General features: G+C 41.8%; 5 protein-coding genes across 9 annotated transcripts; 3 read left to right on the top strand and 2 right to left on the bottom strand.

The window, feature by feature from the left end:
* Positions 1-14,752: 14,752 nt before the first annotated feature.
* Positions 14,753-45,010, bottom strand: LYRM9 (LYR motif containing 9). 4 transcript variants are annotated; one of them, XM_072353689.1, is made up of 7 exons: positions 44,801-45,010; positions 40,915-41,204; positions 30,477-30,523; positions 17,679-17,819; positions 16,771-16,863; positions 15,617-15,662; positions 14,753-14,860 (listed from the first exon to the last, which is right to left on the bottom strand). In XM_072353689.1, the coding sequence occupies exons 4-6, from the start codon at positions 17,802-17,804 to the stop codon at positions 15,645-15,647; spliced, it is 237 nt and encodes a 78-aa protein (XP_072209790.1). In that variant the 5' UTR covers positions 17,805-17,819; positions 30,477-30,523; positions 40,915-41,204; positions 44,801-45,010; the 3' UTR covers positions 14,753-14,860; positions 15,617-15,644. The 4 variants fall into 4 exon arrangements, with proteins under 4 accessions (XP_072209790.1, XP_072209793.1, XP_072209789.1 ...); XM_072353692.1 differs by lacking the exon at positions 40,915-41,204; XM_072353688.1 differs by lacking the exon at positions 30,477-30,523.
* A 647-nt stretch (positions 45,011-45,657) lies between these two features.
* NLK (nemo like kinase) lies at positions 45,658-86,565 on the top strand. The gene is made up of 12 exons (XM_072353176.1): positions 45,658-45,781; positions 46,204-47,144; positions 67,030-67,159; positions 68,687-68,742; positions 76,459-76,565; positions 77,396-77,481; positions 78,326-78,535; positions 79,368-79,469; positions 81,912-81,998; positions 83,012-83,210; positions 84,095-84,188; positions 84,739-86,565. The coding sequence occupies exons 2-12, from the start codon at positions 46,687-46,689 to the stop codon at positions 84,791-84,793; spliced, it is 1,584 nt and encodes a 527-aa protein (XP_072209277.1). The 5' UTR covers positions 45,658-45,781; positions 46,204-46,686; the 3' UTR covers positions 84,794-86,565.
* Positions 86,566-86,591: 26 nt separating this feature from the next.
* Positions 86,592-89,979, top strand: TMEM97 (transmembrane protein 97). Its single transcript, XM_072353179.1, has 3 exons — positions 86,592-86,775; positions 87,508-87,652; positions 88,240-89,979. Exons 1-3 carry the CDS (start codon positions 86,656-86,658, stop codon positions 88,488-88,490), a joined length of 516 nt encoding a protein of 171 aa, XP_072209280.1. The 5' UTR covers positions 86,592-86,655; the 3' UTR covers positions 88,491-89,979.
* A 278-nt stretch (positions 89,980-90,257) lies between these two features.
* Positions 90,258-92,001, bottom strand: IFT20 (intraflagellar transport 20). Of its 2 annotated transcripts, none has more exons than XR_011905589.1 (4): positions 91,791-92,001; positions 91,535-91,620; positions 90,729-91,024; positions 90,258-90,394 (listed from the first exon to the last, which is right to left on the bottom strand). XR_011905589.1 is itself a non-coding variant. In XM_072353180.1 (4 exons), exons 1-4 carry the CDS (start codon positions 91,915-91,917, stop codon positions 90,313-90,315), a joined length of 399 nt encoding a protein of 132 aa, XP_072209281.1. In that variant the 5' UTR covers positions 91,918-91,994; the 3' UTR covers positions 90,258-90,312. The 2 variants fall into 2 exon arrangements, 1 of the variants encoding a protein (XP_072209281.1); XM_072353180.1 differs by having other exon boundaries at positions 90,729-90,832; positions 91,791-91,994.
* Positions 91,926-101,899, top strand: TNFAIP1 (TNF alpha induced protein 1). The gene is made up of 8 exons (XM_072353178.1): positions 91,926-92,043; positions 93,375-93,570; positions 93,698-94,073; positions 95,366-95,535; positions 96,703-96,792; positions 96,892-96,944; positions 99,386-99,581; positions 100,148-101,899. Exons 3-8 carry the CDS (start codon positions 93,857-93,859, stop codon positions 100,364-100,366), a joined length of 945 nt encoding a protein of 314 aa, XP_072209279.1. The 5' UTR covers positions 91,926-92,043; positions 93,375-93,570; positions 93,698-93,856; the 3' UTR covers positions 100,367-101,899.
* Positions 101,900-105,172: the final 3,273 nt, after the last annotated feature.

The following is a 105,172-nucleotide window of genomic DNA, read 5'->3' on the forward strand; positions in this document are numbered from 1 at the left end:
CTTTTTTTTCTTTTTTTTTTTTTTTTTTTTTTTTTAAATAACCGTGTCTCTATGGTCAAACTGAAAGTGTCGTAACTGTAAGAAAAGTCCAGAAATGATAAGAGCAAGGTTATGCTAATCTGGAGTATTTGCTGTATTGTCAGGATTTAAAAATTGCTTGGAATCTTTCATTTTTTATTAACTCTTACCTCTTTTCTACAGAGCATAGAGAATCTTAGCATAGTACTGAAAAAAGGACATACCTTAGTAGATATTTAAATGAATTCAATTTCTAAGATTTTATTATACACCCTCCCTACTTCTCCTGGATTGCAGACTGCAGAAAATAAAGAAAGGCTATGCAGGGATTTGGTAAAAAAAAAGTCATATTTAGAATTACCAGAAGAGGAGAAATATCTTTCCTCATGAGCACTGCTTATAGGACTGGCAGTAGATTTAGCCATTCACTGAACTGTTTAATCACCAGTTTTTCAAAAAGGACCTGTTCTTTTACTCACCAAAATCAACAACAAAAATCTCACTACACATTTCTTAGGTGGAGCCAGAGATTAGCAAAACAAGCTCACTGTGCCCTCCTTCCACTACCATTCCATGGAGTCCGCTATGTTCCTTCATCAGAAGACCAATTCCACAGATTTCATTTTATTGCCACTTCTGCCTCTGCCACAACAAAATGCAAGAAGTACCTGCTCTTGTATTAACTTTGATGAAAGAGGTGCCCTTTCAGAGCAGAATGTTTGACCTATTCAGTAGCATTCTAAGCATGCAGTAATTCTGAGTCAAACTTTGTCTTGTTTCTGTAAGCAGAAACAAAACTGTGGTCTGTAGCTTCAACAACAGACTTTCTGCAATTTCATTCAAAATCAAATCACATTTTTTGACTGCAATATCAACTCAAGATACTGCATTCTTTAAAACATTTAAATAACAAGCTATAATTGTATGGCTGCTCCTCGGTGATCAGACAAATATAAGTCCTAAAAGGTGTACTACATCAGACAAAGCTGATGATAATGAGCTTACTTTATTAAGGTTTTCTTCTAATTTCTTAGAAGTTTTCTTCTAAGCTAATTTTCTTCTAATTTCTATCTATTTCCAGATAATTTCTTATCTAATCTAGTTGAGACATCCCCAGGCTCTTTCAAAAACATTCCATATAACATCACAAACTAGAAATGCAACACTGCCCCTATCTCCGAACACTTGTCATCTCCGAAGATCTAAGACTTTAAATGTTTCACCTACAGAATCATAGAAAGGTTTGGGACCTTTAAGATCAACTCATTCTAACCCCCTCCTATAGGCAGGGACACCTCCCTCTAGCCCAGGTTGCTCACAGCCCCATGCAGCCTGCAGCCTCGCTTTGAGTGCTTTCAGGGAGGGGGCATCCGCAGCCTCTCTGGACAACTTGTTCCAGTGTTTCACAACCCTCACAGTAAAAAATGTATTCCTGATATCTAGTCTAAATCTACCCTCTTCCAGTTTATAACCATTTCTCCTTGTCCTTTTTAAGGACTACCTGCCCTGACCCTATAAAAAGTACCTACCTGTCCTTCCCCCTTTAGTCCCCCTTCAGGCTGGTGACAGCCCTCTCTTTTCCAGGCTGAAGAGCCCCAGCGCTCTCAGCCTGTCCTTGTAGTGAAGATGCTCCATCCCACTGACGGCCCTCTCTTCATGGCCCTCCTCTGGACCTGCTCCAACAGCTCCACATCCTTGTGTTGGGGGCTCCAGAACTGGATGCAACACTCCAGCTAGCATCTCACAAGAGCAGAGCAGAGGGGCAGAATCATCCTCCTCAACCTGCTCATCATGCTTTTCCTGATGCTACCCAGGATATGGTTGGCAAACCTATGACAGGGATGAGGTACTCCATTTGCATTTACAAAGTGATGGCTTCATTCTTTATGCATTTCTTTCTCCTGAGGAATTTCTCTGCCTCCTGCTTTACTCCTTTTGATGAACCTCACTGGTTGAACAAAAAAATCTGGTTCTTAAAGTGCCAATAACACAGAAGTATTAAAAAAGAATTGCAAAGGACCTCACATGGAAGCCACTCCATCTAGACTACCCTGTTAGCAGGATCGGCTGTAATGGAGGTATTTTTGAACCAACAGAAAAGTGCAAGTCAGTACAAGGAGCAAAACTTACAGCAAAAGAACGCTGTCTATTTACTTGAGATGAGAAACCAAAGATTAAGGTGATCAGTTAAAGGGAAGTCAGATCAGGAAAGACTACTTGCATTATGGAAATGCATTTGACTCATTGGTAACATTTCAACAATTCAATTTCTGTTTCTCTTCTACGCTGAAGTTCCTTTTTCTTCATTAAATATTCAAGTTTTCCAGCTTGCTGTCACTTGCCTACAGAAAAAACATCAATTCCCTGGCAACACCTCACTATGTGTTACATGCTTAAAATAGATCTCCTACGAGAAGCAGTTTCTCTATGTGCAGTATCCCATGTCTGGTACAACCTGACACTGAGCCACAAGAAAATGCTTCCTTACTTTGTCAGCTCAGAGGTAAATAAACATGTAAACAATAACTGGGAGGATTTGTGCCATTGACTGGGTCACTCTGGGAAAGTGTCTACAAGCCCACCTGCTAGCAATTTCAGGCTTTTGATTAAAAAATGTTTCCTGTCAATACATAAATAAATAAAACCTCTTCCCAAACTCCTACACCACACAACAAATGTACCCAAAATAGAAGAAAAAGCCTGTGACACATGGACTGTGAAGAAACCAAGAGCTGTATGATGAAAACTCCTCAAAAGTTACAGAAGTCCCATCTCTTCTGTTGGTCTTATTTCTCACTGTTTGCTAATCTCATTTGGGTATGCTAAAGCGTCACTGGCCTTAAAGCTCTTCTGAGTGAAATATGGTGAAAATGTCCTCTCGCCACAGGATGGAGATGGAAACAGTGATGAGTGTATGTCCCACACAGAGAATTACAAAAGAGCATAGACTAGAAATTTCCTCACACTCTTCTTCAACTGTCTAGTGGAGACATAGAAAAAGAGCTTATTTTTTATCAAAACATAAGACTTCAAACCAACTGATTTGCGGTATTTAATTTAGAAGGTGAGAAAATGTAGAAGCTATTCTTAGAACACTTTCTTTATGACAACCCACCCTCAACCACAAAAAAAAAAAAAAAAAAAAAAAAAAAAGGTCCATGGTAGCCAATTTTCAGACACTGTCTAAACATGAAGATCTTTGCAACAGAGCTCCTCACCAATTCTTTTCTGCCTCTGTGCTTTGCAGTCTCAGTAGATGCGCTGTTTCCAATGGAAGCCTCCTTGCAGTAATAGCTTCTGACAAAGAAACACACAAGCAGTAACACTGTTGCTCAAAAGGTGCCCCCAAACATTTCCTCATATTCACTACCAACATCCATCTTCTGTTTCACCTGTCTGGATTTCCCAGAGAGAATTCATTTGGTTTGAACACACCCTCAAAAAGACAGTAAAACCATTTCTTCTGCTTAGTATTTTGTTTGCTCACTGTATCATTAAGGATCATCCACAATTTCAAAGAATGTTAACATATTCACCATTAACCGTAGCATCTCTTTCACTAGCTTCTTCATTATTTTGAAACATACAATATAAAGTGAGGATAAGAACTTTCTATTAAAACTGGAATCACAGACTCAGGTCTAGACACTTCACATAAGCAGGATCCCAAATCTACTGTCTGGACTCTTTTTACTTTATTCACATTTGAGGTATATTAAAAAGCTGATTTAGGATGAAAAATGTACGGTTTCATTCGCCATCTCCCAGTTTAGACAAACAATGATGGTGCAAAGTGGAAAATTTCATGATGTTAACACCAGAGTGAAAATGAAAGCTTGAAAAACCATGCCAGTAAACCCATCCCTTCCTGCCTACAAATTGTAAGAGTTGGGTCATGTTCAGAAGTGTAGTAATATCATAAAATCCCTTAATTGGCCATTTAAAAAAAAAAAATCCTGGGTGTGGACATAAATAACAAGGAAGTAAAGGAGGGCAAAAGCAATCAGACAACCAATGATCACACTTCTCTGTGCCTGAGTGCACGTTTTCTCAAGCTGATGTGTCTTCCAAAAAGTACTGACTGACTCAGAATTGCAGCAATAAAGGCCAGTTAGTAGCAGATCTAAAGCAAAAAATTAAAACAACACCTGGCAGTTGACTGGTAGTCTGTATGTGGCTGTCTGCTGGGCTCTGCGCCCTACATTCCATGACATAATTTCATTCTATTTAGCCTATTGAACACTTTACTCTCAGGAACATAAAGGAAAGCTGGCACATGGGTAAAGAAAATGCACATAACTAGGTTTCTCATCTCTGCTACTGCAATTGGTGTTTGTCATAGCTGTAAAGAAATGACATTACAACCACCACACACAAAAATATGTCTTTTTCCTCAAGAACTAACAGTGAGCCACCGAATAGCAAATGAGCTCTTATTTACTGATAGCATGGTCTGAAATAACACACCACTGACTGATCTTGGAAGGATACAGAACTTCTCATCAAGACCTTATAAGAGACTTAAATACCATTTTTCATAAATGAAATCTTTAAGTATCTGCACCAAAACTAAGGACAAACACCTCAAAATGTTAAAAATACATAACACAAAATGGAAGCCAAGCTAAAATTCAGCCCAGGAAATAACAGGGGCTACCTTTATGTACCATGACTACATTCTGTAATTCTGTGCTCATTTTTATCCAAAGATGTTTAGATAGATAGATAGATAGATAGATAGATAGATAGATAGATAGATAGATAGATAGATAGATAGATAGATAGATTTATATATTTTAATGATATCTCATAGCATATTCCCTTTAGAAAGTGAAGGAAAATGCAGTCAGCCACTGTATCATTTCTCATAGGAACACACTACAAATATAATGAAAACAGTGCACTTTCACCGAAACTACTCAGAACTCTACTGTGAAATCAAACAGAATGACATGGTTTTGGAGGTTGATTTAGACACTCAATAAAACATTAGGGTTATAATTCTGTGTTATCATGGAGGTTGGATCACTGTATCTTTCTATCAAATTGTATTTCCACCCAATCTGTGGTATTTTTCTCCCTGTACTGGGTTTCTAAAATTTCAGCAGGAAACTTCTCAAAAACTGCCTAATTTTTCTGTGTTGATACTGTCTCTGCCTGCTTATCTGCTTGATAAGAAAAGAGATTAAAAGTATGGGTAGATCAGGAAGGAAAACACCACGGGAACATTTCCCACATCTAGAAAAGCTAAATCTCATTCTCCTGACCACATTAATTACCTACCATTTGTATCCACCCTGGTTGTGGTTTCCAGTTATCTCTAAACCCATGGATTAGCTTTCTGAAACAAAGTAATGTTTGGGAAAATCTCAAATCTGGAAAAGGCACCTGAGATCAGCAACGTATGGCTTCAGCTTTCAGTTTCTGACAGTCCATGTTCACAGACTGCCTGTGTAGTGTAATGTACACTCTTTTTTCTAACCAAGCAGATTCCTTTGGATGAGCTTAGTTTGACAGACTTATATTTAACAGAATGGATGTATATATATATATATTCCAATCTATCATGGACTATGATATAACCTCCAAGCAATTCTTAACAGCAACAGGAATTTAGGTAGAATTATAGGAAAATTCAGATTGAAAGGCACCTCAGCAGCTCATCTGGTCTATCCTCCTACCCAAAGCACAGTCAGCAACAAGGTCAGAGAAGGAAACTCAGGGCTCAGTCCAGGCTGGTCTCAAAACCTTCCAAGGAACAAGACTGGACAACACTGCCACACAACCTATGCCACTGCTAGGCTGACACAGAATAATTACTGATGGAAAAGAACATGAAGATCAGCTAGTCCAACCAGGTCCTCTCAGGGAAAAAGTTGTACCTTATAGCCAGTCTAATCTTCCTATTTCAGTTTCTGCTCACTGCTTTTCATCCTCCTGCTACACACTGCTGTAAAGAGCAGGGCTCCATTTCCTCAGAGGTGCTGGAAGCTGCTACCAAGTCCCCTGGGTCTTCTCATCTCCAAGCAGTACAAGCACAGTCCCTTCAGCTTCTTCTCATGAGGTACATCCCTCAGTCCCTAACCATCTTAGTATCCCTCCACTGAATTCACTCATTTATCAAAGTCTTTCTTGTAGTGGGGCCCAAACTGAACCAAGTACAGTAGCACAAAAGATGCAGGTACACCAATTGTGCTGCTTTTCCCATCCCACCTTCCTTAACAGTTCCAGCTTGGGGTTGTCTATTTAGTTTCTCTTTTGGGGCAAACAAATACACTGCTTATTCACACAACTCTTGAATGCACTGACAGGGAAAACCACAGTTGAAGCTGAATTCAGAAGAGAGAACACCGACTTCTGAGTTAGAGAAGTCACTTTAAAAAAACAAGTGTGTGGAAGAATCTGTGCTGATATATAGTAAGGTCCAATTCTAAAAAGTTACAGACTGAACTATGAATTGGGATAAGCCACTGGGTTTAATATGTAACAAATAGTCCTAATAAAAACATACAGGAAGATTACAAAGTAATTAGCAAGTGCTCTTATTACGTGTAAAAATTTTTGTCCCTATTCACAAAACGTTAGGATACATTTAACACAGTCTAAATATTTCATATAGCCATTGCAGTAAAGGCTATTTGGACCACAGCCTCCAAAGCAGAAGGAGCTGTTCACAAGACTAGAAATATTCCTGAGTGAGAGAATTAATACTTTTAGCACGTTCTTACCTCATCTTGTGTTTACAAATGACTAGCTTTAGCTCAGTCCTCTGAGACTTGGCAGGAGGGACTGTAAAGGGGAATTTTCTGCATCTTTATAACACAGACCGTTAAGATAGAACAGCTCAGAATAGCCCCATAACAAGCATAAGGTGAAAACCTCAATATTATTTCCTCCTCTCACTTTTCATCGAAACGAAAGAAACCCTCAGATTTAAGAATGTTTTGTTTTGGTGGAGTGACCATATCAGTTAAGATGACTTCCAAAGTACATGATGACATACCCTCACTTTTCACCCATATCATGTCTGATAGTTGTTGATAAGGAATTAAGTGAAAGCTCATGTATGGTAGCTTTTTTCACCCCAAGCAATTCCATCATTAGACTAATACATAACAACAAGATTTATCTCAGTGTTTCTTTTAACAAGAATTCTCTATGAACACAAGGTTTTTAAGAGTGTTACAGACTTCTACAGATGAAAGTTATACCACTGTGACCTGTGACCTCTATGAGACATAAATAAGAAAAAAATGAAAAAAATCACACACACAGAATCATCATAGAATCACAGCATAGCCTAGGTTGAAAAGGATCATAATGATCATCTTGTTTCAACCCCCCTGTCATATGCATGGCCACCAACCACCAGACCAGGTTGCCCAGAGCCACATCCAGCCTGGCCTTGAATGCCTCCAGGGATGGGGCATCCACAACCTCCCTGGGCAGCCTGTTCCAGTGCGTCACCACCCTCTGGGTGAAAAACTTTCTCCTAATCTCCAAACTATACCTCCCCTGTATTAGTTTAAAGCCATTCCCCCTTGTCCTATCACTATTCACCCTTGTAAACAGGCGATCCCCCTCCTGCTTAAATGCTCCCTTCAAGTACTGGAAGACCGCAATGAGGTCTCCCCAGAGCCTTCTCTAAGCTAAACAAGCCCAGTTCCCTCAACTTTTCCTCATAGGAGAGGTGCTCCAGCCCTCTGATCATCTTAGTGGCCCACCTCTGGACCCGCTCCAAGAGCTCCACATCCTCCCTGTATTGGGGGCCCCAGGCCTGTATGCAGTACTCCACATGGGGCATCACAAGTGCCAAGCACAGGGGGACAATTGCCTCCCTCTTCCTGCTGGCCACCCCTTTTTTAATGCAGCCTAAAATACAATTGGCTTTCTGGGCTGCAAGCATGCACTGACAGCTCATATTCAGCTTCTTCCAGATCTACCAGGACCTCCTCCCCCCGGGCTGCTCTCAATACAATACAGTCAGCTGTAAAGGATTCAGTTTGTTATACAATCCATTTTTATCAAAGTGACATTGTTAGATGAGTTTATGGTTCTGTTCTTGGATTTTCTGTTCCTGTTCTGTCCTGGACTTTCATTCATATTATTTCTTATGCTGTCATTCATAGTGTATAAATCCTTTGTATTATCTAAGTTGTAAAAACTTAATTTTTGCTTATGAAGTAACTGAGGATAATGAACAATTTATACAGGGCAGGAATTTGCTCTTCATTCCTTAAATTCCTCAAATTCACAAATATTCCTTCAAAAAATCAGTATTTAATCAATGAGAAATTACCAGACTCAGCAGCATATAACTGCATAAAATACTGCTGGCTGTGTTACATCTGTTGGGAGCAGAATTTGGATTGCTAGTTACTTGTAAGCTGTGCTCCTTAAACAATTGTAAAACAGCTGTCACTCAATACCTTCCTAATTCAGTCATGCTAGTAATATGGAAATAACAATTTTACTCTTACTTGCCAATAAAGTTCTGATCAGTCAGAGAGGTGCTCTGAGCACTGAAATCAGCAGGCTAAAGACAGTGGACATAATGTTGGGAGGGGAAGAAAAAGAGTATATGAGATAAGACAGACCAAGTAAAAGTTCTAATTGCCTTGGTTCTTAAAAAAAATACCAACAAAAACAACCCACTACCACACACAGTATCTAGATCCACTCTGCATTGTTGTTTGTACTATCTTGCACATTTCAACCTAGTTGTTAACTGTAGTTACAATTATGCCTTACTATACAGAGAGTAAGCCAGAGACCCTCATATGTAATCCAGAAGGATAAAATAGAATATGAAACAGAAGTCCAGAAAGGTGATTTTATTGTTCTGAGGCAACATGTTAATATAGTGAAACAGACAAGAGTAACTAAAGCATAATTCTTAAGGTAGCCCAAGTACCTAAAAGTAATGTGAGAATTACTTTAGAAAATGATGGCCGTAAAGTGGCAACCTATCAGCCAACAGATGATAACTTCTGCAGAGCTCTCCAGGTAGAGCCTGTGACTCAATAGCTGTCTGCATTCTCCACTATAAACAATTAAACACACTACTTTATAATCTCTGAAGGGAGTTAAAACAGAAAATAAAACAAGCTCTTGCAGTTACACAACTGTGGAAAACCAAAGACTTTATTTACAGGAAGAAAACTCAGTCCTCAGATTAGTGAGCATCCTGGAGGAGTCATCACTTATGCCTGTGTCTACTGTCATCATATTTTCCAGTCTCCTAACTTTGACTCTGAAATCAAAGAATTGAGTTGGAAGGAACCCTTAAAGGTTATCTAGTCCAACTCCCCTGTAATGAACAGACATCCACAGCTCAATCAGGGGCTCAGAGCCTGGTCCAATGTGACCTTGAGTGTCTCAAGGGATGGGGCACCAGCATCTCTCTGGGCAATCTGTTCCAGTACCTCATCACCCTTATTGTAAAGAACTTCCTCCTTGTATCCAAACTAAATCTCTCCTTTCTTCGTTTGAAACTGTATCCTCTTGGCCTAGCACAACAGACCCTAGTAAAGAGTCTGTCCATCCCCCGCCTTTATAACCTCACTTAGATATTGGAAGGCTGCTCTCAGGTCTCCTTAGAGCCTTCCGTTCTCCAAGATGAACAGCTCTGCTCTCTCAGCCTGTCCTCACAGGGGAGATGTTCCACTCCAGGATCATTTTTGTGGCCCTCCATGTTTGATATTTTGAAACATAACTGTTTTCCTTGTTCCTTGTTTCATACCAGCTGACTTTCTGTCAACGAAATGACCACCAAGAAAATGAAAGTAAGACTCCTGTGTAATATTACCTAATACAGAACAGATATCAATCAGTTGCGAGAATTTATTGTTAATGTTATAACTTTATAACTCTTTAATATTCACCTTTAGAATGTGTTCTGCAGAACAGCAGGAAATATAAAGAAAAATACCATTTTAAAAACTTCTTTCAAGAAAAAAAAGCTATAGTAATATAAGGACAGAGAGCATTCTAGTTTTTAAATGGCTGAAGTTTAATGCCAGCAGAAGAAATCACAAATGTAATGAAATGGTTCAATGCTGTGGGGTAGCAGAGGAAAGAGTATTTTATAAGAAGTTGTTAGACATGCAAATAAAGTTTGCACAGAAGTAATTGATTCAAAAGTCAAGTTAATCCTTTTCTAAATGGAGTAATGCAGAATACAATTAGCCTGGGAAAATAGGCATCCACGTTGATAGCAACAGGATAAGAAATTAACATCTTAGTCTTCCCAGTTCCCACATCAGGACAATAAACAGTCGGTCCAGAATTCACATACTCCAGAGGTTACTTAAGTACACAAGGTTTCTCTCTAAGTGTACATGGCCAGGGATCTCCTCAATTAATGATAAATACAAATATTTCTAAGTTCTTAGTTTTGACAGACGTCTCCCTCTATTTCTGAATCGTTCAAAATTATTTAAATATCAGCAAACAGCTATGAGGAAAACAGAAAACATTCTTCAAAGAACAGACTTATTTTTCCCTTAGTATCTGCTTTGATTAATCACAAGCTGAAAGGAATACTTGATGTCTGGCGTGTATTTCAGTTAACACTATTTCATAAAACCTGGCTTAACAGAAGTATAAGATAAATAAAATCAAATAATACAGAAGTTGAAAGATGTGCCAGCTGAGTTATGCTCCAGAAAAAATATCCAGTCCCTGAGCAGTAGGAAAGACCACAATGAAGCAAATGGCCAAGCAGGCAGCAAGCAAATTTTAAAGCCACCTTCATGAGTTATTCACTTCCCTTAGAATGCAATTGTGACAACATGACTTTTCAAATAAGCATATGCTATTTTGGATAACACCAAAGGATACTACACTGTGAAGCATCTAGCCTTAAAGACTAGTTCTTGCAGCTTAAGGTCAAGGACATTGATGATGAATGTTATGATACTGAGCATTTAAGACTCAGAGGCACAGTGCTATTTGTTCAGTTTGCGCCTTATCAGAGCTTTATATGAAGGCACTCTTTGTAACATCAAGTTGAAAGCTACCTACAAATAAGGAAATGTTTCCCTTAAGAAACATCACTGTGAATATTATTTTTCTCAGAAACAGTGTGTATGCTCGCTCTCTATAGTACAGCAGTAAACAGCATTTCTGTATGACACCTGAAAATAAGCCAAATGCCCCAGAAGAGATGTCTTTATTTAGCATCAAATTCTTAAGCTCACGTGTCTCTACACAAAAAGCAATGCCTGTGACATAACAAATCACGTGAAAAAGTTCACAAAGTGCTAGAGTACAAAGAATTATTTAAAGAATATTCAGTTATTGACAAATGGTGTTACAGAAAACCTGTCTTGAGCTGGAAGTATTTATTCAGTACACAGAAGACTCAGATAACTTTCAGTGACAAGAATGAACCGAGATCAGTATCTGGCACAAAAATAAGATCAGAAAGACATGCATCTTTTTAAGTATATAAAGTGTTTAAGTATATAAAGTATTTTCCTGTACTTTAGATAGATCACACATTCACAATCTAATTGTAAGTACCAAAATCCAACGTCAACAAACTGGAAAAAGGAAAGACTAAACAGAAAGCTTCTGCATGAGGCTCTGAGGGTGGTAATTAAAAGTAGATCCTTCAATACATATCCCTGGGGTTAAGAGCAAGAATTTACTGACTAAACAAAACGTCTCAACTAACTCACTAGTAAATTACCAATTATTACAGTCTTTGGAGATATGTCATTTCCATATTTATGTTGTACCGATGTTTTCCGTAAGTTTTCAGCCAATATTTCAGACAGAGAGAAAGGGAAGCATCAAATTTGGTTCTAGCATTAGACTCAATATTGATAAATCTATGACCTGGAACTAATTACTAAGAATTTGTTTATCAATTGCTGCATCTGAAATGTGAGCCAAACAAGCTCTTTCTCCATACTTCAAAAGTTAAAAGTAATTTACCCAATATATCAAGCAAAAATCTCATAATCATCTTTTTCTTTGTTCTAATATTTGCTTAGCACAAGCCTCCTATGAAACCCTGTCAGTAGCATAACTGCCAGAGTTAACTGTTCAAAGGCTACGTACAGACAAGGCCACCCCCCAGCAGACAAAACTACTTAGAAGTTATTGACTTAAGGTCTGATAGTAACCAGCTGCGAAACTGTTGTTTCCAGAAATTAGCTGTTAATTTGTAAACACAATAAAAACTGATGAAAGCAACATTGGTAACTGAATGTTTACTTTGCTGGGCCCAGAAAAACACGGGGCTTTGAAGTTCAGTTACTGCATATACCTATCAACAGTCCATTACTTACCAGAACTGGCATGATATAGAAGTACAGAAATAGGTTTGGGTTTCTTTTTACTGAAATAAGGAACCAATAACCAGAATAGGCTTGGCGTTATTTGCAAAGTCAACAAGAAAAACAGCTCCAACTTCTCATTGAATTGTTGATGCAATATATTAACTTACACCCAACATCTCTATTTTCAAAAATTCCACATAGCCGAATACGAAAACACAAATGTATGAATCTATTTGGTGCTGATATTTTCTTTGCAATCACCAGCAGAGAACCCTGGCTGAGACTTAACAATTAAGTTCCCCCACATAAGCAGCAGAAATCAAGGTATGCATATGACTGTACAAGACTTTCCTACAGTGGGTCTGCTCACAGCAATTGAAAGAATCTTTATCACAGCACATTAACACTGCATTAAGAGACTGGTGGAAAAAGGGGATATCTCAGGAAACAGGCAGGGCTGCAGAAAGGCTGAAGAAAATTCAATTTACTGTACAAACTCTCAGGTCAAACAAGGAGTGAAAGGTACAAATTAGGGCACTTCCACAGTCAAATGACTTCTGACAAGAAACTTTTCTGGATAATAATTTTGGTCTGAAGTATTGATCTCTGCTTAAATTTTGTTTCTGAGTTCAAATTCTCATCTACATTTTGAGTAAAACAATGTATTTCACCTCAAATTATGCTACTGAAGAAGAGAATGTTTTATGTCTTGAAAGCAGGAAAGCCTCAGCTATACATCTGCATGTCCAGTCATTAGAGAAATACTTCTGTCTTAGGGGGTCACTTTCACCATTACAAGGAATTAAATAGTTGTTTGCATTATCTCTCTCACTATAAAAATATTACCTGCACCCTAGCAGTGTAAAGGAAGTTATCTTCACATCACAGGTTTATAATTTTGAAAACAAATTCTGGCTTCTGCCTTAACCATGTTCCCTCTCTACATCATACAAGGTAGTACATATTCTACCAGTTTCCAAAATTCACAGTTCCTGGTCTGCCCTAACAATTACAACTCTCATACCTCTGGTCTGATACTCCCAGATCTCAGCTGGCACCTCAAACTTTTGGAACTGCACAGCTGCCATGGTTACATCTTACAGCTCCTTGGTGTACTCCCTGTTGAGCTGTTCACAAATTAAACACTATGTATGTGAAAATAATATAAACACCAAATTATTAACTGAGCAAAACACGTCCAACTTTATGTATTATGAAACAATTAAAGCAATGGAGGGTTCCTGAGCAATTGACACCTAAATTTTGGGAAAGCAGTATGTTTCCATACACTGCTACTGCTATTGAGTCTCGATGCTTTCAATATTATACTGAAATAAAGCTGCCACTGCACCTCCATATTGGTCAGCTGTTTTTTTTTGCTCTTGATTAAAGATAACACATATATCTATCTTCAAACCTGTTTGAGCATTTCTGTTTGTGTTTGGTTTCATACTGTATACCCCTTGTCAAATGTCAGGGCTGAAATATTGTGTTCCACCTTGCATCAAACTATATTGGAAAGACAAACAGCTGCACTTTCCAAAAATGTATCTAAGTAGTTTTCCCTATGGGTAGAAAAAACCTGCATCCATTCTACTAGCTTCATTATTATTTGAAATCAAGCAGAAGAATGCCTTCTATGTAATACCTGAGTATCTTCTGATGTATCTACAAATATCAGAAAAGTATCTGGGAAGGAGAAAGAATTGAGGCCAAGGGACGAGATGAGAGAAATCAGAATTAAAGTACGTATAAAAGAGAAGCTACAAAAATAGAAGACGTATAAGATGATGTGGAAAATGAAAGGCCAGAGAAGACAATGAAGATGGCAGAAGACAGAATAACAGAGCAAAGAAATGCCTGATGAGTATGGTATAAAATGAGTAGCTATGAACAAAAAAATTTAATACCTTATGGTATAAACTTGCACATTATGGCCTTAATTTCTTTTACTTGCCTGAAATTCTTTTGGATTACTTGGAACTAGGATTGTTTCTTTCATGGCTGAATGAAAAAATAAAATCTGGAGCCCAGAACAGACCTCATTTAGCACTTGAGTTTTATTTCCACAACTCAGCAATTTGGAAACAGCAAAAACAAACAAATCTAACCCTCAAATTCTCAGGACTACATGCATTTACAGCAGCACACGCTGCCATCTGGAGGCAAAAAGTTTCAAGTACAGCTAAAAAGAAGATGCAGTGAAAGGAAACCCTCGCATCCCTAAACTTCATTAAATATCTAGTGGTTTTTTTTGGTGGTTTTTATTTTATTTTATTTTATTTTATTTTATTGAGTTTTTACCAATGAAAATTTATTAGGGCAACCAAATCGTCTTTTTATTATTATTATTTATTTATTTATCACCATTATTTATTTATTTATTTATCCCATTTTTAAAGGGCATTTATTACACAATTCAAAAAGATGTGAAAGCCTTTATACCTGTACTAAGTTGCACATTTCAGTGATAATGCCATTGAGTGTACAGAACTCAGCTGAATGGAGTCTCTCCTGGAGAGTTTAGAAATTAGGGCCACAGGGACATGCATCTGTATTAAAAAAAGAAAAGACAAACATTAGTTTAAGTGTAAACCTACCAAGTAGAATACAGATGTCTGTATGAAGGGACAAGAAGCGAGACCAATCCATCTAGCTATCAACAGTACTGTAGTTCAAGCTTCAGATGGGCCCTTATGGCAAAGTTTTCCACTCAGTAACCTATGCCTTTATCTCTGCTACTAGATACATATGTCACATAAACATAAGTCTAACCGTAATGGTTCTTCTGCAACAGAAGAACATTGCTACCAAACAAACAATTTACAGACCAAGTGTATCAAGTAGTGTTATACCACCGAGAATCCAGGTCTAAGTGTAATTTAATGCACAAAGGGAAATTTGTCCTCATCCTGAATGAGCAGTTCCCAAATTTGCGGGCTCTCAGTACAGACCTTTCTGTTCAGATAGTGGTTAAGTTTTTTCACGTGGGAATAACTCACAAGATGTGAACAATTAATAGAGCAATATTTATTATTTATTAATTACTTGTACTACATTACCTTTTCATGCTCACTTCATTTTCCTGAGAAATGTTCTGGCCTAAGCAAATCTTAGGGAAGTTTGGCTTCAAGCTAAGGTTTGCAATTACACATGCTAATGCTTTGAATCTATGCTGTGTCAGTTATCTATTATCTCAAGTGGCATCAGAAATATTACTGTATTTGCATTAGGTAAGGTAAAATTGCAAGCAATAACTATACTATAGTACTGGACTTATTTGACTGACGTCATCTAAGGATGTTTACCAATGAAATTCTTGTCTTCATCCTTCTTCTACTTCTGCTTTTTATACTGAGGGGAAAAAAAAAGTTATTAGTGGAGAAAAACGCATCACTAAAAGCAGTGATTCTTACTGTCAAGGATTTACAGGTCTAGTCATCTACACAAAATTGTCTCAGTTTCTTTCAGTTCAACAGAGATGTATGTGATGGGCACACCATCTACAATATAAGATAATGGAGACATTTGCTTTTTCATGAACACTGTGAATCTGATCTTCCACTCAGCTGTGGAATCTGAATAATGCTTTTCATAGTTCTATGGCAAACAAAATCTGAATAATGCACAGACTGTTATGTACTAGACTGTAACTGTTGGGATTTAGCTACTACTGTAATTTTGTAATCTATGACTAATCTGTGCTTGCTCCTGTAACAATTCTTATTTGGATTGCATGGACTGGCAGAGATAAGGACTTCACAGTCATTTAGTAGATTAAATCACAGATACTTAGAGCAAGCGGAATTTTTGACTTGTTAACATGGACTAATGAAACATGTCATGCTCACCAGACAGATTTAAATCCAAGGAAGTACAAGTATTCTCAGCTGTCTACTGGCATACAGTGTACATTCTTTAAGCATCCGCTTTGTTATTTCACAATTTTTCAGCTAGCATACACTGATGTGGACCTTGCAGAACTGACAGTCTGAGTAATATTTTTTGCTACGCTGAAAATAAAGATGCATTTCCACTGGGTGATAACTACGAGTAAATGGATTACCACAATTTTGCCACTGTGCTGTCTAACCCTGACCTGCACAGCCACAGCCACAAACAAGGCTCGAGAAAAAAAAACATTCTGCAAATTGAAATGAAATGACTAAGAGAGGATAGATTTCTGCTAGGAATGCAGCCAGTGAGTATCTGCAAACTGTGACTTGCAAAAATTTCACATCTTTCCTCTGTGATAGATTAATATTAGTCACTACTGTGGAAATTTAATTCTTAATGGAAGCAAGTTACACGTAGACTAACTTAAAACATCAATGGTTATTTCCTTTGTCTTGGATACTTCAGTGTCCCAAACAGTACAGTTTGCTGTTCATAATTCACTTTGCAAAGTGTTCTTAATTTTGAACTGATTCAGAGAAAAGCTTAAACAATCTGATGCACTTACTTTGTTCATGACCCAGTCAGCATCCTCAATGGCTCTTTTAATAATTTGCTGTATTCTATCAGGATCATCTTCATCAGCGTGAACTTTGAAACTCTGCAACATTTGATCTAAGCATTACACTGACTAGCCAACTCAACGTACCTGTTCTTTAAATAAGGATCACTTTGAAACTCTGAAGAAAATTTAATGCCAACAAACTTTTATTTGAAAAGATAAAAATATGCATCACAGCACCTGCCTACACTATTTCTATAACAAGGCTTATCAAACATTTTCCATATAAAATATTTTTCTCCTTTCACACATCATCATCAAAAAAATACCAAAAAGATTAGTGCAGACTATGAGAACTGTTTGGGACAACAATCAAGGTACCTTAATGTAGAAATGCATGAAAGTACATGCTCTGGTTTAATAAGCATGTAACATCCTAGTAAATTCAACAACACTTAAGTAAAACATAAACACTGCATAGTGAAGCTTCCTTGAAGTTTTCTGTTACAGTAGAACAAGAGGCACAGGACAACAGGTATGATCAAAGGCATTACACATTCTCCATATGAGCACCTGTTGTGGAAAACAAACCCAGATAGGGAACTAGCAAGTTTTATCAAAAGGACATGGCTAGGTAAATAAACAATTGTTGTCCACTATCTTGACTAACACAAGAACTGACAAGAAAGCAAAGGAAAGCAAACAAGATCACATGCTCCTTCACATAACCCCTGTATAATCCTCTGAATCCACAAAGGTTTCAAGCCTACAGAAGATTTTTTTTTTATTTCCTTTTTTTTTTAGTTCCAGGAATTATAAGAAATTGACCCAAATTGTAGAAGGAAACAAGAAACAAAAAAAAACCCTACAATACAACTGCAAATTTTATAACAGAAAAGAATTACATTTCTCACCTGCCTGATTGCATGTTTGTAATGCTGACGAATATTCTCTTCAGGAAGCTGCTTACAGCATCGAAGCAAATAACGATATAACTGCAAAGAGTTCCGAACTAATTCAGCATTGGGTAGTGGAGCCATTGTCAAGCTTTTCAGCTGCAGAAAAAAAAATCAAGAAGACAAATGAGGATACTCAACTGAATTTTATCAAAAACACAGTAATAAAAGGAAAAGGCAATTTTACAACAACAAAAGCAAGACGTATGAATTAAAACTTAACAACATAACTTGAAAAAATCTTCAGAAGAAAACAATAAGAAATGGATCAGAACTTGCTTAGTTTACAAATACGCAGGGACTGTAACACTAAACTATACTGTACTACAATGCTTGTTTTTTCCAAGAAAAAAAACAAACAGCAATAACAATCCTGGTCCCACCCCCACACAAACAACAAAAAAGCAACGACAGAAAATAAAGAAGTACCAACAGCTCCAAAAGAGCTGTTAGAGAACTGTCTGCTTGTTAAGCCATGATGATCCTGATGTTCATAAAAGCTTGCTGTTTCCTGTGAGTACCTGTAAGAGCTCATCCACACAGTGACATTGCAGAATTAGGGCCTTCATGATTGCTGAGTTACGTTGTAATTTAAAAATATTTCCTAGCATTGTGACTCTCTCAAGAGTATGTTGCAGACTGACTTGTGAATGTCAAGCTTCAACTCAAAATACAGAAAATAAGCCAAAAATACTGAGAGCTCTGAAATTTTCTATTATTTATTTATTTATTTTTTGGAACAGCAAGAGAAAAACAAACAAATCAAGCAAGCGTCATCTCAGTAACTACATGTATGTATTGCACCAATACGTCCATACAAGCTATATAAAGTGCTACTCAAATATGGTAAAGGACTCATCACTTAACAGATGGTTACCATCTGCAGAGAACTAACTTAACATTTGGAAAATAGCACTTCTACATCATTACTCTTTTAAGAATAAAGATAATACAAAAGTATCTGAATAATGAAGTAGGTGTATGTCAGTACTTTAGCACCCTTACAATACATCATTTGGATTTATTTATGTTTTTCCTTCTCTTAAGTAATGTCTTTGGCCAATTTCTGAGTACAATACCACAGTAACTATCCTATTCATGGGATGCTAAGGATCATACTGATTATTTCTAATAGGCTGCAATACTTCTCCAACAGTTTGCAAAATGCACAGAAAAATTAAAGGCTGCAATTTAACCACAAGTTGTACCATTTCTAAGTACTTTGGATGCAAACGTATTTCACAACAACAACCCTTTAAGAAATACCACAGTATGTGCAACAGCTCAGAACTTTGTGTAGGCCAAAATAAAGCCTCCTGTAAGTGGTTGCTTTCAGTCAGCTCAGAGCTGATCTCACAGTATAACACAAACCATGCAGGTCCTATCACACACATACTAAAACCTGGAAGAATTATCTGAGTGACTCCCCATTAGGATGGGGCATGTTATGGAGGTTTGTATCTCATCATTCATACAACTTTAATTTCTTTGATATTCTGACAGAAACAGAGAATAAAGGTCCTAGTACCTTCAAACATTTGCTGCAGGATCATTGCACTCTTCAATCAGACACAGTGCTGCAATCCCTTCAGATTTCATAAAATATTCATTAAGAATTCACATTAACTTTCTCACAGATTTGAAAGGGTCATACCTTAGGGTTCCTTATATCCTTTCAGTTGCCAAGCAGATATAGCTCCTGGCATTAACAAAAAATTCCTCCAATTGAATGATGTATTATAACTACAGGAGGAAAGGGTTTGTCAGCTTAAAATAAAACCCCACGCACAGACAATTACATTTATATTTTAAAAAAAAAAAAATCTATAAAAGGGTAAAAAGTGACTAGAATAGTAGAAATTTTCTGTTGAACACGATACAGATTTGTTCCCATCTGCTATGGAATTTAGTATCTCTCAAGAATCTTGAAGCACGACAGAATAAATCCCCAGGACAATAATGCTGGGACATTTGAAAGTGATCTTTCTAAGCACCTGCAATAGGAACACTTGCAGTCACTAGTAGTTCTGGTGGGGGCAAAAAGCTGTTCACTGATTATCTATGAAATGCCCATTATTACGGGATCTCTACTACCGTGATCTCTTTTGTCAGCAGAACTGAACAGCCTGTGGTGGAATCAAGTAGGTACAAACGAGCATCTCCCTACAATAGGAGCAAGAGCTCTGCTGATTTACAGCAATACTCTTTAAAGTTTAAGCCACAGTAAAAAGTTTCTAGACTGGGTGAAATTTATACTACAGAGATTCAATAGCAGGTAGCTGGATTCAAACACATAACACCCTGTAAAATGTTCCTGGAGTAGAGCTCTTTGTCTGCAGAAGATATGTGAGAAAAGGCCTTGCAATATTAGCATTATTATCTGCATTGGAATTGTGCCCATAATCTTCAGCCAAGAGCTCAGCCTCAATCATGGCAGGTAGTTCCTCTTTCTGTGTATATCTCTACACACTTATCTCATGAAAAAGTTTCTGCCACAACTTATTTACAAGGCAGACTAATGACAAGTCACAAGATGAGGTAGATGAGCTAAACAGGTGGGATGGGAACAGGGAGGAGGTGACAGCAATCCAAACATGTTTTTGTGCAGACTAATAGAGCACACAATATAGCTCACCAGCTGCTTAGCTGCTCTAAGCAGGCAAGTTTCACAACAGTGTTTCTACAGGTCCTTAGAAAATAAAGGGTCACAGCTAACGAGAGGTGCCACGGAAGTCCCTACGAAAAGCTATGATGACACTTCACAAGGAAAGCTTTTTCTAGCCCTCAAGAGAAAAAGATGAGTTTTAAGGGAGTAACTATTAAGTGCTATCTCATGAACTGATGAAGTAAAAGCTATTAAAACTGATTTAGGTTGGTCACTTCCTTACATAATCCTAGGGAAAGTCCTAGGGAAAGTACTGATGTTCAGGGGATCTTAGAAAGTAGCTAAGGAATGTTCCCAAGATGGATGGATGGGCAATGCCTGTATCAAAGAAGGCAACTGGCTGTCATGTGGTTTTGCCTGCAGTGTCAGGAAGCCTAATACACATCAGAAACAAAAAGTGGAGCAAACGTAACAGTCAGGTTAATTTTCATTTGGTTATTATTACTGAATTCTAGAATAAACACCTTCACTCAATATGTACGCTGAGTGAAAATAGCGTTATACTCAAGTAGTATAACAATGCTGAGGAAAGATTCCATGGACAAGATGCAGCAAGTTTTGTTACTTACAGGTAAGTCAGAAGTAGATGTAGTAGACGCTGACTGGAGTTAACTTTCAAACACTTCTCACCACAGCTGAGTGTGAAATCACAATGTCTTGTGGGTATAAAAACTTTAATTATCTGGTTCCCATCCTCATATGCTTTCCCTTCTGCCAGTCATTCTCTCAGAACTGAGAAGTCACAAAGACAAAACTGAACTGGCCCTGGCAGCTCACTGAGGTTGGAAACCCTCACCCACCAAGTTGTTCAGTGCACTCTGAGCTTCCTAGGGTATGTCTGGTTTTGAATATTTGATATGTTCTATTAGTAAAGTAAGAGAGATGAGGTAAGACTTCCCAATAATACCTCCTGGGAATTATTCACAGCCAAAATATGGCTTCCATTGGGTTTTGAGAACAATCAGAAAACCATTCTTCCGCCATGAGGACAATAAGATGGTTCTTCAGCACTACTGCAGTCTTTCCATTATGCTTGTTTGATCCCAGTTCTGTTCACTCATATTTGTTTATTAGAAGTCATTCACCCTCACCCACTACAGGACTTAAATCTGGGCAAAAAGATGCTACAAAAATTCAAAAACATAGACTAAGAGCTGACTTCAAAATGGTTCCAGCCCAACTAATCAATCTGCCAGCTCATCAAATTTGAAAATTATGGATTTGCACTGGAACATTCAACTTAAAATACTGATCTGAACACCCCCAGAACGTGGTTCATCTCTCATTCACTTCCAATCTTTTTGTGAAAATGCTTTCTCTCTTCACAATGAAACCTATATGCCAAACATCAGTTCCATGCATATTTTTGGTTTGGATTCACTCCACACTGGCATTTGAGAAAAAGGTCACCCTTATACTCTTAGAGCACAGTAAGAGATCCCCGTGCCACCCCTTCAACCAGCAGAAAGATAAAGAAACTCTAAATGAGGCTCAGGTAATAGACAAGACTCAATTGTTCCCTAATCTTCTCTCAATTGAATGCAGGGGTAGCAAAACACAGGTTATAACACAGATTCTGCATTTACAAGCCCAAATCAGGTAGGATGATTCCAAGTCTATGACCTGCAATGAAAACAGAAATATAATAAAAGAAATTAATCCAGAGAGGGTCTTGGTTTTGTTTGGCGACACCGGGCATATCATTCATAGGTTTTTACAGTGCTGATTAAGATAATCAACCACGGTGACAGAAAACATTCACATAACAGCAGGATATGACAGGGGCGGTTAAGGGTCTTGTATTTCTTCATTTTCAGCAGTTTTCACAAGTCGTGACAGCAGGCCTCTCCCAGTGCAAAACAAAACTTTAAAATGTGTTAATTGTTTATTATAAAAAGACTTGCCTGCCCTTGACATTCTCTTAATCTTCTTTAAACTTGTAATGGTCATAAAAACTGAGATGGGAAGAAGGATGCATAATACCCATCAGCGGCAAAAATAGTAGAAGTACAGCAAAGAAGAGCTGATTTGGCCTTGCTTTTCTTGGGACTGAGCACTGTCACCAGCAGGGCTGGAAGGAAGAGAGTGCTAAAAAGGGACTATACAGCTTGCTGAATTCACAACCACCAGCCACTGGAAAGACTTGAACTTGAGAAAGTCTCCATGCTTACAGCAGTAAGGAGAAAATTTCCCTCAACCGTTATAATGACAGCACAACTCGCATTAGCTCCCTTCCACTGAGCAGAAAACTCTGTATTCTTCTTACAAAAATTCCAAAATTTGCTAAAATCTGACATCACTTCCCAAAAGCAACTGTTATCTTTCTTATTGTGCTTCACTATGTCTACCACAGGATACAGAAAACCTAATGGCTGTTTGGCAGAACAGCTATTTAATCAGAATAACCTCACGAGTTTCCACAGTTTCTTGGCATAATGCAATAGTGTAGACTTTCCTCTTTCCAGTATTTAACTTTGTACTTGAATACCATGCTGTATTAGAGAGTTTGCATTGTAACTCAAGGCAATTGGCCTATTTTGCATACACACACAAAGGACAATGAAGTATAGTAAGAATCTGCACTACTGCCTTTGTTCTAAAAACATCCCACAAATGTTACCATTTTATCTGCCAGGAGAAAAAAAACACCTCAACCTCACAGAATCTGGCTATAACCATGACTAATAACGTATATTTCCTTCTGATAACTTAAGTTTAATGCATAGTACAACAGACTATCTAAACCAAGAACTGTTGAGTCAAAAATAAAATAATACACTAATTATGCTTTTCTGGAATGGATGACTGTATAATGTCCTAATCAGAAGGCTGAAATCAGATTTGCATTTAGATAAAGCTCTGTTTAAAAAGAAACAAGTATAAGGGGAGACACTGAGACTATTGTGGTATTTCTCTGCATAGCATAATCATTTACATTCCTGATAATGATACTCAGCGAAGCAAAAGCTGACCAAAGCCAATTAATCTCGCACTCTGCGCAAGGAAGCCTGTAAATTGACGGCATATACCTGAACCCATAACACTGATACAACACTGTGCCACTGCTCTCAGATGGTTTGTTGATTTGTTTTTTTTTCCTCCTTCTGCTACGGTGTTTTAAAAAAAGATCCCTATGGCTCAAAAGCCCAAATCTCACTTCCTTCAGACTAGTTAAATAGCCACCAAAGCTGGGCTTCAGAGACTCCAATGAGGAGCTGAGATACTCACTTTAGTGGTCACCTAATTAACACAAAGCTAGTCTGGAACACTGCCTTGACAACTCAGAGACTTCCCCATGCCAACAGGGCAGCAAGGGCCCCCAGTGTTGAACACTGTTCACCAGGACCATGGGCATTCCCACAGCCACCCCTGTACTCTGACCATCCAACCTGCTGACCCATCTCATGATCTTTGATGGGGAACACATTCCTGCTGACTGCTACCAGCTCACACAAATCCAAGAACAAAAAATACAAGTCAGAGAGAACAACTAATGGAAACAGAGAACCATTGGATACTATTTCTCACACCTGGCTGTACCACTGAAGGTACACATGGACCCAAAAGCTGCTACCAGTGCTTGAGGTTCTTGCTCCATATTCTCTTATGAGTTCTTGCAATGCATATTCAAGAAAACCATACTGTCTCCCTGGGTGTCAGTACGCTGCTTGGACTCAATCAAAGTTTGTTGAGAAACACATGGCGGATTTTGCAAATTAGGACTGAGCAATCAAACCTCCTAAAAAAAAAAAGAAAGTAAAAATAATGTAAAGTATCTGTTGAGCAGCATTAGTGCTGTTTTTATTAGGAAGATGCTTCAGAATATTCACAGCTATGCAAGTATTCATAAAATAGCACAGAAATACCCTATTTGAGGACGTTCCTTCCCCTTCAAAAAATCAGGTAGCTTGAGATTTCAGTGTTTCTGTTGGAATAGCTTCAACAGTTAACCGAGGTGCCAAAATTATTTGCCCTCCTTGAAAGCAAACAAACAAAAAAAGCCCAATAAACCAATAATAGACTCAAAAAAAAAATTAAAAAAATCAACTTACTATTGAAGATTCATAGCTCAGCTGTGTAGCCTGACCTACTATGCCTTTCCTGGGCCTACTTGTATTAGTTTGAATATAAATTCCAGAAGCGACATTTCTGCAAAATGAGATGGTAACATTTTCTATGCAGAGAAGTAATAATCAAGCTGCCAAAATAAGAATAAAATTGGAGGCCTCTGGAAACCTCTTTAGCCACAAAACATCTTGGTTCAAGATCTGTTATCAACCCAGGATGACAGCAGAGTGAACTGCTGCCTCTCAGTAGAATCCCTACTCTTTTGTCTTTGTGTATGGTTACACTAGACCTCCTTTTCACATTTCACAGCTTCCCGCATGGAATGTGGGGACAGCCTCAGATTTTGGACAAAATTGTTAAATATATTTACAGCTTCCTGAAGCAGAGTAGCAGACTTGTCTTGTTTCAGCGAAATAAGTGCCTTCTTCTCTGTTTACTGCACTGTAATAGGTTTTCTTTATTTCCTAGAAGGTCACAGAAGAATGAACAGTGCACTGTGTTCAAGGCCAGCTCTATGGGTTCTGCTGCCTTAGGCAAACCAGTAAACATCTGTCCCTACAAGTCACATTCACTCACAGCTACTGAACGCTTTGCAGCCCTGGGCAATGACCTGCCCTGTAGATACACCCTTTCTTGTATATGGGTGAGCATGCACAATGCTGAAATCACATTGTAATAAACACATCTCTCCAACATACTGAGCTTTTATTAAGATCTGCTGGTTTGACATGATGATTTCTGACGGGTTGTGGCCTGTCATTATTGTGGATTCTGTCCTTTCTGAATACAATTTCTAGTGTCTTATTGCATGAATGATGATAGCTAGACATTCTTGTTCACTTCTATTTCTGTTCTCCTCTGCTCTGTGCTTTGCTTCTCTGCTGCATGCACCAAGCAATGTCAAATGACAGTTAAATAACAACACAGGCCTTTGCTGTAGAGGTAGCATTACAGAGTATCAGCATACAGGAAATTACAAACTGGCCAAACAACAAAATCCAAAGATCTGCCTGTTGACAAGGAATAGCCATCAGTCAGACAGGCTTCAGGCAGTTTGTCAGCCGCAGTATTAGGCCCAGAGCTATTGAACGCCACCAGAAGTTGCCTTCCAGCAAAATTTTAAATGTGCCAGCTTCAACAGTCTTTGCATCAGAGTTGTATGGAAGGACAACAGGGTAGAGAAGAAGGTAAATTGTTGGATAAACTGGTTCCACTCAAAAGCTGTGCACTGACACACCTAAATATTACACAATTCAGAGTACAGGTCAGAAGACTGCTCACATTAATCAAGCAAACAAAACTGCAGGACAAGACTTTTACCTTACAGTGTCATTTGCTATCACGAAGCAGAGACATGCAATACACTAAACACAGCAAATGAAAGATGGAGGTTTACCATCTAACACCAGTGAGACAATGTACTTCCTACATTCAGGCCAGATTATCCAGTTTTGGATAATGAATGAGCATGCTTAGACTAATCGAACAAATATGCTTTGCATCATGCTCACCTAACACTAAATTCAGGCAACAATAGGGGCACAGACAAAAGTCTCACTCATATAGGTGCAATTCAATCTATTTTTTTTTTCCCCAGTCACTATTTCCAGCTCACAAGGAAAATTCTGAAAGCCACAATCTTATAAGAGCTTTATCCTCCCAGCTGTAAACTGCTCAGTACAAGTTCAGTAACATGAACGCAGTTCTTACTGATCAAGTTTGTAAGTACTTCTGTTTGAGATCATGCCCAATATGCAGTGAGTTGTACCTTGTTGCCATTAGAGTTAAAGCTGACTGTTCATTCCTCCCTTTCTTGTAAATAATGTATTTTGAAGTGCTGCAGACTAGCAACAGTGGTTCTCCCAATTACTGTATGACAAGTAGTACAATAACTTTCTGGCCTACTGCACTGTGAGCAAAACACATGCCTGCTGATGGGAGAAATGCTTATAAGTAGCAGTATTACAGAACATTCAAGTCTAGGAGTGTTTAGCCTCTTTAGGAGGATTTTAATTTGTACAGTTCATTAATCAGGGATTGTTAGCATACCAGCAGTCAATCATGTGGCCAGATGCCCCTCCCTATCTTAGGAGTATCTGTGAGTTCTTAAAGCCATATTTCAAGTTCTCCCAGAAGCTTCACTGGGACTCTCCATGGCCTTGTCTACCCCAAAGAGAAACGTCTATAAGAAAAACAAGGAAAAGACTGGCTTTGCTTGTTGCAAAGGAAAATTGCAGTCCAGCAACTGGCTGGCATTCTGAGACAAGGGCTCATTCTTAAACTGCTGGCTGCAGAGGGATTCCACAAAAGAGTTCCTCACAAAGGCACTGAGATTTGCACAATCTCCATGCTTTGGTAGATGCTTTTCCAGGTCAGGCTGGAACAGACTCTGAGCAACCTGGTCTAGTAGATGACCCTGTTCATTTCAGGGGGGTTGGACTAGATGACCTTTAAGGGTCCCTTCCAACTGAAATGATTCTATCATTTCTACAAAAGACCTACACATTCCCTATTCCCTGGGGGACTATTCATCTCTATACATAAGGGCTTTATTTTAGGCAGTTACAAGGTATTGAAATGGAAAGAGAAATTCTGAAGGAAGCTCCTCATTCAGGAAATCAGTATCAGGCTCCAGAAAGGGCTGTGTGACAATTGTTTCCAGTACTTCACAATTTGATGCTACTAAAAGAGAACACAACTGACAGCGATGGCAGATGTTAGCTAGTGTAATGTATTTGAATTGTAGGGGTCTAAACATTGCTTGAGCAGGGATTAGATGAGATATTGCTTACATTAGCTTAGTTCTTGCTGTTTCTTTCCAACTGATTTAAGATAAACTTTCAAAAGGAAAACAGATGTATGCTGGAAGAGGCCAGTTTTGTTAATTCAAAGAAGCTCCCACTGTCCACTGATTGGACCTACAATGATATCAACAGCTGACACAGCCCCATTGGCTTTAACAACCATGCCTTACAAGATCCGGCCCCACTGGGAACATAGTTCTCCATGGCACTAAGAAAAAAACACCTGCCTGTCCTGTGTGAAAGAAAGCTGTCTGTCAAAGGCAGCGCCTTTGTTTAAATGAGAATAGGAACAAATCTCGAGGACATCAACTGCTGAGAATTCAAACACCCTATCACACCTAAACCATGGATGTACAAATAGACAATACAAGCCCCTCAGATCTCTCTGAAAGGAAAACATTCAAGAAAAGAAATCATGCCTCCAGAAAATGAAGTAGCTTTCATAAAATTACACAGCAAGTCAATAGTAGAGCTTAAACTAGAAATCATCTTCTTATTCTCATTAGGAACTTATGTCCCAATTCTCATTTATAGGCATCAGCTAAACCAGGTTCAATATCCTCTATGAATCTAAATCTCTACTAGTAATCATTCCACCTATCTGAATTTTGACTGAACAGCCCTGAGGCAATTCAATTTTTTTTTCCTTTTTCCTGAAGTATTTGGGTACTGACACAATTCCAGAGCATTTACCTCACAGACAGGGCATCATCACCCACAAGCAAATGAATGCAGCAGGGTACTTCTTCAGGACAGCATCAGCACTTTATGGGAAGCCTTAGGTTTCACCCATGATTCAGATTTGCTTATATTTCACAAAACCTTGGTAAAACAGGGATAAAAGCTTTGGTTCAGTGGAAGTCATGGTGCTAACCTTCAGAGCTAATAATTAACTCAATTATGCTGAATTAATTTGATGTAATTATTGCTGATGGCACAAAGAGCAGCCCAGAGAAAGTTGGAAAAACAGGAAGAACAGAAGTCCTAACAATACACAATATCCTATAAATAGCATTTTTATTCTTTCCAGAATGAACTAAAGACAAAATGAGTTCATTACAGTCATCTGGCTTTACTCAGCCCTCCAAATTATCCCAGTACCAGACAAATAGCTGTGAAATCCAGCAAGTGAGCTAGAATTAAAACATGACCTGATAAATCTGACGCAGCACTCTGCAAGTGTCTTCTCCCATCCTATTAACTAACCAATACAGATTTAATAATATGTTTGAGAGCCACAATGCTTTTCCTTTAACTAAAGACTTTAATTAAAAACAATTTCTTGATGCAGCGTTGTCAGTTGGGTGTTTTTTTTGATGAACAATGTAGAAAACGCTTCTGGACTCTTCATTTGATCTGCAGTTTTAATCGAGTATTTTCCAGACTTACTCAGTTCAAAATAAATGTGCCAACTATAAAAAAGCTATCTTTGTTCGTGTATTTTTCTGTGATTTGCTTTGGAAACAAGTACAGTAGTACTGCATTCTTTACTAAGAAGATACAATTTACTGGGACATTTTTAATTTTCTCATGAGCTTAAGAAAAAGTCATGAGGAAGAAAAATTTGACATGATTGTTTTAAGTGCTGGGAAGTACATGAACCTGAAAATGAACAGCAAAGCATTCATTCACATAAAATTCCTTAAGTATTACTAGAATCTGTAGAGGATGCTCTCCTCTTCCCTTTACTACTGGAGGAAGCATTCCCAGCCCACCTAAGGATGCCTGGAGAAGGGATGCATTTACCAAACATAAATGTCACATATGACAGAACACCAAATACTGCAACCAAGTCTAAGCCATAAGCCTCTTATTCCTCACACCGTAAGTCATATCAGCAAGCGTGCTCCTTTTCCCAGTTGTGAACCCATTCACTGTGAGCACAGACTATCACGCACCCATGGGCCAGTTTTGTACAGAAAGCCCAATGCAAACCTTGCCTTCATCAGGCTTCACTGGGTATATGGATGTAGCACCATAGGTATTGTTTTCCAGTTGTAAACAATTTAAAAATTAAGAGACCATAATACAGCATCACTTTGATATTTTACAGTTTGGGAGATAACAGTTATGGCGATGGTTACTGTGGTAGTGAATGGAGTTAAATCCAGCTGGTGACCGGTCACGAGTGGTGTTCCCCAGGGATCGGTGCTGGGGCCTGTCCTCTTCAACATCTTTATTGATGACCTGGATGAGGGCATTGAGTAAGTTCGCAGATGAGACCAAATTGGCTGGGAGTGTGGATCTGCCTAGGGGTAGCAAGACCCTACAGAGGGATCTGGACAGGCTGGAGAGCTGGGATGAAGCCAATGGGATGAGGTTCAACAAGACCAAATGCCGGGTCCTGCACTTCAGCTGCAACAACCCTGGGTGATGCTACAGGCTTGGGACAGAGTGGCTGGAAAACTGCATAGAGGAAATGGACCTGGGGGTATTGACTGATACTCAGCTGAACATGAGCCAACAGTGTACCCAGGTGGCCAAGAAGGTCAGTGGCATCCCAGCTTGCGTCAGAAACAGTGTTGCCAGCAGGAGCAGAGAAGTGATTCCCCTGTACTCAGCACTGGTGAGGCTGCACCTCGTGTAGTGTCCAATCTTGGGCCCCTCACTGCAAGAAAGACATTGAGGCCCTGGAACGTGTTCAGAGGAGGGCAACAAAGCTGGTGAGGGGTCTGGAGCACAGGGCTTATGAGGAGCAGCTGAGGGAACTGGGATTGTTCAGCCTGGAGAAGAGGAGGCACATTGGTCTCTATAACTTCCTGAAGGTTGGTTGTAGTGAGCTGGGGGTCAGCCTCTTCTCTCGTGTCATTAGTGCTAGGACCAGAGCGAATGATTTCAAGTTGCGACAGGGGAGATTCAGGCTGGACAATAGGAAGTATTACTTCTCAGAAAGGGTGGTCAGGCACTGGAATGGACTGCCCAGGGAGGAGGTGGAGTCACTGACCCTGGGGGTGTTCAAGGAAAGACTGGATGTTGAGTTGAGAGACATGATTTAGTGGGAGCTGTTGGTAATAGGTGAACGGTTGGACTGGATGATCTTTTGGGTCTCTTCTAACCTTGGTGATTCTATGATTCTATGAGGGGTAATAGTTATGAAGAGTGGGGTACCTCAGCCTGTCTATCTTCAGTGCTAAATACCATGTCCATGTTGTAAATAAACAAGCTGCTACACTTCTGATGCATCTTTATTACCCTCGGTGACAAGAATAAAAATATTACCTCTAGAAGTCACCAATTGCTTCCAAGAAGAGAATCCAAGTGCATACCTGTAAGAAATGAATATTATTTTTCCTAATTTGAGAAGTGGCACCACTATACCTACAGACCACATCCACACCCACAGATTTGATGCTTCCCAAACAGACAATTTTTCAGAATTTAATTGCCAGTTTCCAATCAGCCTCATCATTTCCAAGCACGTTGTATCACACGTATAACTTATGTTTTTGATTTTAATACATCGTTTTCTGTCCAGTTCTGAGAGGGCAAAACATTTTCCATGGGGAATATGCTACTGTATTTTCTGAAGATCCAGAATTACTTGCTTCAAGAATATAAAAATTATTTGGGAAAAAGCACTATATTCACTTGAATACTTACAGTAAGTTTTCCACTATTTATCACAATTTAATTTTAATTTGGCATTTTTGTTAACAGCTTGCCCTGCTGATACTGGCTTGATACCCATTGTACAATGCCAAAAATCCACTTATTTCATCAGTAGGGGCTTGCTTTTATTTTGTCCTGTTGCTGGACTAGGAATGAAAGATTCTATGTCCATCGGTTTTTTCATCTATCAGCAGAACTACAGAGATACAGTAGAGGTAGGGCAAAGGTAGAAGAATAATTATTGAAGAGTCCTTGGGAAGGAAAAACAATAAAAGTAATGTGAACTGAGAGTTTGTTTCTGTTAACTACTTCCAATAACCCCCAGTTCACAATAACCCAGAATATCAGTATTGTACCAGTATCAGGGCTGTATTTGGATGGTTTCATTCTTCTACTGGAATTTCTAGAGGCAAACACTTGCTGTAGCACTAAAAACTACTTTAAAGTCACTAGTTAAAATTTTGGCTGGTAAAAATAAGCATTGATTAACTTCTCCCAAATTATCTCTGAAGGAGAAAAAATTACAAAGGAAAGGGCATGCCCTGCAACACACAGGAAAGAAAAAGGGCTAGAAATTTTTAGCTTGCACAGAAGGAAGTAGAATAACTGTATGTGGTCTAACATTCTACTTCACACCAGCCAGTCAATGTAAGGGGTTGTCAGCATAAATGAGTTCATCAGCTTGTCCGTTACACCAGCCCACAGCTCCAGCTAGAACTCCCTCTTCTCACACCCTCATCCTGCTTTTCACTTCTGCCGTCACAGACTTGATTTTCCCTTTCATGGATTTCTGCTTGAAAAAGCATTGCTGCCTCAATTGTCTATTTTCTGCCTGTATTGAAGAAAATCCTTTAGTTCAATTTTTAGTTCAATTTGTAGCCACATCCTGTCTCTGCCTCCCCCTCTTTCTGTTCCTAAATATAAGGCTTATGCAATTTGATGTGACATGACAAAATAACACATTTGCACCGGCAGAAACTTTCTCTCCACAGCAGTAATTAAAGGGAGTAGATAAAACATCACTGAAATCGGTGTTTATTTAGCCTGGAAATAAAAGACCTAAAGAGGACTGGAGGGATGTTCAAATGTCAAGAACATGGCATCACTGATGAGTGCCTTCTCTTACATGCTTCCCTGCTGTGAAAGGGTACGGGAGCTCAAACAATGCAATCTATTTTAAAAGGGATAAAAAAGGAGATTTCTGTAGACTACATTTGTAACTTGTGAAAATCATTTCATGTATTTTTGGTTTATAAATAGTACCAAGATACATTTATGGATTCACCTATGACAAGGTCACTAAATTAAACCTCAAAGCTCAGGCTCTCAGACTAAACAGAAGGCAGACCTCATTGACTACAGTGAAAACTGGGAGTTTAACATCTTAGATTTTGTGTATAGATACTGCAGAAAGACAAGTACTCACCTTCACCTGCAAGATAGATCTTTATTAATTATCAAGGACAAGAACTCAGAAATGGCAGCTCAGCACACCAAATACAATGACTTCAGCAGGATTCACACAACTAATTAAGAATGCAAATCTTACAAAATGATATACTATAATTGATGTTGTTGTATGGATACTTGACAGCAATAGAAGGCAACACTGGTTGAAAAGCAACATTTGGAAGCTAAGGATTAACTTTTTATTTTAGAAGGACACTTGAGGTCACTTTTGTCCCTGTGAAAAACTCACAGAAAAGTCTGGTAGATGTTCTACAGGCCACTGGATTTAACAGACACAGTACGCTTTAAAGTGATGCTTCCTGCTTCCAGGAGGATCTCCCTTCTTTCCTTGTTTACATGAAGCTATAATTTTAAATCCATCTGTGACTGGCACTACCACTCTGCTTAAAACTGGCAAGCCACATTTTGAGCAGGCTCATCTCCATCCCAACACAGATGGCATCAAGAATAAGGCGGGCCAGAAAAATCAGTTTGCGTATTATGCTTCAGTTTTTATGGATCAGATTACCATTCAAAGCCATCAAAATGGCAATCCATATGTGATGTGTCTGCCATTGGAACTGAAGTAATACATTACCATGACCTCCGACGCAGCTGGTAACAAATAGCCTGATGAGCCGTTAACTAAATTTTGATATTAAAAAAGCAAAATTATTTTCCTTTCCAGCAACACACTGACAAACTGATCAAGGAAATGTCCTTAATAAACCAAAAACAAAGAGACTACCTTCATCCCTGAAGAACTGCATAGGCAAGGTTCTTGTCAGAAAATAGTTTAGCATCCATGTTAATAATTCTCTTAATAACTAAGCCCAGAGCAGATGTTGGCTATGTAATTAGTTCTAACCTTTCTGTTCTGCAAGTCAGTAAATTCTTACAGATTTTTTTTTGGGGGGGAGAAAGCAGGGTGAGAACTTTGCATTTTTTCTTTGGTACAAGTATAGCAACTGTGTTAAAGAATAAAGCAATGCTGAAACCAAGTCGAAAGAATGACATTGTTTCCAGTCTCCCTGCAGTAACCCACCAGACAATTCCTGGATTCCCTTCACTACATGGGTCATTTCCCAGATGCTCCAGAAGCCATTCTTCCACATTTGGAGGATTTAAAGCAGGCAAGTCTGCTACTGCAAGAAGCTTGAAACAAAAACATTTTAAACGCCTCCTGTTATGTTACCATATCACCCAAAACTCAAATAACGGGTAGAGCCATCACCCAGCATAATTATTTTTCCACTCAAGTTTTATCACCCCTCTGATATCCCAACAAGAATTTTCTGGCTAAGACACTATACCAATTCTTCAGGTGTTCACCCTCAGTCAAATACAATACAAACAGAAACAGCACATTCCCTGCACCACACTCAAATTACTAATCCATCTGTAAACCTGATGAACCTCTCAAAATATTGTTTGCTTTGGTATCTTCACTGACAATTTGAAATTAGGATTCATATACTGCCTTTGTCAGCCCAGCTAGAGGGTAAAGAGGAGTATTCCTAACCATAAAATGTGGTCTGGAAATAATTCTTGCAAACATGTACAGTCATAACTAATCTGCATCAACTTCATTTTCACCTTTTTCCCCTACATGGGGTAAATGGACTCCTAATGATTTCCATAAAACCAAAGGAAAAAACATATCACAGCATTCAGAGCAAAAGAACATTGATTATCTTCACAGGTTAGGTCTGCTGAAGTCCAACAGTAAGCAAGACCTGCAGAGAAGAATCAGTTTCCATCATTTGATTTTCCCCAACTCACTACTTAAAGTACCATCAATAAGAAGAGCAGAGAAGTCCATCTACAACACAAATTTCACATTATCAGCACGTAAGATTTCACTTTCACCTAACTAGTAACATTAAAAGTGAATTCACAGTCTTGAGATGAATAACTGCTTTCAGTAATCTACTCAAAACATTTTTAATAAGTATACATTACAAAAGGAACACAGAGCAATTCCAAAGCACTCAGTGGAACCAAACTTTTGTTGTTTCCCATTAAGAGTTTCTGCACATAAGAAATAATTTAACTCATTTAAGAACTATAGTCTCCAGTACTCAGAACATTAGAGAAAAAAAAAAAAAAAAAAGCAATTTCACAGAGAACTACATATTTGTAACAGCACAACACTGCTTTGGAAAGTGCATTCATCAATATTGCAATACTCTAGCATCCTCTGAGTAAAACTGAAGAGCTACTACTGGGTTATCTGGCCTTCCATTCCCATAGTGCTGCAGTCCCCTCTCAAAATGCTCAAGTACTTCTGAAGGAAGGGGCACAGGAACAAGTTACCCAATACCCTACTTGCATGACCAACCTGCTGTTAGGAATTGCTTCCAGAAGGTTGCAAAGAACTAGAATTATCTTCCCTGACAGTTATTATTTTAATTGAAAACAAGCAATTCACAACAAAGATAATGTAAAACATTCAAACAGCATCAGAGAATTTTCCCTTTCATACTATTTTTAAACATTTTAACAGCATGCCATATTGCTTTAGAGATGCACCTCACTGTAAGTTCAATGACTCACATTTAGCCCTAACAGGAGAATTCAGGACTCCCTCCCACCATGAACCTTTATAAATTCTGATTAACTGCATCAGCTTCCATCACGGATGAACATTTGACCCTGTATGAGAGAATCTTGTTTTATCAAATACTTGAGTGCACAGTGAGCAAAGTGAACCAAGTAGACTAGTTCTCTAAAATCAACACTAATTCCATAAAGGAATTAGAAGTTGATGCAAGTTTGTTGAAGTAAAGAGAAGGGATTTTAACATGCATCTAAAGACAAACAGCTCAAATCATGTGCTACTTCAACAAAGATGCAAAAAGCAACTTGAAAGCAAAGTTCTGGAAGATACCAGCAACAGCAAAACCTGAATCAATCTACATGCCTTCCTTCCTGAACTGCATATACAGAATTTGGATCAAAGTGACTTTTAGCCTTTGGGAAAACAAAACAAAACACAAAAAAACAATCATTTCAATTAATATATTAACTTGGCCACAATGGCTGACAACAGCTTGGGATACTGAATTTAGGTACAAACTGGAAATGCTGGTTCCAAGACTAAAAGCATTAAAATCTGCACTTGATTTACGACCACAGGAGATACTCAGTTTGTATCTAAAGTCTATAATGCACATATCTTTATGCTCAGTCCTCATCTCAAGTCATGAGGCATCAACAAACTCCAATCTTTGCAAGGGTCTCAAAGAGCTGGGGGTGAAGTAACCAGTTGTACCAGCTCACACAGTCTTCCCTCAATCCGTCTGCTCCTTTTCCTATTGCCTCCCTGTAGTCTGGGGGCAACTTATAAAAAAAGTCTAAAATTTATTTTCTGCAGGAATAATCATCTGAAACACTGATTATACTAAAATAAAAGCACCTGGTAAGGCTGCATGAAACTCAGTCTTGCCACATCAAGATGTGCACAGAAATTTCTGATAGGAAATGCTGGAGAGTAGATTCAAATTCAGTTAAAAAACAATCATGAGACAACTGAAGCTTTCTGGTTTCAGTGAAAGAGCTGAACACTGGCAAGTACTTCATAGCATTGCTTTCATCCACTTGAATTTTATTTTCTAAAGAGCAGATAGGACCTCTGATATATCTGATCAGTCCTGAAGAAAACACCTATTATTTAGCAGCATTAATTAACTGATCATAGATATATCTGCAGTTAGTTATCCCAGTAGGACATTTATGATGCCCTTTCACAAGTATATTGTCCTTTGCTGTTAACATGCAGCTAATATAATAGCCAAAGAGCAACCCAATTAACTTCTCCATGGTCTGAAATTTAAACCAGCAATTAATTCTATAATTCACTTAGCAGAACATCAGACACCTCTGTTGAGAAAGCAGAGCAAATCTATTCAAAGTACACCCAATTTAGTTTTGAGAACACAAACTAATAGCAGTTCCTGCATATCATTAGTGATAAACATTACTCAGAGCTCAACTTGAATTTCTGCCTCAGAAATATAGGAGTCTTTAAAAGAATTTAAGCCCATGTCAGATAACTCCCCTTCACACTGTGAGAAGTGTATAAAGGAGAACTGATGTGTGAATTACATTCCTAACATGTTTACTAGCTGGTGTAAGTTGGCTAAAGCCAATAATCCCCAACTTGCTCTGCTATTTATACCAGCTACAGACCCAGTGGTTTCTCTGCATCTCAGAAACCAAAGTCAAACTGCACTCATTTTTATGCATGATATTGATAATATTCCTGGATAGTCAAATACTAATGTGAAGAGCTGTAGACTGGAACAATGTTTGCATGGTACTGTTTACAATGGAATATAACCAAGGTTAGAGCTTAATTTTAAAAGTAAATGAAGTGTCCTCCTAAAACAACATTGGAGAACACATGAGCTTGCTTGTCATTTATTAGCACACATTCATCAAGCAAAACTCACAGCCCATGTTCATTGGTATCTAGGACTGAATAGGACATTCTTGCATAGCTGTTCAGTTAGTTATTTATCATAAGATCAAACAAAAAATAGAATACCGCACTGCAATTTCATAAAATCATAATATAATAAGCATAATTTTGTTGCATGGAACCAGTTTTTTTTTGTTTTTTTTTTTAATCACACCAAAAGCAACACACCAGAAATTTTCAACAAAAAGTGATGGGTAGGAGAAAGGAAGAGGATTACATGTCTGTCTGTGACGTAAAAATGCAGAATTCTGATCTAAAGACCAATAAAATCAATGCAAGTTGGCAGTGGCAGAAAGAGAGCTCAGAAACCTGAGGCAAAATAGCATTTAGGTACCTTAAGCTTTATACCTCAGCTGTCCTTGAAAGTTCCAACTTCTGAACAACAAAAATACTACTCCTCATGTGCATTTTATTCTGCAGCATTTGACTTTGTTTAAACCTGTGTGGGTGGGCAGTCAAAAACTGAGGAAGCCACAAATACATTGTTTTCAATCAGGTTACCAACGATCCTTAGCCAAACAACCAGGCCCACTAACTTGCAGCACATGGCTGTCTCTGCACACTGCAGCTCCACTTCCCATAGTGGCCAGAACAGCCAGACTTTGAGCAGAATCAACATCCTCATTTCTTTCTGAGGCACCGCATACTGGTCAGCTTTAGTTGAGAGAAACACTTCCATAACAGTCCTACAAGACTCTCGTTTGAGATGAAAGAGTTAATATCTGTGACCCAAATATGGAGACCCATTTTAAACTTGCTGAAAATTGCTTTTTAATCCCAGCTCTCGAGGATTTCCTTTGAAACCATCTGCCATGCACGCTCAGTACTCGTTTCCCATGTATATGCAGGATTACTATAATATGGATTCTTTCATGTAACTTAATACATCAGTACATAATAAAATTAGTTGAATGTTGCCTTTAAAAAAATAATTACATTTTTATACCAGAAAGTGCCTGTAGAAGTCAAAATCAGTGATAAATTCACAGAAAACCAGTGACCCATACTTATTTACTGCAGCATTTACATTACAACTCTTGTTTATGTAGTCAGTCTGACACTGCACGAGATTCAAACAGTTCTGAGTCACTGAACTAGTGTAACTTCTGTACATGCTTTAAATTAAGCTCAGGTATTTTCCAGGATATGAATGATTTAAGCATGCACTTTCCCAATTACAATTTATTTTCTAGACTGGAAGAAAGAATTAACCACATGATAATTAAAGATTGGAGAAGACTTCTAAGTATCCTTAAATCTGCAGTATTTTCTAATTGCTTATGATGAACTTTCGTGCTGCTGTAATTTTCTAGTACCAATACTGACAAGTGATACTTCAGGTCACATTCATACCCACATTATATTAAAAAGACAAACAAACAAACAACAACCAGTTACTTGAGCAGCTATCTAAAACAGAAAACAAAGAAATAGCAGCTTAGCAGAATAACCACAGCTAGAGTGAATGAAAAAGCAAGCGGTCAGCAAGATACCCTATAATTCATTTCTTGGATCAGTCTATGAAGTCAAAATTCAAAGTCCCAACAAGAACAGAGCATTTTTCATATGGAATACTTTTTAAAAAGTGATTATTTGCCTGCAAATGCTCCTGGAGTGGGAAATGAGGCAAGTGATTTGCATGGTTTCCGTGGTGTAAGATGACACTAACATTTCAGGAGACAGACAGGCCCATAAACTTCAAGAGTATTGCTTTTCATGGTGAACAGTCACTTAATACCTATGTTTCATTAGATATTTCACTAATACCTAATGAAAATGAATGGCAAGACAGAATTCCACAGTAAAACATTTCCCACCTAAGCAAAGATTGCTCTCCATACACTTGGATGCATTTTTTTCCTGCATATGAGCAACCAACAGTAGAAGTTATTAACATACAAGAGATCTACTTATGCAGATGTTGGGAGAACGCAGAAAGAAAAATAAGCAATTCATTTTGTTTCAGATGTTGGAGCATCATCCTGCAGACATGTTACTTTTAATACAAAGCAGCTCCTAAAATGAGTGAGGGGGTGAGGACAGAACCAAAGCTCAATCACTGGGTTATTTCAGTATTTACATTTTAATGGGCTTCCTGCATTATTCTGTCCTTATAATTTTCCTTCACTACTAATTATATGAAATTTGTCTCAAGCAACAGTGGGAAGAACCTCAATATGTTTAAGATGGCTGCTTGCAGGTATTTCGAGATGACGTGTTACACTGTCATTTACTTCTGCAAATGGGTATAAACACAGAGCAATTCACAAGATCCTATGGCCCTACTTGGAACGAAACTATGAAAAGCTGCATCAGCCTATATGGCTAATGGCTGGCAGAAGCCTGTAACAGTGCTGCAGCACATGCAGAAAGATTGGTGCTAATAAAAACAAACAACAACAAAAATAAACACATACTAATACTAAATCACCTTTCTCTGTGTAAGGGAGAGACTAAGTGAAGTCCACAGGCCATTCTGGGACCTTACAGCACTTCATTTTCTTTCCATTTACTTAAACCTAATCAACAATGTTGAGGAGTTGGAAAGGCATCAGGGATGTGAGTGATGCCAATGCTGTGGCTGTAGAATATAAAATACAGCTAACTGATGCATGCTTAGCTCTTGTCCTCTTCACATACCGTAGACACAGAAAAACCCAGAAATAAGTGTCTCACAAATGTACGTAGCGAAACCTGCAGCCAAGGCTTCAGACAAGGGCAGAAGTTCAGTGTGTGAAGTCATTTAGTGAGCAGAGCTGTTAATGACAGCATCCAAGTGCTCTGATACTATAGCACAGGAACCTAACAATCAACTTACTTAACAGAATGATTCAGAAAAGTTTGCATGAGGGACATGTGAAAGTTCTGATGCTGTATAAATCCTTTGATTTTATGAACTGAGGATTTGGCTTCACACAGTCCATTTTAAATTACCATTGCGGGCCAGAGTCTACAGTCATATATATAGGCAAGTTTGGAATCAACCCAAAATTTCTTTTTCCATACCTGTAATGACCATATAAAAGCACAGGCTTCAAGTTGCACCAATTACAACATCACCTATGCAAACAAATTTAATTAGCATTACACTATCCAATTTACAGGAGTCAAACTCTGAAGACAATGCTGAAGTGAGATGCTGCCATGAACAAGGCTGCAAGTTGGTTATTTCCTATTAGTGTCCAGATGTTTGGGCCTTTTATGTATTCCCATCTTGACTGTGTATGACAAAGAAATGTAGTAAAACTGGCAAGACCAAGGCAATAATCACTTCTCTGTACCTTAGTGAAAAACAGTGTTTAAGACGCATTCTCAAAATTGCCCTGCTGTAATGGATAGGTGTGCCTGCTGCAAAGACCTCAATTTAAAAATTACTGTTTGAGTGTTTCCATAAAGCATTTTTCTTTTTTGACATTGAGTGAACGTGGTCTATTACAACACTCAAGGCACTCTGACATGGTGAAGAATTGATCTATGAGCTAATATGCTAGAAAAGATTAGTCATTATATGAACAAGCTCTAAGAAGTTATCCAGACTTGAAATGAGAGGAAAAAACAAAAACACAAAGAAACAATACAGGCTGGACTTAGTGTTATCACTACAAAGTCAAAGTAAATAAAACTAACTGGTACTTACTGATGCATCATCTGCAAGAACTTAACAGCCTAAAGGTCTTATCTCCTACCCAAAACTTCACTGAATCTGATCTGCAGAGAATTGGGTCAAAACACAGTTATTATGACAAAACACATTCTAGCACATACTTTGCTCCAGTGTAATTGAATGAGGGGAGAGAAACAATCATACCTGTTAGCCACGATGTGGTGAACAAAGTGCTTTGCAAGAGGCATATCATCAATGTGGATCAATTCAACTGGTTCATTCAATTTGTTGTCACTGGAATCAGTGACAGAACAAAAGCTAGCCAGGTCTCTGAAAGATGGCATTCCTAAAACCACCACCACAGCAGTGTTACTCTCTTTACTGATTAAACCTACAACCTAAATAATTCAATTTATTTTAATTACTGGTGTCTTAGCCTCTTCCTCCTCTACTCCCCCCCTCCAAAAGAGATATTGCAGACAGAAACAAAGAGCTTAGATAACTATACTTACCATAATAACTTCAATTTGGAGGATAAGGAAGAAACCTTCTCTCCTCACTCCACTATTTAGGGATCCTGCTCACATAAAAACAAGTGGTATGTCATGATGTTTTAACTTCTTCACCTTCTGGGGATAACATGCTGTGGAGCTATTTTAAGAACACAGCTCATTCACAAAGGTCTCCAATTCTGTCTTCAGAGACAGAGATGATTTTCTTACTGCTTCAAAATCTGCTGGCATGACATTAGCTTCAGAGGGAGTTCGTTTGTTGTTCTGACATCAAAATGGAGCAAGAGCAGCTGCCAGGAGAGTGATAAAAGGAAACATTGGTGACAAAGAGCAGCAGGGTCATTTCTGGTGCAAAAGAAAAGAGAACAGAACTGTAGAACTGTCAATTTCTCAAAAAAAAAAAAAAATAAATAAAATAATAATAATAATAATAAAAATCTACAGCGGATTAAAGATCACTCCTCTTCCACCTACAACTGGTGTCCAGCAGCAAGAAGGGAAACAAGACAGAAAAAACAATAAACAATCAGACCTGCATCTTTAAATAGCAAATTATTATATACTGACTTTAAGCACCTGAGCACTTCCAGTTAAAGCCAAGATCATGTTCAAGCTCTGTGACTGAGCAAAGGATTCAGTTACTCCTACAGAAAAATGAAATGGCAGGAAAACACAAGAGGGTATGGAGTTCAGTGCTTTGGAGCTGGCAGCCTTTGGGAGGAATTCAAGCCCCAGCACTAAATCGTGACTACCATACTTGTATATTCTGCATACTGTACAAACCTGGAACAAAGCTGTCACTACAATATGACCACAGCAAGAACTAAGCTGCAAGAGCCATGAATGGGGCTGATCGGCCACTGCTGCTTGGAAGATGAAGGTGATGCTCATTTTGATCAACACACCTTTCTAATTGACTAACCTATGTTAGGTCATCCGCTTGTTTTGATTACTTGATTTTTTCCCCCCAGCCTCTTAATTATTATGTGTTACCTAGACCAAGGATTTGTTCCCCATTTGACAACGCAAGCAGGACTTTGTTACCTTCTAGATAAAGGCAAGGACTTCATAAAGTAAGGCAAACCTAACCAAAGTCACAACAAAATATTCTTTTCCCCACTGTGCCTTATTAATGCATTGTTTTCTGTTTTATAAAACCTTTTATAAAACTCTTTAAAGATGAAAATTTTGGAGAATTATTTTTCAAAGGAAGAGACTAATAGACGACAAATTCTAAAGCTATAAATGCCTTGCATATATTAATTATCCCTTTGTATGTTAGAACCATAATTAGTTTACAGCAAAATATGACTAGCCAAAACCCATTAAATTCCCAGGCACTAACACTGTTGATGATGCTTTATGGTTTCAGTAGTAGGATTTATGAATAAAATATTAACAGTGCTGCAGAATGCTGAGGAATGCATCTGCAGAGTTGTACACTGAGGTACGTGTGGGCTTGCCAAACACCCACACAATAAATCATCAATAGCGCAGCTCAGAGAACCCCTTTTGTGCATCACGGAAATCTATGCAAGCATTTAATTATGCTTTGTTCTCTTCAATATTACTTTTCCTGCATTGAATTGTCACAAGAAAAAAAAAACTGCACACACATGCTGAAGGACGTTTATGTACAATATTGGGCCATGAAATCAAGAAGTACCTTTCTATCATTTAAAGGCCTAGTTTCATAGCTAGTTCCCATGGCACACAAAAAAACCTACCAAAACCTACATCTGAATCTGGATTATAGCACTTTATTCGGAGCAATGCCATCTTTCATGGAGAACGTTAAGGTTAACACACTGTTGGGGAACATCAAAGAAATAGAACAGGGATGATTACACATTGTCTTCTACCACTTAGCCTTATGCAGAGTGCTGTCAAAAAGATTATACCTCTGCAAGACAAGTGGCAAATTCAAGGGGAGAGTAAATCTCCCAAGAGTCAAAAGGAAATACTGAACTTGATACAGTAGGTTTTCAGAAAGAGACAAGGCTGTCCTCTGTGCTTCCAGACTACAGTATTTACTTTTACATGCAGTTTAAACAGGCTTAGCTAGATGTCTAACAAATTCAGATACATTAGCATTCAGTGTTTGATATTCAAAAAGCAGACTTGCATCTTCTTTACAGTCCTCTTACTGTGAATAAAATAGCAAGAGACAGATGCATGTCCCCATGAATAACTGTCTTCACCAGTAAAGAATTAGAATTGATCTGTCATGTTGCATCAGCAGCAGTCACCAATCACGTATCTCCATGCATCACTGGGGATGACAAATTAGTTGCCATCAAACTGTGCTCTGGCAGGATCGAGAGCAGTGCTTCTACCTGCCCGGTTCAAGTAACTGCTACTGGATTTTGCCAGCTCACACTCACTGGACTGCTTGCTAAGCACTCTTGCTCACAGCTGTGTACCAACTGTAGCAAGCTCCTCTCAGCAGACTTCACAGTTCTTGTACATAGACACCCAGTAACAAGGAAGCACCAACTTGCAGCAGTGCAACATGTATTCATTCTGCAGCTGTGTTCTAAAGAAGTGCGATTTATACAACTAACATGCAACACTATTTCAGGTAACAGGTTTCTATTTCAGGACTGTACTGAGGAAACAAGAGGTCTGTAAGAAACTGAGCACTTAATACATCTGCAAATTCCACGTTTCCTTAAATACATTTCAGCATAAGCCAGCTTGTCTTGTTCCCCCCTGCCTTCTACAGTAAGCAGAGGCCAAGAATACCAATAAAAGGGTTTATAAGCTCAGCAAAGAAGGATGATATACCATAATAGTGAGTCTTTCAACACTGGCATCTGACTTGACTCCGTAAGGACTTGTAAGTGCATCATTTCAGCTGCTATCTCACCAGTATTCTACTTCAGCGAGAAGAGCTGGTTCAATCTCAAAGGGCAAACAAAAAGAACAACAAAGTTGTGGCAAGTAGTTGAACCCAGCAAAAAAGAATTTTTATGTGCCAGAAGAATGGCAGAAGAATCGCTCACAGTGCCAGGAGTGCAATCCAGATCACTTCTTTTGCTCTGATAAAAACTCATCTACAAAACAGTGCCCAACACCAGCTTTTAAGTATCTCACGTGCAAGACATCCATTTGCTGACATGCAACTGAAAATTCTACATGGATTGGATCCACTATCCTAGAGGAGGTCAGGAATTCCAAGTGTAGGGGAAAGTCCTTCAGCAGGACGGCACGTTCTTGTTCACACACCAGCCCTGCCCACACGGCTGCCCGCACCGCTCGGAGGCAGCGGTCAGTCAGCACCGCGGGCTGGTACAGCCGGTCACTTCCCCCCGCAACCCTCAGAGAGCGGCTGCCATTCACGCCAAAACTGCAGTTCGTGGAACGAACCATATACGAACCACACGAACCATTCTTACAAGTTTTCCTGGGGCATTACGTCTTCATATCCCGCGTATTACTTTTTGAAGGAGCCTTTCAAAGTAACTTGAACAAAGATACAGTACGAGCGCACGAGATTCACCTGGCATTTCCCCCACCCGTGATCATAAAGCAGTTGTAAACGAACCCTTTCGTGGTGTTTTTTCCCAAATAAATTATAAGTGAAGTGTTCTAATAACGTGACAGCAAAACTACACGGTAGTCCCGGAGCAGAACGACACCCGGTAACAACTGAGAACCGCAGCAGTTAACGAGGAACCTCAACTCCTGGCAGGCTGTTTCAGGACAGAGCGCTCTGAGGAGCGGCACCGCGTCCGCCCGCCGCGCTCAGAGCAGCGACCGCCAACTTTCCATCTCAGCCTGCGCGGACGGCTCGATGCGCTCAGCGGGCGCCCAACGCACCGGGCGGGGCGGCTCAGCGCGATCCCGCCGTGCCCCTCGCTCCGCCTGCCTCGGCCGGCTGTACCTGAGGCAACGCCGCCCGGCACGCCTCGAGGCCAATCCTGGTTTAGAACGCACGGCCGCGTTTCCGCTGAGCTCAGCGAGTTCCTTTGGAGGCGGGACGGCGGCAGACACCTGCCGGCGAGCGGAGAGAGGCGGCGATCACCTCAGAGCAGCGCTCCTCTCGCGCCCCGCGAAGCTCGAAGGCCGCCTCGGCCGCCAAGGGCGCGCACGCGCACCCGCTGCCCGCCTCAGCGACCTCCGCGTCCTCACCTCACCCCGCCCCGGCAGCGCCATTGGCGCCTCCCGCCGCTCGTCACCCTGTTCCCGCCTCCCATTGGCCGGCTGCCCGCCTGCGGACGGGCGCACCGAGCGTTTCCTCAGCCGTCACGCGGCGCCTCGCGCAGCGATTCGAAGAGAAGCGGCCGCCGCCGCCCCTCACTCGCCAGGAGAGCTGCCAATCAGGCCGCCGGCCGGGCTCCGAGCACCATTGGCCCAGTAACCCCTTTTCGGGCTTTCGTTTCCCTTCATTGGCTAATCGGATTGGATAAGGCCGCCGCGATTGGGCAAAAAGCGGGTCTCGGGGGCGGGAATCGGGCCGGGGGGAGACTCGATTGGCCGGTAGGCCGGAGCGGCGCCGCGTGATTGGCAAGAAAGGTGAAGAAGGCGGGGCCGCCCGAGGTGAGGGTTGTGTGAGGTGAGGGAATCTCGCGGGGTCTCGCTAGCTCTGGGCTCGGAGGCGCGCGGTGATTGGGCGGCGGGGGTCAAGGGGGCGGGACTGAGTCAGGGAGTCTCTGCGGCGGCCGAGTCCTATGGGCCGGCCGAGCTGGGTCCCGCTCGGTGATTGGGTGGGGGCGGCTCTCGCGGAGCCTGGTGGGCCGGGTCCGATTGGCTGCGGGCGGGTGTCGGGCGCGCGCCCCGCATGGGGGCGGGGGGGGCCGGCGGGGGGAGGGCAGGCCGGGTGCGCGTGCCCGCTGTGCGCTCCGCGCTGGGGCTCCGCGAGGAGGTGAGTGGCGGCGGCGGCGGCGGAGGGTCGGGCGGCCGAGGCGGCGGCCGGGGGGCGGAGCGACGCCGCGCGGCGGGGGCCTGAGAGCCCGCCGCCCCCACCCCTGCCCGCCACACGCACGCAGCGGAGACCCCCCTCCCCCCACCCGGCCCTGCTCCTTCCCCGCCCCGCCGCGGGGGGGCCGCCCCGCCGCGCCCCTCCGGCGCCGCCGCCGCCGCCGCTCCGCTGTCAGCGCGCCGCCCCGCGGCCCCGCTCCCGCCCCTGTCATCCATTTGTCACCCGCCCTGCTCCCGCCGTGCCCGCGCCCACCCTCCCCCTCCCCACTTCCCCCCCCCCCCCGGCCCTCTCCCTCCCCCGGTCCCGTCGGCTCGCCCCGCCGCCCGCGCCCCCCTCACTCTCTCCGGGTACTGTGTATGTTTCAGGGCCTGCGAGGAAAAGTTGCGAACTCCCCGAGTTGTTGGCTGTGGCGGAGGGAGCAGGTGTGCGAGCGGAGGGAGCGATGTAGGAGGCGCGGGGCGCTCCGAGGGGATGTGGGCATGGCAGGGGTAGGCTCGGCCCGCGCAGGGCGTCCCCGGGCGAAGGCCCCTCATCCTCCGGGCACGGGGCACTGAGCGCCCCTTTCCTCGAAATCCAAGTGTGGAGAGCCCGGACCGCCGCGGCCCTGCCCAGGATGGAGCCCCAGTGAGTGCCGTGGGCGGTGGGGTCGGCGCTTGGGCTCGTGCACATGAAGAGTCTCCACGCCGTGTGGCTTCGCCAAGAAATCAGGCCCGTTGAGCTCGATGTTCTCGCAGGTGGGCCGCGTATGATGGAACACGACTTCCTTTAAAGTGTAGCAGATCTCATTTTTTTGATGGCCAAATGACAGCTTGACCCAGTCGTTTGCCGGTCGAGGGGCATTTTTTTGAATGTCTCTTTGTGGCGCAACAGCCAATGCAAAAATGATGGCGGCTTACAATGGCGGTACGTCTGCGGCAGCGGCAGGTCACCACCACCACCATCACCACCACCTCCCTCACCTCCCTCCTCCTCACCTCCATCACCACCACCACCCTCAGCACCACCTGCACCCCAGCTCCACGCCCGCGGTCCATCCCGTGCAGCAGCACGCTTCCTCAGCAGCTGCGGCCGCGGCGGCGGCGGCAGCGGCGGCGGCGATGTTGAACCCCGGGCAGCAGCAGCCATATTTCCCATCGCCGGCACCAGGCCAGGCCCCTGGACCAGCAGCGGCCGCCCCAGCTCAGGTACAAGCTGCAGCCGCGGCTGCGGTCAAAGCGCACCATCATCAGCACTCACAACATCCACAGCAGCAACTGGATATTGAGCCGGACAGACCTATTGGATACGGAGCCTTTGGTGTTGTCTGGTGAGTAGAGAAAAAGCTGAACCAAGTTTACATTCTTTTCTACCAAATCATAATTCATTCTTGGTTTTTCTCATTTGATCCAGAATAGAAGAAAACTGCTCGCTACCAGCTCTTTTCTGGCTCTTTTCTTTTCTTAGGAAGTTGGGTTCTCTTGTTTCTCTTGGCAGAGCGAGGTGTGGAGCGGTGAAGAACAACCCCTTGTTATGAGGCCGCACCATCGGTCTCCATTAGGACAAAAGCAGCGTGTTTGTGCAGCGCCTGCACGTTTGGTTAGAACGTACGTGCTGTGTGGCTGAGCCGCACCTGCTGAAATTTCAGGTTCACAAACATGAGAAGATATATTCTAACCCGCCTTCAGAGCTAGAAATTGAAAGTGTCTGAAAATGTCTTCCTGCCCCCGTCACCTGCCGGGAGCTGTGCCTGGGAGGCTGCCTGAAACAGAGCGCCTGAACTTTGCTCTCATCTCGTAAATGCAAATGGGATTTTCTGTGCTACTGTACTGTGCTGCAATACCTTGACTCCCTCAGCTGCTATGTCAGAGGCTTTTCTCAGTGGGTCATAATCTCTTCTAATATGTTTTGTGACCGCTTCATGTATGTCATAACTGCTCTTCAGGATCGCAGGAGCAAAGCTAGCCTGGTTTTTGATTGGTTTTTGGATGAGCTGCTGCCAGGTTCCCTGTGCTCTGTAGCCCTCTGGGAGCGGAAGGGATGTCGGGGTTTTGTTGTCACGTCGCCGCACACTTCCTGCCTCACCGGCACCAAGTTTGCAGCAGGTCAGTGGTGCAGCCCCGTGCAGCTCCCGCTTGTCTGTGGGTGCTGTGGTGTCACCGAGAGCAGCGGGGCTGAGGGCCATGCTGGGGGCTGCAGGGCAGAGCAGGGACAGCCCAGCTCTGTAACTGTTGGCCCTGCCCTTAGAGCAGGCCAGTGTTTGTCACACACCCTGTTGGCTGGGAGAGCTGCGCAGGAGAGGCGTAGCTGAGTGCTGCGACTGGTCTGTGTCCCTTAGTGCAGGAGTTAAGTGCTGGGAGCTGGGCAGCACTGCTCCAGTCCTGCTGTGCTGAAGTGTTCAAAAATGTCCAGGAAAGAGTGAGAACAGCAGAGGAAACGTTAAAAACATGTCTAAAGATTATTTTCATCCGTTCCTGTATTTATTTCTGATAAAGTGTGGTTTTTCATCTCAGTTGTTGCTGGCTTGCTTAAATTTGGAGCGTTATGTAAGATCAGACCCGGTTAGTGGTTGGCTCAAACACTTTGTTTACCTGTGTGTAATTTTCCGGTCTTTATTTTCCCCAGTTTTATCTGGAAACAAAACAAAACAAAACGGTACAAAGAGTGATCCGTGTTCATAAATTCGGTGGAATAAAAGGTTACATTTGCATATTCAGTACTGAGAACGCGGAGGGAAGAGAAGTGTAGGATGAGGGTCTGCCCTGGGCGGCGCCAGGCTCCTCTGCTACCACATGGCCATTGGACGGAGCCTGCAGAGCTGCAGATCTTACCTGAGAGAGCGACAGCCTTTACGGAGAGGGGCATTACATGAAATAAGAGCAGAGGCTGCTGTGGTAAAGCTGTAAGTGTGTGCAGACTGAGAACGTGATGGGTGGAATTCAGTTCCTCTTTGCTTACATGTAGCTGAACTCTGCGGTCACTTTACAGTGTTTGGTGTTTCACGTTAACTTTGGCGGGTGGGGCTGTGCTGAGCTGAGCAGGCCATGTAGGCAGAGGTAAGCTGAATTTTGGGTTTCATTCCAAACGGGAGTGCCTGTCTAGCTCGGTTCTGGCTGTGTGGGATAATGGAACACGAACATCGATTTGGGTACTTACAGTTCAAGTTAGGCATAAAAAACGCATCCTTTGGTACAAGTGTAATGTGAAAAATTCAGTAACACGAGGCCCAAGCTAATTGTGAGTGAGGATCCTATTGCATATCTATATCTTTCTGAGCATCGGTTGGCACTGACAAATAACCAAAGAGCTCATAGTGTGTTGGTGAGAAATGCTGCTCTGCAGGCGGCTGACGTACCTGAAGGAGTCCTTCATTGTACCCCTGAGATGTGTCGTGTTGTCCAGAAGCTGCAGCTTGTCCCGCAGTTAGGAAGCAGCTCCTGCTGCTCCTCGGGTGCTGCCCACGCCGTATGCATGTCCTGCTGCCAGCGGGACGCTTTGTCCTTCATCCAGTCCCTGTCAGCACATTCTTAACGTGCTGGGGAAAAAATAATCCAGATTTTAGTTTCAGCAAAAACTCCATGCCCCGTGTTTCAAAACGTGCGTCAGATATTTGGAAGTCTTGTGAGTATTTTGGGGATGAGGAGCTGTCCTTTGCAGAAGCGCTCCCTGTTCTGCTGGGGAGATGTGCTGCTGCCATCTGGTGGGGTTCGTAAAAATAATGATAGTAATAACAGGAGGGCAGTGAGTCTGGCTGGGGAGCGAGGGGCCGAGGGCTGCTGCCTTTGCGGGGGGAGCTGGTGCCGTTTTGGTGTGAAATTCCCAGAGCTGAGAGCAGCAGCGGCTGTGGAGGCATCGGGAGTGGAACTGAGCGCTGTGTTGGTTGGGATGGGACTCTGCCAGCTGTGTGCAGGTCGTGTCTGCCTCCTGTGTGCCGTGGAGTGCAGAAAGGTGTAGTTCGTCAGAGAGGATGGAACCAGGCAACCAGTGTTATTACTATAAAAACTGTGGTAAGAGGCGTTTCTGTGAGAAACGTGTCACAAATGGCACACATAAAAAGGCTGTGCACTCTTTTGAAATTATTTTTAAAGGCATGATTTATGCAGCTTTATGTTGCTGTGTGGTTTTCAGTGGATTTGTTTCTAATAGTTTTTATTCAGAATGTTTGATAGCCGTGTAGTGCTGTGATAGTTTGGCTGACTTTGAGATAGGATGCTGTGCACAGGCTGCCACAACTTTGTCAAAACAGAAATAATTTAGCCTAAATTTATACTTAGTTCCCAGCCTTGAATGGTCTGAAATCCCTGTAGCTAGTGCTAAGTTAAACATTGAAAGGAGTACTGCATAGAACTGATCGTTGTGTAGACCCTAAAGCAATGTTAAGCATTTTATCCCTGCACTGGTGCTGGTCAGAGCAGCGGAAGAGATGGCTGTGGGGTAAGCAGGTGACCCCCCCAGCAGTACTGCAAAGGACCGACTCATGCAGAGCAGGGATGCAGTGCAGTTCGTTTATTTTGGACAAATTGCTGGAATATGTATTAGGAAATAAAGGAGGTTACAGCTTCAAAACCCATATGAATAACTGCAGGATAAGTTCACCTCTGAGTGAACCCAAGGGATGTTTTGCATGGTTAATGCAAATGGGAATGCAAAAGTCCAGTCTGGTACGTGAAAAGTTTAGAGGAAGTTCAATTAGTAAAATCTGCTTTGTGAAACCTTTTTGGATTTGTGGGTGTGAGATGTCTTTTTCTAGGCTAAAGGCAGGGACTTTCTCCTGTCCCTGAAAACTCACCTTTAGAGGAGTGTTTGTGAACAGGAAGAGTATCTGATTTTAGCATTAGCATTTAGATGGGCACTGTTTTGCTTTGAACCATTTCACTTGCTGTTTTGTATTAATCTGAAATTACTTTTTTATTATCATTGATCAAAAGAACTGAAAAAGCTGTCTAAAATTAACCCTAGAATTTTCGCTGTGAACGAAACTGAGAATAACAGAACAGTGAGTGGAAGTGGGCTCTCTTGTGGGTGGAACAGAACATCCACCAGCAGTTGGATTAGAGCCTCTGGCAGGAGTCAGCCTGGCCCACCACGTGCAACAGAGAGAGGATCCCTGCACAGCCTTTGAGCTCAGTAAGCAGCAGACAAATGAGAAGAGCCTTCACTTGCTGCTGTTGCAGCTGGCTGAAGTGTGGCAGTGGTACCAACTGGGAGCTTAACGTGGGTTATTTGTGAAGGTAGAAGACATCTGCGCATAACATGTTGGTTTTCAGGTTCGTACAATTTGCTTTTAGTAACGGGACAACAAAGCAGTTAAAATGATTAAATAAAATGGTCAGAAATAGTAACAGAAGTAAAGGGCACAGCTGCTATGGGCACTCTGCAGCAAGCTTTATGGGTGGCTGCGGCATCTGATGCAGATAGGCAGCAATTTCCTACAAAAGACACCAAGTCTTGAAGGATGCCATGGGGATGCCTGAGGCAAAAGGTGACCCTAGCAGTGGGCAGAGTGGCCATGTGCTTTGTTTCACACCTGACGTCACAGCTTAAGCATCTGCAGGTGATCGTGTCAGTGTTTTTCGAAGGGTCACTTTATTTATGTTGAATTCTGGCTCAGTTTATGAAGAAATAGAGTGGAACAGTGACACTCAGTCGTGTTATGAGACACTTTGCAAAGCCGCTATGTTTAAGCTGTTGTTTTCAAATTTCATGAAAAGGATTCTGTTAGCATGTAAATGGCAGTTCCCCAAACGTGCAGAAGGAAATTAAATGCGTATAGCGACTTCTTGTGCTTAAATCAGGCACTGGGGGCTAAGCGGTGTTCTTTCCACGTAATCTACTGGATTGTTCATTACTGTCTCATAAGATTATGCAAGAGGGAAGGAATGTGGATAATGGTTTTTTCTCAGTGTTGGGTGAGGACTATTTTGAATAAATCAGCTCATTGTAGTTGATGCCAAGGTCGGTGGTGTGCAGGTCACTTGAGTACAGCCAGGCTGGGGAGCACTCATCACCCTCAGTTCTGCAGATGTTATAGCAGAGCAGCTTGTAACTGGGCCTACAGCCTCGTGTTGGTTTCTCAGAAGACATTTCATTTCAGATGTTCTTTTCCCTCTCCCCCCCATGTGTTTTTACATCTTTTAAAGGGAGTGTTTAACTCGTCCCTATCACTAAGGCAGAAGACACAAATGCCTCTCATGTTTGTATGTGGGTTGAGGCATTAGTGCTCCCAGCACGTGATCCAGGGCCTGGACCATCTCCCCTGTGAGGAGAGACTTAGGGAACTGGGTCTGTTTAGCCTTGAGAAAAGAAGGCTGAGAGGGGACTTGATCCAGGTTTATAAATACCTGAGGTGTGGGAGCCATAGTGGCGAGGCTGGTCTCTTTTCAGTAGTGCGTGGGGACAGGACTAGGGGCAATGGGCTGAAACTTCAGCATAGGAAGTTCCGCATGAAGGTGCGCAAGAACTTCTTTATGGTGAGGGTGACGGAGCACTGGAACAGGCTGCCCAGGGAGGTTGTGGAGTCTCCTTCTCTGGAGATATTCAAGACCCGCCTGGACGCCTACCTGTGCGACGTGGTGTAGGGAGCCTGCTTTGGCAGGGGGGTTGGACTCGATGATCTTTAGAGGTCCCTTCCAACCTCTATAATTCTGTGATTCTGTGATTCTGTGATTCTGTGATCCAGGAGGTGGTAAATAGCAGCAAGTAGCAGTGTGTGCTGTGTGTGGCTGCTGGAGGCAGTGGGGTGGCACAGCGCAGCCCCACAGCTGTGGCATTAACCCTGATGACAGGCCTCATCCAGGCTGCCTCTAACACTAGGCCAACACAGAAGTTCTCTGCTGTTCTGTCTTTCAGTGCATTTGATGTAGACAAAATCCTGGCATTGTAATCTGGAGTACATCACGTAGTAGGGCTGGAAATTTTGCTTTGTTGTGAGTCAAACTGACTATTACGTCCAATTTCGTAAAGTAGACCCCTGAGTGAGGTAGTAGATGCTTAAATGAGAGTGGCTTATGACAGGCAGTACAAATATGTATGTGAAGGATGGAGGCTTATGTGGTTAATGCATTTATTTATTGATAACAGTATTTAACCATAATAAGCTGTAACAAGGAAAAAGTGAATGCAAGTGGTGGAAGATGGAATGGGTAGCTAAAGGTGGTACAAACCATGGCAATTATCTGCCATCTAGCAATGGAGAGGCTGTAAAAATTGGTGTTGTACCAGTAAGCCAGGCTTTCTAAAAGGTAATGTCAGTAACCTGTTCTGAGGATGCATGTTCTTCCTTTGTTCTAGCTCACTTCCACCCCTTCATGTTGCTTCAGTCAGAGCGTGTTAGAACAACGTGAACTTCATTATGGTGTTTAAAATTGTGTTGGTTCTCTCTTGGTACATGAGATTGATGGATAAATAAAGGCGGTCTTGTGTCAACCTTGGTATTAGCTAACTTCCTTGGCTTTGGAACATGGCCATGTACCCTGTCTGGGAGTGCTTAGCAAGAACTTGAGCTTTAATCACGAGGGCTGTAGCAGAACCAGTGTGTCCTAGCAATATCTTCTTTTAATTTCCTGATGTGATTCTTTTTCATCAAGGCTTGGAAACATCCATGTGTGAGTGGAATTCTTACACTGCTTATGATGTTTCTGACACCAGAATGTGATGGCAGGACCGTTTTGTAGCATGTGTACTTTGATAAATTATCTTCTGTTACTTCTTCGTTTTTTGTAGAGCACCATATGTTGGTATTTGTGGGCAATTACAGAAACGTTAATTCCAAGCATCACATTCAAGAACAGTTGCAGGAGGTTTTACGGAAAACGTGGGCTCTGGTGCGTGATTTTCCTTTGTTGCTCAGGCAGCACCAGGCCAAGCTCTCACTGCTCCTCCATTTTGTTGGCTCTGTGCAGTGTCGAAATTGAACCTTTGCTTAATGGCGGGAGAGACACAGAGCACAGCATTGAATGGTTGGTAGTCAAGTAGTAATTTTGGTTTAAATCCTACATTCGTTTGTTTTCTGAGAAGCTGCTGCCCATCCCTCCTCTCATGGAAGTGCGTACAGGAATTTTTATTATTTCAGTTAATGCATTTTATTATTTAACATAAATACTTGCAACCATTGGAGAGTACCTGTCTATGAATAAATTACACTTATTCCATAAAAGTAATAGCGGCTTTCAGGAACAGGTAGTCATTGTCACATGAAGTAACTTCTGGGATGTGCAGTGGCATTTGTTGAGCTCCCCAAGGAAAGACAAGCTAGTTGAGGTCAGGAAGGAAAGAGTCCAACAGGCCCTTAGTCAGTAGTCTGTTACACTGAAATCCATTTTATGTTTTGTTTTAACTGTTTTGATTACTAACTAATACATTAAGGCTTGTTACAGCCTCAAGAAAAGCAGAAGGAGGTGTGCCCTGGTCTGTTTTCTCTGCTCATTCAGGTTCATTGAGGCTGGCCAGGCTGCACAGGTTCCTCAGTGGCTGCATTCTCGCCTATGTGTGAGGCTGTGTGAGCACTAAATGAGAGTTTAACTCCCTAGAGATTATGCAATAAGCAGAACAAAAGCAACGTTAAAAGGGTTTTCCAGTGTGACTGTAACTTAGGGTGTTTCTGTAAATTCCTGTTGGCTGTTTGGTAACTGCTGAGTCACAGCCCGAGCCACTGATGGAGCACCTAGGGAAAGGACTGGGCAGCCCTGGGAGCACAGATGGAGGCAATTCAGCTGTGTGACCAGAGGGGGTAGAGCCTGGCTCCTCTTATACCTCGTTTAAGGGCTGACTGATACTGAGGATGGTTTTCTTTCTGGAGATCCCTTTTTGGTGGAGTTTTCCCGTGTGAGCCTAGATCTTTGGGGATGGGTGAACAGTCCTTTATTCCTTATAACATCTTTCTATTGTGTTGGTCTTTTGTCATTACACCTTTTGTAGCACCCTCCCATTATGTTTGTCTTTCTGATTGTTTCATTTGCTCACTGCATGTTTCTGATTTGGAGAGAGGTTGTCTTGCAGATGAGCTTTTACAGTAGTGTGGACAGAATATCATGGTTATTCCCAGTCTGCCTGCAATTCACCTTTCATAGTCTCCTAATTCCTTGGCTGGCACTTGTAGGTAAGACCAGTAAGAGAGTATTCTGGGTCTCCTGTATCTTTACTGTGAGCCTTCAAAGTGTTGGAAGCAGACCTTGATGCTGATCTGGAGTTTGTGGGTATGTAAGTAGAAAAAAGTGTTTGGCACTCAGGGTTGTATTTGTAAAAGTAACCTTCTCTGAAATAAATGGAGTCAGTAATTCTCAGCACCTACCTTAATGTTTATTGTTGGGAGCAGGAGTTCTATGTAATAATTACTGTTAATTTAAGCCCTTATAAAAGTTGGGAGAACTCTGCTTTTTTTCCTCATCCCTTATTCCTTGCACTGTTCTGAATTGGCCTAATGAATTAACTGTGACTGTCTTGACATCTTCTCTTTTTTTCTAAGATAGTGCCTCATCTTTTTTGACAAGCAGAGTAAATATGTGAGTTGAAAGACTCAGTTTTAATTTGAGAGCTGCTTTTGGTTAAGGATGTGGCTTCACAGTTGCGTTTGTGGCAGCCCATAGCTGTGCCTGAGCTAGCATTTGTATGACAGTGTCCAAAAACATTAGTCCTGTGTTTAGCGCTGCTTCAGAAGTGAATGTTCAGATTATGAATTGGAACAAAAGACCGTGAGACTGTGACCTGACAGAGTGATGTTCAGGTTTGAATTGTGAAGCTGCTATCAGTCACTATTTACGTTTTGATGGAGCAAGGGAGAGATGTCTGTCTGCTCCTGCAGGTCCGGGCTGCTGCCCATGTGTCAGTGTGTGTTCTCTGGAGCAGCTCTGTGCCAGCAGCTGTCATGCAGGGCAGCGCAGGTCCTTGTGGAATAGTTAGCTGTGGGTCACCTGATTTAATTCCAGTGATAAAGTCAGAGTGCTGTCTAACAAACAGCTTCACTAAAAACAGATTTTAGTCTGAAGCTGGAAGTACTCTTTTAAGTTATTAAAGATAGGTAAGATATCAGAGTGCTTTTCTGGCGGGCTTCAGGTTTGCTTGTTGATGTTATTTGAAAAGTGAGGATTAAGGACGTGCGCTGCACTTGTGAGGCACTGAGAAATCCTCCTGAGCCCAGAACCGGAATTGCACCTTTCCTGTTGCTGGTGTGGAGAAGAGGAGAGGTAAATGAGACCTGCTTTGCGTTTTGTTTTCTGAAGGAGGTGGAAAGTAGGTGAATGTTGACAGAATCGGGACCAGCCCTGACCTACTTGTGGCTTTCTCTGATCTGTCTCAGGCATGTCGCATTGCCATTTCTGTGCTACTGTTTACTCATCTGAAGACTTGTCTGAAATTTTAAGAGTAGATACGTCTGGTAGTTTGAACGTTAAATGTAGATAACTTTACCACTCCCACAGTTGATCCCAAGAAGATTTTATCACCCATCATAGCATCGTGTGATGGGAATCCTTCTGTGTATCAGTTCTTCCTTCATCTGGAACTGCTCTTTAAACTTTGGGTTAAAGGTGTTTTAGAGCCCATAACACAACTCCCCTTTGAATTTGCATGTTTTTCTTTTTTTTTTTTTTTTTTTTTTTTTTTTTTTTTTTTTCTCCCCAGGGCTCTATATTTTATTTTAGAAAGTCCTGAGAAGGCTGGAATTACACCCACGGTGGTGATTTGTGTTATCACAAGGCTTTTGGCTGACTCAGAATAGAGAAACCCGTATTAGGGTTTTCAGGTCAGTTCATGGAGATCATTTAAATCTAAATGCAGCTTTGAAGAGAGTAGGTTAGACAAGGGCCCTGCAGGTCTGACTTCGGTGTTTCTTCACATGAAATTATGAAACTGAAATTGCTGCTGTGTAGGAGGGAAATTAGCTGGGTTTGTAGCAGTTCATGGTGTTTTTTGTGGTGTGGGGCTTTGGGTTTTGTTGAGAAGAAAGAAATGTTGTTTCCTTGACATTCTCATAATAGTTTTAAGTAGTTGAAAGGCTGTAGGTTTATCTTAAGTCTTTGGTAATACGTCTCTTTAAAATAAAGGGGGAGTGGGGAAGGATCTTCTTTATTTGAAAGATATCCACAACTCCAAAGCACTTCCAGGCTCTCAGGCTGTGCTGGCAATAAGGTTATTTTTCCCTTACGTTTGATACATCTCTCCTGCCCCTACGGTAACTTAAAGAGTGAACGTGCAGTTCTGGTCACATAGAAGCCTTTGCGTGGGAGGGGGGGGGTGGGAAATAAAACCAGCAGATTACCAGTACTTAAGATGAGTAAAACATACAGAGGAAACTTCAGAAAAACTGATGCCCAGTTGCCTTTTGTACAGAAACAAGGAAGCTGCCACTAATGTAGTTGTGCTCTTTACCGCTGCTGTCAAAATATATAAAGAATTATCTTCAGTTTGAGTTGCCATTATGAAAAGAAACTGCATTGTCTCTGAAAGAGGTAGCACGAAAAGAGCTTTTGTTAGCTGCTGTTTCTAACAAAATAGACAGCACTGTTCTTTTTATTTCTCAGCTCTTGCTTTTGGTTTATTCAGCAGAGAAAGAAATACGTGTCGGTATGTGCTTACTTCGTCAGTTGTTAAACGCTGGTGTCAGGAACTGCAGTTCTGGGTGAATTTAACATTTAAGTAACACTTGAATGGGAAGTCCTATGGTTGTGGTGTCCACTGCCATGCAAAACAGATAAATGTGAATGCTATTGTCTAAAACAATTTCTGGCAAGAGGAGTGGGAAGGGAGAATGGCAAGTAATAAATATTGTGTTCTAATGTGGGATTCTGCATTATTATAACAAATATTCTGTATCGTAATAATGGACAGGAGAAAAAACTGAAACTTGAAGGGTCAGTAAATCAGATTTACCTTTTGCAAACAACTAATGTGTGGGAGTCTTGAAGCTTAGCAGTCCAAAGGAGACAGCTGTTTGCCCTGGTTGCAGCCTGGAACACAGACTGTGGTTACTTTGGAGCAAAGTGCTGTTTCCAATCCTTGTTGCAGGTGTTACTTTGAATACTCTGCTGGTTTTTCATACGCTGGCTAATAGCCAAGTGTGATAGTAGTGAAATGATGGAGTGGCTGAAATGCAATGGGTTTAACCTGGGAGATGAAGTGCTGAAATAATGAGGTATGGTGCTGGTTCTCAGTGATTATGCTCAGTCTGCTTGGAGTAATGAGCAAAGAGGAGTTTAATCATTGGGTAGCAGCAGCAGCTTATAGTGAAATTTAAGACACCGTACATGACTACTGCTGGAAACTAGATATCTATCTGGAGGATATGGCCAGCAGTTTTATTAACCTACTTTCCTATGGTGGTACAAAAATATTCTAGGAACTACACCAAGGCCTATTGGTTTGTTGGACATGGAGAAGGTTTCACATTTGGATTTTCTTTGGTTGGCTGACAGGAATGTAGTAGTTCCTGTAGTGATGGTGTATGTTTAAAACGGAACAAAAGTGCATGAAGATGTGCATGTTTATCATGTTTGTCAGTACCGCAGACCTTACAGAGCTGTGGCATTGACTGAAAAGAAGACTTGCTTGTATGGAATCAGAAGGTGGCACAGAATGGATGTTCTGTGCAGTGGTTCATATAGTTGGAAAGTAAACAAAAGAAGTCTTAAGCACAGTCAGAAAATGTGCTGTAAGTGGAGAAACAAGTTTGATTTGAAAAGCAGTTTCAGTTTTAACCTTCCATGAAGGAAGACAAATTAAACATTTTTAAAGATATTAACCATAACAGCATCCCTTTAATTTTCTATTCTTTTCTCTTAAGTAAGGTACTCCAAATCAATTTTTCTTCGAGGAGACAGATTTCTTGCAGTAATCAGTTTTGCTTTTAGCTCTGATTTTTAAAGAATAAGTGATAATGGCACACATGCTTGAGGGTGTGATTAGAACACAGCATTAAAAGGCTTTTTAGGACATCTACTGTTGAAAAAGGAGCTCTGGAGAGGTCTGCATTTGGCAGCTGATCAAGATGGGAGTAAAGAACACCTTTGAAGTGTGATATGAGGAACAAGTTGCTTAACCCTTTCACATGAAATACCTTTTGGAGAAAGTTAAGTCTAGGTGTTTTTTTTGACTCATAATAAAGTTTTCCATTAAGTCTCTTAGCTTGTGTTGATCCTTTTTTATCCTTGAATGAGTCTTACGTCTCAAATGAGGTTCTCATTAACAGTGCTTGCTGTTAGCAAAAGACAGTAAAGCAAGCTGCTGCTTTATGTTGCAGTTATGTGTCTGGGAGAGGGCAACAGGTGTGGTGTCTGCTGGGGGGAGGCTCTGTCTTTGTACCCTCGAGTAGATCTCTTACCTCTGGTTGTTACTGCACTGTCTGCATGGGCCCTTATTGCTCACACAGCAACTGGTCTTGTCTGTATCTCAGAAGTAAATGTGAGCATACACAAAGGTTTGCTCAATGGCATCATCTCAGCTATCTTCTTCAGTTTGCTTTTGTATCATATCTCTTAAAATAAAGAATGACTGTTAATATTTCATTACTGCATCTTTGAAGTATTGCCAACTGGAGACTGCTGCACAGCAATTGTGACCTGAAAATCAGCACATCAATTTCTTAAATATCTCCAAAAATAACAGCTGTTCTTTTTGGTAATAAGTCTTTTAACAATGCAACCTTGTCTGTTTTCCATGCCCATGTGCTGCTGTCAGCACTGACTTGTGCTCAGTGTTCTGTTTCAAACAGTTAAGTATGGCTGCTGGCAGCTCTTGGTGGGCAGCAGTTTGCATCAGAAGCATCAACAGATTTTTGTGGCCACTTTGTCCATGAACTGGTGAAAATACATGGGCACACTTTGTGTCAGTGTTTGTCTTACATGTGCCTGTCTCGTGTGCCCTGAGCAGACAGCTAAGGTAGCATGCTGGTAGGATGGTAGGAACTCACTTTGTTCCCAGACATTTGTCTCTGCCTCCTGCAGGAGGGCTTCACCTCTGGCCTGTGCCCTTTGTCATCCCAGTGGACGGATGTGCTCTGGTTCTGTGTACTTCTGACTTGAGATTCTTCATCACTGATGATGCTGTGACTGACGAGTAAATTTCCATCTATTCATCTATTCACTCTTCCTTAGTGGCAATGGGCCTTGTGCTGGAAGTGTTATAAAGTGTTACAAACCTGTGGTTGGTACAGCAAAGTGAAGACACCACAACCGTAATGTTTTCCTCTTTCTCTTAACTTATCTGTGTGTGGCTTTTCTTTTAAACAGAATAATTAAAATGATTATGAATATTTCCTTTAAACCACAATCTATCAGCTTTTGCATCTCTTAAACAATGAATGTACAGCCAGAGGGTAAAGCACATTATAATGCCATGCTAATTGTGTGAGTGTGTATGCTAAGCTTCTTCTGTTGTGAAAATCCAACAAAAACAAACCCTCTCTTCTAATGGTGCTGTGCAATTAGCCACCACTCCCATTCCTCCTTGCAGGGAAAGCCTAAGTCACTCCACTAATAGGATGGGAACTCGTAGTGCTGACTTTGAATTCAGACTTGGCACACTGGGAAGTGGGAGACTCAAGCAGAATTTAGAAATGAGAGTTCTCAAGTCAGCAAGCCTTGCTTATCTGCAGGTGAGCCTCCATTTTAAGCTGAGTCTCCTACCTCCCTCTGCAGGTGAGTGTTAGGGGAAGGCATGTCTGGAGGAGCATTTCATGTGTTACCCAAAACAGGCCCTCCATAAAGAATAATCCCACCTATCCTTCTCCAACTGACTGTGCAGAGCCTGTGTGACTGTCTGGTCACAGACCATGTTTGGCACCTGCCCAGGCTGTCTGTGGTAGTGACAAAGCAGTCTGTCATCTGTTTGTCCCAGCTCTGTGTTTTTGTTCTGTCTGCATGCAGTGCAGTGAGGCAGGTCAGGGAGGTACACTTGAGCTTCACGTTAGCAGCCACATGTCTGCCTTCCAAAGTTTGGCTAAATTAATTCCAGCTTTAGTATTTGAATGATTTCATTGCCACTAGGAACTGTCAAAAAAAAAAAAAAAAAAAAAAAGCTTCCAAATGTGTGGGTTTGTTATCTGTCAGTAATTCTACCCAGAGACCACATGTATATATGGGACTGGGCCATTGGATCCAGTGAGCTTTATGTACCCAATGAAACATTTCCCAGGCAGGTGAGGTGATAGCCACACACCCTCTCCCTGCCCTTTAACTAGTTCTGGGAATCTTTGGGTTTGTGAGCATTTCTGAAGTATTTTTCGTTTTGTTTCACTTTCAGATGTTTTGAGAGTCTTATCAAAGTGTACAAAATGCCTCTAAGCATTCACCAGACTAAAGCAGAACTCTTAACCTCAGTAGCTGAGAATAGAACTGCTTTGTAACATCATGGGTTTGTTGTAATGCTGTGTACTCCAAAAGCAGCACCTCAGGTATCATGTGCCTTTGAATACATGCTGCATTATTTGTTCAGAAGTGCTGTATCAAATATTCACAGGTGAGCAGCTGAAATGCTCGTGGGACCATGTTTTTTATATATCTTAGGGAAGAGGTTTCTGGAAAAACTATTTATGATTCTTCAATCAAACAAATAGTTGAGCAATGGAGAAAGGAAGTTTTGGACTAACAGAGAAAACCTGGGAGGCAATGGCATTCAGTCCTGGTGTGCCTTCATAGGTAATCCCTGTAAACAGAAGGGAAGGTTTGATTCCCTCTTAGAACAAAATCAGCATTTTCCCACACCACCCTCTGAGAACATTCTTTCATTATCTTATTTTGTGTAATAATTGCCATGGAGTAGTCACAAACTTGTTTTTCTGCCAGTTGAAACTCTGGAACAGTGCGTATGCATTGACCTGGATTCAGAGAGGAGAAGTTACCTTTGGCATAATGTCTGCCTTGAACATTACAGAGAGAATTGGAAGGTGAAATGCGTGTGAGAATTCAGTTTGATAAGCAATGTTTTGAAAGCTGGATGGTGTCATTAATCCGTTCTGCAGCTCCAGTGCTACTAAGAATGTATCTGCAGTGATTAGCCTTTGCTGTGAAGAAAAGCTAGTTTGTGTAAATTATCTTTGTTTCTTAGTACATTTCATATCAGACTTCTATATTTTAATGCAGTAATTCAGTACAGTAGGACATAGTGTATGTTTGTTGTTTGTAGTCAGCCAAAAAAGTACTGTTATTGTTTGAAGAGCCCTGCTATTGTTAGAAGAGCCAGGCATGCTTCTTCCAGGCCCACTGCATGGCTCAGTCCAGCTGTGCTGCAAAGTGCTCTGGAGCTCACAGTGCCCACACAGCTCTGCTGTCACACCAAGGGGCCGGGGAGGTCTCGCATGACTTCACTGTGTGCTGTGTGCTCTGTACCCGGTCTCAGGCTTGTGAGCAAATGCAGGACAGGTACATGAGAGCTAAGCAAGGTGCAGCCCTAAGTCCAGAGCACATGTAACACGTGTTCAAGTGTAGAAAGGTCAGCTCTCAACACGATGAGAGATTTTGCAGAAATTTGATGTCTGAAAGAAATAGTGATATTTGAAGAGATGTGTATTTGATAACTTTGTGACAACAGCCAAAGTTCTTCTGTTAGAGATTTGTTTGCACCTCAATTAGAAAGTGTTTGTTGTGGTTTTTTTAATACAGATGTACGTGTAGTAGATGTTGAGCATTCAGAAGTTACGTATTGCAGTGGGTCTGTGAACTGTAGCAGAATGGAGTGTATCTGTTTTGCAGTTCTTAGGCTGTGTGTTCTGTTTGATAAGACTCTATTTTGCCAAACTCAGCAAAACTATTGATGTTTTCTTGGCAAATGTTTGCAATCAGCTGTTTTGTTACATGAAATATGCCAGGTTGCATATCTAAGGTAAACATACATTTAGAGGGACCATGGATTTTATCTGGATGTTTCCAGAAATAAGGCAAATACTTTTGCATTCTTTGGTATTTTTATCTTTACCTGAACAAAAATCTTTTTACCGCTTCTGCTGGCGTTTCCTTTCTCTCTTTTTGGTTAGCAGGATATTCTTAGTCCTGTTTATAAGCATGGCAAGGGAGAACAGATCAGACTGTGTTCTGGAGGAAACCAGCTGTTAAGCATAACTGTGTGTTTTCAAATACACAGAGCAAACAAGAAAGAAACAACTTGCTGTGATATTTTGGCTGTACTTCTCTTGGTATTACCTGTAATAGTAAGTGACAGGTAACAAGTAGCTGGTGCAGTTGCTCACCATTTTTTAGGTGGCTGAACCATGATGCCAATTAGCTGAAGTGGAAATTAATATAAATATTCTCACTGGGGAATGTTATGTGCTGGGAGACTGGAGAGGTGACAAAGGGAGAGCATCTCACAAGAAGCTGCTTTGCTTTCCCAGCTGTGTGGTTTGGCAGCCCTTGCAGCTTCCTGCCCTGCGGCTCACGGTGCTGCAGAAGGACTTGGACTGCCTTGGAAGCAAAATGTTGGGCTCTATTTAATGGCATTACCAGTAGCTTTTGACATGTTTTGCGCTGAATAATAACAAAAAAAGAACATTGTGACTGGGTGTTCACAGTAACATCTGCAGCCAGTGTTCTTAAAGGTGTGACTAAGGCTAATCTAGGTCTTCCTTGGTTGTTTTTCTCCCCCTCCCGATTTCATTTATGACCTTAATTTTTGCCCCACACTTCTATAGCATCTGGTTATTTTTGGATTAAGTCATGGTCTCTTATTGCCATCCTCAGCTACAATTGTCATTTCATAAGCAAAGCCCTTGCAAACTTCGTAGTCCCTTGCAGGAGCGCCCTGTTGACTGTGCTGAGTGATGGACAGGTTCCTGCCTGCTGGTCACTTTGCTGCTGGATTCACTCAGGGAGCAATATCCTAACATAGCAGACAAGGGAATTAAAATGGGTTCTTCTGAGGCAGCTTTGCTTACTGTGGCTCTTTCTGGTTGTTCTCTCAATTGGCTCCTGGGAGACTTTCATGCTTTTTTTGTTCCTCTTGGGCTTATGTGACCTGATATGTTCTTGCTATAAATAATTATTTTACTAGTATCAAAGTATACAAGCACCAAGCCACGTTTTCAGCATCTTTGTTAGTTGTAAATAGCAGTTTTTCAGACAGGCTTCTTTCTTCTTTCCTGTTTTGGAGTATTGTCCTGGCATTGCTGATCTCCATCACTTTGTCAGTTTTTGCTGTCCCTTGAAGTGAAGAGCCCTGGGAGCAGCACAGGACGCCCAGCAGGGGCATGGGGAGAGGAGCACTGCAATGCAGAGGGGAAGGGCTGAGGAGCTGCTTTCAGAGCAGGGCATTGCAGGTCGTCATTGCTAACAAATAAAAGCACCTTGAGTTCACCTGCAGCAGCAACCTGGTTTAGCTCTTATCACAGCCTACAATGGGGCCATTAGGAAAGGCTATTTGTGTACACCAGTTTTTACAGTATGAAAGTGTTTGATGACAAATCAGGGGCCAGCAGGCATACTATCCGTGCTTACACAGCTGTGATGAAGTTCAGCAGTTCTCCGGTCTGTTTAGCACTTCCTGGCTTTTAGATGGTTTTGGACCTTGAGAAAGGAGCACCAGTAAATTTGTGGTAGTTGTCAGGATTTTCAGGCATTCAGCAGCTGCCCTCCTTACCTCAGTGATCTTTCTAAGGTAATCATTTTAATTGTGAAACATCGCTTTTGTTATTTTCTATAACGGACTTAGGAGAAAACTTAGACGAAGTATTGGCTTAATACCAACAGGGAAAAATGCTTTGCAGTTTGTATCATTGTTCATGGGTAATTAAAATTGATTTACAAGAATTTTAATTTATGCAGCTACAACCGCCTCCTGACTTTACAGTGCAGTTGCAGACTTGCTGGGTGGAGGTGGTGAATGTTCACACCCAGAAGTCCCTTCTCAGTCTGTAAGAGGTGGTTGCTGTGTGGGTACCGCCGGCCCGTGGCTGCTGATGCAGAACGTTGTGGTGCCTCAGTCCATCACATCCAGATACAGCAAAGCGGATTTGGGTGAGCAGGTCTGATTGCTTCAGGCAGTTCTGATGGCCTCCTTTGGGAATCCTCAGTGAGAGAAGTTCTGTTCTTTTAAAATAATGCAGTGAATTTCAGATGCTGCCCGAAGATGATTGGGTTTGCCATTCTCAGACTGAATTCTGCCGTTTTAATATTAGGATTGGGAGTGACTTTTAGGTTTAATTGAAAGGAAACTTTCGGAGGTCTTCCAGTAGTGGCTGTACTGGCATGGCACTGTGCAGAGCACATGTGGGGCAGTGATAGCTGTTTCTTTGGCTGTAGACTAATAGAAGGAAAGCTCTAGAGGTTTGGGTGTTTTTGTTTGTTTTCTTTAAATTTCATTTCATGAGCTAGGACTATGTAAATTGATTTGTTACTTAATGAACATCTGATTGTTACAGTGTATGCATTTAGAGCTCCATCTACTTAATGTGTAATTAACTCACGTGAGGTTTGGTTGGAACAGAAGCTGGCCATTGGGGCAGATGTCTGGAGGAGGGTGGTGTGATGGCAGGAAGAACACAGACCCAGTGCTACCAATGGGCTCGGCCCTGCAGCGTTCCACCAAAGTAGAAGCATTCCTCTGGAGGGGCGGCAGCGCTTATCTCTGTTCTCTGGGACTGTTTGTGCTGAGTGAAAGCAGCTGCTGCCCTGAGTTAAGGGAGAACAAACTCAACATGGCGTGAAATTACTGTGCTGCCATTCACATTCATTAGTTATATTGTTACCAGCTCCGAGCATGACTGCTCTTTGCACGAATAATAATGTGAAATGCTACTTTGTAAGTTTTACCTTAAACCACGAACAAGATGCAGTGCGGCTTTGAAGCCAAGTGTATTATTCCTCTACCTGAGTGTGTTACAGCATTCTGGTCAAGTGCTTCAGTAATGTTTACACTTCGAACTCCGTGGAGGAAAGCAGGCAGCACGTTCCTAGGAGGGATGTGGTTTGGAGGTTTGCTATTAAACACAGCCCTGAGGGGTCCCCGTGTGCGGCCTCCAGAGCCATGCTGCTGCTGTGCTGTGCTGCCTGTCCTGGGTCCAAATCCTATGGCACCAAGCAGAGCGTTCCCCTTTGCTCAACTAGAACTGAGCCTGCAAGTGGAAACTTGTTTTGGTATTTATTCCTCCTCCAGCAGATCGGTTTCATTCTGCCCACTGGCAGGTTGGATTTCAGAAGCAACTTAGTTTTCTTCAGTGGAATAAACCTGCAGATGAGTTGCTGATGGTTTCTGCTCTGCTCCTTTTTGTGTACATCAGTACAGCCCCAGCAGGCAGGCCCTGGTGACGTGTTGGGTCTATCCTTAAAGACAGTGCTTTTCTGCTGCATTCATTTGTTACAGCTGATGGAAATGTGGCAGTGGATCAGCTTGCTGGATTTCGGACATTGGTGTATCCTGCCTTAAACTGGAACAGTTTCATTGGGATGTATGGCTGACTGTAGACTCTTAAATGCATTCCTACAGAAGAAAGTTATTTTGACTACCCCAATGAAAGTATGCAGACAAAAGCAAAGGCTTCATCATGCCTGAAGATCCAGAAACCCTGTTTTACAGGGAGTTTTGAGAAACCCCACCTTAAAAATGGTGATTGGGAATTGAGGTGCCAGAATCTCCTTGCTCTAGTTTTGTGGTTCTCATTATAAAACTCTATTTTCAGAATCTAATTACTTTAAATTAAAATGCTCACCATCTGCAAGGCACCTTATAATTTCTGTACTACTGTACTTGCATCACATAAGCACTTTGAGAGAAAGCCTGGTGTCATTCCCATTTTACATTTGTAGGAACTTAGATGCCGTATGCTGTTACTTCTGCTGATGCAAAGTGGTTTGGTGATAGATGGAGTGCTGGCCTTGTATTTGACATAGTGCTGTCCAAGTGGGATTATTACAGTGTGTCCTCTTTGGGAAAAACAAATCTGTGTAGCTGAAGAGGCGTTTTACTTGTAGTAAAGTCTTTCTTGGGATGTGAAGATGTTTGTGGTCACATCTACTCCTCAGCTGAGGTGTTGGTCTGAGTGAATGCCAGTGGCCAGCAGTGTGTGCATGGATGTGTGTTGAGCCACTCAGAAGCTGCTAAACTCACCCTTGTGTGTACTGTAAGCAAATAGTGATCATGCTACATTTTATGCAGGCTTTGGAGCGCAGTGTATGACACCCTTTGCTTAATACTTTTGTCCCTGTGCGATGTATTTGCATTGTTTTGACTCAGCATCTAAGTTGAGAATGATAACTCTTAAATAAACCATGGACTAATGGTAATGTGATGTTCTGCAGGTCAGTAACAGATCCGCGAGATGGAAAGAGAGTTGCACTCAAAAAGATGCCCAACGTCTTCCAAAATCTGGTCTCTTGTAAAAGGGTCTTCCGGGAGTTGAAGATGTTGTGTTTTTTTAAGCATGACAATGTAAGTAATTTTAAAGTATTTCAAACTAACTTTGAAGTATTTCTTAAAGCCTGATGATAAAATGATGCTAGCTCCATGTGAATCATTCTTTTTTTAAGTTATAGAATATTTATTATAGAATTATTATTATAGAATATTTAAAATGCTTTAAAAGCTCCGTAACTTTACATTTATCAGATTCCTGGAAACTCAGATGTTAGTGTAGCAAACACTGTAAAATTGGAATACTTTATCACCTGGAGTCTGAAGGCGTTCATACTTTCCCTTCCAAAATGGTTACAGATAGACAGGCAGTGCCCTTCAGACTGATCTTATTCTGGGCTTTTGGTGAATTCCAGTCAGCACAAAGTGATGCCAGCTGGAGCTGCTTTTGCTTTCACTGTTTCTTACTCCATCTTCCTCTCCCCTTTGTTGGGTGTGTTGCTCTCAGTTCTGCAGCAGAGTGTCTATGCAAGCACTCCTGAGTCTGCTTTCAGTGAGATCAGTTGGGTGAAGTTAAATCATTCAGAAATGATTTCAATTGACCCATATGGTTCTATGTGCACTGAACAAAAATGTACTCACTGAAGCTTCCACAAATGCAGCTGTGGTGTGGTAACTAATCATTGGTGAGCAGCAGTGAGTGCTGTGCTTCCTTCCAGTTTAAATGGATCAGGAAGTTTGTATGTTTCAGAACTAGATTTCAGTGCTTTTCCTCCTTGTAAAATTTCTATTTTTTTTTGATCTGGGATTATCATGTTCCAAGAAACACTTTGTGGCTCAAAACTGAATTAAGATAATTATCAGCGGGGATGCAAAGGAAAGGGACCAGTGTGTGTGAGTGAGTGCCAGACTGTAGAGTTCTGTGCTCTGCTGCTGTCCCCAGGGAGGAGGGGCTCTGGGGCATGACTTCTTCCCACCAGAATCTTGTCTTTGGAGGAATTTTATTGAGGATTGAAATGAAATGAAGTTATCTCTGTAAGCAGTCACATCTCATCCTTGATAGCCACTGAAGCTTCTCCCAAATGATGTGCTTGGGAAATGATCTAGAAGATTATGTGAGGATAGATGTAAATTCTGCACTGCTGCTTTTCTGCCTCTTTGCCCTGCTCAGAAAACTTGGGTAACTGTCTGCCCTTCTGACTCAGGGTATAAACAGCCTTGCTTTTTTAATTCCTATGTGGAAGCATTATATCATCGCATTGTTGAAGAGAAATGGCTAAAAAGTGTACTTTTGTTTACTGTTGTGTTTTTGTTAGAATTACTTATTTTGTCATTATGGTTTTTTTAGATCTATAAAATACAGTGAGTAGATAAATTTATGCTTTCAAACCAGTACCTGAATAGGTGAAATTTTGTTCTTGAATGAAAAAAGAGACCCTGAGTATATGATATCTGACATGGGGCTCTTAAATGCACAAATGTAGTGAGCTAGAATAGATAATGTAAAACTCAGTTCCAAAAGAAAGTTGCAGTCTGACTGTCTTTGTGAAAGGGATTTGTTTTGTCTGACTGGGGTAGGTTTTGATCTCGTGTGGTGTTTCCTAGGTACTCTCTGCCCTTGACATACTCCAGCCTCCACACATCGACTATTTTGAAGAAATGTATCCTAAAAATAAAATAGAGCTTCTTAATTGAGGTAGGTGTAATTTTCATTAGCTTAGAAGCTCCAAGGAGCTGGTGGGACCTGTGTAACAGAACTACAAAAACCCCGAGTCTGTATATGGACAGTTGGATATGAAGAAGGGAAGCTGTACTTTCATGAAGCTGTTGTTACTGTTAGTGCTGATGTTGAGCAGTGCAATGTGAAACTAAGAATGTGTAAGGCTGTAAGTGCAGTGCGCTGCAATACGGACCAGCATGTACTGCTGCTACTGATGGAGAATCCTCCAAAATGTTTCTTTGAAAGCTATATATAGCAGTTATCATCCTGTCAGTTATTAGCACCTTCAGATGCTTCCTGGTGCTCTCAGAAAGCACCAGCGACTGTCACCTGCTTTCAAATCATCACTTTTTGGGGATGCTGCAGCAGCCTGGCTGGGTGGTGGCTCTCTTTGTTCGGCTCCTGTCTTGATCACGATGACAGATTTCAGAGTGTTGTGCTGGATGTGTCACTGATACAAAGGTACGTGCTGTCTACAGGTAACCATATTAAAATGTACATTCCTTTCATTCATCATAACTTGACACAGGTATGGCATTTTGTTTTGTTTCAGTCTTTGTTTGGGTACCGCTTGGGGTTGGGAATTTCTGCTTTGTGAAACACTGCAAAGGGAAGTGATTCATGTGGAGGTGTTGTGCTCCTACGGAGCAGCTGCAGGAGGAGCTCTGGGGGTTGGAGCAGAGGTGTGGGCACTTGGTCTGCTCACATCACTGGTAATTAAAGCAGTGAGTTAACTATGGATGTTAACTACTGTAGTACAGAACACAGGAATAATATGAAGTTGACTGAGAGCAAAGAAACTCAGAGTAATTCTGATCTCTGCAGACTTTCCCAGCTGCGGACCCAGAACTGTAGCAAGGTTTTTCTGCCTGGTTAATCCCATTGGCTGCTCTCTTCTGCAAGCTGATTTAAAAACTTGTCATGATAAGATCGGTTTGGAGGAAGTTTTTAACTGGTGAAACATAACCATGATAAACAGCACTGAATGGATCGTTTAGTTCTGTTTCCTCAGGAGTCTGAAGGTTCAGATATTTTTACGCAAGTTATTAGTAAAATAATAACCTTTGTAGACTTTTACAAGTGAAAGCAATGTTTGAGAGCAGGTAACCAAATACGCTAACACACTGGCATTTCTGTTACCAAGTGAGCATTTTGAGGGAGATGCCACACTGAGGTAAGCTGGATAGGCCTGTGTCTTTTCTATGGGAAATGCCACAAGTGAAGCACTGACAGTTAAACTGTGCTGACCTGTTGAGATGGAGCACTTGCACCGTAGCCTGCTCAGGTCTGTGTCATCTCACTGTACTGCTGTTCTTTTTACAGCTTTGGTTGCACTGTCCTTTAAATTTATAATCCAAAACCCAGTTGCTCACACAAGAACTTCCTCCCAAAGTTGAAACTGTTACACAGATCTCATTGTAGATCAGGCAGGCCATGAAGAACTACCAGTTATGAGCTCCTGCAGGATACCCACAGTCGCCTTCCATCTCAAAACATATGTGTGTGCATTCAGGAGTGTATGAAGTGTTCTGATTGAGGATTTAGGCTTATTTTCTAAAGTTATAAGTTTCGTACCACTGTAACTGAGACGTGAAAACTTCTGTTAGCTGCATGCAAGCAGTTGCATTTAAAAACAACTGCACAATCCTATGGGTGTTCATCACGTGTCCTACTTATCCTACAAGCAGCTTTGGTGTATTGGTGTCAGTCCTCAGTGGGGCTGAGTGTATCAGCTTATGGTGATGGTCAGACTTGGGAGGGTTATTTTCTCAATCACTGATGGGTATTTGTTGTTTTTTTCATATGGCCCTCCTTAGAATAATTAAAAAAGAAACCCTGAAAATTGTCATTCTTTGAGATAAATGAGCTTTGTAAGATGTGATTTGATCTATTTATAATGCCTTAAAATCTCCGGTGAAGAAAAACCTTCAGAAAAATTATTTTGAACCCTGTGGTTGTAACCAAAGTATGACGGGATTTATTGGCTGATAAAAGAATTCGTTGGTTGAGAATTTTGCCGTGCTGTTCTCAGGCTTTGTCACATAAGCGTTAAATAAAGCTCTTACAATTTTGCTTTAAAATTTCCTTCATATGAACAACATCTGAGTCTTCACAAACTGGATTTTGGTCATTTGCAATAGTTCAGTGCTCTCCTTTGATAACAAGTCATGTGAGTTTTAGATCAAATCTAGGCTGAGGATTATTCCTTCTGTGTAATTGTACAGCCAAGAATCTTTAAGTGGGATAAGCTCAACTACTGCCAGGTTTCATATGGAAAACAAGGGCTGCTAACTTCCTTTGTGGTTAACCAATTTTAAGTTGTTCTGAGCAGTATTTTGTGGGGATGCACAGCCAGGCTGCTGTGTGGTTCTACGCTGGGCTGACAGTGTCCAAGTGTGTCTGTTATAAAGGAGAACAGTGTAACCACTGATGTTGTGGCTAAAGTGTGAGAACCGTACATGGTAACTCTTGGTCGAACTGCCGTACAGCTCTTTTTGTTCTGCAGCCAATCAGTCAGATTTACAAAATCTTTAATTGACCGTAAAACTGAAATCTGCAACGGGAAATACACAGATGTTCCTTTTTTAGCTGAGAACTGTCATAAGTTGGTGCTGTAATAACTTTTGGAACGCTTTTTTCATTAAGGGGAATGTTAGAAGCAGTTGAGAAGACAATATCCTGTCAGTATTGTGTGTTGGCCAGGAAAGATTTTAAGGGTAGGAAAGGTGTGTAGCATCTCCTTTCCATCCATCTGTTAAGAGGGGATAGAACTGTTTTCTGACCATCAGGGTGGCAAAAGCTGTTCCTTGGGGCAATGTGGCCCCACCAGAGCAGCAGGCAGTATACCATGGGCTGCTGCTCCATGTCCTTCTGTGGCCAGGCTGCTGCAGGCACAGCACATTCCTATGGGCCAACACTCCAACAAACTGAGCGGGACTTGAGGGACGAAGAGGCTCAGGATGTTCTGCAGAAGGCTGTGGGTTCCTTTTTGCAGCTGATAACAGTTTGTGCTCTGGGCAGAGCAGAATGCAAACCAAACAGCTTCACTGACATCATATAAAGATAATGGAAAAATGGTTGTGTTGTCAAAGTAGTAAATTCTGTCTGAAAAAGTCACAGATGTCTGCTTGAATGAGCTGTGTGCCAAAGTGTCACACAAGGGGCTTTTGTAGGAGGGTTGAAATTTCACCTTATTAGAACTTGTCTGCTGAATACCTTTATTGCAGTGCTTGCAATACCTAGTTGGATAATATTGTCTGCAACTGAAAGGGTAACTCCAGGAGCCAGCTCTGTCTGGGTGCAGGCATATCCCATAGCCCTAACAGTTTGTTTTCAGTTAACCAAGAGTATGCCTGGGCCCAATTCAAACTGATACAGGAGTGGTTTAACTGATGCAAATCCATCTCTGCAGGGTGATGTTTGTTCAGAGTTCCTTCTTACAGCAAAAACTTACCTGGATTGTGAGCCCTGCAAGCTGTACAGCATTCCCAGCTAACACTGCGGAGCCTGTTCTTTAAACACAGAGCTATCTGTTCCATGTGCTTTTCATTTAATAAGAGAATGAACTACTCATGGAATTTAATTTACTGTATCTAAGTATACCAGTATTACAGTGATTTTAATTTTTTTTTCCTGGTATGCATCAGTGGGAAATTATTTCTATTAAGAAGGTTGTGTCCTCATGGGAGAACACCAGGGAGGTTTTAAAGTTGAATATCATGTATTGTTGGCAGTTACCTTTCAAGTCAGTGGTGTGTGTCTGGCTGTCAGTGAGTCAGTAAGAACAGACTGGTGTTTTTTGCCTTCTCTCCTTCTAATTTTGAACCTTTTGTGAGTGCTCAATGAATTGTCTTAATTTCTAATGTAAAGTTTGCAGCCTGATTTTTGTAGAAGCTGAAATGACACCATGGAAGAAAATTCTACGCCGTTAACTTTGAGGAGGAGCTGTCTGCTGTGTGCGCTGATATTTGGCACTGCAGCTTTTCAATCCATTTAAAAGCTATTTGTAGAATAAATTATCAATATTAATTTGTTCTCTATCCACAGGTCTGATTAATCCGCACAGCTCTATCTGCTGATTAATTCACACAGCCCCTTGCACTGTTGTGCTCTTTTTCTACCCATGGAAATATTTGCTAACTTTACCACGTGTGCCCATAAGCACTGTTACATTTCAGAACTGGGATCTGCAAGAAGTATTCAGTAGCACAAACATCTGACAAACATATTTCCCATCCGAATATTAAATTCAGGTAACCTTGAGGCCAAGCAATTAGATAACTAAGGGAATTTCGGATCTAATGCTGAAGTAGTGTTTATTTCTTTCCCTGCACTGCTGCTGCCACACCCTGGGGAATGGTTTGCCATCCCACTGTGTAGGGAAGAGATTTCAGGGGCAGTTTTTGCTGACACCAGAGGAGCCTGTATGGCTTTATCTGGCTGATGGCAACGTACAGCCAGGAAGATGTCACAGCAAACCCATAGACAGTTGTGCAGGATTGAAATGCCAGATTAAGTTTGTCTTTCCCAGAACAGAGTTTTCACAGCATTCAAGCTTTGTTTTACAAATAGTAGATGCAAGTATTGAAACTAAAGCAGTTTTATTGTATGATACAAAATATGGTGCTACTAAACTGCAGGTGACCAAGAGCAATGCCGCTTACATGACTGAGATGTGGGGCTTCTGGGGGTCTTTTACTGGGACCAGCAGTGAGCTTAACGGGTTGGTCAGAGATGTGGGCAGTGGGACTGGGGGTGCAGGGAGCCCTTATGGTGGCATCCATGGCTGGCTGTGCCTGTAGGATGCACTCACGCGCCTCCCTCCTGCCCTGCACACACAGCACCTGCCTGCCCCACAGCTCAGCCACAAGGAGCTGCTTCTTCCTGGAGTAAATATCTGTAGCGCTGAGTTCTGAGGTGTGGAGCTGTAGTTCTGAGTCACTGTGGGAATATTGCATCACAATACTTAGTTCGTTTCTAAAATTTGCTTGTAAATTGTACCAGCTCAGCAAGTTTCCCTGTCAGAGCAAGTGAAGTTTTTCTGTGCCGCACGTTTCCCTTGGCAATTAGTCTGAAGCAAATTGGTACGTTTGTAGTTCTAATTTTATACAGCTACTTAACTAATTACGTCTGTCAGTAGCAATTTTTATCTGGCGGTGGTGCTCAGCTTACTGTTACAGCTCCAGTGACCGCCTCTCCACCAGCACACGGCGTGGGCCAGCTCCAAGGAGGAAACTGCGGGCACTCGTGGGGATCACTGACCGCAGCCCTGCAGGGTTTTGTGGTTTGTTTTGTTTAACATCTATTGCAGCTGGGCAGGCTGAAGTCACTGACCCACTTGGGCACCAGCTGTTTGCAAAATGCAGGAACATCAGCCAGTGCTGCTTTTGCTGATGTTTAGAGGCCCTCATTAAATTATCTAGAGACAATAATCAGATAGCTGCCGTTCAACTTAATGGCACCTCTGAGCCCTGTCAAGAGAGCTTTATTTAATGCGCAGCAGACCTGGAGTGGTGCAGGTGCCATTTCAGGCCCTCATTTAATTTAAGCTGCTTTAGTTGGCATGGCAACTAGTTGAGACATCTGGGAGACATTATGCTCGGGATTGAGATTTAGGAGGATTTGTGGTGTAGCAAAACAGAAATCTTATCGTAATAAAGTGCAGAGTAATACTTTCAGATTTTTTAAAAAATATTTTACATTAAAAATGAAATGCAAAGATGTATTGTGGCCATAAGGTTAAAATAAATAAATGAGACTGGTATAAATCTTTAAGAGAGCCTTTGTGAAAGGAGAAATTAGAAGACGAGAGGTTATGGAGCTACAGGGTTGGGTTTTTCTTTACAAAGAATTGCTATGATGTTTTTAATGAAGGGAATTGTAATTTGGGAGGGTTTTGGTCAAAGTTGGCAACAGTTATTTTCTAGAATGAATTTTTGCATGGTGATGATGGCAAATGAGCAGTTTCACTGAATTATTTTATTAAGATCAGATAGGATTTGCAGAGCAGCGGATGGAAAAACATCCGTTAGGTGGAGATAAGAGAACATTTATGTTCTTCTGAGATTGTTGTGAGTGCAGCTTAACCTGTGCTGATTAATTGCTGATAACGGTAAGATCAGGTAGGTTTGTACTGGCGCTGACTTGCCTACAGTGGTACCCAGAGGTGGATGTCTGGCCCAAAGTCAGGCTGTGCTGTTGTATTTCAGACTCACTCTGTAGCAGTGGGTTATGCAGCGCGTTGCCCAGCTGGTGGGCTCCTGCGGATAATGGAGAGACTTCAAACCAGACCAGAGCTCTCTTGGCTGACCTAGTTAGTGCCTGTCGCTCCCAGGGGGAGGTCAGGGCCTTACACAGAGCCCTTCTGTGCTGGGAGGTGCCTGGAGCTGCTGCAGGGCAGGTGACCCTGCAGGCTGTAATGCACTCCTGGGAGACGGCCCAGCACACTCAGCTTTGCTTCTTGCAGAACTGAGTGCAGCAGGGTTTGGGATGTTCCACGTGCTGCTGAGAAGCAGAAATTCCGTTGACGTGTGGTGGCAGCATTTTACCTTCTTCAGCCATGAATGCACTGATACCAGTTTTTCCTTTTTTTGTTGTTGTTTCAAATATGCTGAAGGAAACTTTTTAAAGCCGTAATATTTCTCGGTTGTCTCACCAAGTTTACTTGTGTTACAACTGAAGTCGGCCTTTTCAGCAGGTTCAGTCCCACCTCAGACACGGGGTGTGTAATTTTGCTTTAAGCTTCAGTGTGTGTTTTATTACAGGAACGTGTTCAGGAAACCAACCCTGCTGCTGAGTGCGTGGGTTCAGACGTGCTGCTGCTGTCCTCTGCATTTCTCCATTTCTGAAACTTTATTTTTAGTACTTTTAGTGCCTTCTGAATAAGCATAATGCCCTTCTTCTAATGCCTTGCCTCAGGGTAACCGGGGTGTTTTGGATCTCTTTGTATCTTCAGCTGCACCTGTTGTCTTCTGTAGTTAATTGTCAGTGGATGTGGCTGTTTGTGCTCTGTGCATCCATGAATGCATTGCGGCTGGGTTCTGTTTGCTCTCTGCTGTTCACCTTTCCTTCAGGTAGCAGGAGGTTTTGTTCCTTTAGTTTTACTCCTCATGTTATAACTCAGAAGAGGTTTTTTTAGCTGGGATCTGTACGTTGTGCTGCTTGACCAGGGACAGCAGCGGAGGTGGGGAAGGTTTGGGGAAGTGTGTGTGCTTGGGGAGTCTGCATTACGGGGCATGTAGCAACCTGTGGGACGCTTCTGATGACAGATGGTCACAGATTTGCACTTGTTGTGATGATGTGTGTCCCCTCTGACAACACCACTCTGTTTCCTGTAATTTGGGACCTACAGACCACGAGGAAAAAATCACAGATTTCAGTGCCTCATTAATTACGTTGAGAATTTTATTTTCTTTGAGTTCTAACTTAATGTGGAATAATTGAGTAACGACTGCCTCAATGCAGATGGTATTTTGCTGAATAATCCTCTCTCATTTTCATTGCGGTAAGTGTGGGGACTTGACCTCTGTCCCGGGACAGCTGTGTTGTTACTGTCGAGCTGTGCTCTATAAGAGCTCCAGCTCCCAGCAGTTCGAGTGGGTGTTTCAGGAGATCACGTGCTGCACTTTCTGCTTTTGCCTTAACTAATGACCTGAAGATACGTCGTCACTGAACTGATGCAGAGCGACCTCCATAAGATTATCGTCTCTCCTCAGCCACTCAGCTCAGATCACGTCAAAGTTTTTCTTTACCAGATTTTAAGAGGTAATTTTCTTTTTCCTCGTAAAATTAATGAAAGCTGTGTGCTGCTCTAATTCTTCTTTCACTGTTTCTTAATATTTATTATCAAGGCATCCTCGTCTTGAGTAAGTTTCCTGTGGGAACTTGGTCTTTTTATTTCACAATATAATGAATAGCAAGGATTTAATTAGTTATAAGAATACACGGCCTTGCTGCCTTCTGTTACATACGTGGGTAAAGACCAGAAAACACAGTTTGCTGCGAGAGATTTCTCAGTGGCCTTTGAGAGGCTGAAAGCGGGGGGAGATGTTGGTGTTCTTGAGCTCCTCTGGTATTTGGTGAGCCCAGGCACAGAACGGCCCCTGCACGGAGCCGGGCTGACACACAGACACGGCTGTGCCCACTCACTGCGTTGTGCAGAACTCTGGTCTAAACTGACTGTGAGGTTTAGCCAAAGCAAATCAGTACAGCAGTGATTTTAGGCATGATTGTTTGGGGTTTTTTAATCTGTTTGGAAAGTTCTATCTAAAGAAATCAGATCATTCTGATCAGTGTTAGTCCAGTTGTTTTTCCATTGGTTTTACTGGGATGGTTTCACTGCAGTAAACTGTCAGCTATGTCTGATAGTAAATAAATAGCAAATCCATAAGAAGCAGAGCAGAGGAATCCAAATGGTCCCCGGAATTGGGCTATTGGTAGAGCCTGTGGAGACTGGAAGGTAGAGCGGCGTGGAAACAACTCTGTGTGCAGTCTTTGACTGAGTTGCAGGACTGCCCCGGAGGATGCTGTCAGCCTTGGACTTGTATTTAAAAGGAAAGAATAGATACTGACTTGAATTTCTTTTAATATTTCAGGTCTGAAATATCTACATTCTGCTGGCATTTTACATCGAGACATTAAACCAGGGAACCTACTTGTGAACAGCAACTGTGTTCTTAAGGTGCTCCTTACATTTATTGAATATGTCCGTCTGTATGTGCTGCTCATCACAAATCAGATGTGTTTTGTTACAAAAGCATTTATTTAATATTCACAGTTTTCCTGTAAAGTCATTTTAAATGGGGGAAAAGTTGCACAGATTCTTTAAAAATTATCGACGAAATGAAGATGTTCCATGTTGGGGCATCGTCCCTTCTGTGCCCACATGGACATCTGCGGTTCTCCTTCTGACTCGTTGTCAGAAGTGCTGCTGTGCTGGCAGCCGGGGCTCAGGCAGTACGTGTGCTCACAGGGAGTTCTTAGGTCTGTGGAATTATGCAGGTGTGCTGTATAGCAGTGCTGGATACCAAGAAAGATTTCTTTATGAAAATTTGCTGTGCAATCCAATTGTGGAAAAGTCAGTCTGCTTTCTTAACCCTTCTGGTTAAGGAAACTTCTAAAAATCCCCAAAACCGGGGTGAGACAAGGCTGAATCTGTAACGTTTGGAGGCATCCCATGAACAAATGAGATCTGGCTTGGGATCTGGGATATTCTGAACCCAGGGTTTTCCAGCAACTATTACTTCGAGTGCTTGTTTTTGTGAGAGTGCTTTTAGACTGAGTCCTGCAAAGCCAACTAAAAATATACTGTGATTTCAAATAAAATGGTGGGAAGTTTAAATGGATACGGAACAAAGTAACAATTTCTACCTATTCCCCCTTCCCTCAGCTTGTGCAGTTATGGATTATCTGATTTATTTAAATGCTGGCTTGGAATGACATGCTCCGTTACCACCAGGCTACCTATTTGAAACGTATTACGTGTTTTGGTTATTTTAATTTTTTTATTTACCTTCTCAATTTAGATTTGTGATTTTGGATTGGCCAGGGTGGAAGAATTAGATGAATCTCGTCACATGACTCAGGAAGTTGTCACTCAGTATTATCGAGCTCCAGAAATCCTGATGGGCAGCCGCCACTACAGCAATGCTATTGACATCTGGTCTGTAGGCTGCATCTTTGCAGAACTGCTCGGGCGAAGAATATTGTTTCAGGCACAGAGTCCCATTCAGCAGGTATCATTAAACTTCCTTCTAAAACAATTTGATGGAGTTACTTATACCGATGCATTTTGAATCTTGAACTTCCTTTTGTTTTGCTTAGCTCACTCAGGGCAGGAAACCAAACTCTTTGTAACACTGAAGCGATGGCTTCCAGATGCTGTTAAAAGTCGTAGTAATTGTCATTAGCTTGTGAAATTTGTGTTTTGTTATGTTCCCCTTTAATCTGCTCCAGTACCAAAGTTTACTGTGGCATTTTAAAGTGATGTAACTGGGATCAATATTTTTCTGACTATGAATAAGAGAAAGTAACGTTCCCATCAGTGTGTAACTGCAGTTGCAGTATTGCATTTGAGCTGTGGAACTGATGGACCTGGCGGTGCCAAACAGAGCAGTGCTTCTGCCTGGGAGTGGAGATGAGATGGAGAGAAGCCACCAAGTGTAGCAACACGTTTGGTGTACAGACAGTAATCACATTTTTCACTTTGATGCCAGCAGTCAATGAGTGATTTTCATGCCTGTGTAATGATGGTAATGGGTTTAATGGGTTTAGTCTCAGAGGGGAGCTGGGCAATTGCTTGTTAGCATGAGTGGATAGTGGTCATGAGGGAGCCCTTGGAACCAAGGAGCTGAGCTCTCTACTGACAGGATTCATTGTTTGTTTTTTAACTCTGACTCCTACAGGATGTTTTTGTTTTCATTCACAGTAGGAGCACATGTGTTCACTTCTGCAGAAATACACTGAAAGCACTGGTTCACGTGTTAGTTTAGCTCCAGAATCTGCTATCGTAGTGAAACATATTAATATATACCTGAAATCCCAAGTGTGTATGTTCTGTACCTGCAGCTGGATCTGATCACAGACCTGCTGGGAACGCCCTCACTGGAGGCAATGAGGACAGCGTGCGAAGGCGCCAAGGCACACATACTCAGGGGTCCTCACAAACAGGTACAGGCTCCGCTCCTTCGTGGCACAGCATTTCCTCTGTGCAGCTGCTACTGCTGTCTCATTCCTGTGTTTCCCATCTCAGTTGAATTCTCATTCTCAGGCTGGGGCACGGACATTCATAAATACTTTGTCTGATATCTGACTTCAGAGTTTCTCTGCTTGTGAACTGAGTTCAGTTCACTGAAGGTGGTTCTGGTTAATAGTGCGGTTATTCAAACTCCTGTGCAGATGAGATGTTTTCTCGCTTGTCAAGTGCATCTCTGACGTATCTCATTTATATAGTTTGAATTGATGATACAGGTGAACATTGCTCCTATTTTTGAGGAGATGTTTTGATGGCTATTCTAAATGAAGTTGTTAATTTAAGTGATAATGTTGGGAAGAGACAAATTAAAATTGGCAGTACAGTTCAGAAAGCCCCAGAGGGACAACTTTACAGACAGGACAGGGAGTGTTAGAAGAGGAAATTGCCCATTATCAGGATTAGGAAGCAGAATGGTCAAGCAGATCCTCAGCAGAGGTCCCCTCAGATACCCATGCAATGACCTGAGCTGTTTGTGAAAGGTTTAAGATGACACAGAAAGCTGAGGTGCAATGTCCAACATAACTGGTGTAAAAGTTAATAAAAATCCAAACCAGGAAAAAGAGATGAGATGATACCATTATGCCAACTGGACAACAAAAGTAGCTAATGTAAAGTACGGATGCAAGGAAATGCCTGGGCAGGAATCCCTACCAGTGGTAAAGCAGTATGCCCACCCAGTGTAGCCAATTTTATGGTTGTTAGATAGTAAAAAATGAACAAGATGAGTAACCAGTACATGTTAATACATCAGGTCTTTCCAGTAGAGTTTGCATATTTATTTTCTCCATATAGAAGCAATTTCTCAAATGTCAGCTTGCCACAATGGTAGTTACCATAGAAATGAGCACTGAATATATCTCCTGCTATATTATTAACGTGGGAGTTCTACCTCCTAGGCAGCCTTGATTCCCTACATTGTGGTACAGGCTCGTTCTTTTAATGTTAATAATAGGAGGATTTCCTTAAGACTTTCTCTCCCAGTTCTCAAACAAATGAAGTCTAATTGTGTTCGTTATCACGCACTAAGAGTTGCACATTTTAAGCTTGTTGTCTTGAGCTCCCAACATTTCGGTTGTTAACAAAAATAATAATTGTTTTGTAGTGTCTGGAGCTGGGAGAAATAGATCCAGTGCACTCGGTGTACAGCTGGGTAACGCAGTGCACAAGTGCAGTGTACAGCTGCATCCGGGTGCTTTATGGGATATGTTGTTTTTCAATTCTGATGGTTTGAAAATTGCTTGGCATTCCTGCAGTGCAGCACTTGTGCCTTTGGTAGGGCAGGAAAGAACTCCAGTATTGATTTGTTCTGTTTGCTAAGTCTAAATCCTTTATTAGGAATTAAAAAGGGAAGAGGAACATCTTTTGATTTTACTTTATGTTTTGTGATTCCAGTGCTAAAGTGGTTCTCTACAAGCCACTGAAACTGTCTTTTTATCTGTTGAATTATGGGAATGCCAAAAAGCAAGCAGGTGAAATGCTATAAAATGTTTCCGATATGGCCAATTCTATCCATAGGAACTAAACTGTAAGCTGCAGTCTGTGTCTTCTGTTACCTCTGAGCAGCACTGCTTCATATCGTGTTCATGGAGAAACGCATCCCCTAGAAAATAAACATGCAAGAAGTAAGCAGGAGGTTCTTTTATAGAAGGTGGAAGTTGCAGAACCTACCAGAGCCTTCAGAACTTCTGGACAAAATATGGACTCATGTGCAGGGAATATCTGAGGGCTGGGAGCTCTGGGTTCTGTCACTGCTCCGCCAAATGTCTTGGAAGTGAAGTGCAAGGGGTAGCAACTTTCCTGGTAAATGCCTGCGATGTACTGGTTAAGGGTAGCACTATGCAGAGATGACTTGTGATTCAGCCTTCATTTTATGACTGTGTAACTAAAGCGCTGCAAAACTTGTTGTTTTTTTTTCTTTAAAATGATCTTAGGAAATGGTGTAAATCTTCAGCATCAGTTATATCCATAGTTTGCCAAGAATTAAATTTGTTGGTTTTCCAGCTGGGGAATAATTGCTGATGTTGGGCAGCTCTAGGAATTAATTAGAGTGAGAAGGAAGATCTTGTACCGTACTGGTTTGTGCTGCAGTCAGAGCAGAGGCCTTTCACCATCAGATATTGGGTTGGGAATACTGATGCACCCAGGGATGATGTCTCAACCAAGGAAAAAAGGCTCAATTAGATTTGTTACAGTTGCTGAGTTAGTGATACAGTCTTGTTGGGAGCATGAAGCAGTGTCTCCTCAGCAAGAAGTTTGTCTTCAGTAACTGGAAGGCAGTTGCACACTGCAGCGGGATTTTCTGGCTGGTAGATCTGACAGGAAAACTATCAGTGCTTTTCTTTTTTGTTCCCTTACAGCCATCCCTTCCTGTCCTGTATACACTTTCTAGTCAAGCTACTCATGAGGCAGTTCATCTCCTTTGCAGAATGTTGGTCTTTGATCCAGTAAGTATGATTTCAAATACACCCAATACCTTTTGTTTAAGAACATTGCGAGTTAAGAACTGCTTGAACCAATTTTCTGGGTTGCATTTCAGAACTTTTGGTTCCAGAAGAGACATAAAAGTATCATCTTACAGTTGGCCAATTAATTTCTTCCTGGAATGAGGATTTCACAATTAAGATCTGCTGGCCTTTTGCAGAAAGCTGTGATAGAGTCAGAGGGATGAGGGTGTTTGTGAATCACGCTGTCTTTTCCTGGCTAGGTGTAGGTAGCAGAACATCAGATACTTTGATGCAGTTCTAATTAAAGATGTGTGGGTGTTTGTGGCCTTGCAAGGCACAAGAAATTCCTTCTGCAGGAATAGATAATGTGTGTATCTGGGTAAGAGTCTCCTTTTTGATGGGATGACTCCATAGGACAATTAGGGCAGGGACAGAAAGTCACACTGTGAAAATAGGCTGTAATTAAATCCCCTATTTATTTATAAGGTGAGCACCTTACGCCCTGTTCTTCCTTCACCACTCGCTTTCTGAAGCGTGGCATATAAGGGATTTCTAAGAACTCTGGATGCCATGTGCCAAATTATTCCGTCCTGAAGTAATGCTGGAATTTGTGTTTTACTCTAAATATGTACTTAGGGACACAGGAAATCGTGCAGAACCTGGATTTGCAAAGTACTGCTTTTGCTCACGTTTAAATTCCTGGTGTTTATTTTGGTTTATTGTGAAGATCACCTGACGCTTATTGGGGAAAAAGTGACTTTTGAAGAACAAATGTATAGAAGTCGCATTCGTGGTAGTTCTGTCATTGGCCACAGTGCAGGCGGGTCAACGTCATCCTAATGGTGCTGCTTTTTTAAGTGAAATCTTCCCCCTAGCGGCAGCGTGTTTGCAAAGCCAAAGCATGTCATAGGATTTGGGTTGAGATGGATGAGTGGGTGTGTGTGCGTTGGGCTGCGTTGGAAATATCCTGACTCTGTTTGTTTGTTTGTTTTTCTTCAAATGCAACGTTTCAGTCCAAAAGAATATCTGCTAAGGATGCCTTAGCTCACCCATACCTTGATGAAGGGCGGTTGCGATACCACACCTGTATGTGTAAATGCTGTTTTTCCACATCCACTGGAAGAGTTTATACCAGTGATTTTGAACCCATCACTAATCCCAAATTTGATGACACTTTTGAAAAGAACCTCAGTTCTGTTCGGCAGGTTAAAGGTGAGTCACAATCAGCCTTAGTGTACGCCTGTGTCTTCCTGCTGCATCCTTCAGCGGTGCGGCCACAATTTTGTTTCCAGGTGCGAGGTGCTCTCTTGATGGCTGTCCTGCAAAAGGATCTGCACCATCAATAATTACAGAGTGGGGTGGTCGCAGTTCTGCTGCATTTCCTCTTGGCTGTGGCACTGTGCTGATGCTGAAGTGGCCGTGCTTGGTGCTGCCATGGCTCTGCCATCAGCTGTGCTGGTGGTGCTGCTCTGGCAGTAATGCAGGGCTGTGCTCAGGGTCTCCACGTGCCTGGAACAGGGAGCTACTGGTGCAGGTGGTTGCCGGGGGCCAGCCTGGCTTCATGGCATGGGAGATCTGAAGTCATTCCATGATAACAAACAAGCCATAAGAAACATTATTTTTCTCTGGAAATCCAGGCAGGAAAACATTCATTTCAAGAGAACAATACAGTATGAGAGATATTAGTGGGGATTCTGTTTCTATTTTGTGGCAGCTCAAATAAGACACAAAGAGGGCGGGGAGAAGAAATGCACCACCTCCAGTTTTTAACAAGCAATTCAGTCACTCGGGGAAAAGATACTGTTTTGCTGTAACAATGTGACCTGCTTTGGACATACCCTGAACCTGCAGTTCTGCAGTTCACACCGGTAGCTCCTCAGAGTTCACAAAAAATGGTTTCCTTTTTAACCCATTGTTCTTTCCATTCCCTGTGTCTTTGTCCATCACTTTTCAGTGCTGTGTGTAGCTCTGCTGTCTTCTCTGTCATCTGTTGTTGTGAGCATTGTCTTTAAACTCTCTGACAGTAGCACAGATATCACTGCAGCGCAAATGTTAATCCCACGGTGTGGTGTGTTTTATTTTTCTCTTACGTACAGAAATAATTCACCAGTTCATTTTGGAACAGCAGAAAGGAAACAGAGTACCTCTCTGCATCAACCCTCAGTCTGCTGCTTTTAAGAGCTTTATTAGGTAACTGTATGTAATCACATCTGGTATTAATTCACGTTTGTTAGTAGTACAGAATTCACACAGCCAGTGCTTTTTGTTTAGAATCTCTGCGGGTGGTGAAGCTCCATAGATAAACCCCTCAGGTGTACGAGTGGATACTTATGGAGATGGGTTTTATGCACACTTAGAATACAAACACTTAGAGTTTAAGTAAAATGTGTAGAAGTTTCAAGTAGTAACTTTGTATTAACAAAAAAAAAGTGTTGAAATTGGAATTGAAAGGTTGGTGGGTTAAATTCTGATTGCAAAAATGCACTGCAAAGCGATGGTTGTGGGTGAAGAATTGTTGAGGGCAGAACCACTCAGACAGTGTGGTTCAGCACGTGGTGCTGCTGGCGGTACCTGCTGGTGGAACCTGCTGGCCTTGCGGATTTGTTTTCTTGCGCTGTAGAGGGGACGGGTGCTGAAATGTTTGCGTACCTGAAACATTTGCTTTCTAACGAAGCATTAGCTTTGCTGTCCATTAGCTTTTGCAAAGGAACGCTGATTTTCTGTGTCTCTTCCCTTCTAGTTCCACAGTTGCTCAACCCTCTGAGATGCCACCATCTCCACTGGTTTGGGAGTGAAGTGGAAGATAATGTACTACTGAAGATGTAATGTAGCTTTCCACTGGAGTCTGGGATTTGCAATTCTGGAGGTTAATCATGCTTGTACTGTAATTTTACTAATGAAGTTTTAAATTAACAACCACTACTTGTACAATATGAATAATATTTAGAACTGTACTAGACTTTTAATCTTGTAAAGTGGTTGTGCTTTTAGGAGAAAATATTTTACCCAGAGTTGCACGTGTTTTATGAATCAGTGCAGCTGTGATGGCTCAGCTCGGAACAAACAGAATTGAACCAAATTTGGGGAGGATTTTTTTTTTTTTAATAAGTGAGATTGTACACAAAGACATTTTGATATTGAGCCATTCCTGAAGATTTGGGGTTTTCTAAAACTAAGGAATACCGAAAAACTTGACTGCGACCAATCATGAAGTCACGTTGGGTGGCGGCGACCGCAGGAGGTGGCGCCGCGCCTGACGATCCGACCCTATAAATAGCTTTCACTAGAGCCGTGGTGGTGATGTGTGCTGTTCTAAAATCAGATGTTGTGAGTAGAGAGAATGAGTTTGTGACTAGGAGAGACTAAACTTCTGTTTCCTTACCCAGTATAAATATATATATATATTTAATCTATTTTTATTAGAAGTTTTTTCTGCTCTTTCTTACATAAAATCCCCCCAGCATGCATCTTCTATGTGTGTAAATACTTCCATTATGGGCTAATTTCAGAGATCCCTGACATCATTGCTGTATAGAGAGAATCTAGCTTGCACATTTTAGGTCTGTGAAATTTTGTGAGAACTTTTTCCTGCACTGGACAGTTGAGAGAGAAGAAAAAAAAGAAGAAAAAGGAAAAAAAAAAAAAAAAAGCACATAGGGAGTTTGGTTAATTGTGTTGGTGTCTTTAGGCAGAGCTGTGGAAGTCTTGAAATGTCACCGTAGTAAATAACTTTTATTACTTTTTGGCGAATTCTTTTTTCTGTTGGAACACTGAATTCTGTGCATATGTATATATGAACACAAATTGAAGGCCTCTACCTCCTGGAGCGTACAACTGGGTTTGTTTACCTCCACATGATTTTTTTTTTGTTTGTTTTTTTAAGTTCAGTGTGGAGACTTGAAACTTGAATGTCCCTTCCAACTTTTGTATTTAAAACAAGACTTAGAAAATCGAGGACTGTTTTTCACCTGTACAAAGAGATATTAAAGGGTGGTCTTAAAATCTGAGCATTGGTCTGGAGGAAAAAAAAACAACAACCGTGGTGTTTGTTATGGACAATTAACTGTTAAAGTTATTGTAAGTTATCTGTATTTAGCAGAGTATTTTCAACAAGGGTGATCTGAGCGGGGATTGGAAACCATCCGTAAGTTATGTCTGGAAGTTTTAACTTCAATGAAGTAATTATTTGCTGTGAAAGAGACAAACGTTGAATTACCGAACAAAGATGGTGCAATATCTTTGTTTTTTGTGAGGCTCCTGAGCATAGAACCAGCTGAAGCATTTCAATTCACTCGCATGAGAAACGTGTGTAATTGCGAGAGCCCGGGAAGACACTGGTATGAAAGGTAAAATCTCAGAGGTTGGTCAGTTATGTGGCACACTTGCTGGTCACTTTGTAAAATGTAGATTTGAAGTACAGTGGTGAAAACATTAAATGTGACATTTGAAAAAGAAGCGCGTTACCTTCATTTCCTGTCTCATCTCCTACTTTTATTTAAGATTCAGTTGTTACAATCGTGATTAATGCTGTCTGAAACAATGCAAGTAAAAAGAGTTTATAACACCCGCTCTCGGTCACGGCCTTCCTTTCCGTGTCGCGCGGCTCGGCGGGGCGGGGCTACGGGGGGCCGCGAGGGGCGGGGCCGGGAGAGCCGGGATGGCGCGGGCGCTGCGCTGCCTGGAGGCCGCCTTCGCGCTGTACTTCATCTCGCACGTCCCCATCACGCTGCTGCTCGACCTGCAGGCGCTGCTGCCGGCCGGGCTGCACCCGCAGCAGGTGAGGGCCGGGCGCGCTCCGCGGGTGCCGCCGGGTGTCGCTGAGCCCGCGGTTGGGTGTCCGTACGTAGTTGGTTGGGTGTCCGTACGAAGCGGGGCGATGGCGGGAGGGCGCGGCGGGTTTGCCGGCACGGCTCCTAACGGAACGCCGCCCTGTGACCCGGCTCCGGTCGCTCCGGTCGCTCCTGGGGCCTTGGCGCAGATGCGGCCGCTGGAGGTGAGGCGCGCGGCCGGCCGCGTGGTTGCTGTGCGGGGAGCGGCGCGGATGGAGCGCGGCGTGTAGGGCCGGTCGCTGCGCGCCTCCGGTTGGCCGCGTAGTGAATGAACGCCCGGAGGACGGGCGGAACCGGCGAGAGGAGCAGATGAATGGAGGATCTCGGCCCCGTCAGGCTGCGATCCGTAGCTTGGAACTGGGCTTTACATGTAATGAGCGTGTTTGCTGCCATCTGCTGAACCGTTCCATTAGGGAAGCCATTTTTAATTAATAATTAACTCGCAAATCTTAACACGTATCTCTGTTCAAAGTCCAACTGAAAGCCGCGCTGGAATTTACATTTCTGTCATGGAAACTCATTGCAACTCACTAAGCCGAAATTCTCCCATCGAGCTACTGAGGAGTGGGGTTTGTCCCGCTGCAATCACGGCTCCATCCAAGCAGCAGGAGGGTCGCGCTTTGTCCCCTCTGCAGGTGATGCTCGCTGTGTTACTGTGCGGTTCTGTTCTTTCCCTGCAGCTGACGGAGCTGCTGCACTGGTATGGCACCACCTTCCGGGACCCCATGATGCTCCACCCCCCGGCGTGGTTCAAGGCGTTCATATACTGCGAGGCTTTCTTACAGCTGCCGTTCTTTCCAGTCGCAGCATACGCCTTCCTGAAAGGTTGGTATGAACGACAAGTGAGAACGTGTCCCGTGCAGCATTTCTGCATGGCGCGTTCTGTGCAGGGGTGGTTCATCTGTCAGCCCTAAGCTATGAGACACAGCACACACAGTGCTGCTCTCACGGCAAGTTTTGCCTGCGAACACAAAACAGGGGCTCATAGACCCTCTTCAACTGCTGTCACTTATAGAATCATAGAATCACAAGGTTGGAAAGGACCTACGAGATCATCTAGTCCAACCTTCTTCCCTTTACCATACCTACAGAAAACCACTAACCCGTATCTCATAGCTCCCTATGTGTAACCAGCATCAGCGGCTGACATTTGGTGAGCTCCAGCATCAGTGAAGCTCTGGGTTAAGCTGTGCACTCATTTTATCGCTTTAAAACAGTTGCACCATCATTCCAAGTTTCCACAAAGTTGGATTATTCCATGGGTTGCTATAAGTACTTCGTTTCTGTTGCCCGTGATGCTTTATGGCTCACGCTGTGATAGACGCACAGCTGATGTTCTGTTAATCTACAAGTGACCAAATTCTGTTTGATTCCAACTGCCTGAATATTGCTTCCCTGCTGCTTCTACCCAGGTGGCTGCAAATGGATAAGGACTCCTGCAATTATATACTCCACCCACGTAGCTACAACGTTGTTTGCTATCCTGGCTCACATCCTGTTCCATGATTTCTCAACGTCAGAGTATCCAGGTCCTCGGACACTGCGTGAGCGCCTCATTCTGTCATCCATATACGCACCATACCTGCTGATACCACTTCTCATTCTTTTCACCATGCTGTACAGCCCCCAGTACAACCAGGTGGAGAAAAGGAAAAGGAAATAGTCTGCTGTAAAAGGTGTACGCACAACTTTCCCATTGGTTTAGACCCAGACCCCAGTCCTCTGGGACGAACACTAAGCAGTGATGTCGGCTGCGACACCTGTTACCAAAGTGTCAGATTCCTGCAAGGAAAGTTTGAATTGGCTTTTGTTCACAGCTCTTCCATCAGAAATAGGTTTGGCAGAAGCCTGTATTGGCAGTTCCAGGTGTTAGTTGGGTATTTGTAGCTTGAAGGGGCCCAGCAGCTCCCTTCCCATCGTCAATTTTGTGTGGTACTTTAATAGGAAAATGAACTTCCAACCATCTCATCCTTAACCACGTGATGGAGGCTGGGAGCTGCAGCCCACGCTTAATTCAACTCTCCTTTTTCCAAGATGCCTCCAGGCCGCAGTGTGTTCTCCAGTAGCACATTCTGCACAATCCTTCACTGATTACATACTAATCAAAAATCAAAACTCTTTTTCTCAGCTACTTTAGAAGCATTTCAGATGATGTAACAATCTTCACCTTCCTCATCCTTCCATCTAAAATTTCACCTTATTTTCCTCTGCTCCAGTTCTGATTGCTAATGCCTGCTCAGTGATAAATGTGCCCAGATCTGTACTTCTGGGTGCTTGCTTTTGTTTGGCAGCTCCTCCTGGATTTCTTCAAGTACTTCAGTAGCTGCAAACAGGGATTTGTAAACTTCTCTCTTCCATGAAATAACTTCTAGTGTGGAAATAAGTAACTGCATCCAAATTGCATTTCATTTCTGAAAGGAATAACTAAAACCAACATAATCTGTGAGAGCTTCGAGAAATACTTTGTGTTCTACTTGGAAATCATGGAAAATAAAACTAACTGCTGGTAGCCTTTTATTTTTCCCTGTTTGATCTGTACGAATAAAATGTGAAGACTTGTGTCAAATTCTGGGGCACTGAACAGGCTTCTTCAGTCACTGCTTTATTATTTCAGGACTTTACTGGTGTGTAACTTAAACCTTCCACAAGCTTTGAAAAGGCCAGTGCTTTCTTATTTGGTTGCCTAAAGACAGGCGTAAAATGCATCTATTGCTCTTTGAACACGAGCCTTGATTTTATGTCAGACATTCCGTTTTTAAATGCCACACTCATATCTATGGTCTGTATGTGCTCCTGGTGCCACTACGTGCTGAGCTGTTTGTCTCATCAGTCTGAAGTCCTATGGTTAAAAAGTCAGTGAAGGTATTCTGCTGCGATATTGCTCCAAGCACAGCTTAATCTTCTTAATTCTCTTTTCCTCTTTTTGTGTGCAACTGCCCAGCTCTGCTGATCACCAGTTTGTCTGACCAGTTAAGAAACTCCCAGGCAGGAGTTAGTGCTGCTTCTCTCGGGTGCAAGTTCTGCTGCTAGAAGTGTGAACATGGCTACGTAGGGGAAGTCCTTCATGATAAACATCCAGGGAGTCACAAACTTACGAGCTCCCCAGTAACAAAGCAGAAGAAGCTAATTCTGGTATGTCCAAGAAGGTGACAAACAGTTTATTGCCTGATTTCATTGAAGAGCTGTACATTTCAAAAAGGGAGAGACATTAACAGAGGAACAGCAGTATTAATTCAACTACAGCTTGAACGTGAACTACTGACTGTACAAAACCTTTATAAAAATCAAAGGATAGAACAGTCTTATGTCTGTTACAAAGCTCTCCTTATTGCCACTTCTAGTGTAACTCACACTGCATTAAAAGACACTTTTATTTGCACAAACCATCCACGTTCATTTGCACACAGTGAAAAATTGCATATATCTGAAACAGTCGAGTCTGGAATGCTCGTGTTCCCAAGTTGGTCTTTATCTTATAAATTCTTCTATTTCTGAAAAATAAATTGGTCGATGAATTCATTCTGGTCCGCTTCAATTTTACACAGAGTCTCATATTCTATTCGATATCTGGAAAACAAAGAAAATAGGTTACCAGCTGATGACTTAGTGCAGTGCTCACCAGTCTGAGTGCGAAGCTTAGGGCTCTGTGTGTGTCCTTTTTAAAGCAACAGTCACATGAATTAGACTTGGCAGTTCTAAAAAGCCTTTAAAAGTCAGCTGTCTGCCACTCTCACCGTTTTAATTTCCACAGCTGCATGATCTCAGATCACCTCTGTCCAGTCAGCCACAAAGCCATTAGAAATGATCCTTCTCAGTATGTGGCTGTTTCTCTCATACGCTACACGGCTTTCTTTCCCAACTATTACATCCGTGCCCCAAAAATACTTAATAGAAAGCTCACCTTTCCAGCTGCATCTTTTTCTCAGCTATTAAAGCCTGAAGTTGCTGTTCCTGTGCTTCCCTTTGCTTTGCTATAGACTTCAGCAAATTTCGCGCACCGATGGCCTGTCAAAACAGACGTTTGGTGATGGAGCTGTACAAGGATTTTTAATCCCTTTCACTACCAGCAGGTCTCGATGAAAGCGTTTCAGCCGTGCTAACAGCAAAAGGGGGTATTGTCCTGCTGAATGGGCTGTGGAGCAAGCACAGTCCCTGCAGAGGCTGGGCGGGTTGAGGCATTTGAGGCTTCCTTCCAACCTGAAATAAAAGTCAGCAGCTTCTCTGGAAATGCAGCCTGACTCCTGGCTGCTACCAACAGGCGCAGGAGTTTCTCCCACAGAACAAACAAGGAAATCACAATTGTGCTGAAAATTCATCTCCAATCCCATAATAAGGTGAGAAAATAAAGCGCACCTGGTGGTGTGTGTTAGTACACGTTTCAGAGGTAGTTACAGAGGATTTTACTGCCCGGATGACTGGACAGCCCTCTCACCATGCCTCATTGAGAACCACGTCCTGCTAGAAGGTGTGGCTGGAGAGACGTTTTCTCTCCATAAGCCAGTGGCGCAGGACAGAAAGGCAGCAGGGCTGTTAATAGCAGCAGGGCTGTTCATCGCAGGCGCTGTGCGGCACCAGCTGTTATATCAGCCGGCTGGGCCCGGCGCTCCGAACGGCGCTGACGGGGCCGGTCCGCCGCGACAGACGGGACGGGCGGCTTCTCACCACACGGCGCGGGGCGGCACAGCACAGCCCGTAACGGCACGGTACCTTCATCTTCTCGCTCTCGGCGGCTCTGGCCAGCTGGTCCACGAGCTCGATCAGGCTGCCCACCGTGCTCTGAAACTCCGCTATTTCTGAAAGGAAACACGCTCACGTCGCTCCATCGCCGCCGCGCGGACCGAGCGCCAACGCGGCCGGGCGCGGCTCTACCCCGCGTGGCGCAGCGCGCAGGCGCGTTCGGGGCCGTCAGCGCTACGCGGAGGGAAGCGGGCCGCCCCCCCCCCCCCCCCGGCCCGGCACTCACTGTCCACGAAGGCCTTGCACTCCTCGCGGAGCTGCGCCGTTTGCTGCGCCACGTCGGGGTCGAGGACGCGCAGCTTGTTCAGCTCATCGAAGTGCAGCCCCGCGGAGCCCAGCGCCGCCTGCGCCATCCCGGCACGACGAGACCGGACCTGCGGCTGCCACCGAGTTCCAGAGGAAGCGCTTCCGGGCTGCGGCGGAGCGCGCAGGAAGTGAGGTGCTGCCGCGGGACGCTGCGGGGGGGGCGGCCGCAGGAGGTGAGCGAGCGGCGGGCGCTGTGCGGACTGGGCGCTGGGCGCTGTGCGGGCGGGGGGCCGGGCGGGGTTGCGGACGCGGAACTCCGGGTTGGCCGCCGACTTCGGGCCGGGGACGCTGCTGAGGCCCGGGACGCGCCGCCCGACGGCCCCGCGACACCCGTCCCAGCGCTGCCCGGACTGGGCCGGAGCGGCCCGCGCTACCGGTACGGGACAGGTGAAGAGCCGGCGCGGGGCGGAGCGCGTGTCTGGGCAGCGCCGGTTCTGCTCGGCGCCGAGTTCTCGTTTTCTTCTGGCTGCTTTCTCTGTTTTGTGCGTCTTTTTCCCTCTGTGTCTTTTGTCGTTTGCTTCCTTTGCGCTCTCAGCCCCACTCCTGTTCATGGCAGTGCTGAGCACGGACCGCTTCCTGAGCCGCTGTGCCGTTGTTGTGCAGCCCTCCGGCCGGAAGGAAAACGCGGGGAACATTTACCCTTGTGTTAACGTGGGTAATTAAGGGTTCGGCCGGTGTTTACTGCAGAAGCCTCCTACGTGATCGATTATCAGGGTCCCCAGTGACGGTTTTGCCCGCTGCCCGGTCGCGCTGTGCAGTGGGTTCTCATTTTGCTTTTTGGTTCATTTTTGCTTTGTCCTTCTTGGTCAGGAACGTAGCGATGTGCCGGCGGTGAGGCAACCAGCAGAAACCTTCACTCTAGTGCACGTGTTCAGAGATGCTGCTGTTGAGGTTGGAAAGCTTCATGCACGCCCAGACCTCGGGCTCATTACAGACTCTGGCTGTCCTTAAAAACGTGCTTTTCTTTTAGAGGAAGGGCTCTTGTGGTCTAAAGCAGGATGGGACACCGAGGACAAACCTGCAGCCCTGAGCCGTGCTTCTGTTTTCACTGGAGGTTTTAGGTGTAGGACAGCACGTTGCTGCTGCTTGTGGTTTACTTCCGTGTATGAGAATATAACCTAGAGTTAACAGAAAGGAACTTGGTTGCTGTCAACGTGGATTTCTCTGGAACCCTCAGCTGCTTTATTTGTGCAATTAACTTCTTACAGAACACAACTGTAATAAGCAACTGTTAGTTGCTGTTGCTTACGTTTTTTAGGCGTATCCATCCTGAAACAATAAAAACTACACGACATTGACTGTTGATTTTTCTAGGAGCGAGGGGGGGGAAAGAAATTGAATAAAAGGAGTTTTGAGGAAATAGAATGTAATGTTCCAGCACTGCAGGATCAGGTCGTTTGAAGAAGTTGTAGCTGCTAGAAGAATGTCACGTTAAAATGTTTTTTTATGTAATCCCCAGATGAAAGAATTGGAAAAAGCTCTTTCATTTGTTTCCCTCCTGCAGGCAAAAAAGTCATTTCAGGAAGTTGAAAGGGAGCTGAATCCCATCTAGCACTTAACCTTGGGCTGCAGTGTTGTGTGTTGATTGTAATGCTGGCTGAAGACTGAATAACAGGAAGTCCAGAAGAGTTCAGCTTGCCTCACTAACAGTAATGCAGTCGTAATATGACTGTGATGTTGAACAGCTTCTGTACTGCTGTGTAAGTTGTTTGAAAATACACCTACATTTTGTTTTGTCAGAACATTTGTAGATGTGTCCTTAGGAATATACTGAATTTGTCTCTTGGTTGTGGGCTTCATGGCTTTGTTTCTTTGTGAAAATTCTAGGCTTCTGTGTTGATCTTGCACACTTCCATTCCAAGAGTCTGGTGGCTATGACCGTTTCTGCCTTCCCGTCTTCGCCCAGTGACTCGTGACTCGTTGCCAATCACGGCGGAATCCATCAAACCCACACTCTGCAGGGTTGTCATCTACCTACAGAAGGAGATGTCGGGGGACACGTGTCTAACCACCACCCTGTGTCCAGCTGTGGGACCCAAGCCTAAAACCTGCAGCTTCAAAGTCGGCAGCCTTGGTAACAAGTACGTGCGACTAAATGTTGGGGGCTCCTTGTATTACACTACAGTGCAAGTCCTGACCAGGCATGACACGATGTTGAAGGCCATGTTCAGTGGCAGAATGGAAGTTCTCACAGATAAGGAAGGTAAGTAAATGTCTTTTGTTGTTGAGAATTTTGTAAAACAACTATTGGAGTATTTTTTTGTTTGTTTTAAATACATATTAACGCTATGCTCAATGAAAGGCATGGAGAAAGCTGTATTCCAAAAGTAGCCAGGAACATCAGGCTGCCAAATCCCATTGGCTCTACCAGTCCTCCATGCTTTATATAATTGTGTACTTTTGTTACTAAAATTAACAAGCAGGACTGGTTCTCTTTCCTGCAGTCACAGTTGGTAGGCAGATCGTTGATGTTTTTATGAAGACTGGACAGTACACAGGCTGTCATATCTACAGTGCATTAATCAAAATGTCTTTAGGGAGGGGAGATTCAGTTTTCAGCTTTAAAACTCAACACAACCTTGATTGCTGTGTTGAAGATTTTCAAGTAGGCTGAATCTTGTTGAGTGTCAGTAAGGCTGAATCTGTTTGGCGCAGCAGTTCTGTGTAAGAGCCCCTATCTACCAGAATGGACAATGAGATTTGTCTTCAGGCAGCCTTAGCTGGAGAATCTGGCAGTGGTTTAACCCTCTTTCCTATGTTACCTTATATGCCTAGGTCCTAAAATAAAAGTTTTGTTTTGTTTTTGTCTGCCTTCCACTTTATGAACAATGATTGGGCACTTTATTAATCCCTCTGTCTGTGTGTGTCCTTTGCTATTGTTTGCCAGCGACTCAGACATCCTGTTTCCCAGTGAATGTGACTGCAGGGAAGTTTCAGAATCACAAAAACTGTCTACTGCTGTTTCCTGTGCTGTATCCCCTCCTCTTCTTCCTGATCCATCCTTGTCCTGTTCCTTCCTCCTGTTTGGAGACTGGAACAGCATTTTTCCCTCACTGGATCTGTCAATTAAACAGATGTACACCGGTGACTTCCTGTAGTAATTAGACAGGTAATTAGAAAGGCCTTTAATTGGAACATAGTACAGAAAGGATGAAGCACAGAAAATAACTTTGGCACAGTGGTGCAATGGCTGATCAGTAGATATGGCGCAGTCTGGTTCTTGCTGCAGTTTTTTAAATGTCAAGTGATAGGAAGCTTATGGCTTCTCTTCCGAGTAGTGAGAATACAGACAGGGTGCCAAGGGAGAGGTTCCACTGTTAGTTTCTGTTCTGTAACAAATACCAATTAGTTGAAAGTCAGTGAAATCTTCCCCTGAATGGAATCAGAAGAATGTAGTGTAGTTTCAGGCAACAGCTGGCGCACTGGGGAGGTTTGTTGGGTTTTTTTGCCTCCCAGTGTTAAGGTCATTGAAATGTTGTGGTGATTATTTTTCAGGATGGATCCTTATAGACCGCTGTGGGAAGCACTTTGGAACCATTTTAAACTATCTCCGAGATGACACAATTGCACTTCCAAAACACAGACAGGAGATCAAAGAGTTGATGGCAGAAGCCAAGTATTATCTCATTCAGGGCTTAGTTGATATGTGCCAAGCAGCTCTGCAGGTAAGAAATGGAAGTAGCCAGAGTAGCAAAAATTCAACAGCAGTTAATTAAGATCTTATCCAGTCCGTTTATCAAACCCTTGGTTTTCCTTGTTCCATATGCATTCTGCAGTGCTTAGGATAGAGAAAAAAATTGGTTTATGATCTCCCTGGCTATGTTTTCAGACTGATGTGCTGTCACATGGCCTTCCAGACTTCTTATGCCTGAGCTCTGAACATCTTTGACAATGTAATAACTTTTTATAAGTCTGAATTTTAATGGAGAAAAAAACTGATATAATAAGCACTGTTTACTTCAAGGACTTCTCTATCATTTCATTACTATACGTTGCAAATATGTAAATCTGAGTTAGCATTATTAACTCACCCAGTTCCTGTGAGTTCAAGTTCAGCTGATTTAAATCAGTTTGTTTGGTAAGCTTTTTAATAAGGCTAGCCCAAATATTTTATACATGGTTAATAATATTTCTTGTAGGACAAAACTAAAATACTTAATAAATACCTCACACAGTAGGTTCTTATGCTTCTTATATCCACTGAAAAAAATGTGAAGGTACACTGATAATTCTCCTTCTGGTTTGGAATTCAAAACATTTCTTCTAGAAACAAAATGTTCCCAGGCTTTCTTACTAGCTATTGAGCTCTCCTTAATTTACTACACAAGGAATCTGGTTTCACAGACTGTACCACACATTCTTGATTGCTGCTTTTGTATCACAAGGGACTGAAGTCCATTTTGGTGACGTACTGTTCTTGCCGAATGTTCAGTTTGTAATGACTGATACTCTTCTATACTGCAGTCTTTTGATTTGATTAAAACTCATAGTATCCTTTTCTTCAAAAAAGGACAGAATAATAAACCCACTTAAAGTAGATACGACTTGAGCTCAGAGTCTTTGCTATAGCTAAGAAGGACGTTCACCTGCATCCCAGTATTTCAATTATTACTGCCTTCTGGGAATAAGAAATCTCTCCACTGTATTTCTGGGTTGCAGATCAAAGTAATGCTCTGTGGTTACTATAGCAACACAGAGCTTTTCCTTTGCATCACAGGGTTTGGAAACATGGCTGGAGGGTTTGGAAGAGCAAGCAGCAGCAGATGTTAGTTTTAGCATTTATGTCTCTTGAGGTTTATTTCTATTTCTTTTCCTTTTTTTTTCCAAAACAGGACAAGAAAGACTTGTATGAACCTGTCTGTAACATCCCTATTATCACATCTCCTAAAGAAGAAGAAAGACTGATAGAATCTTCAATGAAAGTAACTGCTTTTCTCCATCGATTCAGTGAGAAACTGAATTTTTGCTAAACATATTCAAAGACAAAGCTTAACTTTTTTTTTCTTTTTCCTTCCCATTAGCCCGTTGTTAAGCTGCTGTATAACAGAAGCAACAATAAATATTCTTACACCAGGTATGTCACCAAGCATTTCTCCCACTGGGAAAGTTTAACTTTGGGGGTGAAGGAAGCCTAACTTGTATTTTGTTATTTAGCTTACAGGAGTGTTATGTGGATTTGAGTAAAGTTATTTTTGGTTTATAAGAATTCAAATGAAGTTCTGAGGAGGTGACAAACTATCTGAAACGTTGTGCTGGAGGTGTGTGCCTGAGAAAGATGGACAGAAATAAGTGATGAGAGATACAAATGAAATACTAGCTGAAATAGAATGCAAACTATTAACAAGGTGTTAGCTTTTCAGTGTAAAGCCAATGCAGCCATGATTCCTCCCTTCTCAGTTTTGCACTCTGTTTACCCTGACCTACAGAAATTCTTGATGTTCCATTTCTTTCATTGACTCCAGATGAGTTAATTATTTGGCTACAAAAATGGCTACAAAGGAAAGCAAAGCATCTGTTCTGCTCAGGAACAACCCAGATAAGGGCCAGTGCAAGAATTCACTGGCTTTTAGTTTTATGGTTTAACTATCAGGATCCATTTATTGTGATGCTATCACAATGGCTCTGGATTTTCCCAAACCAGTCACTGAAGTGATCTGAGTAATCCTTTTTTTGCTATGCAAAATTCTCAGTTTCAGCCTTTCAGTCTAACATGCAATCTTGGAAGGTTTTTCTCTAGGCAAACTGACTGTCTGTCAGAGAGATGAATTCTAACAATCATGAAATTTCAGGTAGTCAGGAAATGCTACCTGAGGGAGTGCTGAAGAGCAGCCTGTTTTTTAGCAAACTGCATTTTCTATCTGCCAGTCATTCTGCACTCTTCCTGGTGTTATCCTTTAGTTTATGGCAGAAATGTTAAAGCAAGTGCAGAATAGCATATTAGTCATCATGGCTCTGGAAATGTAAACATGCTAGCAATGAGAGCAACAGAATCCTAGATACCAGGAGCTGCTGGTATCTCAACTAGCTGTAGGATTCTAATTATTCCTTGCACATAAACCTTCATGCCTTGATGTTGTTTAAATGAGGAATCTTTCTTTAAATTCTGTGCTGGCTGCTAACAACCAAAGGTTATCTCCTATTCTTCCTAATCAACATCATGAAAGGAATTTTCTTAGTTACACAGTCATTGTGGTCATGTATCAGAAATGGATGGAGACTTCTAAATTCTTTTTGTAGCTCTGCACTTGATAAAGCCTGGGATTTGTTACTGGCTGAATCCCAAATTGCTTTCATCACATGACATCTTAAGAGCTGGAGATTTTGTTGGGTTGCACATCATGCTTATTTGATTTAGATCTGAACAGAAGGACATCTGGGACTAAGTATTTTATGTAAAGCCTAGTGGGCTGTCATTAGCAGCAGTGTCTTGTTTCGCAAGTATTCGTAGCCTTCTGGGACTACTTCCAAAAATTAAGGTACTGCACACAGAAGTATAATTTCATTCCTCTGGGTAGGTTCGTGGCAGCAAAGTGCAAACCTTCAGATTTTGGATGCAGTGAGAAAGGAATTTTACTGTTAAATTTGATAAGGTTAGCTTTGTTGTTGTGTCAATAATATGCTTGCTATCTTCCACATATCTGCACACAATTTCCTAGCCATCTATAAAATGAAATCAAAAGGTGCACAGAATACAAGCTTTAGATAGAGCAGCATTCAAGCTAATATCAGAAGAATAATGCTTTTAACTTGTTTTTTTTTTTAATTTGTTCAAACTGGATGTTTGTTAGCCATTATGTTCTAATTTAAATAATATATTAAATTTTAAGACTTTCTGATGGTTCTACTTGATTTTAAAGTTACAACATGATACTTATTTTTTTCTCCAATACATCTAGAACTTGCTTGGAAAACTAATCAAGATCCTAAATTGTTCTGCCTGTCAATAAAAAGCAATTTACTAAATAATGTATCCACTCTAGAAATCTGTATGAGGGATGGCTAGTCTTACATGCAGAACACCATCATTTTTCGCTACCCTTTGTCTACATTGTGTCTACGTTGTGTCTGCATTGATTCCTCAGACTTGGCTGTTACTGAGCTAAACAGAATCATAGAATCATAGAATCACCAAGGTTGGAAAAGACCTAAAAGATCATCCGGTCCAACCATTCACCTATTGCCAATAGCTCCCACAGAACTGCAGTTAGCATATGATTTAATTGTCTTGAGCATAAGTCAGGAGATAATTGTAGATAGTTAATGTAATTATTTGGGAAATTATGCTGTCATTATTAATTATGTGACTTCTAAAGGCTGGTGTGTTTGTTCATGAAAATCAGAGCACCTTATTTGTATCTGTAGTTGGCTATTATCCTCTCTTTTCTTGGCAGCATATGGCAGTGAGTCACTACTTGTATTCTGCAGTTAATCAATGCTTAAAACTGTGGTGGAATAGGCATGAAACTCTGTAGAGATAGACAGTGGAAAAAATAAAATCTTTTGTTGTTGTTACAGCAATTCAGATGACAACTTACTGAAGAACATAGAACTGTTTGACAAACTCTCTCTCCGATTCAATGGCAGAGTTCTTTTCATTAAGGATGTTATAGGGGATGAAATCTGCTGCTGGTCTTTCTATGGACAGGGTCGGAAACTTGCTGAAGTCTGTTGTACCTCTATAGTGTACGCCACAGAGAAGAAGCAAACGAAGGTACAGGAGTTCTACCCACTTGTCTATTACAGTTTGTAATAAATCAGTTGGATAATGCATAGTGGAAAGATGTGGATAAACCAAATTGCTTGGGGAAAGCAATGTCATTTCTTAGGGAGATTTTGATACTGGCAGTTAAAAATATTGACTGGAATTGATGGTCAGTGACCTCCATGTTACTTGGGTAGCTCACTACTTAGAGGGCTGCTGCATTATCTGGTATTTGGTAAAAGATGGCATTGTAGAATTCAGAGAATACTGAAGGACTCCAAATGGTAATTCTGACAGCATGGTCTTTTTAGCACTAATCTGTAAAGTTGATGGAATTTGTGTCCCAAAACCACGTAAATGCCCATAAACTCTTCTCTAATTAAGTGAGGATTTTATTATACCTACTTAAGTTTACTTCATTGCAGTTACTTAGACTTACCAACTTTGTTTCTGCTGCACTGATGTAGTCGTTGTATGTAATTTGACTAAATGGTTGTGTCTCTTATTTCTGGGCAAATGTTCCAGTCAGGTTACCCTGTTTAGATCAGGAAAATGACATCTGCTCTTCTTTGTAGGTTGAATTCCCCGAGGCACGTATTTATGAGGAAACTCTAAATGTCTTACTGTATGAAACACCGCGAGTTCCTGATAACTCTCTGCTGGAAGCAACCAGCAGGAGCCGAAGCCAGGCCTCTCATAGTGAGGATGATGATGGTTTTGAACTACGTGACCGAGTGCGCCGAATCCATGTGAAGAGATACAGCACCTATGATGACCGTCAGCTTGGCCACTAGTCAGCTGATGAGAGAGGGGTTGGTTTCAAGGCTTGTATCAATATTCTTTGAGGGAGATCAGGAAGTAGGGAGGGATCAGTTGGACTCTGGACTGATTTTCATTTGGCTTCTTGTCTCCCTAGAGAAGCAGATGGGCATTTATGCACACAAAGCAACACTAAAGGCCAAGGGCTTTAAGAACTAAGATGTTTGTTTTGCACCATGTGCTTCAAACACAGACTGGCCCCTTTTTCATGCGACATGAGAAAAGGATTCCAAAACACTGATTCTGACCATTTGTGGTTGCTCTTTTATATCTAATGACGTGCTATATATCTTACTTCTTGTGGGAAGTACTGCTTTTCCTGAATGAGATGGGGTGATCTGAAATCAGTTTTTCAGTTACCTGTCCTTTTTAGGGTTTGGTGTAATGGAACTTCCAATTTTTAAATCAAGATACTGAAGAGGTGGTGGAAAAAGCTCAAATATGACTACTTCTACCAAACACTACAGCTGATAACCCCTGGAGGAGACAGCTAGCTATCCACTATTCAGATGCACTGCATATGTGATTTCTTCCAGATATTTTGCCCTTATGCACATACAGCAATTTGTGTTCCAGTATACTTGTATTTAAATCAGTTTTAAAACTGATTAATTCCTAGGCATGCTTTTCTAAGAAGTCAAATCATCAAAAAATCTCCCCCTATGAAAAATAAGAAATATCTGAAAATTTAAATATATACAGACTGACTTGTCATGGGAGCTGGAAAAATATATATGGTGAAGGAGAGAAGTTTTTCAAATAAGAAAACACCAAGAATAGATTGTGGCAGGGTTGGCATTGTTCAGGGCTTTGATAGTGTGATCCTGTTCATGTAAACAATTACATATTACATTTATATTAGTTTCCCCCCATGGCCCAAAAGTGTTATTTGATGTAAAATTTATCTGGCAACAGGAAAATAATGCAGTGGCTGGGGAAGTGCAGACTACACAGTTGTAATACTAGATAATAATATACTGGATTGTTAAAGTTTTGTGTTCTGAAACCCATCGACTGCATAGAAGTTGAAGTAGAGAGAAGAATAATCATAAAAATTTTGTTCTGGCATGCAGGAGGCCTTGGACAGGGGGAAGAGATAGTAAGCTGAAATATCAGCTTTATTCTGTATTATGAGTGCTTGATTGGGTGCTAATTTTAGAGAACTATCCAGAAGATTGGAGTCCCAGCTGTTTTGTACATTGGGTCTCTAGAAAAACTTTGATGTTTAGTATGGAAAGTTGCTAATTTCTTTCTAACTGTTTGATTGTATGTTTCAAAGGTAGGTTGCAGATTCAAATTTTACTGCTGTTATAAATGGTTATTACTTAAGGTTGCTTATTGGCTCCACCACTGCTTTTATTTCCCTATATGTTACGTGAAGGTGGAAGGCTCAGATTCCATGATGGTTAGTCTTGAATTCCTTTAACCAGTGCCAAAATTACATATAAGCGGTAAAGCAAATTAATGCAAAAGCCAAATTCATGAAGTCTTAACTAAAATTAAGATATGATTTAAAAAAAAAAAAAAAAAAAAAAAAAAAAAAAAAAAAAAAAAAAGGGGGGGGGGGAGGGGAGGAGGGAACAAAACAGTGATTTCCATACAATTAGGGTTTTGAAAATGTAACTGTTAAGGCTTTGTAAGAAGACACAAATGGCTGCAAAATGTGGGAAGGTTATTGCCTAACTGGGTCTCCATGTGAAAGGCACTTACTTCATTCTCCTCATATTCAGGAAGTAGCTGCCACAGTAATGCACCTGCCTTTTTCTGAAAGGCCTCTTTAGAACTCTAACAACTTCTCTTTTTATATTGCTTTCTTCTAGTTGTTTCCCAGCTGATTTTTCTATTGTGCCAGGAAAAATACAGCTGCTGAGATTAGTTTTGACTAAAAATTTTGGTTTTAATTGTGATAAAGCATGATGTGGATTTCGTTTCTTTTTTAGTTGATTTTTCTTCACTGATACTATTTAAATTTAATCATGGTGGGTGCTTTGAAGCCCACAGCAGAGACTGTAGCAATATGGTCTTTTTGCTGTACTTGGTAGTTTCAGTTGAATCTTGTACTTTTTTTTGTTTTTCCATTGTGTAACAAATAAGTCTGCCATTTAAAATTCATATGCATGGCATTTGTATTTCTTGGCAAATGATTCTTTCATACTGTCATAGTGAATGTTAGCAGACTAAATAAGTGACGCAGGTAGCTTTGCACAACTGTTCAGAGAAGTTATAAGCAGAAAAATGACATCTTTGCACATCATTTCTCTGAGGAGGTCAGGTTTGGGGAAAAGGTGTGGAAGAGAATGAGAGTCAGATCAGTGTGCTGGTTTAGATACTTCAATTGGTGGTTCACATCTGTGCTCACAGTATTCCTTAAGAGGACTGATTCAAGTTGTGGACTTACTATGCTGTAAGAAGCTGGAGGGGAAGGGGGGGAAAAAAAGCTTGTGCATTGATTTAGCTAGTTTTCTTTTCCTTGTATCCCATAGCAACAGTTGGTTTTAAAACTGTCATTTAAGCAGACAAAACTATGGTCTTGGTGTTTGTCCTGATAAGATTTTCAGGATGTGGCTGTGAGAAGATCCTAGGTGAAAAGCTGTGGTTGGATTTCACTAACAGTCCTATAGTTCCCTCCGCTGGTGGACAGATCAGGAATTGGAAAACACCAGGAAATTCACTGTTAAGTGTGTTTTGGGATGTCTGCACAGCACTAAACAATAGCTCTGTTAGAGATTCCCATCCAAGGTACAGCTGCTGTACTCCAGTTTCTGATAAAATCTGGAATGCCCTGGGTTGTTTCTTTCCTGACTGGTTGTGTAATTGCATAACTTACATGACAGCTCAGTAATTGTAAATGTAGACATGAATTCTGCCATCACTTACACAGTTCAGAGATTAAACTTTTTTTTTTCTTCTGCAAGTGGTACAAACTAATTTATTTTCTCTTAGGAAGAGCCCTGCTTATCTGAAACTGTTCCAGTGTGGAATGTTAACTGAACGTTCTTTCCACCAAAATCATGACATATTGATAGTACAGTCTGACTGCTAAGCTCTGATAATTTTTAACACTGCAGCCTTGACGTAATATGTACTTTATATTCTCATCGTAATTTGCTTTACCTAGGTAAGCGATATAAGTTTTGACATACATACCAGAACATACTTCTACAACCTGGTATAATGGAAAAAAGCAGCACTGGAAAGGGTGATGCAGCATTCACTAGTTTGCAGTACGCTGACCCCTTTTAGAGCAAACAGCTGTGCTTCCTAAGAATATTCTCTGCTGGCTTTAAATATCACATTATCATTCCCACTAAGATGATACAGATTTCTAATTATATGCATTTGTGTCTGCTAATTAAGAGCAATGGCTTCCTACATAGAATATCAACATTGGATGCATTTACTGATGTGACTGAATTTAAAGTAGCCATTAGGAGGAAGAAGTACCTCTTAGCCTCATTCATAACCTTACTTTCTTCACTTCTGAATTAAAGTGAACTTTTGTGCATTCTAACATTATATTAGTAGACTGAAAGAATGATGGAAAACATTAACTGACATTTATACACAAGCAATGTAATAAAGTGTTACACGATTCTCTAATGGGGTCCTAACATACTGAAAAACAACCTCAGCTTTTCAGCAGATGAGGAGCCTTGGTGCCTTGAGTGAATGTCTTATGTTAAATAGTTCTTCAATATTGGTGTTAATTGGGCAATGTCAGAAGAGTGAGCTCTGCAGGGCAGCAGCCTCCATCTGCTTGATAAATGCCAAAGCAAAACTGAATGCTTAACCTTCACTTTGACATTTAGTTTTTGGAACAGGAGACATCTATCCTATTGTAACATTCCAGTGACTTCACATCTCTTGCAGTTTTTGGTTTAAAAATTAAGGAAAAAAAAAAAAAAAAAAAGCTGACCCAAGCTTGGAGGGCATTGGGGAGACGGATACTGTGGTGTTCTGCTGCCTTTGGCCTGAAGCGGGCAATGCTTTTAGTTTTGTATTTTAAGTTTTCAGACAGAATTTACTCTCAGAAATCCTGATGAAGTGTAATTTAGATCATGACCTGTGACAATCTTTGATGTTAAATCTTTATGGTCAGATTTCACACTGTGCATTCTGTTAGGATGACTGAAGTCCTTTTAAGAGATGAGGGAACGTGACCCCTGTCCTCAGCTTTGCCACTAACTTAGTGACAGACAGTAAGTCAGTTTTACTGTATGTGAATTTTTCCTCTTCTGTAATAAAAGGGGGGTAAGACTCTCTCCCCTACTTCAGAGAGGGATGTTGAAGCTTAGTTTCATAACAATAGAGCACTTTGGATTTCTACATTTTGTATCTGGAGGATAGTAAATGTGATTGTTTAAACTGATGTTCTGCAATCAAGCCATTTTCTTGTAGCATCGGGCTTAATTTTGTTTTTCTCTAACTTTTAAAGGTCAGTCTTATGAATAAAATAATGAACGCAGTTAACCATATTAACTATTGAATAACGTGTTTTCTCTGTTATCAGCGAGGTAAATGGAACACTGGTTTTTAATAAAGTGTTATATTTTACACTGCCCTTGTTCTCCAGCATCAGAATTTTTTGCCATGTGTCTCAGTACTGCTGTTCTATGTTGTAGTTGTGATCCTCATCCAGTGGTGGTAATGGTTTCCAGTATACAGCAATAGTGGCTCGGGGTCTGTTTGTTTGCAGTATGGATGTGTCCCCCCTACCTTTCACCCAAGGCTCTTGTTTCTTTCACTGGCTGTTGTTTTATAGTGTGCTGAGAGTGCGCTGC

Source organism: Excalfactoria chinensis, chromosome 19, assembly GCF_039878825.1.
Source record: "Excalfactoria chinensis isolate bCotChi1 chromosome 19, bCotChi1.hap2, whole genome shotgun sequence".
Lineage (NCBI taxonomy): Eukaryota > Metazoa > Chordata > Aves > Galliformes > Phasianidae > Excalfactoria > Excalfactoria chinensis.

Excerpts from the sequence above, each read along its gene's own strand:
- LYRM9 (XM_072353688.1), bottom strand. Across the intron at positions 16,864-17,678 it reads ACAAACATGCAATCAGGCAG|AGTTTCAAAGTTCACGCTGA; the intron begins GTGAGAAATGTA and ends CAAATGTTGCAG.
- NLK (XM_072353176.1), top strand. The coding sequence starts at position 46,687 with ATGTCTCTTTGTGGCGCAACAGCCAATGCAAAAATGATGGCGGCTTAC. Across the intron at positions 68,743-76,458 it reads ATCGACTATTTTGAAGAAAT|ATACGTCGTCACTGAACTGA; the intron begins GTATCCTAAAAA and ends AATGACCTGAAG. Across the intron at positions 79,470-81,911 it reads TCAGGGGTCCTCACAAACAG|CCATCCCTTCCTGTCCTGTA; the intron begins GTACAGGCTCCG and ends GTTCCCTTACAG.
- TMEM97 (XM_072353179.1), top strand. The coding sequence starts at position 86,656 with ATGGCGCGGGCGCTGCGCTGCCTGGAGGCCGCCTTCGCGCTGTACTTC. Across the intron at positions 86,776-87,507 it reads CCGGGCTGCACCCGCAGCAG|CTGACGGAGCTGCTGCACTG; the intron begins GTGAGGGCCGGG and ends CTTTCCCTGCAG. Across the intron at positions 87,653-88,239 it reads AGCATACGCCTTCCTGAAAG|GTGGCTGCAAATGGATAAGG; the intron begins GTTGGTATGAAC and ends GCTTCTACCCAG.
- IFT20 (XM_072353180.1), bottom strand. The coding sequence starts at position 91,917 with ATGGCGCAGGCGGCGCTGGGCTCCGCGGGGCTGCACTTCGATGAGCTG. Across the intron at positions 90,833-91,534 it reads CCGAGAGCGAGAAGATGAAG|GCCATCGGTGCGCGAAATTT; the intron begins GTACCGTGCCGT and ends CTGTTTTGACAG. Across the intron at positions 90,395-90,728 it reads AAAAAGATGCAGCTGGAAAG|ATATCGAATAGAATATGAGA; the intron begins GTGAGCTTTCTA and ends TTTGTTTTCCAG.
- TNFAIP1 (XM_072353178.1), top strand. The coding sequence starts at position 93,857 with ATGTCGGGGGACACGTGTCTAACCACCACCCTGTGTCCAGCTGTGGGA. Across the intron at positions 95,536-96,702 it reads TGTGCCAAGCAGCTCTGCAG|GACAAGAAAGACTTGTATGA; the intron begins GTAAGAAATGGA and ends TTTCCAAAACAG. Across the intron at positions 96,945-99,385 it reads AATAAATATTCTTACACCAG|CAATTCAGATGACAACTTAC; the intron begins GTATGTCACCAA and ends TTGTTGTTACAG.